At 36.1% G+C, this 108,272-nt stretch overlaps 15 protein-coding genes, 3 non-coding genes and 4 pseudogenes across 29 annotated transcripts; 7 read left to right on the top strand and 15 right to left on the bottom strand.

Annotated features, from left to right (window-relative positions):
- Nucleotides 1-2,258: 2,258 nt before the first annotated feature.
- On the bottom strand, nucleotides 2,259-4,344 carry LOC116135947 (annotated as a pseudogene).
- Nucleotides 4,345-10,342: 5,998 nt separating this feature from the next.
- Nucleotides 10,343-12,837, bottom strand: LOC116135946 (annotated as a pseudogene).
- Nucleotides 12,838-14,669: 1,832 nt separating this feature from the next.
- On the bottom strand, nucleotides 14,670-16,817 carry LOC116135969 (annotated as a pseudogene).
- A 721-nt stretch (nucleotides 16,818-17,538) lies between these two features.
- LOC116135967 (dol-P-Man:Man(7)GlcNAc(2)-PP-Dol alpha-1,6-mannosyltransferase-like) lies at nucleotides 17,539-26,127 on the bottom strand. 2 transcript variants are annotated; one of them, XM_031421680.1, is made up of 21 exons: nucleotides 26,044-26,127; nucleotides 25,871-25,956; nucleotides 25,516-25,557; nucleotides 25,351-25,396; nucleotides 23,969-24,055; nucleotides 23,432-23,487; nucleotides 22,808-22,925; nucleotides 22,059-22,117; nucleotides 21,902-21,973; nucleotides 21,296-21,359; nucleotides 21,113-21,216; nucleotides 20,595-20,666; nucleotides 20,416-20,502; nucleotides 20,240-20,331; nucleotides 19,766-19,834; nucleotides 19,607-19,689; nucleotides 19,233-19,332; nucleotides 18,342-18,407; nucleotides 18,041-18,134; nucleotides 17,857-17,958; nucleotides 17,539-17,776 (listed from the first exon to the last, which is right to left on the bottom strand). In XM_031421680.1, exons 1-20 carry the CDS (start codon nucleotides 26,078-26,080, stop codon nucleotides 17,878-17,880), a joined length of 1,515 nt encoding a protein of 504 aa, XP_031277540.1. In that variant the 5' UTR covers nucleotides 26,081-26,127; the 3' UTR covers nucleotides 17,539-17,776; nucleotides 17,857-17,877. The 2 variants fall into 2 exon arrangements, with proteins under 2 accessions (XP_031277540.1, XP_031277541.1); XM_031421681.1 differs by having other exon boundaries at nucleotides 20,264-20,331.
- Nucleotides 26,128-29,682: 3,555 nt separating this feature from the next.
- TRNAN-GUU lies at nucleotides 29,683-29,756 on the top strand. The gene has a single exon. It is a non-coding gene; the product is annotated as a tRNA-Asn (tRNA).
- A 1,317-nt stretch (nucleotides 29,757-31,073) lies between these two features.
- On the bottom strand, nucleotides 31,074-31,147 carry TRNAN-GUU. Its single transcript has one exon. It is a non-coding gene; the product is annotated as a tRNA-Asn (tRNA).
- A 2,677-nt stretch (nucleotides 31,148-33,824) lies between these two features.
- On the top strand, nucleotides 33,825-33,898 carry TRNAN-GUU. The gene has a single exon. It is a non-coding gene; the product is annotated as a tRNA-Asn (tRNA).
- A 3,216-nt stretch (nucleotides 33,899-37,114) lies between these two features.
- LOC116136014 (trihelix transcription factor ASIL2) lies at nucleotides 37,115-38,765 on the top strand. Its single transcript, XM_031421733.1, has one exon. It carries the CDS (start codon nucleotides 37,459-37,461, stop codon nucleotides 38,506-38,508), a length of 1,050 nt encoding a protein of 349 aa, XP_031277593.1. The 5' UTR covers nucleotides 37,115-37,458; the 3' UTR covers nucleotides 38,509-38,765.
- A 1,744-nt stretch (nucleotides 38,766-40,509) lies between these two features.
- LOC116136022 lies at nucleotides 40,510-43,349 on the bottom strand. The gene is made up of 5 exons (XM_031421749.1): nucleotides 42,932-43,349; nucleotides 42,604-42,702; nucleotides 42,362-42,406; nucleotides 41,707-41,844; nucleotides 40,510-41,189 (listed from the first exon to the last, which is right to left on the bottom strand). The coding sequence occupies exons 1-5, from the start codon at nucleotides 43,280-43,282 to the stop codon at nucleotides 40,809-40,811; spliced, it is 1,014 nt and encodes a 337-aa protein (XP_031277609.1). The 5' UTR covers nucleotides 43,283-43,349; the 3' UTR covers nucleotides 40,510-40,808.
- On the bottom strand, nucleotides 43,102-51,098 carry LOC116136018 (heterogeneous nuclear ribonucleoprotein Q). Of its 7 annotated transcripts, XM_031421742.1 has the most exons (13): nucleotides 50,696-51,098; nucleotides 49,560-50,134; nucleotides 49,381-49,470; nucleotides 49,028-49,267; nucleotides 48,346-48,567; nucleotides 47,944-48,238; nucleotides 47,550-47,863; nucleotides 47,332-47,441; nucleotides 47,138-47,241; nucleotides 46,911-46,987; nucleotides 46,728-46,824; nucleotides 44,005-44,032; nucleotides 43,102-43,157 (listed from the first exon to the last, which is right to left on the bottom strand). In XM_031421742.1, the coding sequence occupies exons 1-11, from the start codon at nucleotides 50,919-50,921 to the stop codon at nucleotides 46,729-46,731; spliced, it is 2,349 nt and encodes a 782-aa protein (XP_031277602.1). In that variant the 5' UTR covers nucleotides 50,922-51,098; the 3' UTR covers nucleotides 43,102-43,157; nucleotides 44,005-44,032; nucleotide 46,728. The 7 variants fall into 7 exon arrangements, with proteins under 7 accessions (XP_031277602.1, XP_031277599.1, XP_031277601.1 ...); XM_031421739.1 differs by lacking the exons at nucleotides 43,102-43,157; nucleotides 44,005-44,032 and adding an exon at nucleotides 46,230-46,657; XM_031421741.1 differs by lacking the exons at nucleotides 43,102-43,157; nucleotides 44,005-44,032 and adding an exon at nucleotides 46,230-46,596.
- Nucleotides 51,099-54,981: 3,883 nt separating this feature from the next.
- Nucleotides 54,982-57,213, bottom strand: LOC116136021 (uncharacterized protein At1g28695-like). Its single transcript, XM_031421748.1, has 3 exons — nucleotides 56,891-57,213; nucleotides 56,409-56,801; nucleotides 54,982-55,703 (listed from the first exon to the last, which is right to left on the bottom strand). Exons 1-3 carry the CDS (start codon nucleotides 57,026-57,028, stop codon nucleotides 55,161-55,163), a joined length of 1,074 nt encoding a protein of 357 aa, XP_031277608.1. The 5' UTR covers nucleotides 57,029-57,213; the 3' UTR covers nucleotides 54,982-55,160.
- Nucleotides 57,214-58,054: 841 nt separating this feature from the next.
- On the bottom strand, nucleotides 58,055-61,756 carry LOC116136023 (rac-like GTP-binding protein RAC2). 2 transcript variants are annotated; one of them, XM_031421750.1, is made up of 7 exons: nucleotides 61,401-61,756; nucleotides 61,206-61,293; nucleotides 60,389-60,498; nucleotides 60,165-60,231; nucleotides 59,807-59,871; nucleotides 58,713-58,778; nucleotides 58,055-58,488 (listed from the first exon to the last, which is right to left on the bottom strand). In XM_031421750.1, exons 1-7 carry the CDS (start codon nucleotides 61,542-61,544, stop codon nucleotides 58,390-58,392), a joined length of 639 nt encoding a protein of 212 aa, XP_031277610.1. In that variant the 5' UTR covers nucleotides 61,545-61,756; the 3' UTR covers nucleotides 58,055-58,389. The 2 variants fall into 2 exon arrangements, with proteins under 2 accessions (XP_031277610.1, XP_031277611.1); XM_031421751.1 differs by having other exon boundaries at nucleotides 60,165-60,228; nucleotides 61,401-61,752.
- Nucleotides 61,757-66,819: 5,063 nt separating this feature from the next.
- On the bottom strand, nucleotides 66,820-68,921 carry LOC116136020 (uncharacterized protein At1g28695-like). The gene is made up of 3 exons (XM_031421747.1): nucleotides 68,642-68,921; nucleotides 68,169-68,561; nucleotides 66,820-67,469 (listed from the first exon to the last, which is right to left on the bottom strand). Exons 1-3 carry the CDS (start codon nucleotides 68,786-68,788, stop codon nucleotides 66,927-66,929), a joined length of 1,083 nt encoding a protein of 360 aa, XP_031277607.1. The 5' UTR covers nucleotides 68,789-68,921; the 3' UTR covers nucleotides 66,820-66,926.
- Nucleotides 68,922-69,013: 92 nt separating this feature from the next.
- LOC116136024 (cytochrome c oxidase-assembly factor COX23, mitochondrial-like) lies at nucleotides 69,014-70,846 on the top strand. The gene is made up of 3 exons (XM_031421752.1): nucleotides 69,014-69,265; nucleotides 69,975-70,051; nucleotides 70,249-70,846. Exons 1-3 carry the CDS (start codon nucleotides 69,163-69,165, stop codon nucleotides 70,294-70,296), a joined length of 228 nt encoding a protein of 75 aa, XP_031277612.1. The 5' UTR covers nucleotides 69,014-69,162; the 3' UTR covers nucleotides 70,297-70,846.
- Nucleotides 70,847-70,848: 2 nt separating this feature from the next.
- Nucleotides 70,849-73,064, bottom strand: LOC116136019 (annotated as a pseudogene).
- A 941-nt stretch (nucleotides 73,065-74,005) lies between these two features.
- Nucleotides 74,006-76,320, bottom strand: LOC116136006 (cytochrome P450 714C2-like). The gene is made up of 5 exons (XM_031421715.1): nucleotides 75,884-76,320; nucleotides 75,565-75,791; nucleotides 75,241-75,482; nucleotides 74,766-75,135; nucleotides 74,006-74,510 (listed from the first exon to the last, which is right to left on the bottom strand). The coding sequence occupies exons 1-5, from the start codon at nucleotides 76,182-76,184 to the stop codon at nucleotides 74,085-74,087; spliced, it is 1,566 nt and encodes a 521-aa protein (XP_031277575.1). The 5' UTR covers nucleotides 76,185-76,320; the 3' UTR covers nucleotides 74,006-74,084.
- Nucleotides 76,321-83,325: 7,005 nt separating this feature from the next.
- Nucleotides 83,326-86,079, bottom strand: LOC116135972 (cytochrome P450 714C2-like). The gene is made up of 5 exons (XM_031421683.1): nucleotides 85,747-86,079; nucleotides 84,761-84,987; nucleotides 84,424-84,665; nucleotides 83,942-84,311; nucleotides 83,326-83,848 (listed from the first exon to the last, which is right to left on the bottom strand). Exons 1-5 carry the CDS (start codon nucleotides 86,030-86,032, stop codon nucleotides 83,423-83,425), a joined length of 1,551 nt encoding a protein of 516 aa, XP_031277543.1. The 5' UTR covers nucleotides 86,033-86,079; the 3' UTR covers nucleotides 83,326-83,422.
- Nucleotides 86,080-86,400: 321 nt separating this feature from the next.
- Nucleotides 86,401-92,820, top strand: LOC116135926 (putative casein kinase II subunit beta-4). Of its 2 annotated transcripts, XR_004128961.1 has the most exons (6): nucleotides 86,401-86,969; nucleotides 87,893-88,111; nucleotides 88,673-88,782; nucleotides 88,872-89,037; nucleotides 89,423-89,663; nucleotides 92,690-92,820. XR_004128961.1 is itself a non-coding variant. In XM_031421636.1 (5 exons), the coding sequence occupies exons 1-5, from the start codon at nucleotides 86,732-86,734 to the stop codon at nucleotides 89,551-89,553; spliced, it is 864 nt and encodes a 287-aa protein (XP_031277496.1). In that variant the 5' UTR covers nucleotides 86,401-86,731; the 3' UTR covers nucleotides 89,554-89,806. The 2 variants fall into 2 exon arrangements, 1 of the variants encoding a protein (XP_031277496.1); XM_031421636.1 differs by lacking the exon at nucleotides 92,690-92,820 and having other exon boundaries at nucleotides 89,423-89,806.
- On the top strand, nucleotides 91,031-93,867 carry LOC116135945 (alsin homolog). The gene is made up of 3 exons (XM_031421655.1): nucleotides 91,031-92,052; nucleotides 92,690-92,951; nucleotides 93,301-93,867. The coding sequence occupies exons 1-3, from the start codon at nucleotides 91,031-91,033 to the stop codon at nucleotides 93,487-93,489; spliced, it is 1,473 nt and encodes a 490-aa protein (XP_031277515.1). The 3' UTR covers nucleotides 93,490-93,867.
- Nucleotides 93,868-94,489: 622 nt separating this feature from the next.
- LOC116136009 (60S ribosomal protein L37a) lies at nucleotides 94,490-96,013 on the bottom strand. Its single transcript, XM_031421724.1, has 5 exons — nucleotides 95,860-96,013; nucleotides 95,322-95,361; nucleotides 94,992-95,080; nucleotides 94,795-94,877; nucleotides 94,490-94,708 (listed from the first exon to the last, which is right to left on the bottom strand). The coding sequence occupies exons 1-5, from the start codon at nucleotides 95,860-95,862 to the stop codon at nucleotides 94,645-94,647; spliced, it is 279 nt and encodes a 92-aa protein (XP_031277584.1). The 5' UTR covers nucleotides 95,863-96,013; the 3' UTR covers nucleotides 94,490-94,644.
- A 280-nt stretch (nucleotides 96,014-96,293) lies between these two features.
- Nucleotides 96,294-98,440, top strand: LOC116136003 (metacaspase-1-like). 2 transcript variants are annotated; one of them, XM_031421711.1, is made up of 5 exons: nucleotides 96,294-96,721; nucleotides 96,853-97,183; nucleotides 97,275-97,392; nucleotides 97,477-97,689; nucleotides 98,236-98,440. In XM_031421711.1, the coding sequence occupies exons 1-5, from the start codon at nucleotides 96,382-96,384 to the stop codon at nucleotides 98,293-98,295; spliced, it is 1,062 nt and encodes a 353-aa protein (XP_031277571.1). In that variant the 5' UTR covers nucleotides 96,294-96,381; the 3' UTR covers nucleotides 98,296-98,440. The 2 variants fall into 2 exon arrangements, with proteins under 2 accessions (XP_031277571.1, XP_031277570.1); XM_031421710.1 differs by having other exon boundaries at nucleotides 97,272-97,392.
- Nucleotides 98,441-99,489: 1,049 nt separating this feature from the next.
- LOC116136000 (eukaryotic translation initiation factor 4G) lies at nucleotides 99,490-107,084 on the bottom strand. Of its 2 annotated transcripts, none has more exons than XM_031421706.1 (10): nucleotides 106,978-107,084; nucleotides 106,618-106,837; nucleotides 106,377-106,513; nucleotides 106,095-106,244; nucleotides 105,896-105,951; nucleotides 105,747-105,803; nucleotides 104,185-105,537; nucleotides 100,973-104,085; nucleotides 100,004-100,198; nucleotides 99,490-99,922 (listed from the first exon to the last, which is right to left on the bottom strand). In XM_031421706.1, exons 2-10 carry the CDS (start codon nucleotides 106,791-106,793, stop codon nucleotides 99,592-99,594), a joined length of 5,568 nt encoding a protein of 1,855 aa, XP_031277566.1. In that variant the 5' UTR covers nucleotides 106,794-106,837; nucleotides 106,978-107,084; the 3' UTR covers nucleotides 99,490-99,591. The 2 variants fall into 2 exon arrangements, with proteins under 2 accessions (XP_031277566.1, XP_031277567.1); XM_031421707.1 differs by having other exon boundaries at nucleotides 106,122-106,244.
- Between the last annotated feature and the right edge of the window lie 1,188 nt (nucleotides 107,085-108,272).

Here is a 108,272-nt window from a genome sequence, read left to right as displayed (position 1 = left end):
TCAAGTAGATTATAGAACAAAGAGAAGAGAAGAGAAGACGTGACTTTACAGCAAGATGTGAATTTATTTGGAAGCCCTTTTAACTTGCAATTATAACATGCTGCTGCCAGTGCAACCAAAATACAGTTATCCTTTCAGCTTTGTCTTTAATTTGTGTAATTAACACTAACAGTGGCCAAGCTGAAGCATGTTGAGTTATTCTTGGAGTGAAACAGGAGCAAAGCATGTCTTGTTTATAAGAGTAAAATGTGTAAAACTCAAAACAAAAGACAAAGCGTATCTATTGCTTTGCCCTTTGCATGTAACGTATCTGTATCCCAAACCATGTGCTATCCCACGTGATTGTCTCCCCTACTAATGCGAAATACACCTCCCACTTGCTCTTCAAGTGGGTCCTTCTCCTTCAATCATCCTCAAGACTGCCATCCTTTTACAGAAAATGATAATCTCTTAATCCATGGTTTTATTAAGCCCAAAATTTTGGACATCACGTTAAGGACATGCCACTTCACTATTAAAAATTCAAATGTATCTTAGCACGTGTAGCACATGTGATTTGGACATTTGGGGTTATCTTTTTTTTTTAAATGGCTTTATCCACCGACGGCTTACTTTGTCGTGTATAGCTTATTAAAGATTGCTACATGTTTCTGTAATTAATAAGGTATTAAGATAAGGAGAGGGGAAATATGGAGTTTAAGTGCATCAAATCAATCACTGTAAGTAAAGAAAGCCTAATAGCAGAAGGTTAAATTTGATGAGAGAGCAAGTTGGCAAAGGGTAACACTGACAAATTGGAAGCTAAGCGATCAAACACACTGTAGTTGTGAGTTGTCTTCCTTTTCAATTTCAGTTGCACAATTATTTATTACTCTATGAGTAATACTACACTCATAAACACTTTCCACTAACTTTCTCTCACAAATACCATATATCAGCTCACATTCGTCAATCCTGTCTAATAATAAGTCCCTTCTCATTAACTTTCTTTCATAAATATCACGTGTCAACTCATAATTCGTCAGTTCATAATTCATTAGTTCCATAGATTATGTTGTCTATAATAAGTTCCGTCTAACAAACTAATTAAAACTCTCACGTGAGGTTAGTGAGAGAGGTTTGTTAGGTTAGTTATGTTTATGCCCAACTTGTATCACATGTAAATCTCCTACAAGAAAGGCCCTGTTTTACGAGAAACAGGTACGAGAGTCCATTTAATTAGTCCAAGATTTTCCTCAGACGTTACAGACCCAATTACAGCCAAAGCTCCCACAATCCGTGGGCGAGCTACACAATTACCCCTCTCTTCCGCAAGAACAATGAACAACCCATAAAATTCTGTCTCTCGAGAGTCAATTCAAATATTCAACATTTCATTGTTTCTCTGAGGATCACTTGGTTTTCAAACTATGGACTTCGATTCGTTCTCAGAGGGTCTTGAAGAAGGTGATGAATTGGATTGTACTGGAATCTGGACGGGCGGGAAGTTTTCTCATGATGAGTATAGTTTTTTATATCGTCTCTTTTATTTCTTTAATATCGTCTCTCGCACAGTAACAGTCCTAATTTTCTTTCGGTTACGCTTAACAACGTTAAAACTCGGGCAACTTCATGAATAAAATGCGTGCAAAGCTTGTCCACAGTCACTAACCATCAGAAACTATTTCAGCCAAGGCAAGCAATGTCAATGTCAACTCTGCAACAAGAGGTCCTACAAAATGCCTCAAGGACTCGATCTGAAACCAAGTAGTCCTATAAAATGTCCTGAAGGGGACTTAATCTCTAATGTTTTCATCTTATGCCTAAACATAAATCAATTGAAATCACATAAAGAAAACGTTACAGATGAAAATGCGGTAAACATTAATAATACTCAACAAAACTGAACCAACTGTAAGGCTAAGGCGCAATTTCTACTAGCCAAATGCTACACAAGAAGAATACAGTAAATATTAAAACAAAATTTAAACAGGTGAAAGCAGATGACTGGAACCCTCTATTGAAGCAAAGCTTACTCCTAGTTGCTGTGAGTAAACTCGTATCCAACTGTGGAAAGAATCTCCTTAAAGCAAAGTTATTAAAGGTTCAAAACTATTTCGTGATATTTAAAATAAAAGGAGAAAGCAGACAAATCACGGGCTACTCTGCAGTTGGCTGAGGAGTGTTTGATCCTCATCTTCACCACTGTCATTGTTATAGTCAGTGCTATCCTTCTTCCGATAAAACATTGGTATTAACAGTTTCATCAGTTAAGCCAATCATTGAAATATAGCTTTGTCTTTACGATACCCAGATTGCCTTAATAATCCCACCAAAACCTCTTTACTTGCGCGTGTGATTCTTCATCACAGAGTTTAAAAAGGCAAGCACATTAAGGTTTTGGCCTCCAATTCTTTACTCCCTCTGCAGCAAAAGCTTCCTTGAAGCAAGACAAAGCCTCCATAATTTCTTTCCTCCAATTGTCCTTCAGCAAGAATCTCCCATGTAGTTGAATTTGGCTTTCCTCCCACTTCAACAATGTGATTGAAGAAAGTCTCAGCTTTATCAAAATTTCCTTCTTTAACATAACATCCCAGGAGAAGATTTGCTATTCTAGGGTCATAAGATGACTAACTGACAGCCATTCCTCATATACATTCTCTATACCTTCAATATCACCAATCCTAACCAAAGATGAGATCATAGCATGGTACCCAAATTTGGAATACTAGGAAAAATCGATTTGTAGCTTCCACACCCGATTACCTCCTCTTTATTACCAACACCCACCGTACAGCTTAAGAGATAATGATAAGGTATCCTATCCCGACCAGTTATTCTACTCTCCAACCCTCCTTAAGCACTCTTCAGCCTTTTCAAACTGTCCCATCTTAATATACATTGTAGCCATGTGTGAATGTAGTCCAGTTCGGATTAATGGCTCTATCCATTTTCATCTGTCATATACTTGCCACTTTTCTCCAGATCCTGGGATCCACAAGATGATAGCCAAATGTTGTACGAATATACATCTAGTCGAACGCCTTTCTCCATCATTTCTGAAACCACTAAGTCATTTTATCGTATCCTTGAGGTCATATAAAGAGTCATCATCACATGAACGGAAGAGAGTGCGTAGCATAACCCTTGTCTCTCATTTTGTCAAATAATAATTCAGCATCTCCTCTCATTCTAGCCCGAACATAGGCATTCAGAAGAGCCCCAATATCTCCTGTCCTTTAAAGTATGAGGAGCTGTAGGAAAAAATCTTCAGCACTAGATATTCCATTGGCTTTGGCATTAGGTCTAACTGAATCGCAGCATCACTAGCAGATAATCTGAACTCTCTCCTCTATTGTTCATCCATCATACACCTGCAGAAAATAAAGTCAGTTTAGCAACTCAAATCTCTGATACAAAATGCCTACTGACCCCTAGCCAAGGAACACCAAAGGACAAATTTTGATCAAAACAACCCTATAAAGAAGCTCTCAGTATCCTATTGAGAGTCAGACAATATTTTCTCTTCTCTTTCCTCAAAATCAAGCGACATTACCTGACTACCCGCTTCAGTCTATTTACATTGAAATTTGAACTTCACTAGTTCTACTAATTCCATCCCTAAATTTCTCAGGGGCCAAATAGCTCACAAAATTGCGGCAGAATTGATTCTTTCCTCCTGCACTAGCTGCCTTTCAAACAGGAAGAACTTAAACTAGGCTTTCCAATGAGACAGTTTAAACTTCATATGTATAAAAAGCCCCATACCAGTTAAGATTCATTATGAACTTGAAGAGAGGTTAGGGATTGCAACTTTAACCGAAAAACAAATGCCCATAAACAAGACGCACCAAAAACACTGAACAAAGACCCAAAAAAGCTTCGATTGTCTCAAATCTTGCTTGCAGCATCAATTCCACTAAAACCAATCCATTCATCTGAAAATAACAAATAAATGCTAAACAAAGCACCAAAATAATTACTTTTAATTGGTTTATACCTCCAGAGCTTGCTTGTAGCGCCTGTACTTCCTCAACTCCTTAATAACTCTAGAGCTCCCATTTTGTAACCTTCCTGCCACCATTCTCCCACTGATTCAACACAGAAGCACAGCCCATTTCAGGATTCTCCATAAGAGATATTTTCTTGTAAATAGCATTCCATTTGATCATGGGTCTTCGCTCAAAGTCCACCGTTCCATAGTTGTGAATTTGAGATATAGAGCATCTTATGATGGGGAGTTTCTGGTGCGTTACAGTTTGGTGAAGGGCAAAAGTAGGAAGTTTACATGGAAGAAGTTGGAATAAGAGAGGGTTGAAGAGAGAGAAATGTTGTGGTGATTATGAGAGAAGGTTGAAGAAACATGTTTCTGAGATGCGAGTCTTTGCAGATTGTAGTTTGTTTAAAGTGTATATACTGCGAAACGAAGGTTTTTTCCTCGATTGAACAGATTGATCTTACTTCAAGATAAGTAGTAAAATTACCTTTAACTACCTAATTTATTGGTTTGTTTTTGGGAGGAATTACATAAACCCCAGTAGTTAGAGAAACTACAATGAACCCCTCCTCTTATTTACCGCCTGAATTGTTTGTGTCATTACCAAAAGAATTATTGGAAGAGACAAAACGATATTTCAATAAAATTGTTGACCCATAAAAACTAAAGAAGCAGCTGAGTGTCGTTTGCCCTCAGTGTTCACACTGTTACGTTAAAATCTCAAAGTGCAATTCATATATAATTCGTCCATTAAGTTTTTTATTTTCTTTGCTGGTCAAAATTCTTATTGCCACTGCCACATTTGTTGTGAACAAGAGCAAGACGGTGGAAGTCTGCCGAGATCCGGTCGGCAGGTTTAGCATAAGTAATAGCTCCTTGCTGGTTCAAATAGTCGGAGCCAATACCAGGAATCTGAAAAAAGTAACAAAGAAAAAAGGAGCAGAAGTGCAGAAAATCCATCTTATGCAAACTGTAGCACACACGTGGTGTATTTTGTTTGAAATCAAACTAATTCAAGGATGTCAGCCAAAAATAATTTTTTTTTCCATAAAAAATCATAGGTTTGAGTTCATTGTGTTAATGGATACCAAAACAGTCCATGACAAAAGAGCAAGAATATACAACAAAGTCTCGCCCCATACAAACATATAAGCAAGGAAAGAAAGGGCGAAACTCGAGGAAGAACAAACCTCAACAATAATTTTGGTTTTGCTTCCAATATGATATCAAAGGAACTTTCTATCCTCTATATCAAACACACAAGTGATTATCATCAATACAAAATGAGATGCCCTGATGGCCTTCACATGGCAGGTAAGCAACTGGTTCGGTATCAGGAACTTGAACTTACAGGTTGTCATGCTCATTACCTGCATTAAAACCATATTGAAGTTGAGAGGATGCAGAAAGAAAGACTATACCTAATTCACAAATAATTAAGACTGAAATTTGATTTGCAACTTGTAATGAAGAACTTGACTCTTTAAGGCTAGACTATGTCCACATAGACCCTGTCGCCCTAAATAACTTGGAAAAATCCAAATCCTAATTAAAATATAATTCTAATTCTAATAAAGCAATGAAAATTAAATATCCTAATAAAAATAATAATTCTTATTCTAATAAAACATGGGACTATTATTGAGTGGTGAAGTTTTATTTCAGTACACAATTTTCAACTCGAAATTCTGAATCAGCTTCAAGTCCCATGAGGAGTGAAGACTTAGACTTATTGTTTGATGAAACTCTATATTAAATAATAATTTAAATGCAGACTTATTTAAGTTAATGGTTCGCAGAGTGTAGGTACAAACAAACCAATTCCTAGTTTGATACCTTTATTTACGCAAGTAACGCAACCACCACGCAGTAATGTCACTGTCACCAATAATAGCCAGTCGACTGCTAAAATCTCCGGTTCCAAGTTGTACGATTAAAATAGTAAACTTAATTTTATAGTTGATCCGACAGAATTCAAAGTCTCAATTTCAACTATAACCGTTAGTATATTTTAAATATGGTACGATACATATTAATTTTATGATACGATACATATCATAGAATATATTTTAAATATTTTGATACATTAATATGTATTCTATGATATAATATGTAGTTGTTTATATCTTTAAAAAAATCAATATAAATTAATACAATTTTATTAATTTGATTCAAAGGTCCAAAAAAATTTCTAGATCAAATCTGAGTCACCCAACCTGATTAACTAAAATCAGCCCAAATTTACTCATTTTGTATAGAGAAAGTGAAAAGGAAGATGTGTTGCATATTTTGTATAATAATAATAACACAAATGGGATTATAGATATTGACATTGATCTTGAAAATGATATGAATGGTTGAGAGAAAATAATATAAATTCTTAATTTTATGATTAATTTTGATTATATAATACCATAATTTAAAGTCAATAATACCACAAAATTTGTTAATTAATTATGCGATGATATTAATTTTTAGAAAAATTTATTATTTTATTAATTTTTCTGAAAAATATTTATCTTATGATACGATACGATATATGATATATGATTCGAAAAATTAGGTTTTTGATACACTATACGATATGTGATTTGATAACAACAACTTCTGGGGCAATTAAGTTTTGGCGTCTTTTATTTAACTTTCATTGCTCAAGAAACTGTATATTAATGGAGTAATACTACACTTACAAAGAAATTTTATAAAAATCTTCATATAAAATGATGTGATAAAAAATGAATGGAATAGTAAATTTAATAAGTTTGACTTTTTGTTTCACTTTTCCATTCATTTTTTGCCACCTCACTTTGTATAAAAATTTTTGTAAGATTTATTTGTAAGTATAGTATTATTGATATTAATGCCATATGTGTATCTACCAATTCAACAATCGTCAACGGCTCAAACCTCTAAGGCTCTAACTCCCAGTTCTACCACTGACAATAAACAATATTAACTTGTTCATTATTATAATTAATGACATTAACTTGAAGCTGGAGGTTTACATTTACAAACCTGTGTTTGGGGAAAGATAGAATTACACGGTTTTATAATATTGTATTACCTAGTTTATACTTTAAAACACTATATAAATAAGTTTATGTATAATCATACAAACACAATGAAATACATACGGATTACAATTGTAATTCCTCTCCTCTTCTTCGCGGCATTCTCTTGGCAAATCAATTGCTGCTCTGTCCTCTTCTTCTCGGCATTCTCTTCGCAAATTAACTGTTGCTCTTGCCTCTCTCTGATTAGCTTTTGACAACGACCCAATTCAATTCAAGTTTTGATTCTTTACAACTCAAAGCTCTACAAGTCCCAAGAGTATATGTGAGGAGTGAAGACATAGACTTATTGTATGATGAAATCAGAATTTCATTTAAATTAGTGTTTATATTCAATACTAATTTAAAACCAGACTTATTTACGGATATTAATTGACTTTTTACATATAAAAATAGATAAATATTACGTTAAGAAATATTGAACATCTTGGGAGGCAGTTAAGTTTTGGCATCTTTACTTTAACTTTCATTGGATAATGATGAAATCGATGTCATGTTGATATTAATATGGGATTAATAAAGATGAATTAATCAAAACATATATATAAATTTAAGTAAAAAGTTTAAATTATAATATATATATTAATATTTTATTTGGAAGGATGCATATGTCCATTAATGATATGGACATGAATGAGACATACTAACTCAAACCTTAAGTTAGTCCTCCTTTACTATGTATCTTTACACTTACGTATTGACTACTCAAATATGTTAAACGGCTTAAACCTCTAATTCCAAATTCTACCATTAACAACACTTAAATACTTATTTTACAGTCGGATATATCAGCATATATATGATGTTAATATTCTCAAATTCAATAATTTAAAAGCATCTTGTTCCTTCGTGGTTGCTCGCTCCTAACACAGCCAAAGGGACTCGCCGGACTTGGTCAACACGCACCAAACTTCTTATATAACAAGGACATATCACTTTTCTTTTCCTTCTCAAACATATGTGTATATAACAACTGACTCAATTAATAATTATTACGTTAAAAAAATGTAAGATAGTGGACTCAGTCAGAATTAAGTTCTATTTGAACATCTTGGAAGGCAATATCCTTAAACTTTCATTGCTCAGAAATTGTATACCAATGGTCTACCCCTTCTTTGAGTACTGGAAGGAGCGGTTTAAATATTTCCGGTGAAGAAGGCAGGGACTCGCAAGTGATGCCCGGAATGTGATCCTGATCGTTGTCACTCTAATGCTGCAGTGACTTTTCAAGCAGGAGTCAACCCTCCTGGTGGTGTTGGCAAGATGATAATAATGGACATGTTGCCGGCAGGGCTATTTATGCTGCTCAAAATGAAGCCTACTAGTTTTCTGATTTCTAACACCGTGGCTCTTTCTACACCATACTTGTTATGTTTCGCTCACATATAGGTTTCCTTTTCATTTCGAGATATGGGTTGCCACTGGTGCAATGATAGTAACTTATGGATCTGTCTTTTTGCTGGTACGCCTAATGAATCTGTCAGATTTCGATACATCTTGCTTGCGGCTGCTGTGCCTTTCGTAGTTCGGTGTTTGATCCAGATGTATAACAAGTATACAAGTAACAAGACATCCAATGGTATTCAGGATGAGCTTCAATGTCCTTAGCCAATTATGTTTATATTTCAGGATGAAAATCAATATCCTGAGCCAATTTGTTTATGTAATCTGACATGAAGTCTGTGTATCAGATAATTAAAGTATTATATGTAGTGAGCTGAATTAAGTGTTCCTTCTAATTGTTGAGAACATTTAACATTAGTCCAATTTTGAATACAGAAGATTTCTTTGTCCAGATATGAAGAGGGGTTATTGATTAGGTATAAACGTTTGGCACAAAGAATCCTAATACGCAATGTACCTGTAATCAACTATTTAACAGTCAAACAAAAGAAAGTCCGACACGGTTAGGAAGGCAGCTCGAACTAAGGGGATAAACGGAACCCTTAGCCCAGACTAAACTGGGGTCATATGACCCAAATGAATTGGGCTTTCTAGATTGGAGAGGAACCCTTGTGCCCAAAACGCAAAAGGAGGTTCATCCTCGGCCTAAATTTGAGGTTCTACTGTCATGCTCCAACATATATTGTTGTGCAACTGTACAGCACTTAAATACTTGATATACAGCAGTTAAATAAGACTTGAAACGGCAGATGGTGGGTTGTATAGCATCAAAAATCGAAATGTTTGACAGAATACTATTTAGGCAGCAACAGAACTTTCAACTTATGAGCTCTTCCCTCACCAAAAATTGAGCATTCCAACAATCGGAAATTCTTTTAGTAGTTACCTCAATTTTACAATTATTCTGACTGTAACTGTGACTTTCTGCCTCCTACTTGCTTGCAGCTGCCGACTGTTACTGCGTAATAACATCAATAATGTCTAACCCTTTTTCATTGTTAGATTGTCGGTTACATTTACAGATAGCACATTCATTTCTCAAGTAACCTGCTCGGATATCCGTAGTTGTCGTTCGGCGCCGCTCAGATGTTAAAATTTTTTTGACCCGTGACACTAACCCAGTTTATGTCGACCAGTTGCAGCTGCCTAAGTTAAGCACATTAACTTTTGGTATTCTGACAAAAGAGGAGAAATTTTGTTTGTTTTATTCTCAATTGGTATATATGAATATGGTCATACTAGTGACTTCATAAAAATAAAACTTTAAATAAAAGCCAACCAAAAATAAATAAAATGGCATAACCAGAAGTGTTTGTGTGTTCTAAATGCTGCAAGTGCCTGGATGATAGGATTAAATGGTCAATAGGCAATTATAAGACTGTTGGAACTGGAACTCGTAGCTTTTTTTTCCATATCACAAGTTGGGGTAAGTGGTAGCATGCCATCTTTCCCTTTCTGTCTTTCGAAGTCTAAACTTCCTATCTGTATGCACATGTTCCAGTCCCCTTTTGAAGAATCTGTAACTGTCAAAAGGAACAAATTATTAAATATTCACAACAAATACTAATCCCTGTACATTGTTCTTTTGTCACCACTCATTTCCTTCCCTATTTGCACCTCTGATTTCTCAAACTTTTAGTGGCTCTTCAAAAAGTTCAGAGAATCCTAACATGGATAAGAACAAGTATCACTTAAGGCCAGAAAAAAAAGAGTATCAAGCAATAAAATTAAGGGACTAATTACATAATAGACTTCGATTGCCAGACTGTAAAGAAGATCTTCCATCTGTACATACCAAATCATTTGAAATCCAAAACCCAGAAAAAGTAAACAAATACAAGACATAGAGACAAGTTTATAAATGAGGAGAGTAAACAGAGTCTTATATCTCTACATGCATCTAACTACAATTTTAACAGTTTACAATAAAGCTTAAACAGCTAGTTGCTGCTGTTGGTGTGAGGTTTCATCTTCATTGAAACACAAGTGGACTTTTAGAAATCTTCCATGTTTAAAGATGATTCTGCAATATTTGAGATGGTTGAGGTTGTGTAGCATCATCTCTCTCTGAAGATATGAACAGTAAGGTGAAAAGTGTTGGGTGTCACATTTAAGCGGAAGCCCAATCCAAGAGAAAAATCTACTTCAAGAAAGTCATCTTGTTGTGCTGATTCCTCCAACTTTGCATGTAAGCATTGTTGTAATACGAAAGTTATTAAACAAAATTTTAAAAAGAGAATCAATCTTTTTAAGTATAATGTAAGGGTCAAGAGTGCTAAATTACTGTAGTATATTCTCCATAACCTAAATGACTAAAAGACCCCCTGACAAGAACCTGAATTTAATAGTTTGTTAAAACTACATGTAGTGACAAAGGGAGTTATTGATTTAAACTATTAACAAATTGGCCCAAAATCCTTCTTCATCATCTGCATTTTAGCTTGTTTTTGGAAGACAACGTGGGTTTCACATGACTAGAATTATCTGGATTTAACAGTAGATCGTTTTCTAGGAAAATCAGTGATTTTACACCAGAGGATCTGGAGTTTTCTCTTTAGAGAAAATCCCAGAAAAGAATTCGAGAATCCAAAATTTGCATCTTAAAGTAATCTACCAAGTCAAAACAATTTAAAAGAAACTTCAATGTTCATGCGCCACCCAATCTTTAAAGCTAAACCAAGTACATAATTTCAAGAAAACCAAGAACCCAGAAATCAAATCTAAAGATTTAAATTGACACCGCCTGCCAAAGTGAGTAACTTGAAAAACTTACATATCATCCATGAACTTTGCGGCAACCATGACACTTGTGATAAGCAAACGATGAACGTTGAAAGAATTGATAGGCAACGAGGGTTGCCTTTGGGCGAACCGATCAAGATAAACATAAGCAACAATGAAGCAAGACGGGCTACAATTCGCGTACTTGAAAAATCTCTCTAAGTAGTTTTGAATTGAGATAGAAGGGCGAGCTAAGCCATGAAAAACAGAAATTTTCTGGGGCTGAAGTCGACAGTTAATATCATTGGATTCAGCCACCTCTTGAAGCAGAGAAGAGAGAAAAGTGATAAGATTTGTCATCACATTCGGGTCTCTAACTCTGCCATTGATGACCAATAACTTTTTTAGCTTAAATGCCTCCGTTGAGATACATAAGGTTTATGTTCTTATATAAAAAAAAAAATCCAACAGGTAAGGTGGTCGTCATGGGTGGGACTGATTACATAAATTTAAAAAAATAACCTCAAAAATTTGAATTATGACTTGGATGTCCCCAGTTGGTGGGGTTTGAGTTGGGTTATGATTATTAATTTCAAAGTTAAACCTGTGAAGAGGGAACAAAAGGTGGGGCTTATGGTGGATTAACGTGTGTCCTTTCTTGTAAAGAAAAAGAGATACAAGAAAATAAAATGAGTAGAGTAAATTGAATTGGAATTAAACTTGTTAATTAAGAAAAATATCTCAGGATTTGCGTGATTAATGTGACAATGGTGATGGTATGCCATATTCATCATGTGATTACATGTGGGAAATTTTAGATTTTAATTAGTGGGTTCCACCTTTTTAAGATCTTGCATGTGTTGCGATCATATACAAATTGGTGACATAAAATGGATTTGTAAGGTCGGTCCATAGCACAAAGTATATGCTGCTTTTTGTCCAAAAATATGCAAAATTTTAGATTTGCGGTTGGGGCTTGGGGTCGGGTTTAATATAATATACGAAGCCGAAGCCGAAGCCGAAACCGACTAGATTTACATATCTGTCTGCAAATCCTAAAACAGACCCTAATCCAATATTAAGGGGGGATTAAAAGACTTGTTAAAACTCATCATTTCAGTTCTATAAAGATATAAAATGGTCAATATTCCAGCTCAAGTCGTGAAGGTTGAACTTAAAACCAACTCATTGAGGGATATATATAGCTGTGGTGAGCATTATTGATGACATTTTTAGAGAAACTCAAGTAGATTATAGAACAAAAGAGAAGAGAAGAGAAGACGTGACTTTACAGCAAGATGTGAATTATTTGGAAGCCCTTTTAACTTGCAATATAACATGCTGCTGCCAGTGCCAACCACAAATACAGTTATCCTTTCAGCTTTGTCTTTAATTTGTAATTAACACTAACAGTGGCCAAGCTGGAAGCATGTTGAGTTATTCTTGGAGTGAAACAGGAGCAAAGCATGTCTTGTATAAGAGTAAAATGTGTAAACTCAAAACAAAAGACAAAGCGTATCTATTGCTTGCCCTTTGCATGTAAAGTATCTGTATCCCAAAACTAGTGCTATCCCACGTGATTGTCTCCCCTACTAATTGCGGAAATACACCTCCCACTTGCTCTTCAAGTGGGTCCTTCTCCTTCATCATCCTCAAGACTGCCATCCTTTTACAGAAAATGATAATCTCTTAATCCATGGTTTTATTAAGCCCAAAATTTGGACATCTACGTTAAGGACATGCCACTTCACTATTAAAAATTCAAAATGTATTCTTAGCACGTGTAGCACAGTGATTTGGACATTGGGTTACTTTTTTTTTTAAATGGCTTTATCACCGACGGCTTACTTTGCGTGTATAGCTTATTAAAGATTGTACATTGTTTCTGTAATTAATAAGGTTATTAAGATAAGGAGAGGGGAAATATGGAGTTTAATGTGCATCAAATCAATCACTGTTAAAAAGAAAGCCTAATACAGAAGGTTAAATTTGATGAGATGAGCAAAGTTGGCAAAGGGTAACACTGACAAATTCGGAAGCTAAGCGATCAAACACACTGTAGGTGTGAGTGTCTATCCTTTTCAATTTCAGTTGCACAAATTTATTATCTCTATGAGTAATACTACATCATAAACACTTTCCACTAATTTCTCTCAAATACCATATATCAGCTCACAATTCGTCAACCTGTCTAAAATAAGTCCCTTCTCATTAACTTCTTTCATAAATATCACGTTCAACTCATAATTCGTCAGTTCATAATTCATTAGTTCACATAGATTATGCTTGTCTAATAATAAGTTCCGTCTAACAAACTAATTACAAACTCTCACGTGAGGTTAGTGAGAGAGGTTTGTTAGGTTGATATGTTTATGCCCAACTTGTATACACTGTAAATCTCCTACAAGAAAGGCCTGTTTTACGAGAAACAGGTACGAAGTCCATTTAATTAGTCCAAGATTTTCCTCAGCGTTACAGACCCAATACAGCCCAAAGCTCCCACAATCCGCTGGGCGAGCTACACAATTACACCCCTCCTTTCCGCAAGAACAACTGAACAACCCATAAAATTCTGTCTCTCGAGTCAATTCAAATATTCAACATTTCATTGTTTCTCTGAGGATCACTTGGTTTTCAAACTATGGACTTCGATTCCGTTCTCAGAAGGGTCTTGAAAGAAGGTGATGAAATTGGATTGTACTGGAATCTGGACGGGCGGAAGTTTTCTCATGATTGAGTATAGTTTTTTATATCGTCTCTGTATATTTCTTAATATCGTTCTCGCACAGTAACAGTCCTTAATTTTCTTTCTGGTTACGCTTACAACGTTAAAACTCGGGCAACTTCATGAATAAAATGCGTGCAAAGCTTGTCCACAGTCCACTAACCATCAGAAACTATTTCGCCAAGGCAAAGCATGTCAATGTCTAACTCAACTGCAACCAAGAGGTCCTACAAAATGCCCTCAAGGACTCGATCTGAAACCAAGTAGTCCTAAAAATGTCCTGAAGGGGGGACTTTAATCTCTAATGTTTTCATCTTATGCCTAAACTAAATCAATTGAAATCAACATAAAGAAAACGTTACAGATGAAATGCGGTAAACATTTAATAATACTCAACAAAACTGAACCAACTGTAAAGGCTAAGGCGCAATTTCTACTAGCCAAATGCTACACAGAAAGAATACAGTAAATTTAAAAAAAATTTAAACAGGTGAAAGGCAGATGACTGGAACCTCTATGAAGCAAAGCTTACTCCTAGTTGCTGTGAGTAGAACTCGTATCCAACTGTGGAAAGAATCTCCTTAAAGCAAAGTTATTAAAGGTTCAAAACTATTTGTGATATTTAAAATAAAAGGAGAAAGCAGACAAATCACGGGCTACTCTGCAGTTGGCTGAGGAGTGTTTGATCCTCATCTTACCACTGTCATTGTTATAGTCAGTGTATCCTTCTCCGATCCGATAAAACATGGTATTACAGTTCACAGTTAAGCAATCATGAAATATAAGCTTTGTCTTTACGATACCCAGATTGCCTAATAATCCACCCAAAACCTCTTACTTGCCGTGTCGGATTCTTCATCACAGAGTTAAAAAAGGCAAGCACATTTACAGGTTTTGGCCTCCAATTCTTTACTCCCTCTGCAGCAAAGCTTCCTTGAAGCAAGACAAAGCTCCATAATTCTCTTCTCTCCAATATGTCCTTCAGCAAGAATCTCCCATGTAGTTGAATGGCTTTCCTCCCACTTCAACAAGTGATTGAAAAAGTCTCAGCTTTATCAAAATTCCTTCTTTAACATAACATCCAGGAGAAGATTGCTATTCTAGGGTCATAAGATGACTTAACTGACAGCCATTCCTCATATACATTTCTATACCTTCATATCACAATCCTAACCAAAGATGAGATCATAGATGGTATCCCAAATTTGGAATACTAGGAAAAATCGATTTGTAAGCTTCCACACCCTATACCTCCTCTTTATTACCAACACCACCGTACAGACTTAAGAGATAATGATAAGGTATCCTATCCCGACCAGTTATTCTACTCTCAACCCTCCTTAAGCACTCTTCAGCCTTTTCAAACTGTCCATCTTAATATACATTGTAGCCATTGTGCTGAATGTAGTCAGTTCGGATTAATGGCTCTATCCTTTTCATCTGTCATATACTGTTCCATCTTTTCTCCAGATCCTTGGGATCCACAAGATGATAGCCAAATGTTGTACGAATATACATCTAGTCGAACGCCTTTCATCATTTCTGAAACCACTAAGTCAATTTATCGTACTCTTGAGGTTCATATAAAGAGTCATCATCCCATTGAACGGAAGAGAGTGCGTAGCATAACCCTGTCTCTATTTTGTCAAATAATAATTCAGATCTCCTCTCATTCTAGCCCGAACATAGGCATTCAGAAGAGCCCATATACTCTCCTGTCCTTTAAAGTATGAGGAAGCTGTAGGAAAAAATCTTCAGCACTAGATATCCATTGGCTTTGGCAATTAGGTCTAACTGAATGCAGCATCACTAGCAGATAATCTGAACCTCTCTCCTCTATTGTTCATCCACTCATACACCGCAGAAAATAAAGTCAGTTTAGCAACTCAAATCTCTGAACAAAAATGCCTACGACCCCTAGCCAAGGAAACACCAAAGGACAAATTTTGATCAAAACAACCCTATTAAAGAAGCTCTCAGTATCCTATTGAGATCAGACAAATATTTTCTTTCTCTTTCCTCAAAATCAAGCGACATTACCTGACTACCCGCCAGTCTATTTACATTGAAATTTGAACTTCACTAGTTCTACTAATTCCATCCCTAAATTTCTCAGGGGCCAAATAGCTCACACAAAATTGCGGCAGAATTGATTCTTTCCTCCTGCACTAGCTGCCTTTCAAACAGGAAGAACTTAAACTAGGCTTTCCAATGAGACAGTTTAAACTTCATATGTATAAAAAGCCCCATACCAGTTAAGATTCATTATGAACTTGAAGAGAGGTTAGGGATTGCAACTTTAACCGAAATAACAAATGCCCATAAAACAAGACGCACAAAAACACTGACAAAGACCCCAAAAAAGCTTCGATTGTCTCAAAATCTTGCTTGCAGCATCATTCCACTAAAAACAATCCAATTCATCTGAAAATAACAAATAAATGCTAAACAAAGCACCAAAAAAATTACTTTTAATTGGTTTATACCTCCAGAGTTGCTTGTAGCGCCTGTACTTCCTCAACTCCTTAATAACTCTAGATAGCTCCCATTTTGTAACCTTCTGCCACCATTCTCCCACTGTTCAACACAGAAGCAGACACAGCCATTTCAGGATTCTCCATAAGAGATATTTTCTTGTAAATGAATTCCATTTGATCATGGGTCTTCGCTCAAAGTCCACCGTTCCATAGTTGTGAATTTGAGATATAGAGCATCTTATGATGGGGAGTTTCTGGTGCGTTACAGTTTGGTTAAGGGCAAAAGTAGGAAGTTTACATGGAAGAAGTTGAGAATAAGAGAGGGTTGAAGAGAGAGAAATGTTGTGGTGATTATGAAGAGAAGGTTGAAGAAACATGTTTCTGAGATGCGAGTCTTTGCAGATTGTAGTTTGTTTAAAGTGTATATACTGCGAAACGAAGGTTTTTTTCTCGATTGAACAGATTGATCTTCCTTCAAGATAAGTAGTAAAATTACCTTTAACTACCTGAATTTATTTGGTTTGTTTGCGAGGATAATTACATATACCCCCAGTAGTTAGCAGAAACTACAATGAACCCCTCCTCTTATTTACCGCCTGAATTGTGTAGTATTTTTTGTCATTACCAAAAGAATTATTGGAACTTGGAAGAGGCAAAACGATATTTGAATAAAATTGTTGACCCATAAAAACTCAAGAAGCAGCTGAGTGTCGTTTACCCTTGTGTTCACACTGTCACGTTAAAATCTCAAAGTGCAATTAATATTATATTCCTCAATTAAGTTTTTTTATTTTCTTCGCTGGTCAAATTCTTATTGCCACTGCCGCATTTGTTGTGAACAAGAGCAAGAACGGTGGAAGTCTGCCGAGATCCGGTCGGCAGGTTTAGTAAAAGTAATAGCTCCTTGCTGGTTCAAATAGTCGGAGCCAATACCAGGAATCTGAAAAAAGTAACAAAGAAAAAGGGAGCAGAAGTGCAGAAAATCCATCTTATGCAAACTGTAGCACACACGATGGTGCATATTTTGTTTGAAATCAAACTAATTCAAGGATGTCAGCCAAAAATAATTTTTTCTTTTCCATAAAAAATCATAGGTTTGAGTTCATTGTGTTAATGGATACCAAAACAGTTCCATGACAAAAGAGCAAGAATATAACAACAAAGTTCTCATATTAAGCAAGGAAAGAAAGGGCGAAACTCGAGGAAGAACAAAACCTCAACAATAATTTTGGTTTTGCTTCCAATATGATATCAAAGGCAACTTTCTATCCTCTATATCAAACCACAAGTGATTATCAATCACATACAAAATGAGATGCCATCTGATGGCCTTCACATGGCAGGTAAGCAACTGGTTCAAGGTATCAGGAAACTTGAACTTACAGGTTGTCATGCTCATTACCTGCATTAAAACCATATTGAAGTTGAGAGATGCAGCTATAATCCATATTTGACACAATGATTTTGGCAAGATCAACTCACAGATATGGAATTGATAAAAAATCAAGAGCATCCTGGCCACTTTTTACGCATGACATCGTTGTTTTCCATGTTTCCATGGACATATACTTTGGGCTCTTTAATCTGCAGATATTAATCGCAAAGAGAATTTTCAGATCTGATAATCTTAGGCCACTGCCTGTGTGAGACACTGTCCTTTACCTACCAGTAACAAGGGTGGAAAACTCATTTGGGGACGAACCCTTGAGAAACCATCCACAGTAAATAAACACTTGTATCCATCGACAGAAGAATGCTCACTGTTACATAGATAAGAAAGATAAATTACACGTGCATTAGCAAAAAGTACTAAATCTTTTATGTAATCCAGTGCGCATGCACGTCATTGGCTATTTTATAGATATTGCAAGATAGGGGCAAAAAATGCAAAATCCCAACCTCACTTCATGACATATTTGACCCAAGGACACGTTACAAAGATAGCATAAAGACAATGGAATACTCACTTCAATAGATAGGTGAAATTTCTCTTATGAAATTCTTCCAAAGGGATGCCTTCTTCTTTGGAATATCTGGCATTATAAGACATAGTTATGAACTGATAGATAAACCTTGGAAACAGCAGACATGATTACTGTGCACAACATGAAAGAACAATGCTTCATCGGAGTTATGCAAAAAAAAAAAAAAAAAAATTAATTACTGAAAGTGCGATGTCAAGCCCATTTCAACAAAACAAATCTGAGCATACTGTACAGGACCACTTTGTCAGTCATTATTGACCAAAACAAAAAGGAGGGACAAAAAAACAAAGATATTCTCAATTTTTTCCTGGTTCAATAAACTTGGTCAGTAACAATCTTGTTACAGCACAACTCATTCTAAGTTTCCATGCCCTTGTGTTGTACTAACAATCTTGTTAGAGCACAGCTCACTTTAAATTATCTATATTCCCAACATTTCAGGCAAGTGATGCCACGATTGTTATAATGTCCAAGCAATTAAAATAACCATGTAATAAATTCTCACCGAACTGGGGAACTCATTCTAAGTACCATGCCCTTGTGTTGGTACTAACATTCTTGTTGCAGCACAGCTTACTTTAAATTATCTGTGTTCCCAATATTTCAGGCAAGTGGCATCACAACTGTTATAATGTCTAAGCATTTAAAAAAACCATGTGGTGAAAATTCTCACTGAACTGGGGAAACATTCCCGTACTTGGATAGTATGAACCATGGAAGCAGTTTAAGCAAAGACTGTGGACCCCACATGAAATGTCGCAAACTATTCACAGATTTTTTATCATTTACGTTTACACACTATGGAGTGAAAATGTTGTAAAGCCAGTTGTAAAGTTAACATTGTTTACATACATAAGCAATAACCGAGCGTACCTCCATGAGACATCATTTTCACAAAAGCGGGATATTCCATTCATGGCTGAGTAAGTATCAATGTGAACCCAATGTTCTTCAGAACTGTCAGCAAGATGACCTACCAAAAAGATCAATGCCCAATATTTGCCACAATAACAGATTTTAGGTCAGAAGAAACATTATATGAAATACCAAATTCAAAGAGAGGGAAAAAATATATATATATAATTGACTGTGATTTCAAAAATAAGGTAGCTACAGTTTTTTAGTATCGCTGAAGACATTTCTGTCTAAAACAATTTTTAGCAAGAAACACCATTGTTGAAAACATCCCTCGACATTTCTTCTGCTCGTTTACAGTTAAGAGAGATAGAGAGAGAGAGAGAACTCACCAATCTGATGCAAATACTTTAAAGAATAGCCACTGGGATAATTCTCATAGGATGCCATGAAAAATATGACAGTGCACCCTAGACTACAGAACATAAAGATAATTACCTAAAAGGAAGTAACTCATTATCCACCATAAAGTAAATGACTAGTCATCAAACCTGATTATAAGAAGTCCTAGCAAAATGATACTGAGCACTTTCCAGAAGGATTTCTTCCTATTGATGTAGCTGTAACAATGTAACAAGCAGTGCAACAAATATGAATCCTATTAGCAATTGGGAAGCATTAAAAAAGTTTCAAAAATTAAACAGCAACCAAACCGTTTATTACTAAACTAAAGAAAAATTACTGTTTACAAGTACAACCAAACAGCGTCAAATTCATACATCCCCACGTAGAAGTCCAACAATGTGCAACATACACAAAGAATGTAAGTGTCTCATGAATGAGATGACTTGCAATTGAGAAAAAACATGACAGCCAATGATGTGATTAAGGACATCTCTAAAAACAGAGCACAGCAAAAAAGGCATTGTGCAGTTTCTTCCAAAAGGTGAATGAGATGACTTGCAGTTGAGGCATGTCCCAGTAAGACTGAACATAAATAATCTGAGCAAATTAGTGCAGCTTACAACAAACTACAAACAAGAACATACATCCTGTTAGCTGCAACTGCTGCTGATAAGTTGAAAACTGGTAGTGAACTAATAATAAATCGAAGCTCCTGCATTAATTTTAAAAAAATATTATTATAACCTGTTCTCTGATAATGTAAAAATAAAGTGAGCCACCAGAGTTTTCCAAATACCTTGTGAGGAAGCTTAGAGTAAAGTAGTACAAAAGAGAAAACAGGGAAAATAAAGGGTAGAACTCTCCTGTCAAGTAAGAACCCAAGCTGAAAAGGAAACATTCTAAGTTAGGAACCGTTATGATTTATGAAGGAAAAAAAAACAAGATGCCAAAAAATTTATAGGTTTGAATACTCACTATACAAAGAGGATATGCAACAAGCAAAGAGCGTGGAAGGGCTGAAGTGAAGTACCAGTGAAATGAATGTGTCTAATGAAACACAGTGAAGGAAGAGCAGATAAAATTTGCCTAATTATTACCTAAACATGAAACAGCAAGGCTAATCAAGAACCTAACAAAGGCAAGCTCTACAAGATGTTTGTCGACCCTTACCATCACAAATGAAACCTACAAAATGAAGATGACAGCTGATTACCCAAATCTGTGGTGAATGCCTATGTAGAGGCTCCTTAAATGCAGTCACCACATTTAGTATGAAATCTGACAGTACCCACAACAAATTTATGGAGGCAACAACAAATTTTAATAGATATATTACTCATCAACCATATTGTAAATGTAGATTTACAAATGAGGTGAATTGATAAAGACGAAAGAGAAACCTTTGAGGAAAACCAAGAATATCACTGAAATGCTTTTTTCAAATTCCACAGCAAAGTAAAATGTGCTATGAAAAAGTCATTCAACAAGGATACACCCCACTCAGAACTCCGATTTAAAACAGAATTGAACCACAAAACTTCAAACTCAGGCCACACTAACTTCTTCCACATAATCGAATCAACCAATATGGTGAGGCCTGCGCAAGAAAAAATCATTCATAATTCTATCACAGAACAATTCTGATGAACAATATTACATAAGAACAATTTACAAACCTATGGACAATAGAGCAGTTCCGATACAGCATTTTAGTGCTTTCCACAATGAAATTGATTTGGTCTGTCATTTACAAAACGAGATTCTTATAACAAGGACCAAATGTTAATCAGACTTTTAGCATTAGAATACTGAGATACAGTAGCAAACGCATAATAGGAGGGGAGAATGTAGGAAAACATATACTTACTCATAAAGAATAGTACTACAAAAAAATTACTCAAGTTAAGAATATAAAAAGAAAAGAACATTAACTTATGTGTCACGCAGTGGTTCTTTAAGAATATAAAAACAATATATATACATGGAGTTTGAAGGAGTCTAACATTATATAAGTTGCATCCTAACGTAGAAGTGTTCAAGGCTTATAACTTTCCCATATTGTCACTTTATGGTTCTAGGCATCATGGTTTTAAAATTAAAATAGGAGTTCTCTATATCTAGTCAGCACATAGATATATTACTGTAGTATGTTAATTCTTTACAATGTTCTTCCAAACATTAATTTGTACAGATTGCAGACAGCCTTGTACTCTCTTTCAATATGCAACATTATAATGAGAAAATATCAATAAGCATATTCCAGAAAAAGAACAGCAACTTACCAACAAAAGCTCTATGCCAAGAGGACCAAGAAGTAACACCATATCACATCTAAAGACAATTGTGGTGAAAATCTGATCAGAAAACAAAACAAAGGAAAATCAAAATAATCAAAAATCATGAATATTCTGATACTTAAAGCAAAATAAACAGACATACCAGACAATTTAATGCCGCATAAAAATGCCCTTTGAGCCAAAGCCCATATGCCAGATTGACTACACAAAATTAAGAAAAATAATTAGCAGCAGCAGTTATAGTAACATATTTTAGTCAATCTTTTTTAATGACTAAAAATCCTTTGTCCTTCACTTGCATGTGCACCAGACAAAGTTGGACACTACTACATGACCCTACAACATTTAGCGGTCAAGAAACCAGTGAAAAAAGGTCCAAGGTAGGGGGAACAAGAACCTCATTGACAAGAATGAAAGGAAATAAGCAATCAATAGTACAACCACAATGACATCTACTTCTTATCTAATATTATAAATAATCAATTGCTCAGCCTCACAGAGCTAGAGAGATGAACCAGACATTGAACAAGTCAATTAATATGCATTAGTCCTCTAAGCAATAAAGAACAACCTTAGAGCTAACCATGTAAGCAAAAAGGAAGTATCAAACCATGAACCAGACACAGAAGTTTTACTAGAACTGAGATCTCACATCAAGTTATAATCTCTAACTACCAGAAAACGAAAAGCACTTCCATCATCTTCAAGTGAAAATGCACTCCATCACAAATTTGACTATGACAGTATGTGATGTGCATTAAAAAGGGAGAAACCCAATTATGCTAAACGATAGAAAATTTCATGTAATTGTTTTGAGGGAACAAACTTGTTTGTGAATAAAATAGATAAATAGAGAAAACAAAAGACGGTTAAATAAAAAACAGTAATCACCTACACCAAGAGCTAGTACATTTGGAAGAGGACGTGTGCAATAAAACAGGAAGTGAAACTGAAGCGCAGTTAGTATGACAAAGAAAGCTTCTACTTGCTGTCCAAACTTTTTTCCAACCTGCTTAAACATCAACACATTAAAAGTTCAAAACCCTTGCAAAGAATGCCATAGCTATCCAGCAATATAGTCGATTTTACCATTTTTATTCTATACATTCACTAGAGTTTTTATTTGAAGAAGAAACAATCATTTAAAAGGCATATCATCATTCTCCATGCAGCCACAAGATTTGAGAAGACATGAAAAGGCATACCCTAAGAAGGATCTACTGCAACACATGAACACCAACAAAAATTCCAAGTTTATCTAACCCTGGAAGTTCTTGGATCTCTGAGTTTGGATGGTTAAGATGACCTAGGCTACTAGCTCAAATCAGATTGAAGCCATCTTTTGCACAGCTAAAAGTGCATCAGCTTCCTGGATTTTTATTAAATTAACTTCTAGTCAAGACAATGCGAAAATTCTAGCCATGCAATGCAAAACGATGATTTATTACCTCTTGAAAAGATCGTAGATGAATATGAACACGGTTCAGAGACAAAAAAAAAAAAAAAAGCACGTACCTGAATACGGAAAAACCGCAGTGTAGATAGTAGGATGCAACCCAATGCCAAACGTACTACAAAATAACAATTATAATAGGTCAGTCAATTTTCAGAAAGGGATTCCCCAGTAATTTACAAGAGCTTAAACGGATGTTCCACGATTTACCAATCATACTGATATTAAAAACAACACTTCTACACAATACCATAAACACAAAATAACAAGAAAAATGGTTGCAAAACATTTTGTTTGATTTACTTTTTCCAGTAACTGCAAATTATTATAAAAATGCAGAAGCGCTTTATCACCACAATAATCATATTAGCATCAACAGGCTCAAAACTGAAGTGAACAGTGTGCATCTTAGTCTTTTCTAGTTCAAGCCAAAAAGGTACTAACACGAACATTAACTATCTCAAAAAGAAAAAAGAAAAGCAGTTCTTATTGCAATTCTAAGTTCATGTTTAAGAAGGCACATGGTGCAACACCCCAACAGAATTCATTTCAATGAAACCTAAATGAACCGATGGGTCCCCATATATAGAAGGGCTCACCTGCAACCAGACCATAAATCTTTGGCAAGTGCAGCAAGCTCATAACTAATATAATTGGAGATGCTAAAATAGATACAAGTATAGCACCTACAAGAAAAAAAAAATGTTAGAGATTAATGATTCTCAACTGATTCANGTAGTGATTGCTGAATTAAGTTGTTCCTTCTAATTGTTGATGAACATTTAACATTAGTCCAATTTTGAATACAGAAGATTTCTTTTGTCCAGATATGAAGAGGGGTTATTGATTAGGTATACACGTTTTGGCACAAAGAATTTCCTAATACGCAATGTACCTGTAATCAACTTATTTAACAGTCAAACAAAAGAAAGTCCGACACGGGTTAGGAAGGCAGCTCGAACTAAGGGGATAAACGGAACCCTTAGCCCAGACTAAACTGGGGTCATATTGACCCAAATGAATTCGGGCTTTCTAGATTGGAGAGTAACCCTTGTGCCCAAACAGCAAAAGGAGGTTCATCCTCGGCCTAAATTTGAGGTTCCTTACTGTCATGCTCCAACATATTATTGTTGTGCAACTGTACAGCACTTAAATACTTGATATACAGCAGTTAAATAAGACTTGAAACGGCAGAATGTGTGTGTGTATAGCCATCAAAAATCGAAATGTTTGACAGAATACTATTTAGGCAGCAACAGAACTTTCAACTTATGAGCTCTTCCCTCACCAAAAATTGAGCATTCCAACAATCGGAAATTCTTTTAGTAGTTACCTCAATTTTACAATTATTCTGACTGTAACTGTGACTTTCTGCCTCCTCATCTTGCTTGCAGCTGCCGACTGTTACTGCGTAATAACATCAATAATGTCTAACCCTTTTTCATTGTTAGATTGTCGGTTACATTTACAGATAGCACATTCATTTCTCAAGTAACCTGCTCGGATATCAGTAGTTGTCGTTCGGCGCCGCTAGATGTTAAAATTTTTTTGACCCGTGACACTAACCCAGTTTATGTCGACCAGTTGCAGCTGCCTAAGTTAAGCACATTAACTTTTGGTATTCTGACAAAAGAGGAGAAATTTTGTTTGTTTTTATTCTCAATTTGGTATATATGAATATGGTCATACTAGTGACTTCATAAAAATAAAACTTTAAATAAAAGCAAAACCAAAATTAAATAAAATGGCATAACCAGAAGTGTTTTGTGTGTTCTAAATGCTGCAAGTGCCTGGATGATAGGATTAAATGGTCAATATGGCAATTATAAGACTGTTGGAACTGGAACTCGTAGCCTTTTTTTTCCATATCACAAGTTGGGGTAAGTGGTAGCATGCCATCTTTCCCTTTCTGTCTTTCGAAAGTCTAAACTNATAACAGACAAACACAAACTTATTCAGCTTTAGAGGATATGAAGCTTACCAATAAAAGTGCGAGGAACAACTCCAGGGAACTCCAAATGATCATACTGACACGAGAAGTAAATATTTTGAAATCCAATCCAGGCCCAAATTGCAATAAAATTACAACCCACCACAACTAACAATAATTTAAATTAAAAAGTTTAAAACAAACAAGTGAACTTACATTATCTAAGCGATGCCTATGATAAAGAATATCGTGCATTGCCTTCACAAGACAGGAAGAATCGTGTTAAATTCGAACTTAAATCACTTTGTATAATCAAAGACCGCAATATTCAAAACTCAAGTTTTTTTTAATCAATTTCAGAATTCATATTATCAAAAACCCAAATCTTGAATTTTCAATTCAAGATTTGGGCTTTTGATAATAAAAATCTTAAAGTCAAAACGTTAGGGTTTTTTTTATAAAGAAAACTAGGAATTTAAATATTTAAGTAATTCTTACCCCAAATTTTCTTGGCAATCAGAATTTAAAACTCTCTTAGTTCAAGTAGAAGCGTAGTAATTTACTTTAGTACCTGAACGTTAAAGCTTTCCTCAACCTTAGTGTAGGGCACCATTAACACGTAAAAAGCAGCGACTGAACCCAAAAGCAAGTCATAACCTGTACAATTTATCTACAAACTATGAGACATAATTGAAAATTATTCACCTTAAAGGATAAAGTGATTGAAAAATGGACTATAATGACCATAAAGCTTGAAAAAATGAGAAGATTTCGACGCCATTGCGAGTTCTTCGTGCTCGCTGGAAGAGAGTCCGCTTCTGTTGAAAGTTAAAATAATGGCACTTTCTTCATTATTAACAGCTATTTATAGATATACAATAACGGTTTATGAATATTACACTGTAGTCCTCATAACAGTTACTTTGACTTTAACGATGGAAATGATTTTTTGTCTTTTCTAAGTTTTTTTAAACAATAATACTGTTACTATATACAAAGTAAGGTAAAAAAATAAACAAAATAGTAAAATAAAAAGTTAAACTCATTAAATTTATTATTCTATTCATTTTTTGTCACATCATAAAAATCTTTATAAAATTTCTTTATAAGTATAGTATTATTCTTTTTTAAAATAGTGTAAAAACAACAATAAATGCAAAACTTTAACAGTTAGCAACCAGACCAGCCATTTACAGTCATATTTTAAATGCAAAAGGAAAACTTATATATATATAAAATATATATATATATATATACGTTTTTTATTTAATTTTGAATATTGAACCTCCTTTTAGTGCATGACAAATTATGTATTAAATATTTTGTCAATATTAAAAATTAAATCAAAATATATATATGATTAAGTGATTGAAAAATGAACTATAATCACCATAAAGCTTAAAAAATTGAGAAGATTTCAACGCTATTGCGAGTTCTTCATGCTCGCATGGAAGAGAGTCTGCTTTGATGAAAGTAAAAGAACAGTATTTTCTTTATTACTAAGAGCTATTTATAGATATGAATATTACAGTTTGATCCTTATGACGGTTACTTTGACTTCAATGGTGGAAAATATGCTTTTGTCTTTCCCAAGAAGTTTTTTTAAATGATATAAAGATTGCAATAAATGCAAAACTTTAATGGTTAGTTAAAGCCTACAGCCCATCAATTATCTTATTACAGATTTATAGTCAGATTTTAAACGTAAAAGTAAAAGTTATATATATATATATATATATATATATATAACGTTTCTAATTTAATTTTGAATATTGATAAAATATCTAATACATACATAACAATAGAATTGTAGTGCGCTAGAAGGAGGACTTGAACCTCCAACCTTCCTTTTAGTTAACAGCCAAACGCTCTAACCAACTGAGTTATTCTAGTAGCATGTTTTAAAATACTAATACATATTTATAGGAAAATTTTATGAAGAGTGAACATACCTGCCAAAGGTTTGGTGAATCTCCAAGTTCTTATCTATGGTTTCATAAATTTGAGAGTTTTACCTTTAAATTAATACCATTACTGATGATTGGGTTATAACACAGTATATAGATTACTATTACCAAACTACCCTTAAACCTTTTACTTTTGATTCAAAATAACCTTCCACATCTCAAATTTCTCTCCATCGCCTCTCCACCTCCACCTTTACCACCATTGGCCAAGAAATCCCGACCAAGCCAAAAATCCAACCAAATTCCGACACTGTTGAACCTCCCCAACACCACCATCAACATCCCCTTATCCTCCTCACCAAAACCCCTAACTTTTCCACCCGAGTGCACCTGCTAATCGCCAGCCGCTGCTCCTTGTTGGTCCACACAACTTTTCAGTTTTCAGATCGGATTTTGGTCACTTTCAGCACTGAAAATCACCCCTAGCACCACCATCAACCTCCTCATCTCCTCCTCATCAAAACTCTACCTTCATCAATTGTCCCCGCTCGTTGTTTGTTGTCTATCACCTGCAACTGTTTTCACATGACTATCGCATTTTTGCGACTTTGCTCCATCGCACGACGTTGATTTTATGCACTCTATTGCTTGCTATTGTGTTTGTTTGTTTGTGAATTGTTGTTGTGTTATTGTTTTTTGGTCACAATGGGCGTCCCCCTTGCATCCACAACCCCTTAGTCACTCTTCACTCAACCAACCACCATACTTTCACCCCAAACCTTGGAGATTTTTAACTAACTATTTGATGATTATAAAACTACGGTTGGCAACTTAGAGATTCATCAAACCTTGGGTGGGTAAATGTCGTTTTCTCTCTTATAAATTTGGGCTTTTTATCAAGGTCTTCCTAGCGTTTACTGTGGACCAGAGAATTTTAACAGACTAATTTATTATTACTCTTATGCACTAATTACGTTTCAATGATTCAACAATTTTTTTTTTTTTTAATATCTTTATAGCTTCATCTTATGCACATAACAATTAGGTCTACAAATATTTCTATTCCATCTTAATTAATATCTTATAATTTTAATTCATTGAAAATTTAATATAGTACAATTTCCGCTAGCATTGCTCAAGTCAACATTATAAATCCAATCATGTATTATACATTACAAATCCGGTCTTGTATTATTTTCAGTGCAAAGGTTGAGTAATAGAGTTCTAACTCTGTTTGTATATAAGGAACGGAAAGCACACTTATTTATGCACAGGTTTTATAAATTTTGGATGGTTAAAATTAAATTAAAAATATAAAATGCATTCAATCTTAGTTTAGTTTTTTAAATTACATTGGAACGAAAATTCTATTCTAAATGGGAATTTGAGTTGGTTCTATTCTAAATGGGAATTTGAGTTGGTGAGATTTATGTTTATAAATTACAGCATCCCACTGTCATTATCATCTACTTAAATTTTGACCGTACGCCTTAACCACACATCCCAACGCTCATCTTACCACTTGAGCTATCTAAGGGTGGGTTGTTTTTTAATTAGATCATCTTCAAATGCTTAGTTCTGTAAACATTTTTTAGTATGGATTTCTAAGTTAATTGATATGTTTAATCTTTCTTTCCTTTCTATTGTATCATGATTAATAAGATTGCTATTTCAATCTGGTATAGATTTTTTCCTCCGCAATTTATAACTTTGGTTTGTGAAAGAGCTTCCTGATTTAATTCTGCAATTTAATAGTCATGATTTCATTTTTTGACTTTAAAAACATGGGCAAGTTGTAGAAAATTTTCAATGTATTGACCCGATACATCTTTTTAGATGTGTTTGTTTTATTATTTTGAATAGTATTTTTAAAAAAGTTGAGTTTGGTTATTATCATGAGAATAAGATTTGAATTTAAAAATGTGTTTGGTAAAATTATATTTTAATTTCTTCTATTTGTTAATTTAGTTAAAAACCCATTACAATAAAAGTTTTAAAATTAACAAAAACACCTCTATCCATCCATTAAATGCTAACAATCGGCCACTGCCTGTCGAAAATATGTGAGTGGGTGGGGGTGTTTTTGTTAATTATAAACTTTTATTATTGGGGATATTTAATTAAATTAACAAATATAAGAAGTTAAAAAAATCTAAATATTTTGAATTGAATAAAATAGGATTAGATTTTGAGAATAGTAAAACAAACATGTAAGATTAGAATATGAATAATAAAAGAAACACACCCATTGGTTTACATAAATTTTGCTTTACTTTTTATCTTTACAATGTTCCATATTAGAATTGGTAAGTCGTAGTCTTATTATTATTACTCGCTAGGGGTATATAATATTATCAAAAATTGTGAGTGTGTTTTATATTTCATTATCTTTAATGGGTTGAATAATAATGAGTTTGCGTATTGATCACTATTAAGAGATATCTATAAATCAAATCTGTAAAGATTGCATTCAACAGCTGGAATAGCTCAGTTGGTTAGAGCGTGTGGCTGTTAACCACAAGGTCGGAGGTTCAAACCCTCCTTCTAGCGTCCTATATGTTTTTGTCCTTTTGATTTATTTATATCATACGGAGAAAGATGAAAAAAAACCCTTCTTGTCATAAAAACAAATATTAAATAGATGAATCAATTAGTATTCAGAGGTTCTCGTGTTATCTTGATGACTATACATTTAATTCATGGATTAACCTTTTAGTACTGTGAAATGTCTTCTTACCTGGATGGAAGAGGAAGACATTAAGAATTGCAGGATGATTGGGCGAGAGATAAAGAAACTTCCAAGATCATCTTCAACTGTTGCTTGGATATTCTTCAAGTCTTAAGTCAGCAGAAGATTCAGTAGATGAATTTTATGTGGCATATGAGTAATATACAGTTGATTAAAAACATGAAATATATTTTTGAGTTGTTTCATAAATTACATTATATACATAGTATAATTATTATTCTTGGACATCCAACTAATAATAGTACACTTATTGAACAAGTGGATGCTACTATCAAAAGAATGGATGTAGAAAGAGCTAGGGAGTTGGATGTTTTAGATGCAAAAATTGTCCTGCTTGGAACAGCTCCACCATCATCATCTTGCCAAACACAACCAGGAGGATTCACTCCAGCTTGAAAAGTCATTGTTACAATGAGAGTAACCACCACCAAGATCACATTTCGGGCATCGGTCGGCGAGTCCCTGCCTTCTTCGTACTGGAAATGCTTGAACCAGCTCTTCCCANTATATATGTGTGTGTGATTGAAAAATGAACTATAATCACGATAAAGCTTGAAAAATTGAGAAGAGTTTGACACCATTGCGAGTTCTTCGTGCTCGCATGGAAGAGAGTCTGATTTTGATGAAAGTTAAAATAACGGTATTTTCTTGATTACTAAGGGCTATTTATAGATATGAATATTACAATTTGATCCTTATGACGGTTACTTTGATTTCAATGATGGAAAATATGTTTTTATCTTTTCCAATAAGTTTTTTTTAAATGATATAAGGATTGCAATAAATGCAAAACTGTAATTGTTAGTTAGCGCCCACGGCCCATCTATTATCTCATTACAGATTTACAGCCTGATTTTAAATGTAAAAGCAAAACTTATATATATATATATATATATATAACATTTCTGATTTAATTTTGAATGTTGACAAAAGAGAAGTGCTAGTCTTACAAAGACAAATACAAAGGGGACATACAAAGACAATTGCTACCCTTGATCTTCATGATTTCTCTCTCTCTCTTTCTCTTTTTCCGTTTTTTCTTCCCTTTATAGCCTTTTTTGTAAGGATAGCATTTTTCTTGACAAAATATCTAATACATAAATAATAGAATTGTAATGCACTAGAAGGAGGGCTTGAACCTCCAACTTTTTGGTTAACAACCAAACGCTCTAACCAACTAAGTTATTCTAGTAGCATGTTTTTAAATACTAATACATATTTATAGGAAAATTTTATGAAGAGTAAACATACCCGCCACAGGTTTGGTGAATCTCCAAGTTCTTATCTTTGATTTCATAAATTCGAGATTTTCACCTTTAAATTAATACCATTAGTGATAATTGGGTTCTAACACAGTATTGAGAGTGCTATTACTAAACTACCCTTAAACCTTTTACTTTTGATTCAAAATAACCTCCACATCTCAAATTTCTCTCCATCGCCTCTCCACCTCCACCTTTACCACCATTGGCCAGGAAATCCCGACCAAGCCAAAAATCCAACCAGATTCTGACACTGTTGAACCTCCCCAACACCACCATCAACATCCCTTTATCCTCCTCACCAAAACCCCTAACTTTTCCACCCGAGTACACCCGTTAATTGCCAGTCGCTGCTCCTTGTTGGTCCGCACAACTTTTCAATTTTCAGATCGGATTCTGGTCACTTCCAACACCACCATCAACCTCCTCTATCTCCTCCTCATCAAAACTCTACCTTCATCAATTGTCCCCGCTCGTTGTTTGTTGTCTATCACCTGCAACTGTTTTCACAAGACTATCGCATTTTTGCGACTTTGCTCCATCGCATGACGTCGATTTTATGCACTCTATTGCCTGCTATTGTGTTTGTTTGTTTGTGAATTGTTGTTGTTTTTTTGTCACAATGGGCGTCCCCCTTGCATCCACAACCCCAGGGGCGAATCCAGCCCACTTTGGCCCACCCTTAATTTTTTTTTTTAAATACTAATATATATAATTTTTGGATTTCGGCTCACCCTAACAAAAATATTAATATGTAATTAGTTTTTATTTTGGCCCACCTTAAAAAAAACTTCTTGATCCACTACTGCACAACCCCTCAATCACTCTTCACTCAACCAACCACCATACTTTCACCCCAAACCTTGGAGAATTTTAACTGACTATTTGATGATTATAAAACTACGGCTGGAAACTCGGAGATTCGTCAAACCTTGGGTGGGTAAATGTCGTTTTCTCTCTTATAAATTTGGGTTTTTTATCAAGGTCTTCCTAGCGTTTACTTTGGACCAGAGAATTTTAACAAAATAATTTATGATTACTCTTATGCACTAATTACGTTTCAATGATTCAACAATATTTTTTTTTTTTAAATATCTGTACAGCTTCATCTTATGCACATAACAATTAGGTATAGAAATATTTCTATTCCATCTTAATTATTATCTTATAATTTTAATTCATTGAAAATTTAATATAGTACAATTTCCGCTAGCATTGCTTAAGTCAACATTATAAATCCAGTCATGTATTATACATTATAAATCCAGTCTTGTATTATTTTCAGTGCAAAGGTTGAGTAATAGAGTTCTAACTCTGTTTGTATATAAGGAAAGGAAAGCGCACTTATTTATGCACAAGTTTGATAAATTTTGGATGGTTAAAATTAAATTAAAAATATTAATTATATAAAATGCATTCAATCTTAGTTTAGTTTTTTAAATTACATTGGCACGAAAATTCTATTCTAAATGGGAATTTGAGTTGGTTCTATTCTAAATGGGAATTTGAGTTGGTGAGATTTATGTTTTATAAATGGACATGTATTGGTAATGAAGTTTCTAAGATGTAAGTGACTAGTACAACATCCCACCATCATTATTATTTACTTAAATTTTGACCTTACGTCTTAACCACATATCCCAACTCTCGTTCTACCACTTGAGCTATCTAAGGGTGGGTTGTTTCTTAATTAGATCATCTTCAAATGCTTAGTTCTGTAAACATTTTTTAGTATGGATTTCTAAGTTAATTGATATGTTTAATCTTTCTTTCCTTTCTATTATATCATGATTAATAAGATTGCTATTTTAATCTGGTATACATTTTTTCCTCCGTAATTTATAACTTTTGTTTGTGAAAGAGCTTCGTGATTTAATTCTGCAATTTAATATTCATGATTTCATTGTTTGACTTTAAAAACATGGGCAAGTTGTAGAAAAATTTTCAATGTATTGACCTGATGCATCCTTTTAGATGTGTTTGTTTTATTATTTTAAATAGTATTTTTGAAAAAGTTGAGTTGGGTTATTATTATGAGGATAGAATTTGAATTTGAAAATGTGTTTGGTAAGATTATATTTTAATTTCCTATATTTGTTAATTTAGTTAAAATCCCCCTACAATAAAAGTTTTAAAATTAACAAAAACACTTCTATTCACCCATTAACTGCTGGCAATCGGCCACTGTCTACCGAGAATATATCGGTAAGTGAGGGTGTTTTTGTCAATTATAAATTTTTATTATTGGAGGTATTTAGTTAAATTAACAAATCTAGGAGGTTAAAAAAAATCTAAATATTTTGAATTGAATAAAATAAGATTAGATTTTGAAAATAGTAAAACAAACATGTATTTTGAATAGATTAGGATATAAATAATAAAACAAACACACCCTTTGGTTAACATAAATTTTGCTCTACTTTGTATCTTTACAATGTTCCATATTAGAATTGGCAAGTCATAGTCTTATTATTATTACTCGCTAGGGGTATATAATATTATCAAAAATTGTGAGTGTGTTTTATATTTCATTATCTTTAATGGGTTGAATATTGATCACTATTAGGAGATAGGTATAAATAAAATCTTCGCAGATTGCGTTCAACAGCTGGAATAGCTCAGTTGGTTAGAGCGTGTGGCTGTTAACCACAAGGTCGGAGGTTCAAGCCCTCCTTCTAGCGTCTTATATATTTTTGTCCATTTGATCTATTTATATCATATGGAGAAAGATGAAAAAAAAGAAAACCCATCTTGTCATAAAAACAAATATTAAATAGATGAATCAATTAGTATTCAGAGGTTCTCGTGTTATGGTTGTAGTCTTGATGACTATACATTTAATTCATGGATTAACCTTTTAGTACTGCGAAATGTGCAAGAGCCTGATCTGAAAATACATTTGCAAGCACCAAAGGAGTATCCAGATTTTCTTATAAATATTGAATCATTGGTGAACCTAAAGTTGCAAGTAGAGCTCCATCACGTTTTACATATGCTGAATATTCAATATTCAATACGACAAACTATGTACTAAATGTTTTGTCAAACAATTTCTTCTTGTGTCTCTGGTTACTTTTCATGCCTCAAGGTGGTTTAGTTAGTTGAGTTTGAAGGTAATGAAAATGAAGTTGAATGGTGAGATTTTTGTTGAAGAATGGACATGTATTGCAAAAGATGATTATTACCTGGATGGAAGAGGAAGACATTAAGAATTGCAGGATGATTGGGCGAGAGATAAAGAAACTTCCAAGATCATCTTCAAATGTTGCTTTGATATTCTTCAAGTCTTAAGTCAGCAGAAGATTCAGTAGATGAATACAGTTGAAAAATTGTCCTGCTTGGAACACCTCCACCATCATCATCTTGCCAAACACCACCAGGAGGATTCACTCCAGCTTGAAAAGTCATTGTTGCAATGAGAGTAACCACCACCAAGATCACATTTCGGTCATCGGTCGGCGAGTCCCTGCCTTCTTCGTACTGGAAATGCTTGAACCAGCTCTTCCCAATGCTTAAAGTAGGGCCTTTAGGCATTTTCTTGATCCGCACTATAGAAAATGATGCAAAAAACTTGCCTTTTGAGTATGTTTATAAAGAAACTAAAATGGGGAGACTGAGATTACATCGTATGGATTGGCCGGCCTCAATTTTATTACTGAAAAACGAATAGGGAGAACAAATTAAGAGGATGTCGACACAGACATACAGGATAAGTACATATTTGATGCTGTGTTTCAAAAACAAGGATTTAAAAAAAAAAAATATATATATATATATATAGGAAAACTTTTAAATCTTTGATAAATTGCGTGCCTTTGGTTGTTCTGAGATAACTTAGACTATTATTATCAATCAAAATATTCGATAGAAGCTTCCTATATAGGTCGTGTCAAGTTTCCCACGACTAATACATTGTATAATCTAAATAATTGAGGAGATCCCCGGGAAAAAGCAATGGAGGCACTAGAACTTTGGTGAAAGAAAAAAGCCAATAACCAGTTATTCAGTCTAATTAATTAGCATGAAGAAAGATTGTACAAGCTTTTTATTAATGACAAATTGAAAGGAAAATTAAGCAGAAGAATACACAGAGACAGGTTCTAATTCTAGTATAAGAAATTTCACATGTCTTCAATTGCATATGCTCTTCTGTTCCTGACATGCTTTGATCAATGCAATTGGCAAAGTGTGGAAAACTATAACTATGAGAATTCCAAGTCCTGCCACACACCGCCAGGAGGGTATAGCCATTAGAACAAATATCAAAACATTACGCAGAAAACTAACTGAATCTCTGTTTCTCTTGAACTTGAAGCAGAGGCGGAAGCAAAAGGGTGGTGGTGGCACACCTAGCAGCTGCAGGTAGGGCGATTTTGAGGGAAAACAATTATATTGAAATGTTTCAAAATTTATGATTATGACATATAGTCATTTTTAATTAATTTCAGAAACTATCTTACTGAAATTTCTTATTAAATTGTTAAAATGTAAAATATGTGGGGGTGAGAGGAGGAATAAGGTGAGGCATATAAGGTTTTGAGAGAGGTGGAGAGGTTTGAGTCTTTTCAAAGGCAATGGTTAGGTTAACTACTCTACTGGTGATAAGTTTAAGTGGAGCCTTGAGAAAACAACAAAACCACCCATAAATACCCTATGAATTATGACGAAATTAGCCAGTTCAATAGATATAGAATAGCCATCATATGTTACGTTATCATTTATTGCTGCACCCCTGGCCATGGGTTTTATATACGGATAACACTATTTATACAAACTCTTATACAAAGAGAGTTTATACAAACTTATATGACATATCACAAAGCATACTATATGACATAAAGACCCACATAACTTAATATCATATTAATGTTACGTAGACTCTTATGTCACGTAATATATGAACTTTCATATCACATGACACTTATATGATGTGCGACGTTATTTTATATAAACTTTTTTTTGTATATAGGACATGTCATATGAAGCTTCCTTGGTTCATACTAATTGATGAGATCACATTCATGGCTAAGGCTACACACATCTTTGTATAAATTGATCTTCCTACCCTTCTTTAGATCAGATTTTCTTAACTAAATATAACATGGGTGGATAAGCGTCATTTTGAAACTTCACGAGTGAGAAGGTGCCGTTTCACCAAATCTTGGGTGGGAACATGTCGTTCTCCCTTATGTATAGGGCATGTCATGTCAAGCTTCCCAAGTTCATATTAATTGATAAGATCACATTCACGGCTAAGGCTACACACGTCCTTGTAACAGGTAGCCATTAAAACAGCTAACACCGACGCTGCCTTTAAAAAATATTTCCTTACTCTTCTATATAATCTCTATTTTACCTTCATATCTCTCAATAGAAAATGCTTTGGTTTATGAATGCAACTGATACCCAATTGAAATGGTGTTACGTATTTCACAGGAATATTCCTAAAATCAAGAATAGTGTTTGAGTTAGTGGGCCTGCACAAACAAACAATGAAGGGTATGGATATTTCCAAAAGCTAATTTGTGTGTTGAATCTAATGAAGGATCATATAAATAAGAAAGATTGTTATCTGGTTAGGCTCCTCCGAAAGTAATGGCGGACCACAACAAAATTGTGACTCCACGTGACCAATCAAATGTGTAATGCCAATTTGGGGTTTTTGACACAAGTAATCGAAATTCTAAATAGCATTCTCTAGATGTCTTTAATGAAAATAAAATAAAATAAGGATGTCCGCAGTCAAACACAGCACCACCCAAAAAAATAGAAATGACAACCCAATCACCACCTAAACAAAACCCACCCACCCACCCTGTGCGGTGGGTTTTGCTTAATCACATTTCTCACCATCATTCTAATTTACTAACTCTTTTTTTTTTTTTTCTGTTTTTTTCAAAAATAAGAAAAAATTTGTGGTAATGGCCAACAAAGTCAGAAAGTGGACCTGGCTGGCTGTGGGTGGGCAACCCATCACCCACGGCGCACATTAGTTTCCAACCCCCCTCACACCTAAGCGGTGGTATCATCGATCCTAGTAGATCTCAAAATCAGCCGCACACCCCTCCCCACCCTCCCCCCAATCAATATGCCACCAAACCCCACTTTCACCACCACCACCCGCACCCACTCTCCCATCCTCAACTATCTTTCTTTTTTTTCTCTACGTTTTTTTCTCTCAATTTCCCCCTTCTTAACCTACGCCCTCCTCCTCCCTTAACCTACACCCTCCCCCACCATCATGTCCTCCTCTCCTCCACCCCCAGATCCAATTTCCCAAGACCCACCTACTCTCGCTTTACCAGCGCCGCCGATACAACCACCGTCTGTCAACCCCCGCCGCCTCCCTCCGCCTTGTTGGTCACACGATGAAACCGTCGCTTTGATCGACGCTTACCGTGAGAAATGGTACGCCCTCCGACGTGGTAACCTCAAGGCCACCCACTGGCAAGAGGTCGCCGACGCTGTCGGTGGACGATGCCCCGCTGCCTCCCCACCGAAGACGGCCGTCCAGTGCCGTCACAAGATGGAGAAGCTACGGAAACGTTATCGTACTGAGATCCAGCGTGCAAGATCCATGCCTCTCTCTCGATTCTCATCTTCTTGGGTCCACTTCAAGAGAATGGACTCCATGGAGAAAGGTCCATCGACGAAACCGGCTTATAATTCAGACAGCGCAGATGAGGACGAAAACGATGACGAAGATGACGATGATATTAATCAAGATTTGTATCAAGAACGGCCTAATTTTAAGAATGGTGTAGCTAACACGAGGAGTGTTCATAATTTGTATCGTAATGGAATTAGTACGGGACCTAGTAGTGGTGGTGGGAGTAGTAGTGGGTTTAGAATCAGAATCCCCACCGGAGTTAGTATAGCCCAACCTGGGCCTAAGATTTATGCAAAGATCGGAAACCCTAACCCTAATGCTAACCATACTCCTAATTTTAACCCTAAACCAAATTTTGGGAGTCCAGGGTCAGGTTCGGGGTCAGGGGTGAATTATGGGACAAGGGTTTTGAGAGGATGTGAAGAAACGCCAATTGCGAAGAGAGAAAGGGAACCAATGGCGGAGATGGTGGCGGCTATAAAGATGTTGGGAGATGGTTTTGTGAGAACGGAACAGATGAAGATGGAACTGGCAAGAGAGCTTGAAGCTATGCGTATGGATATGGAAATGAAGCGTACGCAGATGATTTTGGAGTCTCAACAGCGGATTGTGGAGGCTTTTGCTAAGGCTGTTTCAGAAAAGAATAAGAAGCCCAAAAGAATGCCCACCCCTGAGTCTTAGAAGATGATCCCTGTAACGGCTTTTGTTTATTTCTAATGTAAGATTGCTAGTTTTTTATTTTTATTTTTTAAGTTAGATTAAGAAGGTATATTATTGTAGTTGTGTTTTCAAGGTTTTATTCTTTCTTAGGACGAATCTGCAACTTCATTAGCTCTTGTTTTTTTATTTTTATAAATGTGGTTTCGTATTGTGACTCGAGGCATAGAACTGAGTTTTTTTTTTTTTTGTTAATATTTTGCTCTGTTCTAATTCCTAAATGGTAAGATCGATGGTTATGCATTCTGAATATGGAGTGGATTTGACTTACTGTATGTAGTCAATATTCATTTGCTTTTGAAATTGTCAACACAGAACTTGGGATAGATANAGTCGTAGGCTTTCTCATGGCATTGTAAAGTTGACATCAACACCAGTAAGAACAGGATTGGATTCTGCGACCTGGCTCCAAACTGTGATTTCTCCACTTCCCGCAAAGCCATCACCAGAATTGGAGAAATTTCTTCAATTGGGTAATGGCAAATTGGCAATATAGTTAATCAGGTAATAAGTCGAGCAAACATAATACTAGAGGCCTTGTTTCCAAGCAGACAAAAGCTGGTCAATTGGAGCCTATTTAATGTTAATTTAAGGATAATTTGTGGACGGGACAAGAAAGTAATGAAGCTTTGAAATTGTACTATAAGGTTTTGGAATCCATCTGTACATCAGATGCTCAAAAATTGAGTGAAGGAGGAGATTTGAGTGGTTTGCTAACTAATGAAAAGTTCCATAGATCCATGCTAGCTTGTGCAGCTGAACTAATATCCGCAGCGCATTTTAAATATAGTGTAGTGTTAACAGTGGTGATGCAGAGAACTTGAATTACAGCATTTGATATGAGTAAAGTGACAAAGAGAGTTTCATCAAACATGAAGATTCACTCCCCAGAGAATTGAAGCGACACTTGAATTCCTTGGAGGAGAAGTTGTTAGAAAGCATGGTGTGGGAAAAGGGTTCCTCCTTGTACAATCCTTTGATTGTTGCAAAACCATCTCTTTCTGATGAAATAAAGCGACTTAATCTGCTAGCTGACCCTATGCCATCACTGGATGAAATTGCCATGAGTAATCACGTTGCTTCAGGAGGCTTGCTTCATCAACAGTTCTTGAAGTTGTCAGCCGGTGATTACTCATGTTTGATCTGCTTCATGTATTGTTTCGCCGCATCAAACTTAAACCTTAATTAACTTGATTCTGTCAATTTCATGAGCAAAGAGAATGTGTGATGAGTATGGTAACAGGCTGGTAAAACATATTTCTTCTGCATCAGCAACCCCACCATCTTTGCAAACAGCATTTNCTCCATCGGCATATTCAGTAGATAGATTCTTGAGTGACTGTAAAGGGTAGTGTTGCTTTCTACTTGAAACTGCTATCAAAATTCCTTGCATGGAATGTTAAATCTCATGAATCTACCTTGTCATGTTTGAAAATTGTTGTGCAGCAATATGAAACTACATGTCCCTTGTACTTTCAGACTAAACTGCTCAACGTCATCTGAAACAATCAAAATACTTGAGAGCTTTTCAAATTCTGTTATGAGGATATACCTCATTTAACCATTTCAATTATTGTGTTTTGTTGGGGGAGATTTCTTCCGTATGGTTTTGTGCTGAATCAGAGAGGGGACTATCAGAAAGCCAGTAATGGCAGCCTCCTATTTATCCCTGTATTTATGTTTGGACTCGTTTTTGGTAGTCTTGCTGATAACCAGACCTTGCAGAAGAAAGTTGATAGAAATTAGAAAATGATGGAGAGAGAGCAGAATCTTTGGAACCTTTTCCTGTTTTTCTCAATTTTGTTCACGGTGGTTGATAATCCGCTGTGGCTGGATAGTTTATATACAAGATGGGAGTAGAAAATGCTTGTAATCTTTAACCGCAAGGATGATCGTATAATATGGGTCCTCTTCAACGAGTTTCATTTGTTTTATAATGGTTTCATGACTAAAAACTATAATTTGGACAGCTCTAAACACTTGAAAAGTCGAATAAACATTTATCAACTTCGGCTTACAACATGTGGCTTTTTTCTTCACCATATCGTGGATGAGAAACAACCACATGTGCCTTATTAAGCCGGAGAAAATTCATTATAGTAAAACATATAGATAGTAAGATACATAGACCTTCAAGCTTTTAGCGTTCTTAAAATTACAACTCATAATATTATTATCCTATTTACAGTGTAATTATGGTATCAAGTACGGAAAGAGAAACCAAAATTCAAGTACTGGAAGAGCATGGTGGAAAGCACCTTTTACTAAGACAGCTTTGCATCTGTGTCCATGTTGGTATTGAGCTTGAGATTTCCATGACTTGTCTTTACTCTTTGAAACCGTATTGGAATTGTTTTTTGCAAGATAGCCACTTTAACATTGCTCCAAAACTCTGGTTTAGTTGGAAGGTATGCGATTTTCTCCGCAATTTCCATATCTTCTGGGAGAACAGAACCAAATACGGTGTAGGATTTTTTCCACTCATGATGATTGGCCAGGCTGATAAAGAAATCTGGGCCAGAACCAACCCATGCCACTGATCCTCTTGTTATAGAACGGCAGAACTCTGCTGGAATTTCCTTAAATATGGTTCCTTCAGCTTCAAGTGTTCCTTGAATTAGAGCATATGGCGGGCCAAATGGAGCCTATAATGCTCATGTAGAAATCTCAAATTTAGAGATCACAGTAAAGATATTATTTTCACAATGATATGGCAGAATAATTTATTGTGCACATACTTTTATACCAAATCAGAACTACCTCAACCTACTGTTAATCTCAGCCAGCAGAATAAAGCATGAGTTCACTGCTAAAGTTACAGTTAGGTGGTCCACATCTTGATAGTGGTAACCAAAAACAGAACTGTTATAATTGTATTTAGATGATATTATCCAGGACTCGTTTTGCATCGTCTCTAGGAAAATTTTTACTGTTTCCACAAATTAATTGGATCATAACTCATTTTCACTGGAAAAAGAGTGTAAAAACTTATATAATTGCACTCAGGTCAGGTGGGATAAATCTTTCTTTATTTCCAGACTGTTCACTACCCTTCCAATTTACAGAGACTGGTGCTTCTGTCACAAGAGGATAACTATGAAGACAAAAGTAACAACTCAATAGAAGCAACAGAACCTAGTGCAAGTGAAAAAGATGACTTACATATGCAATGTGATTTCCTTTTGAATCCCAACTGGCTCCTCGGCTTTCAGCCCGATAAAATTGGCAACCTGGACATTGTCGTAATGCCAATAGCTCCAGGATATAAGCAACAGAAATTGGGGCAGATTCAGGTAGAAGCTGCAGATGTCAAATATCACAAACTGGGAAGTTAAGAGGTAATACTTCATTCATTTATCCTAGTAAAATAAAATGTACAGCCAAATGAAAATTGAAGTAGTTTCAATTCAATGTAAAAGAAAATTGCATCATAGGTTATGTATCACACCAAACATTAAACTATACTTACGGCATGCTGTTGGCTTGTTTGGAACAAATAAATGCAAAAACAAGCACATATCCTCAAACAATAAAGATTGACTCACAATCCAATTTTACAAACTTTCTATCACAATCCCAACATGACAACTCGCAATTGGTCAATTCGCAATTGGACAGACGAGACCCATTGTTAAGCAGACGGGACTTATTGTTTATTGCGAGCTAATTGATTGCGAACTGTCACGTCGGAGTTGTAAGAGAATTTTTAAGATTGGATTGTAAGTGTAACGTTATCTGACTATAGAATAAAAGCACCCTAACTACAGAATACTTTATGACAAAATATTAGCATATAAGCCTGCGAAAGAGCACTCACTTTCACACGAAGAATCCCATACTCCGTTTTCAGTCCAACAATACCCTGTAAGGAAAAGCGAAAACCAGATTATGATTAAAAAATTAGAAAAGTGAATTAAAATTAATGTTTAACTGTCTTCAATCCACATGTTCATACCAATTCAAGTTTTTTTCAAAGGCATGAAAACTAACAAAAAAAACATACACGTGTAGTGAGTGAGATAACAGTCACATGATGCCGAGTATCAGTAGATATCGTACCTCTCCCTGACCAAAGACTAGTCCAGAAGTCCACATAACTGCATCGCCTGCGTCCCGCCGGTCAGGCTCTAACAAGTCATTCTGCTTCTTCAGCCAACACTAAAAACAAGGAGGAAAACAAAAATCTAAGAAGCATGAATTATTTGTTTCTCATACACCACTACCAAAATTCCGATTTCCAGATATCAAATTGAGTTAGATTAATCACACACATAACCCAGAAAACTTTCGGATTATGATCAGAGATGATGAATAAGAAACAAAAATTCAAAATAATAATAATAATTTAAAAAAAAAAAAAAAAAAAACAAAACAAAATGAGTCACACCTCACCGAATCTGGAGCCACAGACTTGTTTATCTCCACAGAAGACCCAAGAATTACAGGGACAATGCCCATCAACGCCCCGACACATGTCCTTACAAGCCATGCAACAGTCCTCTGAGGAATTCACCTTGAATTGAGAACCCCATTTCACGGCATCACCCCACAGCTCCAATTGCTGAATTCCTCTACAACACCTGATTTCTTTGTCTCCTTCACCCCTACTTTCACTGAAAGATGAATTATAAGTAGCAAAAAAACAGAGATAGACCATGAAACATGAGAGACCGCCCAAGAAGAAGAGGATCAAAGGAGCAAAGCGGCTGAGTTCTGAACCGGTTTGCCTACGAGCCATTTGAATTAACCAACCCAAAAATCGTTTGGTAGTTTTTTAAAATGATTTATTATTTTTTTTTTTTCTGTTTGTAGTTGCATGGACTTCGCAGACCTGTCAAATTTACCAGAGTTGGGCAAGTGTATAGTGTAATGATTTAACATATAAGAGACGTTCGACTTTTATGGTTTTAGCACTTTCAATGAACATTAAAGTTTAAACGTGAAAATTCTGCTCTCATAGCCATAGTCCATATGCTTAGAGCTCTTTGTGCTTTTTTTTTTCTTTTTTGCTTTTGCTTTATCCTTAATATTGGCTGTTAATAAATGTTAAAAATTCACTTTCATGGTCGTTAATAAATGTTAAAAATTCACTTTCATTTATTTATTATTATTATTTTTTTTTTGGATAACCAAGGTGTTACAAACCAATTTAACACCCGGAAAAACTTTCTAAGAGAATCAAACTTACATCTTTTAAAATAGTAGACTCAAAAATCTCTATCACACCACCCACCACCCAACGGTATATTTAATTTTGGATTAACTTTTCCGATCCAAAGTAATATAATTCAGGTTATATCCTTTTGACCACATTCAAATCAATACACTTTCTTCCTTTTCAAATTCAGCCAATAAGCTATGCTTTCCAATTTTAATTTATTGAAGTTAAACCAGCTTTATGTGTCTTTGAATCTTTAGCCATTAATTCAGTTACTTTTTGTGGAGTTAAGGATATAATACCTGTGAAAACAATTTCTTCAACTTTTGTCTGAAGCACACAAGAAAGAAATCGACATTACAAACATATTTAAAATAGTTTGCCTTCAGCAAAACGAAAAATTAGAAATCAAATTACTGGCTTCTCAAAATCTGTTTACATAGCCAAATTACATTGTAGAGTTGAACATTAAGATCTAAGGACTACTTTAAATAAATAAAAAACACAAAAACTTAAAAGATAGAAAAGCACCAAAGCAAGTAGATGTGCTGCTGAACAAATACACCCTGTGAGGTACAGACAACATTTACATTATATGAAATAGCTTACTGACAGTAGCAAAAACAACAAGCTGTTAACTCTACCCCAAATAATTAGTATAGCTAGTTATACCACAGGAAGCTTTAGTATCTAAGACATGGCCAAATCTTCAACAATCCGTCTTAAAAGAATTGCTGAACAGTTATCATGGAAACCCAGGACAAACGAAATCCACTACAAAACGGGCAAGAATGAAAAAGATGCAGAGAACAGACACCACGCAGTAGATCTTTGGAACCTAATGCAAGATATGATAAGCTCATGTGAAGAAAAGTGCTTAGACATTCTGGCACACAACAATACAACCACCACCATCCAAGAAACATGTTCATACGCGTAAAAAATCATAGACATGGATTTCTTTTAATTTACCGTGCATTAATCATACCATATCTAGGTTTATATAAAACAACACAAGAGATCATACAGCCCATTTTAAAAAACCATCCTATCCGCAAGATTATAGCCAAACTTTTAAAACAATAAAATAGCATCCAATTCAATGTTTATGAACTTCTAAACCAGCCAAAAACATCTAACTCAAAATTCTAACACCTTGTCCCCTTACTCAGTGAAGCAAGATATGATAAGCACACAACAATACAACAACCACCATCCAAGAACAATGTTCATACACTAAAAAAAATCCTAGATGACAAGACAACGTGGATAAGTAAGAAATCAAAGACATGGATTAATTAACCGTGCATTCATCATACCATATCTAGGTCATATAAAACAACACGAGATCATATAGCCCATTTTAAACAACCATCCTATTTCCCAAGATTATAGCCAAACTTGTAAAACAATAAAATAGCATCCGATTCAATGTTTATGAACTTCGAAACCACAAAAACATCTACCTCAGTGAAGTAAGATCTTCGAATTAAAATAGGTTAAGCAGCAAATCAAAAAATATTGCTGATACCAGTATCTAGTAAAAAGGAGAGTCTGCTTTGAATCATCCAGCCTGCACCCACCCCACATCTAAATAGCAAATTAAATTCCATCACAACCACCCTCTAAAAACCAAGCACCTGATAAGGAAAACCAAGCACCTGAGAAGGTTTTTTTTTTTTTTTTTTTAATGGTAAGACAGATAGCATTACGAAACACAGCAGCCCCCTAAGGAACGAATAACTTAAATGAGCCAACGGAGAAGAAGAGATTGCTTAGAATGTAGAATGAATTAGCAAGGTTAGATTATATGACAACAGTCCTTTAGCCGAACAAGGGACTTGAGTTTACTCTTAGGGGCAAAAACATTGCAGTTTCAATCTTTCACCAGATATAATCCACAAGGCCTACTTGAAATGAACAAAATGCAAACTTAACGTATTCCTTAATAAAGATATCAACTCAGGACTCTGAAAACACAACAAACACTGGGTAAGAAAATGGCCAGGGGTTAAAAATTTTCATGTATTCTTCTCCTTATGTTCAATTTTTCCTATTGGATCTTAGATTGAAATTCCATAAGAAAAGCACACCAATACCAAGGTGCAAGCAGTTGTCTATATGCTTCACAAACCATCATGATCTGTAGGCAATGCATGCGCAACATTTTTCTATGGGCTTCCATATGTGGTTCCATGCACCATAGGTTTTAGATTAGGGAAACTTGTTATGGCTATGCAAATGTGTGCTTCTTGATTTCTTCTAACAGCCATGAATTAGTTGCTTGTTAAATCACTGTAATATTTTCTTTCAGAGTTGCAGCACTGAAAGCAGTATGTGGTCCAACATAACAAAATGCCTTATAATTCTTAGTCAAAACTTATCCAATGAATTCAGCAGAGCAAAATATCCAAAAAGTCTTACCACATACAGAAACCCCTCAATCTCTCATCAAATACTGTCCATTAAATTGGTGATGCAGACACCTCCACATTGTCCATCAAGTGGAGTTCTTATATAGAGAAAATAAAAGAAGCAACATACATATCACATACTAAGCACTTCTTGTTTTCATCTCTAAATGAGTGAAGTTTCCTTACAGCATAAACTTAAACACTTGACAAAGTAACCAGTCTGTAGAACCACGAATGGCTTAAACCAGTGCAACCCTTCTCTACTTACAGAACATTTAAGTTAGGTAACTTCTTCCAATAAAATATATAGAGGCTACTATGCTCAGCAACATGCTCCTCTCCAAAACGGTAGGCATCATAATGCAAAGCTTCATATAGTCCACATCCTAGAGCAGCCCCTCTTTGTCATGTCAAATCTGTTCCATAGAAAATTCACTTGTAACCATATGGCTCCTTTTATTTTCCTCTTGCATCATACCTCTTAGGCAAATAGAGAGATGCCAAAGTCTTCAGTAACCATTTTCTCTCCGGAAAGAGATAACTAAGGAGCAAAAGATTAATGTACTTGAACACAAATAAGAACCCACTCTAAAATAGAGATTTAGACTTACATCAATAATATGATCCAGAACCACTGCTACCCATGTAACTGCTGCCACCCACACCGCGATTAGGATATAGTGATGAGTAAGAGCTGCCACCAACCTGCTATGTGAAACAAAAATAAAAATGCATAACATAGGAAACATTGATTGACAGAATTGTCACATATATAAAGAAGGCCAAAAGCATACATCAGATCCACGAGACATATAATCACCACCATAGCTTGATGAGTACATTCCACCGACATCACTGCTACTAAAAGAACCTGAAAACCATGCAGCATTGAAGTACAGTTTATTAGCCAGGAATTGTTGATATTCAATGGAAACCGTGCTGTCTGGATGACCAATAACAGTAAAATATAATTCACGGCCAACATGTGTCCCACATCAAGATCAGCAGCAGAAAAACATACCTCCTCCATAGCCCATTCCCTGACGACTACTATATAGTCCATGTGAATCCTGATTGGAGATAGAGCTTCTACTGCTGCCATATCCTAAATTAGATCTCCCAATTCTGACAACAATTATAGAAAATAATGAGATACTGATCCAACATCTCACCCTAAAGGATTCAAAAGTAACAAGCTTTGACAGGATAACAAACCTATCACCATATGCATCCCCGTATTGAGAAGAACCTCCACCTATGTCATAGTCCAAACGAGCCCTCGAATGGCGGACACCAGCATCAGCATAACGTGGAGGAACATCATCCTAAAAATAATATTGTACAAATATATACCATTAACATTTAAAGAGTACAATAAAATCTAGATGAAATTATTAAAAGCAATGCAAGATTTAAGTGCTAGTGAAACTAACAATTGAAGAATATGGACGTTTTGACCCAGAAACAGAATCATAATCACGAGCACGCCCTTCACGGTAACTTGGAGGAGGCCTTTCAAACCTTTGACCATAGCCATCATCCACATAAGGTCTCCTAGTGGCAGTACGAGATGTACTTCTAGGCATGTCAGAATAGCCAGAGCCACGAGATGGATAGTCGTCTCTATAAGATTGTCGCCTGTCTGCAACGACCCTGGAACCATAATCTACTGGAGCTCTGCTCCTTGGAGGAACCTCATCTCGCTGACTATACTCTCTCTTAAAGCTACTCTTTGGGTATGAAGGAACTGAAACAATATGATCACATCATAAATATAATTTTTCACGGGCTTGTCAATTAGAGCACCAAAAAGGGAATAATGCATACCAGGGGCTCTTCTATCATAGGACCTTGGGGGAGGTGGTGGCATGGGCCTTGGTCTTGTTGGCATGGACATAATAGGACGCCTATCCCTTAGTCCAACAGGTCTCTTCATACTGGGTGGTGGGAGACGACTTCCAATTCCTCTTACACTCCGTCCAGGTAAGCTACGTGGAGTCGGACGGCCCCAAGATCCCCTTGTAACCCTTCCCATCCCCCGTCCAGTCCGGAAATCACCACGACTAGCATGTTTGCCTTTACCTCTCTGAAGAGGCCGTGATAACCTGGCCCTAACTTTGGCCTAATTAAGAAAATAAGAAAGATAACACAAACAATGAGCGACTGACACAAATAAGTTAAAGCCATTACAAGATAAGCAGCACAAGCCATTAAGAACAAAGATAAAACCTTGTTGTCTCCTTCACCCAATTCAGCATTGTTAATGCTTTTTGCACATGTGACTGCAGCATCGTGACTGTCAAATGTAACAAAACCAAAATCCTTCCTCTTAGCAGATGGCATGTTTCGGGCAAGCTCAACCTTGTCAATCTCCCCATATTTCTTTAGGAGCTCTCGAACACGGTCTTCATCCCATGATGCAGGCAGACCATCAACAAACACAGTCTTAACCTGAAATTTTAAAATGATATCATAGGAAATTTTTCGCGAAAATTATAAAGACCAGGTTGAGAAGCATAAGTGAACTACATGAGAGCAATGCACAAAAAACCAAACTCAAATCATCTACATATAAATATGCTGGATTCGCGCACAAAAAGAAACCAATAGGCTATAATCACAAAATATAGCCACATTAAATTACCAAATAAAGCCAGAGAGCACATATCCTGACAACTCCATCCACTTTCTTTCAACTACTTCAGGAAAGTAACAGTAATATTAATAGTTTGGTTAGCACTACAGATTATTGGATGCATAAAAGAACCAACTCTCATATAATTTATTAGTATCCATGCTTCAGACCAACTGAATTCCTACAACTCCTTACATGCCAAATGGTAAGCAAAATAGGCTAAACCAGCCAAAATCAAAACTATCCAAGCAATGCAAGAGTTACCCAAAAGATTACCTGTGCCATTATTTCGTCGCCTGGGTCAATGAAGGAATCAGCAAAAGAAACCTTTGCAGGTCTATCAACACCAAATAAAACATCTCTCTTTTGAAGGCGCTTAAAGGCATCCATGGCATCAGAACGAGATGAAAATTCTAGAAAGGCAAAACCCCGATTCATTCCCTCATTGTTACTATCATCTACCAAAGTCAAATCTTCAACATTCTCAACTCCATAATGTTTCAGCTTCTCTTTCAACTGAAAGAGCAGTTAAAGTCCAAACAGTGAGGATACAAAATCTTCTGATAACCAGTTACATAAGAAAGATAAACTTGAAGACTGATTGTTACACTAAGAAACAAAATACTTACTGCTTCTTTTGTCCATGTCTTACAAATATTACCCAGAAAGAGAGTGTCGCTATCTTGACTGGGAGTAACACCACACTGTTTCCCATTTATCTGGAATTGTAGTAATCAGAATAATATAATTTATTAGATGTGATGACAGTACTGTCTCCCCTTGAGAAAATGACATGATTGAAAATTACCGTGGGGTTTTTTAAAACTGTAACAGCTCGTTTTGCTTGTTCCACGGTTGCAAAACGCAAGAATGCAAAACCCTTGTTCTTCTTTGTTTGCGGGTTCATCATCAGCCTCACCTCAGTGACCTCACCAACCTGACTAAACACTTTCTTTAGATCATCCTCAATGACATCCTTGTCTAAACCACCAACAAATACTTCAAACTCTTTACGTTTGCGCCTCTCCTTAAATAATTCGTGATGCTCCTCTTCCTCTGCATCAACCATCTCTGGGTGATGTGGCTCCTTGCCAGCATGTTCATCATCTTCTTCACCCTCATCATGTTCTTCAGGAACATCTTCCATTTCCCCCTCTGCCATATCACCCTCTTCCTCTTCACCAACATTCTCCTCATCCAGTTCTTCCTCTTCTTCTTCTTCTTCTTCTTCTTCCACCTCCTGAACATCCTCTTGTTCTATTTCCTTGTCATCATAATCTACCCCACCATACTCTTCAGGTTCATACTCAGCTTCGTTATCATCCAACTCTAGACGCTCATCCTTTTCATACTCATCTACAGACTCCTTCACCTCATCCTCTTCTGCCATTAGAAACAGAAGTAGACCAACCAGGCCAGTCAAGAACAACTCAAATTCCTGATTATCCTTTAGAAAACTCATAATAAAAATTAAATCTAAGCAGTAACAATGCTACTCTAGATGAATTATTACCAAGCAAAATATTTCCATCCTTTATTCTTACTAAGAAAAAAAAAAAATTCCTTCAAGCGCTTCACTTACACCAATAGCGCATATAAGAAATTTAAAGCTGATAAACTCAAAAACCAAAACCAAAACAAGATCATTCAATTACAAACAAAGAAAAACACAGTTTTAGGATAATCGGAGACCACCCCGCAAGCGAAACACTGATAAAAAATTAATTAGAAAACCCCACCAAATAGAAAAAACTAAACATTAAAGATTCAAAAATTTCCAAAATTTATCAACTAACTAAGACAAGGAGGCCAAAATAAGATTATTTGGCCATGCACTATTTTGATTTATCTCGCCACGCCCTAACAGAAACCCTAATCAATCCATTAGATCTGAACTAAATTTAAAAAATTTAAATAAAAAGGGGGTAAAACAAGAGAACTTACTTTGCGCAGCAGGAGCCAAAACGTTGACGTTGGATTTTGATTCAGGCTCTAGAGGAATCGGCTTATTATCAAACTCAACGACCGGCTTTTCCTCTTCCCTGATCGGCACCTCTTTCACCGTCTCTTCCACGACTTCCGGCTGTTGCTTAGCCGACCCTCTCGTCGTTCTGGCCGACCTCTTCGACCCAGACGGCCCTCCTCCTCTCTTGACCGTTCTTGGTGGCATTCTTTCCTTCAACGGGGAAGAAATAAAACCCTAATTTATCCAAAATTATCAGAAACCCTAGAATATGATTCTAATTCAAAGGTTTGTACTTACGAGGTTAGAGACGAAAAACCCCCAAATTTAATAAAGGTGGATAATGTGTCTCTCTGGGAGAGCAGTTGGGATTGGTTATTATGTTTCCATAGGAAGGAGAGCGCAGATATAAGTGTGTTTCCTGACGCTCGATTGAGTTAATGTCGGTAGATAGATGAATTACAGGATTTCAAATGAAAGGCGTAATGGACACGTGGTGTGATTGGAAAGTTTGAGAGACTAGTGCGTGAAACATAGGATTGATTCTCGACAACTAATGACTTGTGAGTTGCTAACAAAAATTAAAGTTTGAGGTTTTTTTTATTCCTATTGCCTCCTAGATGTCCGTCCATGCAATTACACGTGTTGGCTGAAAAAATAGCATAAATTTATCAGATATTTATTTCTAGAAAATAAACATGCAAAACAGTAATGAACATAAGAGCATTCTCGTATTATTCCCTTATAAGGCATCAACGAATGAAATAAAAATTTCTCTTTCTTTTTATGTCTCTCTCTAACTAAAATACTTTCTTTGCATTAGTTCTTTTAAGTAATATGCACTAGTCGGACACTCATCCTTTTGTCACAGAAGTTTCTTCTCTCAATAAGCTCTCAGTTCGGCTCTGCCGTGATTGTTTATTAAGTTTAAAACATTTTTATAATTCTGGATGTGACGATTTCCGACAAACAAGATTGATACACAACAGCTTTTGTTGATAGGGTGATAATGGAGTAATCAACCCCCCTTAAGATTATAGAGGCCCCAACTCACTAGCCCTACGGCCCTACCACAGCGGCTACTATAGCAATACTGTTCACTTTCGTCTTATATGCCATATAGTATACCACATACGATGACACATCTTTTAGAAATTTATATGTCAATGTCATATATGAAATACTTCATTTAGGACATTCACATGTCAATACCACTCATGAGACACATATATGAAATTTGAAATATATTTTAAGAAGAATATGTTTCGTTTGGTTTATTATTCTGATGTTTTTTTAAATAGTATTTTAAAAAAAGTAAATTTGAAAGGGTGCGTTTTTTTTTTTTTATATATAATATTTTTGAAAAAGTGAGTTTGGCGGTTATTATGAAAATTAATAAAAACACTCCCTTAGGTTTGTTAATTTACTAAACACTCCTGTAATAAAATATTAAAAATTAATAAAAACACCCCCACCCACCCATTAAATACCGGCAGCCAACCACCACTGCCGGAGGGTGGCCGGAGTCCCCGTATCGGCGCAAGACCATCTGGATATGGCCGGTCGTACGCCGATATGACATTTTCCAGCTAAATCCACTGTAGATTTGACCAGAAAAGGCCAAATCTACGACTAGATCTGGCCATTGACGACCAGATCTAATCGCATTGACAACCAAAGATATAGTCCTCGTTGATGGTCAACGATGACCGTATCTTTGGCCGTCGTTGACGACTAGCTACAGCCAAAGATTTGGCCGTCAACGATCAGATCTTTGGTCGTAGAGCTAGCATTTTCCTGCCAGATCCATGGTGGATCTTGCTAGAAAAGGCTAGATCAGAGCACTACCGGCTAGATCCAGCCGGTAGTGCGCCATTATACCAGATTCTAGCCACCTTCCGGTAGTGGTGGCCGGAATCTGGCAAATGTGGGTGGGTGGATAGGGGTGTTTTTTGTTAATTTCTAAATTTTTTTGGAAGTGTTTAGTTAAATTAACAAACTTATGGGGTTTAAAATAATTGAATAAAATATAATAGTACTTTTAGAATAGGGAAATAAATGTGTATTTTAGAAATGATAGGAATAAGATAGGACAAAAATAGGGAAACAAACTCACCCAAAATTGAGTTAAGTTGGGTTATCTTTACAAGAAAGGTAATTATTAATATGTTGAGAGTTGAATAAAGTATAATTGATTTTAAGAATATTGAAATAAATGTATTTTTTTGTTTTTAGGATAAAATAAGGTAATAATAGTGAACCTAAGGGGCCCATATTTATTTATTTATTTATTTATTTTTGGGTGGATGGGGTGAGAGAGGGAGACAACAAGATTTTAGTCATCTGAATAGGTTAGTCAGAAGTCTTGCTTTAGAATTTCACAAAGTGATCGCCTACCACATTTTTTACTTATGTAACCCATTAGGTTTTTTAAGTATTCAATAAATCTTGGAAATTAATTAGGATACACACAATGACTTAGACAACCTGATTATATAAGGAAAAGTAGTATATATATGACGAATCAATAAAACTTTTGGGTTTGTTGAAGTAACTGATTACCAAATTGAGTATACATAAATAACCTCACTCTTGTAGCTATCTCTACATTTAAAATTTGTAATTCACAATGTTATAGTCAATCAAGAATTATAAATAATTACTCATAACTCACAAAATAAACATTACAGTAATAAATCCTGCGTAAGCAGTAAAAAATATAATTAATTACGCAAAGTATTGTTTGGTGGTTTCCATGAATTGAAACACGCTGTGTGTTCTGACCACTGAGTCACCATGGTTCGGTTAGGAGCCATTCTTGGGTTCTTAACTTTGGCCTCCTTGAATCGCTTCCAATCTCGAAGAACAGCCTTCAAATCTTGCACTTTTGCATNCATTCACATGTCAATACCACTCATGAGACACATATATGAAATTTGAAATATATTTTAAGAAAAATAGGTTTCGTTTGGTTTATTATTCTGATGTTTTTAAAAATAGTATTTAAAGAAAGTAAATTTGAAAGGGTGCGTTTGTTTTTTTTATTTTATATAATATTTTTGAAAAAGTGAGTTTGGCGGTTATTACGAAAATTAATAAAAACACTCCCTTAGGTTTGTTAATTCACTAAACACTCATGTAATAAAACATTAAAAATTAATAAAAACACCCCCACCAACCCATTAAATACCGGCAGCCAGCCACCACCGCCGGAGGGTGGTTGGAGTCGCCGTATCGGCGCAAGACCAACTGGATCTGGTCGGTCGTACGCCGATATGACATTTTCCAGCCAAATTCATTGTGGATCTGATTAGAAAAGACCAAATCTATGACTAGATCTGGTCATTGACGACCAGATCTAGTCGCGTTGATAGCCAAAGATATGGTTGTCGTTGATGGTCAACGATAACCATAGCTTTGGCCGTCGTTGACGACTAGCTACAACCAAAGATTTGGCCGTCAACGACCAGATCTTTGGTTGTAGAGCTGGTCTTTTCTGGCCAGATCCGTGGTAGATCTTGCTAGAAAAAGCTAGATCAAAGCACTACCGGCCAGATCCAACCTGTAGTGCGCCATTATACAAGATTCTAGCTACCTTCCGACAGTGGTGGCCGGAATCTGGCAAATGTGGGTAGGTGGGTGGGTAGGGGTGTTTTTGTTAATTTTTAAATTTTTTGGGGGGTGTTTAGTTAAATTAACAAACTTATGGGGTTTAAAAATAATTAAATATAATATAATAGTATTTTCAGAATAGGAAACAAATGTATATTTTAGAAATGATTGGAATAAGATAGGGCAAAAATAGGGAAACAAACTCATCTAAAATTGAGTTAAATTGGGTTATCTTTACCAGAAAGGTAATTATTAATGTTTTGAGAGTTGAATAAAGTATAATTGATTTTAAGAATATTGAAATAAATGCATTTTTTTGTTTTTACTTTTTAGGATAAAATAGTGGAATAAAATAAGGTAATAATAGTGAACCTAAGGGGCCCATATTTATTTATTTATTTATTTATTTTTGGGTGGATGGGGTGAGAGAGGGAGACAACAAGATTTTAGTCATCTGAATAGGTTAGTCAGAAGTCTTGCTTTAGAATTTCACAAAGTGATCGCCTACCACATTTTTTACTTATGTAACCCATTAGGTTTTTTAAGTATTCAATAAATCTTGGAAATTAATTAGGATACACACAATGACTTAGACAACCTGATTATATAAGGAAAAGTAGTATATATATGACGAATCAATAAAACTTTTGGGTTTGTTTAAGTAACTTATTAACAAATTGAGTATACATAAATAACCTCACTCTTGTAGCTATCTCTACATTTAAAATTTGTAATTCACAATGTTATGGTCAATCAAGAGTTATAAATAATTACTCATAACTCACAAAATAAACATTACAGTAATAAATCCTGCGTAAGCAGTAAAAAATATAATTAATTACGCAAAGTATTGTTTTGTGGTTTCCATGAATTGGAACACGCTGTGTGTTCTGACCACTGAGTCACCATGGTTCGGTTAGGAGCCATTCTTGGGTTCTTAACTTTGGCCTCCTTGAATCGCTTCCAATCTCGAAGAACAGCCTTCAAATCTTGCACTTTTGCATGCACATGACGGCAACAATTAGAATGAACTGTTGTGACTGACCAAATATCTTTGCTATTTTCACAAAACCCACTGAAATAAAGTGTAGGTAAAAACCTAACTCTGAGCCTCAATTTCTTAAACAAACCCTGTGACATTAGCTCCAATAACACATCCTGCTCTTTCTTTCCTGTTGAATTGTCTTTCATACCATACCATGTGGTAAATAAAGAGATTGTCTTATTATTGGATCTGACAAAGTAGAAGCCTGTATTAATCAAATTGTCCTGTGATCGTGGGTCGCCATTGTAAATATCAACACTCATTTGCAGGTCTTCCGTTTCCTTTTTGCTTAGTTGCGTAAAAGGGTTTCTCAGCCACATTACATCAGTATCCTACACTCATCAAATAAAGAAGGAAAAAAAAAAAAAGTGTTGGTATTCCAGTGAAAATGAGAGGACACTGCTGCAATTAGAAAAAGTAAAAATCTGCGGCTCTTAATATGCAAAACAATGGGATTGAAAAATTTCAATAACGGACCAATCAACAATGGTGACGGCTTGAATTGGGTAAAAATAAAATAACAAGAAAAAACTCTCAAACCCGAAAACATAAGATAATCAAACGAGTGATGGAAAAGTGTCGGCAACAACATATGGTATCAAGATCTCTGTGTTATCCTACAATCACATAAGATAATCAAACTATAAAAGCTGCTATGGTATTGGTTTTTCATGTGACTGCGGTGTCATTCAATGGCATATATATATGGCACTTCCTGAACTTCGGGGAAACTCAAAACTCAGTAACATTAGCCATTAACCTTTACCTACGTGTCCCCAAAGCACCGTAGTGACATTAAATTATACAACACCGGCGGTCACACTTTGATGTTGCCTTGGCAGTTTATAAAAGTATATTTAAAGAGATTTCATTCATCTTAAATTTGCCATATCTGGAGTGATTCAGTTACCTACATAAAGTCAAACTAATTATACACCTAATGCTAACCTACTTATCGCCTTCATCATATTAAAATACTACCCTCTTCCTAACCCTATGATTTTAACTTCAACAAATCATCATAAACCAACACGTACCGTGAAGATGAAGTTGTAACCACGTTTAAGAACATCAGATAGAAACTTAGTTCTTCTCCACATCATCTTGATAAAATCTCGTGACATGTACACCTTCTCTCCCGCAAAATCTACGCCGTCTGTTACCAATCTGTGGCAGTGTAATCGTTTAAACATGCACCGATCATACGCCGTCTGATCTACTGCCACTATAAGAAGATGATCAAGTAATTGTCTGGTGCCTTCCCCTAACCAGAAACTTTCCAAGAATATATCAAGCATAGTGGTATCAGCTTCCACGGTTTGTTCAACATACGCTTTATTCACGACGGCGATAATCACTGTTTTGTTGGGCATTGAAGCTTTCTGTAGAGCCGCTTCAAGATCATCTATAACGAGATCTGTTGTATTAGTCTGTGAAAAAAAGAGAGAAGGAGAATTAGATTCATATTTGAAAACAGGGATAGTTAAACAAGATTAGTGTAGAGACTAGAGACACTTACAAAGCTTGATGAGCGCAAACAGGCCGAGGGTAACAAAGGATCAGTATTTGGAGGAGACAAAATACAAATATAAAGGACGCCTGCACAGAGAAGAGATACAATGCCAACTTTATAGAGAGAATTCCTTGAGGTATCCATATGTGGGTTTTTGATGAAAAAGGTCAAAAGGTTTTATATAAATATGGATGTTGAAATGGTTATAGATTGGTGAGTAGAATGGTCACGTAATGAAGGTGAATATCATACGTCCGCCATTGAATTAATTGAGTGTTCTGATAGTCCAAAATTGGAAGAGTCAGAATATACCTTTTCTTCGCTGCACGATATATAGAGCTTCACCTACCAGTACACATTAATAATATATATGGTTAATAATCTCACAGTTGCATACAAATCCAATGATTCAATAAGGTTTTCATTTTGCCGGGACGTTTCAAATTATGCCACGTACGTAAACTTTGATCAATTGTAAAAGTAATTTACAAGTTTCAAGGTCATACCGTAGATTAATAGGATCAACATTGAAAGTTTTTTTACATCGTAGATTAATTGAAATTATGAACGTGTAGTTAATTTCAGAAGCAATTTCCTCGAACGTCACGGATAGGACTCGAAGGTAGAACCGTTGAACTGCTTACTTAATACGTTCATGCATTCAATTAGTTTCCGTCAGTTGCACGAAATCATTAATATTATTCTTATATTGAGAGATACGTAAGACTAAATCTAAACTTACTAGAAGGTAATAAAAAATCAAGTTTCGGTAAGAAATTAATAAATAGAAGATCAAGTTTATACAACGTATGAAAATGTATATCCAATTGTGTATATACGAAAAATAAGGTAATAATGATCAAGAAGTTGGATAACAGCATAATTATGGATTGAAATTGATGTTGTTGTAGATAAAAATTGGTGGGCAAAATGAATAAATGGATTGTTTCAATTAAAATAGGAAAAGTTTAAAGAGTCCCACTGTGGTGTGGCCATTGGCATTAGGCAAGTGGGTATGGATATGGGCATATAAGAAAATTGCTTCTCCAGCATTGTATGTCGACAAACAAGGGTGAAAGGAAGGACAAAAGCAAAAATAGATTGCAGGTAAAAAGTGTTTTAAAATTTCAAATCATGCTTGATTATGCAGTTGAGTGGATTAAAATGAGCTAACAAGAAGACCTCAAGTTTATGTTATTCTTCCACCAAAGCCAAAGCTAAATGGTGAAAACCAATTTTATTCACATTCAACCCACTGCGATTGATCAGCCTAATTTTAGTATCATACACATCCCAATTCATAACACCATGAAACAGCCTCTTGACAAGGGCATTTTCTTCATATTTTACTACACATCTTATAAGAAAAATCAGCACAGAAACTATAAAGGACACCCAAAAGAAAATAAAAAATTTATTTGAAAATAAAGAATAAGATTAGACAAATGAGGAAAGGAGAATCATCATCAACAGCCTCACATTAGCAGCAACCTAAGGGGAATTGATTAAAGAACATAGCAGTGTCTCAGTTTTCTTTTTGGCTTCTTAGCCTTTGGAGGCTGGAGAACCACCTTGATTGCAGTATCAAATACGGCCTTTACATTCTGCATTTCAACAGAATATATATTTAATATACCCATCAGTGATTAGGAACATCTTAGCAGAAAAACTGATTCTTTATGCCTAACAATTGCAAATCGTGTGCACTATCAATTGATTTGGAACTGTTTCAGTGATCTTCCACAATAATAAAACTTGGAAGCCAGATTGGCTTGTGTACACAGAGCCCTACTTTTATAACCTACACATATAAGAATGAGAGATAAACCTGCTGTGTCTTTGAGCTGCATTCAACATATGCCAAAGCTCCTATCTGCTTCTTTAATTCTTGACCCTGGTAAATCAAAATGTATAAAATATTAGGAATGTGGAAAAGGAAACCTCAGATAAGCTGCCCTATGAAAGTATGTAGTTAAAATGTTTTTGAAAAAGTTTCTATTAGGATCCCACATTGAGAGGGGAAAGGGATGGGTACTTGGTTTATAAGGGCTTGGGCATTATCCATTAACAAGTCGGTTTTTCAAAGAGAGTTTTACTCAAGCCTGCAAAAGGATTACTGCCCAGCCTAATTAGTATCAAAAGGCCTATCATCCAGCCCAATTCCTATTAATTTGAGAATGGGTTCTTATCAAATGATATCAGAGCAAGCCTCACCTTCAAAGCCCACGCAGTAGGGCCTAGTGGGCCCTCTGAGGGGTCAAGAAGGAGAGTTGTTGACAAGGCCCAGTGCCCAGTCCAATTCCTATCAATTTAGGAGTGGGTTTCTATCGAACGTTCTCTGGAAAGAAGACCAATGAGGGTGTTGGGTCTCGAAGCGTGAGGGAATGTAAGGATCCTACATTGAGAGGGAAAATAGTAGGCATATGGTTTATAAAGGGTTAGGCACCCTCTCTTACTAAGCTGGTTTTCTAAGGAGAGTTATACTCAAGCCCACAAAAGGACTATTACCCAACCCAATGCCTATCAAAGGCCCACTGCCCAACCCAATTCTTATCAATTTGGGAGTGGGTTTCTATCAATTTCCATAGCCTCAAGAAAGGTGAACATAATTATCAGGTAAAACAACTTCTAAATAGGCTAACTTTGCCATAACATGTAACATAAGAGGAAACAGAGGAGCACAATGATCAACAATTGAACAGAAAATCATGTCAAGAATAGGTTGATGTGCATTTCAAGCTTAATTAGTTGTTTGTTAACATGTAAATCAATAGGACAGAATGTAATGTCAAGCAATTGCCCAGGGCAAAGCAAAGTATAATAAAGAATACACCAATCATAAAGTTTTCAAGTGCCACAAAGTAAACAACAGTAATAATAAAATGTATACTAGTCAAAAACACATTAATAGTGGATGCCTACCTGTTCTGTAGAAATAGTACATGCTCCAGGATAATCCAACTGGAACTGTCTGTCTTCTCTCAAATCTGCTATCCCATAAAACGCTATTTAGAAAAAGAATTTGCATGCATTCACACACAAACACTCACAGGTATAAATTGAATCATAAATACGTGCAATATCAATTAAACCCTTACAAAACCTTGAAAAGGAAAAGAAAAGAGAGGAAACAACTTTATCATGTTTGGCTTTAATTTTTTTTTAATATGAAGCACACTCAATTATTATGAGCATTGAGAAAACTTTATTGATAAGCAATGACATGGTTTTGGAAATACCCATTCCAAAGCAATGAATCAATAGAGGAAAGAATAATCACCTAGTTTTGTCCCCACAAGAACAATGGGCACTGATGGAGCATAATGTCTTAGCTCCGGGACCCACTTCTCCAACATAACAGGGGTCACAAAGAAAAAAAAAGGGCATAGAGAAGAATCAGTGAAATATATAAATATGAAAATATGATTGAACTATTCAAAATTGAAAGTTAACCTTTAAGATGATTTAACTTTGAAATTAAAAAAGAAGAGAAAAGAACCTTACTTTCTTTGCAATGTTCTCATAGCTAGGCCTACTTATTAGGGAGAAAGCAAGAAGGAAAACATCAGCTCCTCTATAACTTAAAGGCCTTAGCCTATTATAGTCTTCCTGGCCTGCATAAATATTATATATAATCTTTCAACTTTATAAATCACTTTCCAATATCATACAATTAGCTGGACATTAACTTGAAAGTTACTATGTGTTCCATGATCTACATTTGCTTTTCGAAAATAGATTAAAATCTTGAATAGTGTGCTTGGATTCCAAATGAGAACAAATTAATTCTGGTGTCATTGATTCTATATCAGAGCAAATGGAATTTGAAGTTAAACATTATTGTAAATAGTGGACTTCAAAACCTTAGGAATGCAATATCTCTACTTATGTAATTAAAAGAAGAAAAAGATAAAAAGAAGTGTGGTTAAAGGTGTCAAACTGGCATTATTGTAATATCTCTGGATTTTCCCATTTGATAGTCATCTAAACTCTCTTTTATCTTCAGCTGCTATGCCATAGTTAACTTTCAAAAACTTTTATGTCATTCTACGGCAGGCACTGAAATGAAATATTAATATTCTTAAGAATTTGGGTTGCAAGATTTCCTATTTGACATTCATCTCCTCTATGTATATAACCGAACGATTCATAGAAGCACAACAATAAAAAAAACCAAATCTTTCACAAAGTGACAAAGAATTCATAAGTTGCAGCAAATCCCATTTGAAAACATGAAAAGAACATAGGGACTAAATAATCAGATCGTTGTGATCAATTAAAGTTATTAGAATTATGAAAGCAGAATTAGAAAAGAGAGTACCAGCAGTATCCCAGAGACCCAGATTCACAGTCTGGCCATCAACTAAGACATTAGCACTGAAGTTATCAAAAACAGTGGGGACATAATCCTGTGAAAGAATCCAGAAAGCAAGAGTCATTAGAAACCAAAATTTAAGGAATAGAGAGTAAGCATTGAAAGCAAGAGACAGAGTGAAGAAGAAGAAGAAGTTAATACAGTTGGGAAAGTGTTGCTAGTGTAAGAAATAAGCAGACATGTCTTTCCAACAGCTCCATCCCCAACCGTAACACATTTGATGAACTTTGATGCAGCTGATGCTGTTGTTGTAGATGATGATGACGACGCTGTTGTACTATTCATTGAAACAAATAAAAAAGAAAAATCCCTCTTTCTGGAAACAAAAGAGACGGTGGACAAGTTAAGTTATACCGAGAGAAACAGACAGAAGGCAAAAATTGTCTACCTAGGTAAGGCAGCTGCTTTCTGAGAGAACAAATATATTGACATGGGGATAACTTCACTTTATTTTGAGCTGTCAGAAAGCCAAATTAAAGGCAAGAGTGGGCATTGCCAGACCCCATTCCCACTATATTTCTTACACCATTTATTTCAATCTTCTCAATACCAAATTCAGCAGTGAAAAAACATAAAAAACAAAATTTCTTTACGCGCTTAGACAAGCATGTGAATACGTCCTTGCCATTACAGTAATTTCTCATTTGTAGTTGTACTTCTTTGTAGACCTTGCGCTTGCAGGGTTTAAACAAGGAATAAGGTAGCGCGTGAGTCCAGCGAAGCTAAGCCCCCCGCCCAGCGCCGAATGATTGATGGTGTCCCCAGTAGGTCTCTTTTTAATTTCCTTACTAGAAGAAATTAAATCACACTCAAAAGTCATCAGATTCAATGAGCTGATTCGTATGAAGATGTTTTAATTTCTAATGAGAATTTTAATGGGCCAATGGGTTGGTTCATCTGGACCTATCTTTGTTGATGTTTGATGTACACTACACATTAATGGCTAACTTCAATTTTAAGATAGTTCATAATAATGGAACAACTTTAATTTAATCCCTTTGAATCATATGATTCAAATAAAATTATTTTATTATATAATAGCATATATATGTCAATTACTAAAACAATTTTATGAGATTAAAATAGAATGGCGTATGATTTAATCTTAATTTTAATGGGCAAATTTTTTGGTCTGGTTGGTGGTCACATACATAATTTTTAAGAATATGCTTATATATTATATGGATACAACTCACGTAAACATGAGTAGTTTTGATATAATATACTGATATAATATTTTAGAATAAAGGGAAATAACACACTAGCATTGCATGAAGCAGTGGCGGACCCAAGATTTTTGGTCAAGGGAGGCCTCCGTGGCTCCGTCATTGTTTGTCAAATAACTAGTGAAAACTTAAAAAAAATCACTAAACCTTAAACAAAGAAAATAATATAATATCAATAATCTGAGAGAAAAGAATGCAATAATACAATACTTTACCACTTGAATAAATCTATGAGAAGCAAAACCTTGAGCAAATAATGTTAAAAATAAAATCAAATTCACGAGAAAACACAAGAAAATTTTTATATGGAAAAACCTCTTCAATTAAAGAGAGTAAAAGATTACAGGAATCTAACGATTCACTTAAATCCAATATAATTAAAAGAATTTATAACAATCACAATCCATAAAAAATGTTCTACACAAATTTCTTATTTCTCCATTTTTGTTTTTAAAAATTTTTGGCTTTCAAAGATTATAATATAAATTTTCATAACTTTGATTAGGCCTAGCCTAAAGTAAAGTCAACCAAAACTTAAATTAAATCAACGTTGCCTTGATTTTTAATATAAATTAATAAAAAAAAAAATTCTTAGTATAAACATAGATAATAACTCAAACTTCTTTAATAATTTTGAACAATTAAACGGTGACGTTTTAAACGTAGAAAAGTGGTGGGTAAAGAGTGAATAATAACTTTCAGTCAAATATAGTTAAGGTTTAATTTGGAAAAATAGAAACATTCTTAAACACAAAACACAAAACAAACTCACAAGATCCATGTATTTTTCCATCAACTTATAATAAAAAACCTCTAAAAAATAAGCATGATTTAACCTTAAAATAAACTCAAATGAAATGAGCAATACACGTACTTAAAACTGATAAAACAAAAAATGAATCTAATTATAGCACCTTGATTAGTGAAAGCTTCAATAATTTCAGTCTTCAAAAGTTTCAAGAACGAATAATATAGAGAAAGTGAAAGAGAGAATAAGAGAGTAGAGAATTTTAAAGATAAAATCATAAAAAACAAGTGGACGTAGAAAAAAGTAGAGAGAGTTTTAAACTTTTAATATAATGTAGACGTAGAATATATATATTAATAGTAAGTTTTTTATGAGTCTGGATATATGTATAATATTTCTCACTTTTTTTAAAATTTGAAGGTAGGCTTGGATATATATATTAATAAAAAAAAAATTTATGGGGCCTATATAAACAATTTTTTTTTTTTAAATACTGGGACCGCCCCTGGCATGAAGTATATAGTATAATGTCATTATAACAGTAAGATATAAACATTCATGCTTAAACCCGGATCCAGGTTCCGATCCATTATAAGCGAAATGTATATTATAATGTCATTATAGCGGTAAGATGTATGTTAATAATCACCATTGAGTGACCTGATGGTAAAAGAGCAAAGGATGATTTAACATGGTCTTTTAAGTTCGAATCCTCTTGTAAGTAAGAAAAAGATTTAACATAGTATCCTGAGTTCAAATCCTTACGGCCCCTAATAGTGGTGGTCATTAGAGCTCTAACTTGACTGGTAGTTTTAGGTCTCGAAGAATTAGTTGAAATACGTATAAACTGACTCAGACACCTCGACAATATAAATAAATAAATAAAAAAAAAAGACTACGTTGGATTTTAATTTGGTTTCTAAGCAGCAAGGTTTCAATCAACTGGTGTTGCCGATGCAATTCATAGTGTTTGAAAAAACCATGTGATAAAAATGGTTTGTGTTATGTCATTCACCCGTCAACAAGTTGAGTTTCATTTGATCAATTATCGCCTCCGACTACCAAAAATGTACTCCAATTCTTTTTCAGATTTGAAACATACACTGTTACCAAGTTGGTCAAGTGACAAGAGGCGAGACCACACCTTCCAAGTTAGGGAGACCCTTTTTGTGTTCAATTCTCGCATTAGTTTTCCTTTTTGATAGTCACCTAAACCCTGTTATCTTCAGCTATTATGCCATAGCTACGTCAGGGACTGAAATGAAAACATTAATCTTCTTAAGAATTTGGGTTGCAGGATTTCCTATTTAATATTCATCTCCTTTACGTATATAACCGAACGATTCATAGAAGCACAACAATTAAAAAAAACCAAATCTTTCACAAAGTGACGAAGAATTCATAAGTTGCAGCAAATCCCATTTGAAAACATGAAAAGAACATAGGGACTAAATAATCAGATCGTTGTGATCAATTAAAGTTATTAGAATTATGAAAGCAGAAGAAGAAAAGAGAGTACCAGCAGTATCCCAGAGACCCAGATTCAGAGTCTGGCCATCAACTAAGACATTAGCACTGAAGTTATCAAAAACAGTGGGGACATAATCCTGTGAAAGAATCCACAAAGCAAGTCATTAGAAACCAAAAATTAAGGGACAGAGAGTAAGCATTGAAAGCAAGAGACAGAGTGAAGAAGAAGAGGTTAATACATTAGCTCCTTGCCACTTGCCAGACTGCCAGTATGTTCATCACCTTCTTCACCCTCATCATGTTCTTTAGGAAAAGCTTCCATATTTCCCACTTCCTCTTCACCGACATCCTCCTCATCGGGTTCTTCCTCTTCTTCTCCCACCTCCTGAACATCCTCTTGTTCTATTTCCTTGTCATCATAATCTACCCACCATACTCATCAGGTTCATACTCAGCTTCGTTATCATCCAACTCTAAACACTCATCCTTTTCATACTCATCTACATACTCCTTCACCTCATCCTCTTCTGCCATTAAAAACAGAAGTAGACCAACCAGGCCAGTCAAGAACAACTCAAATTCCTCGTTATCCTTTAGAAAACTCATAACAATATAAATAAACTAAGCAGTAGCAATGCTACTCTAGATGAATTATTACCAAGCAAAATATTTCCATCCTTTTTTCTTACTAGGAAAACAAAATTCCTTCAAGCGCTTCACTTGCACAAATAGCGCATATAAGAAATTCAAAGCTGATAAACTCAACAAGAAAACCAAAACCAAAACAAAATAACTATCTTTGGTGGCCAAACGAATTGATAACGACTTTTGGGTTATTATTTAAAAGATTTTGAATTCAAATTTTTTTTAAGTGTTAATAAGGATGGCTACTAGAGCTTTTATCTAGTAAACAAAATCCGCAAATTCATAATTCAATAAAACTTTTGGGTTTTAAATTTTATTTATCAGTCCATGAAATGATTGTGTCGAAATGATAAGAAATAAAATTTGAGTGGTTTGTTTACTTGAAAAATAACCCAATTGAGTACAAATAAATAACCTCTCTCTTATAGTTAAAGGTGGGCATTTGGGACTGGGCCTTTCCAAAACTTGGTCCTAGGAGGCCTAGTCCTAAAACGGGACTAGGCCTAAGGAGGAGGGCCCGAGCCCTCCACTGGGCCTTTCTCCAAGGCCCGGGCCTAGGATCGGTCCCAAGCCTGGGCCTAAATTTTTTAAACATTTTCATTTTAGTCTCTTATATAATTGCATAAAACCCCTATAAATTTTAAAATAATATAAATTATAGAGGTTAAAAGAAAATTTTACAAAATTTATTAAAGAAAAAATCTTCCAGGCCTAAAAAATTTATAAATTTTAACCCTAAAAAAATACTAAAAAACCCTATAAAATTTTGTTTCGCCCCCAAAATATTCAAAAAATCAAGGGGGGAAAATAATCTTTCCAGGCCCATAGGACCGGTCCTAAGACTAGTCCTGGACCCATAGGACCAGTCCTATGAATTGGTCTGAGTCTTAGAGTTTCTCATGAGCCTGGGATCAGTCCCAGGCCCAAGCCTAGGCCTGCTTGGGACCAATCCCACGAGGACCAGTCCCAAACAGGCCCAGGCTTGGGCCTGTTTGGGACTAGTCCTTGGCCTGCTTGGGACCAGTCCTTGCCCAGCTTTACTTATAGCTAGCTCTGCATATGCAATTTATAATTCACAATGCTATAGTAAAGGGGTGTTTGTTTAGCTTATGAAAATTAGTTTATAAGCAACAAGTACTGATAAGCTAATTTTAGCTTATAAGCATTTGAAATTTTAAGCAATTACATGTTTGATTAAAGTACTTATAAGTGACTGATAAGTAGTTGACGTATTTGGTAAAATGTGGCCTATAAGTACATTTTATTATAAATTGACTAAAAAGGATACTACATAAACAAGGGTATACTATAGAATTTTAAAATTAAATAAGGATAATTTGATAATATACTTGATCAAACTAGCTTATAAACAGAGTGCTTATAAGCCAAAAAAAAAAAAAAAATACATCTTCCCAACTTATTTTTATTTTTTTTGTTTATAAGCTCAACTTATAAACTCAAAAAAATTATAAACAAACATGTCAGTTTAATTTTAGAGTTTATAAGCTAGTTTGATCAGTAATATAAACAAATATAATCAGTAATAACGCAATCCTGGGTATGCACTAAACAATCTAATTAATTACGCAAATTATTGTTTGGTGGTTTCCATGAATTGAAACACGCTATGTGTTCTGACCACCGAGTCACCATGGTTCGATTAGGAGCCATTCTTGGGTTCTTAACTTTGGCCTCCTTGAATCGTTTCCAATCTCGAAGAACAGCCTTCAAATCTTGCACTTTTGCATCCACATGGCGGCAACAATTAGAATGAATTGTTGTGACTAACCAAATATCTTTGCTATTTTCACAAAACCCACTGAAATAAAGTGTAGGTAAAAACCTAACTCTCAGCCTCAATTTCTTAAACAAACCCTGTGTCATTAGCTCCAATAACACATCCTGATCTTTCTTCCCTGTTGAATTGTCTTTCATACCATACCATGTGGTAAATAAAGAGATTGTTTTGTTATTGGATCTGACAAAGTAGAAGCCTGTATTAATCAAATTGTCCTGTGATCGTGGGTCACCATTGTAAGTATCAACACTCATTTGCAGGTCTACGGTTTCCTTTTTGCTTAGTCGTGTAAAAGGGTTTCTGAGCCAGATTACATCAGTATCCTACAGTCATAAAATAAAGAACAAAACAGAAGTGTCAATATTCCAGTGAAAATGAAAAGTCATATTGTGAAAAACCAACACCAGCGCCTCTTAATATGCAAAACATGGGATTGAAAAATTCACTAATGGAGGAATCAACAAGAGTGACGGTTTGAATCGGGTAAAATAACAACAAAAAATTCTCAAACCCGAAAACATAAGATAATCAAACGAGTAGTGCAGAAGTGTCGGCAACAACATATGGTATCAAGATCTCTGTGTTATCCTACAACCACACATAAAATTTAATGTATATGATTCACAAAAAATGAATATCAAAATGTCAATATCTTCTCCTACAGTGTACACTATTGATTATCACGTAACTATATGAAGATAATGACGATATTATGCTAAAAATATAAATACAATAACCCAGGCTCCTCTTATTAATTCCAAGATGGCAAGATGAGAAGAAAGCTTGAATGGTATTGGTTTTTCATGTGCTGCGGTGTCATTGAATCGCCTATATGGCACTTTCCGAACTTCGGGAGAACTGAAAACTTAGTAACATTAGCCATTAACCCTTACCCACGTGGCAATTAAATTCTCTAAGCACTCTGGAGTGATTAAGTTCCTGACACAAAGTCAAAGTAATTATATTTAACACCTAAATGCAAACCTAACCCCATCAACAAATCATCAAAAACCAACACATACCGTGAAGATGAAGTTGTAACCACGTTTAAGAACATCCAATAGAAACTGAGTTCTTCTCCACATCATCTTGATAAAATCTCTTGACATGTACACTTTTTCACTGGCAAAATCTACGCCGTCCGTTACCAATCTGTAGCAGTGCAATCGTTTAAACATGCACCGATCATACGCCGTCTGATCTACTGCCACTATAAGAAGATGATCAAGTAGTTGTCTGGTGCCCTCCCCTAACCAGAAACTTTCCAAGAATATATCAAGCATAGTGGTATCAGCTTCCACGGTTTGTTCAACATATGCTTTATTCACGACGGCGATAATCACTGTTTTGTTGGGCATTGAAGCTTTCTGTAGAACTGCTTCAAGATCATCTATAACGAGATCTGTTGTATGAGTCTGTGACAAAAGAGAGAAAGAGAGTTAGATTCGTATTTGAAATAGGAATCGTTAAACAAGATTAGTGTAGAGACACTTACAAAGCTTGTTGAGCGCAAACAGGCGGACTCTTGAAAAAGTAACAATGGATTAGTATTTGGAGGGGACCAAATACAAATATAAAGGACGCCTGAAAAGAGAAGAGATACAATACCAAAATGATAGAGAGAATTCTTTGAGATATCCATGTGTGGGTTATTGATAAGTTTTTATTGGAATTTGGAAATGGTCAAAAAGGTTTTTAATGATTGATGGTGTCCCCAGTAGGTCTCTTCTTACATGAGTTAAGGTAAGATGCTGGAACAGTTGATCCGTATGAGAGACTTGTTCTATGGAAAATTTTAATGGGCCAATGGGTTGGTTCCAGAACACTACACATTAATGGAATATACAGTAATATCTTTCCTATTATATTCTAACTTACAAAACTTTAATTTAATAAAATCCCCACTTAAATTAAGAGGCAAAACCCGGATCCAGGTTCCGGCCCGTTACAAGCGAAACGTACATACAATCGGATTCAAAACCTAACAATCGGTAGGAACAGAATCAAGGAACGAGCATGTCGTCAAGAGCAGCAACTCCAACCACTACACCGCCTTACCCAAGTGCCGCAAGAATCTCAGATTCTCAATGCTATCCTCAATACACCGCCTCTCTCAAATGTAAGCTTCAATTGATCAAATTGTCCCTTTTTGTGCATTTTTCTTTATCATTATAGAATGTATGTGAGTCAACTTTAATTGGGAATATTAGAAATATCAAAGGGGAGAAAATTAGGGCTTGAATTTGTCGAAGGTGTAGCGTTTCTGACAGACAAATGAACTTTCCGTATGTTCAAGCGTTGCTCTGAGTAAATTAAAATTTCGGTGTTCCTTTGGATCTGGTTCAGTGTTTTATGGTCTTCAATCCTGGTGTATCAGTGACTTTATGTTGGATTTTAATCTTGTTTTTAAGCAGCAAGATTTCAATCAACTGGTTTTGCCAATGCAATCCATTGTGTTTCAAAAAAATATGATAATAGTGGTTTCTGTCATGTCATTCACTCATCACCAAGCTGAGTTCCATTTGATCAATTATCGTCTCCCACTACCAAAAATGTTATTCTTTTTCGCATTTGAAACATACACTGTTACCAAGTTGCTTAAGTGACAAGAGGCAAGATCATTCCTTCAAGTTAGGGAGACCCTTTTTTTGTGTTCAGTATTCGCATTAGTTTTCCTTTTTATGTTCACTGATAAGTTCTATGATTACTAGGGCTTTGCTTTTTGATTTTAAGTTGTCCTAATAAAAAGTTGTGTTTGGATCAAATTTTCTTTTACAACTTGACAAATTAAATATGGCAGAGCTCTAATCCTAAGATAAGCTTTTCAGGTCTGGAAGAATTTAGTTCGGACAAGAGCAAATGTCAAGAACATTTCGATGTTTACAAGGAATGCAAGAAAAAGGAGGTATTGCATTGCATTACTTCTCAAATTCTCTGTGTTTCCTCTTTATGTTGTTTTTTTGTACATATTTTTCCAATCAAGGAGCTTTACTTGCAAAATTTGAGCGAATAGTTTCTTCCTGCTTGCACTTTACTTCATTGATACCTGCTTAAAATTCTACAATCTTAAGATTAATTCTCTCTCCTGTGTGTGGGTGCCAGAGGGAGGCTCGGTTGGAACGCAACAGGAACCGGTCCTTCTTCTCGTGAAATCCTTCATGGAGTTCTTATTTCAACATGCCCAGAACAATAACAATATATATTTGAACTCATAGGAAGTTCTGATCCCTTTCAAGTAAGCATTATATATGTAGAATTCCGTTCTGTTAAGGCCAATTTGTAGAGCTTAACTCACTATTACGAATTTGGGAGAAGTTTCATAGCCCTCTTTTGTACTACCACAATATGAGAAAAATCAATCCTTTCCAACGAGTTAATAATATATTTTTCCAAATAATTGTATCAAACTGACAAATAAGTTATCCTTCTGTTGTTGCTTGTAAAGTCCATGTAGTGTGTCTTGTTTTTTCTTTTCATGGTGTTTGACTGAACTTGTATTATTGATTTTTATTTTTTCTTGAAGAATTTGTTATATGCAGCCGGTGAGAGAAATTTGAAACTGCGTTGCCGTAAATGACAGGATAATTAACTAGTGAATAATTATTTAGACCTCAGAAATGATTGTATTGTATAGAATTTGTTATAGAAGGTTTAACGTATAAATGTTGCAACGTGACAGCCCTCTCATAAAATCGTATCTGTATTTAGGAAGAGAAATTTCTGACTGGCAAATGTTGTAGTTTCACTTCTTGTGTAAAGATGATTAAGTTGCTATTCAAGAATCACACACATTCTATAACATCCGTTCGATCATTATTCAAACTAATAGTCACAAACATCAACATCGTCACACCCTCTTTATATGGAGAGTAATTCCATTTTCAGGCACTATATTGACCCTGATCGTGGGGGAGTGGTGGTAATTTGGGGAGAGTGCAAAGCTGAACTTTGATAGAACAAGAGATATTATCACTTTCAGTTCTGTCATGGCAAAGTGTTGGCCAGCACATGCCCGAGGTCCTGCACCAAATGGCATATAAGCCTGTGGTATCTTGCAAGCACCACTTATTCCTTTGGCGAATCTTTCTGGGTTAAACTCGTGAGCATCAGGTCCCCAAAGATCTGGGTTTTGTTGTAACAGTGGAATTGGTACCTGGATGCCCATGCCTTTTGGAATCACAATGTTTTTGAACTTGATATCATCTAATGCTTCTCTAAATACAAAACCTGCTGGAGGGTATAAGCGCAATGTCTCCTGGATTACCATTGTTAGCTGCCAAAAAATTATGACATTAGATTGAATGACCATCATTTTAGATAATATTTGCAAAGGAACTGCAATTTTTTTTTTTTTTTTTTTTTTGGATTTATACGTACGGATTTCATGCTTCGGAGCATATCAGTATCTGGATTGCCATCTTTACAAACTCTGACCACCTCAGCACGGACACGATCCTGCCATTCCGGATGTAGAGCTAATAACAAGAAACTCCATGATGCTGTGAGGCAGAGGTCTCATGTCCAGCAAAGTATATGTTCTTGCAGTTGTCCACAATGAACTTGTCATAAGAAATATTCAAGGGGACGCCGTTGTGGTCATCACAACTTTTAGCTCCCTCAATTATCATTTGTAAAAGATCCTTCTCATGGGAAGAACACTCAATTCGATCTTTGACTACTTGTAGTATCATTGTTGCAATCTCTTTCTCTAATTTCCATATCTTTCTGTTGTTTTTGGTGGGTAAGTACCTTTTAAAAGGGTAAAAAGTTCGTTACTCGTACATAAAATCAACCATTATGGTATAACATTATCACAATAATCTTTAAATGACGTGATTGTTTGTACCTCAATCCAGGAACTCCAACAGTTCTCTTGGACATTACTTCCAAGAGAGATTCGAACTTGTTGAATATTAGTTGGCCTTTGCTGTAACTGCTACCAAAACAAGCTCTTGAAATTACATCTGCAGCCAAGTTATGCATATCCTTATCCACTCTAATTTCTGCAATTCCACCTTCGCTTGGAATTCTACCCTCCCAAGATTTTACCAACGACAAGGTAGAGTCCACCATGAGCTTCGCCATGCCCTTAGAAAACAGTTTAACTTGATTAAAGAGATTAAACATGCTTTTACAACAATAACTATAGTAGGGAAATTACCTTAACCCTGTCAAGGTATAATTCAGGAGCAATGACCTTCCTTTGATGGGACCAAAGTTGGCCATTTGATGTTAAAATGCCCTGGCCGAGCAAAGGCCCCCGATCTTTAGACAGATAAGCAGGCTTTCCTAAGCTCAAAGATGTGCACTGGTTTATTTCCTTCACCAAATCCATGTCCGTTATGCATATTATCTGAATAATTCCAACCGTATACATGTATATTGGTCCTGCCACCAACACAAAAACTAGTGAGGAAGCAACATCTCTATGTATATATTTAGAGTAGAAAATATATAAATAATTTGGATGAAAGTCATACCATATTGGTTTCTATACGTTTCAAGATATGCAAAAGCTGTTGAAGGCCAATTATGCAAAATACCAACATTTTGTTGGCATTTTGCAGTTGCAGCTTCTTGTTGGATCTGCTTTATTTGAGTGATGTTTCCCAACAGAAATGAAGGAGAAGGTCCTTTAATCCCTTGCTTTTGGAGCCTTGATCTTAACCTCATTGGTTTCAAGAGCAAAACATTGTACAGGTGTAGAAACAATAACCCTATCCCTCCCAACAAAATTGCTGATAAAATTATCTTCCAATCCCTCAGACTTAACATATCTTTTACCTGCTCAATTGCCCCTCTCTCTTTATAATTCTAAAGTATACACCATAAAGTTTAATTTGCATATTTCTAAAGACTCGCATGTGGCCATTTATAAAGTAATTGGGACTTGGGCAATCTGTCAAAGAAGGGTTTGAAACATTTACCCCTGACCTTCTAGAACTTTGTTTCTGTAAAATGCACCGGTGTTCACAAGATGTATGTATATATATTTATTTTCATAATATGAGTCCTTTGTATTATAAAAAAATCACTAAAACATTGATTATTCTAATGCACTAACATTATCAAAATTAAAAGAGATAACTTGGTGAGCCATTGTCATGTTGACACTCCGAAAGCGCAGTCTTTGGTCTCATCACTCATGACATTTGCATCAGAAACTTACATAATATATTTTTCAGTGATAATCAAAAGTGGTTTGACTCCATCTCTAAAGCAAACACTTAGTGGTTAAGTGGGAAGAATAACCGGGTATTAAAATATTCTCTAGTGCTATCAGAAGTTGATTTCCAGTTCTCAGTGGAAACTTCACTGTTTATCAATAATCTAATTGATTCGTTCAGTCTACGAATATCTTGCCTTTGAATATGTTCTCCAAGTTCAACGATCAAAACCTCTTCTACTGAATCAAATAATACCGAGTCTTAAGTTTTCAGTACATTGGTAATCACTAATTTCAGCAAATGCTTTGAGGGCCGCGTTTCGTTTTCTTTATATATCATTTCTTCAAGTATGGTAATGAACAGACCCTTTGAAACCCACATCTGAGATCAAAAACAGGTTCTCTGTTACTATTCATTTTCTAATATGGAAGATTATTTTTATAATCTGCAATCCTACAAGTGTTTGTTTTTTATCTTTTCTATGCGAAGCCTTTCATTCAAATCATATAATAAATGCAAGAAGTTACCATTTTCGCTGGATTGAAGGCGTGATTTGGTTGAGTTGTATGCCAGATTAACAATGTGTCAAAGATTGGTAGATTTAAACCAAAGTCTTCAAGAGACAATTGTGTGCCAATTGCCAAAACACAAATGACCATATATAATATTTATATTAAAAAGACAGACAGGGTCATTTTAACAACTAAATGCCTGCCATGGCGACAAACTTAGAGACTCCTATTTATTATTCACCTCCGAAATTCAAAGGGTTCATACTTTCCTTACATATAGACTTACACCGTATTTAGGTTCCACAACCAAATTATAAACAGGGGAGTGAGAGTATTTTGGAGATAGTGAGAAACAAAATTTTGATAAAATGAGAGATAGTATCACCCTCAGTTCAGCAATGGCAAAGTGTTGGCCTGCACAGATTCGAGGCCCCATTCCAAAGGGTAGATAGGCTTGTGGAGTTTTGCAAGCAGCAGAAATTCCATTGGCAAATCTTTCTGGTTTAAACTGATGTGCATCTGGCCCCCATAAATCTGGATTCTGTTGTAACATGGCAACTGGTATATGGATGGCCATACCTCTGGGAATTACAATGTCTTTGAACTTGATATCTTGCAAGGCTTCTCTTGGGATAAATCCCACTGGTGGGTATAGCCGCAATGTCTCTTGAATCACCATTGTCAACTGCCACCAAATATAAATATTAATTTTAATTTACTCACTTTGAATCCAAAGAAAAAGTTTATATTGAAAAAATCACCATTTGAGTGACTTTAACTTTTATATTGAAAAAATCACCATTTGAGTGACTTTAACTAACTCCTTTGATTTTGGAAAACTATAATAAAAAAATACTGATAGTAAATCCTTTTCAGACCACCTAGTTCTTGCCTAACCAGAAAACACAAATTAAAGCATAGATTTAGAAAAGTAACTTACAACTTTCAAGCTTGGAAGCATATCAGCATCCGGAAGGCCATTTCTACAAATTTTGAGCAGCTCAGAGCGAGCACGATCTTGCCATTCAGGATGTGCACCCAATAAAAGCAATACCCATGATGCTGTAATTGCACTAGTTTCATGGCCAGCAAAGTATATACTCTTGCAATTATCCACTATGAATTTGTCTTGTGAGATTTGAGATGTTAATCCACTCTCATCATTATTACTTTTGGCGACTTGTAGTATCATTTGTAAAAGATCCTTTTCACTGGAAGCCTCAAGTCTTTGTTTCACCACTCTGAGTATCATTGAGTTGATCTCTTTCTCTAATTTCCATATCTCTCTATTGCTTTTGGTGGGTAAATATCTTTTAACAGTTTGAGACAACAATTTGGGACATGTAAATAAGCCATTGGTCAAATCATAAATGAATAACCGAAGAATAGTAATTACTACTTGTATGCAAATTTACCTTAAGCCAGGAACACCAACCATTCCCTTAGACATGATTTTCTGTAAGGATCTGAGCCCAGAGAATATTTCTTGACCTTCAGAGTAATTGCTTCCAAAACAAGCTCTTGAAATTATATCTGCCGCTAAACTTCTCATATCCATATCAACTCTAATTTCTGCAGTTCCACCCTCACTTTCAATTATTCTTTCCCAAAGTCCTATCAATGACGTTGTAGAGTCCACCATCAGGTTCACCATACCCTTTCAAAACAATTGATTGCATCGTGATTATCAGCTCTGTAAAATACTTAAAACAAAAATTCATATAACTTAAGAGAATTACCTTGACTTTATCAAGGTAGAATTCAGGAGCAATAATCTTCCTTTGATGAGCCCAGAGAAGGCCACTTGAGGAAATAAGTCCATGACCTAGAATTGGCCCACGTTCTTTGGTTAGATAAGAAGGCTTTCCTAAGCTCAAAGATGTGCACAAGCTCAATTCCTTCACCATCTCGACATCTGCTACATATATCATCTGCATATTCCCAGTTGAATACAAAAACATTGGCCCTGCCACCAACAAAATAATATTAATAATTGTCTAATCTATTATACTAGAATATAAAAAGAGGAAAATAATGATATGAAAGGCCTATGCATACCATATTCATTAGTCCACTTCTCAAAAAATGGGAAGACGGTTGAAGGCCAATTATGAGCAAGTGAAAGAGCAGCTTTATTTTGTTGTTCAGAAATAACTTGGAGTTGGATCTTCTTCATTTCAGGAATATTTCCCAAGAGAAAAGAAGGTGAAGGTCCTCTAATCCCTTGCTTTGTAAGTTTAGACCGCAAAATCTTTGGTTTCAACAACATCACATTGTACAGATAGAGAAACAACCCAACAAGCCCACCCACCACTACTGACAAAATCATCTTGCCCATTAAACTTAACTCTACTCCCATTTGCTTCTGCTCCTCCTCCTCCTCCTCCTCTTTCTCTATGTACTCTTCCTCACTTGTATTGAATTTGATTAAAATTTGTCTATATTGGTGTAGTAATGAAGATTCTGAATGATGAGCTGGAGTTATGGATGGACCACGGGAGAGCTTAACCTGAAGTAGTATATTATTCTATTGTTATGCACTGTCACTGACAAATACATAAGATGATTTGATGTAATTTCCCTTTAGAAAGTCAACTTCAACTTTAACACATGCATTTATTTACTTTTTTACTTGATACAATATTTAAATTTTCATGCTCATATCTTAACTCACAACGCGGCAAGCCTAAGACCCGACCCCCCTTCTGCTCTGCATACTCATCATTCATCATCACAATTGGACTGATCACGTTGATCCTGGTGCCTGATTAGACATTTTCGCTCCAAATTAATTGATTTTCTATTATTTATGGCTGTTTATGAGAACACATCGATTTCGCTCCTTCGTCCTCTTCATTATGTGTGTCCTTGTATTTCCACATACTTTCTTTGGTCATATCGTAATCATCAACTTTCTGAATTTGATATCAAAAATAAAATTGTTTTAATTTCAATAATTGAAGGAAATAGTCATTTGGTTGATGAAGAATAGTATTAATACTTCCACAATCTTTATCACCGAGGTAAAGTAAAAGAAATCAACCATAGTAAATGAAAGAAAGATAATAGTTTTTAAAGTGATTCGAATGCAAATCGTAATTGTATTTCTGACAAAAGATATTTCCTATAGAGAGAGATAATTGTTCGGTTGCTATTGAAAAGATAAAATGATAAGATTTTGGAATGCTCCTTTTGTGGGTGGTGGGAACCCCTATTTATAGTTTCGCATAAATAGTCTTGTTTAGAAAGTAACGCCTAATGAACCTTCCTGATTAGAAACTTAATAGTATTGTAACTCTTTCATAAGATGCCACGAAGACTTATACGATGCTTCATCCATTAGTCTTATGATGGAAGTAAGTTCTGGTAGTCGTATGGAGGAAGCCAATGTAATTCTTACAATTGAAGTAGCCCATGACAAACTTACGATGAAATTCATCCTATCTTGACATAACACATGGCCCAATCATCGACATAGTCATGAAACCTATGTCGATATCTCAAGTTTATTATTTTTACGGTTTTACCATATAATATAACATGCCTTATGCAAATTCGAGGCATATTCCTAGAAGATTGAAACATGAGATTTATCAATAAATAAAAAATTCTGGAATATGAATCTGATACGACCCTTACAACTCAGATTTATAAACAGATTTACAAAAAGAATCTTAAGGGCAATTAGCGAGTGTGCAAGTGGGAGTTAGTTATCCACGTGGCAGGAACAATGCAATTGGCATGACATTACGAGTATATATTTAGGGATTCATATTGTAAAGGGGAGAATATTTTCAAATAGGGATTTGGGAGGAACTAGCCCCTCAAAGAGCTAGCTTATCTTTACGTTTCAGTCTGGAATCTTAATTGATATTTACAGTATTGTTTCCATTTCATTTTCAATCAATACAGAGGAATATTCTTAGTAGTGCTTTATACATCATCTCTGATTTGTGTTGGAATATTGTCTTGTTTGGGTGAAATTACAATCTGTTTGGGTTATTTTGAGCATTGAGAATCCAGGTTCCCATCAAATTGGTATCAGCGCTTGGTGTGGGTAATGGTGAATAGGAGAATGGAGGTAAGAATTGAAGGGATCGAGAGGGAGGTGGGAAGTGTTAAGGAAGACGTTAACAGTGTTAAGGAAGATGTCGGCAACATCAAGGAATATCTACTGGAGTTAAGGGAATGGATTAAATTGAAGGATGAGAAGGACGGAAGTGTGAATCAAGGAAAAGAGAAGGGTGAATCGTCGGAGATTCATGCAAGTCACGACGATCGAAGCCCAAAACCATCAAAATCCAACGAGAGTGGTGGTGGAGATGATTGGAGAGTGAGGAAATTGGAGCTACCAGTGTTTAACGGTGAGGATCCTCATGGTTGGATCTTCAGAGCCGACTGATATTTCCAGGTCAACAAGTTTGATGAAGGGGAAAAGCTAGAGACCGCGGCGGTGTGCATGGGGCACGCACTGAACTTGTTCCAATGGGTAGACTCTCGGGTTCCGTTTACAGACTGGCGTACATTCAAGAAGGCGGTGATCGAGCGATTTAGGCCGTTGTACAAGGGCTCAGCATTTGAATCATTGGTGACACTGAAACAGACCACCACCGTGACTGACTACCGTGAGCAGTTTGAACTGCTGGCTGCACCTATGCAAGAGGTTGAAGAAGAGTTGCTAATTGGGACTTTTACAAGTGGGCTGAAGGAAGAAATAAGGGCTGAATTAAGGTTAGTCAGCCCCAACAACTTATTTGAGCTTATGGACCAAGCCCATAGAATTGAAGAAAGGAATTGGGTTTTAGACATAAACAAATAGAAAGCGGGCCGAGCCCAATGGACCAATAAAGGGGAAGTTTACAATAGACTCACACCCGGCCCAGAACCATTTATAATTGGGTGGGTACCCAATTCACTTAAACCTCCAGATCGCATCTTACCTTTTCAAATGAGAAATGTAAAAGAAGAGAGGGTGCATGAGTTAACGCCGAAGATCTCTCGAGACAACCACTTCCGACAACTCACCGATGTAGAGTTGCAGTACAAGAGGGAGAGAGGGCTTTGTTACAAGTGTGATGAGAAGTTTGGTCGAGCTCATAGATGCAAAAATCGCACCCTACAGATCTTGTTAGTCACAGATGAAGAGGAAGACTTGGGGGAACTTGAAACAATAGTGAAAACCGAGGAAGAAGGCAACGCAGAAGGGGATCTTGTGGCTTTATCCATGAACTCCATAGTGGGCTTGACGTCACCCACTACTCTGAAGCTTCTGGGTGAGTTAAAAGGGGCTGAAGTCATCATGATGGTTGACAGTGGAGCATCCTACAATTTTATCTCTTAAGACTTAGTTCAAAAGCTGGGATCAAAAGTGCAGGAAACAAAAGCTTTTGTTGTAATGGTATGAAATGGGTTTACAGTACGGAGTACAGGGGTATGTAAAGGGTTGGAGTTGGTCATGCTAGGACTCACAGTGATGTAGGATTTTTTTCCTTTTGACTTAGAAGGGGCTGATGTTGTTTTTGGTATCACTTGGTTAAGTACGTTAGAAGATTTATGTGCTAATTGGAAGTGTCTTACCATGAAGTTTGAGGTGGATGGGAAACAGGTGATACTCAAGGGAGATCCTTCTTTAGTGAAAACAATTATCTCATTGAAGGCAATGCTGAAATCCTTACACCAAGAGGACCACGGGTTTATGGTGGAATTCTGCTCCATTGTTCAACAGGAGCACGAGGAGGTAATTCCGGTTGACCCAAGGGTAGAGGCTCTCTTAACTGAATTTGCTCCCATCTTTGATCAACCTGAGGGCTTTCCTCCTCTTCGTCGACAGGACCACCCAATTACCTTGAAAGACAAAGCCCACTCCCCAAACATCAGACCTTACCGCTATTCTTACACTCAGAAAAATAAAATTGAGCGGTTGGTTGGAGAGATGTTGGTAGCAGGCATTATTTAGCCTAGTATCAACCCATTCTCCAGTCATGTGTTGTTAGTTCGAAAGAAAGACGGCAGTTGGCATTTTTGTGTGGATTACAGGGCCTTGAACGACATCACTATACCCGATAAGTTTCCAATCCCAGCCACTGACGAGTTGCTTGATGGATTGGGCAACGCCGTCATTTTTTCTAAACTGGACCTCAAATCCGGGTATCCCCAGATTCGGGTTCGCGAGGAAGATGTCCCTAAAACAGCTTTCCAGACGCACAAAGGGCATTACGAATTCTTAGTGATGCCCTTTGGGTTGACGAATGTTCCATCAACCTTTCAAGCCTTAATGAATGAGATTTTCAGGCCATATCTCTGCAAGTTTGTACTGATATTTTTTGATGATATATTAATTTACAGTCCTAACTTCTCTGTTCATCTAATGCATTTACGCCAGGTCCTCGAATTACTCCAACATCACAATTTAGTGGTTAATAAGAAGAAATGCCAATTTGCTCAAGCTAAACTGGAATATTTGGGACACATCATATCCGGCAAAAGGGTTGAGGCTGACCCTGCTAAGATTGATTGCATGTTGTCTTGGCCTATTCCAACTACAGTGAAGAGTCTACGGGGATTCCTAGGTCTTACAGGGTACAACCGGAAATTCGTTAAGAATTATGGCCAGATTGCCCAACTATTAACTCAATTATTGAAGAAAGACTCCTTCAAGTGGAACCCCGAAACACAACGGGCTTTCGAATGTTTACAGCACGCTATGGTTTCGGTACCGATCTTGGCAACTCCCAACTTTAACGAATCCTTTGAAATACAAACTGATGCTTCAGGCCTCGGCATAGGGGCTATTTTGGTACAACAAGGACGCCCTATTACATTCCTCAGTAAAGCTTTCTCTCCTTCTTCCAAACAGAAATCGGTTTATGAGAGGGAGCTCATGGCTATCGTATTTGTTGTGCATAAATGGAGCCATTACTTGATTGGCAGGAAATTTCTCATTAAGACTGATCAACGAAGTTTGCAGTTCTTGATGTGCAGAGACCGATCACTCCGGAACAACATAAATGGATTTCTAAATTGTTGGGGTACAAGTTTGAGATTCAGTACAACCCGGGAAGCTCTAACAAAGTAACGGATGCTTTTTCTAGACGTGAACCTGGTCCTGAACTTCATGCTCTTTCTACAGTCATATTTCCAGGGTATGAAGACTTGGTAACCGAAGCTTTCCAGGATGACAAACTCAAGTTGATTATCCAAGATCTTCTTATACAACCAACTTCAAGAGTTCACTATACCATATACCGTGGCTGCCTCTTGTACAAAGGCTGACTTGTCCTTCCAAAAACTTCCAAGTTTATTCCACAAATATTAGAAGAATTCCATAGTACTCCAAGTGGCGGCCATTCAGGTTTCTTCCGTACATATAAAAGGATTACTGGTGTCATTTTTTGGGAAGACATCAAGCAAGATATCAAAAACTTTGTCAATGACTGTGGGGTTTGCCAACAAAACAAACATTTATCCTTGAAGCCTGCTGGATTGTTACATCCCTTGCCAATTCCAGATTTGGCTTTCGACGACCTCTCCATCGATTTCATTGGTGGCCTCCCTAAGAGTTTTGGGTTCGACACCATCTTTGTGGTAGTGGATCGTTTGACAAAGTATAGCTATTTTATGTTGTTGTGCCACCCTTATACTGCAATTGAAGTAGCGGCGCTTTTTGTGAAAGAAGTGGTCCGATTACATGGATTTCCAAAGTCCATTGTTTCTGACCGTGATCGCATTTTTTTGAGTAAATTTTGGATTGAACTATTTTGCTTGGCAGGTACTACTCTCAAGTTCAGTTCCGCATACCATCCCCAAACTAATGGACAAGCGGGGGTGGTTAATCGTTGCATCAAGACCCACCTTCGATGCTTTACAAGTAACAAACCGAAGCAATGGCCTAAGTGAATTCACTGGGCAGAATTCTGGTTTAACACCTCCTACCACAGCTCTACCAAAATGTCCCCCTTCCAACCCCTTTATGGTCGCCCTCCCCCCACACTCTTGAAGTTTACAGAGGTCCATTATGCGGTAGAAGCAGTTAATCAGCAAATGATTGATCGCAATGCCTTGTTGGAAGAATTGAAATCCAATCTCACTGTCGCACAAGACCGCATGCGCACCCACGCCAATTCTCATCGTTGAGATGTGTCCTTCGAACTAGGTGACTTTGTTTACTTAAAACTTCAACCCTATAAATTCCAGTCCTTGGCTCTCAAGCTCAATGAAAAACTCAGCCCTCGATTTTATGGCCCCTTTCAAGTTCTGGCCAAAATCGGTGAGGTTGCCTATTGCTTAGCCTTGCCTGACACTTCCCGGATTCACCTAGTTTTTCACGTTTCTCAGTTAAAAAAGAGCCTTCATAATTCTGTCCTAGTTCAGCCTCTTCCGATGTGCCTCACTGAAGATTTAGAGTTGATGGTCCAGCCTGCCTCCACGCAATCTGTCCGCACCTTGTTGGATGGCTCTAGAGAGGTATTGATACGACCCCTACCACTCAGATTTACAAAAGGAATCTTAAGGGCAATTAGCAGGTGTACAAGTGAGAGTTAGTTATCCACGTGGCAGGAACAATGCAATTGGCGTGACATTATGAGTATATATATCAGGGATTCAAATTGTAAAGGGGATAATATTTTCAAATAGGGATTTGGGAGGAACTAGCCCCTCGAAGAGCTAGCTTATCTTTACGTTTCAATCTGCATTCTTAATTGATATTTACAGTATTGTTTCTATTTCATTTTCAATCAATACAGAGGAATATTCTTAGTAGTGCTTTATACATTATCTCTGATTTGTGTTGGAATATTGTCTTATTTGGGTTATTTTGAGCATTGAGAATCCAGGTTCCCATCAGAATCACATATATTCAGTAAACCAGCAAATATTTGAATCAATTCCACGCCACATTTCATTTAACCAATCAGGGAAAGTTCCAGTTTATTTATCTGATAAAGACGAAACTAAATAGTTAAATACTGTTCAAAGTGGCGTGACTATAAGACTATCTCATTTCCTGGTTCTAAAACCAACTTGGAAGTGCAACAAAAACACTTACCATAAAAGAATCGTGAATTAATCATCAAAACCACTAAGGCCCCAACTGATACATATATATATATATATATAGCTAGCCCCCAGCAGCTATAAAAACCTTGACATGTTTTCCACAATCCACATGTAAACTTCTATTTTTCCACATATTTTCTTGGGTCATATCGTAATCATCATCTTTCAGAATTTGATACTTGATACGAGGTGGCTGGTCATTTCAATTTCTCTTTTCTTCCTTTTGGGATTTAAAAATGGGGTTAAAATTGTTTTAATTCATCAATAATTGAAGAAAATAGTCATTTGGTTTATGAAGAACAATATTGATCCTTCCACAAGTATAAGAAATTTTTCTATAACCAAATGTAATTAATTGGATACGCAATCCAGAAACTGCCTTATGCAATATGAAATTTATCAATAAATAAAAAATTCTCACATATATTGAGTACACCAGCAAATATTTGAATCATTTCCACACCACATTTCATTTAACCAATCAAGGAAAGTTGCAATTTATTTATCTGATAAAGACGAAACTAAATAGTTAAGTACTGTTCACAGGGGTGTGACGATAAGACGAACTCCATTTCCTGGTTCTAGAACCAACCTAAGGGCAGGTGAGTGATGGTATGCTGGAGAGAGCGAAAAGCAGAACTTTGATAGAATGAGAGACAGAATAACCTTGAGTTCTATCATTGCAAAGTTTTGGCCTACGCAGGTGCGAGACCCCGCTCCAAAAGGAATGTAAGCTTGTGGAAATTTGCAAGCCCCAAGAATTCCTTTGCCAAATCTTTCGGGATTGAACTCGTGCGCATCAGGCCCCCACAGTTCAGTGTTCTGTTGCAACATTGGGATGGGAATTTGAATGTTCATTCCTTTTGGTATCACAATTTCTTTGAATTTTATATCCTCCAAGGCCTCTCTTACCACAAACACTGCAGGTGGGTATAATCGTAATGTTTCTTGAATAACCATGGTAAGCTGCAAATATATATAAATACAAACACTTCAACTATTTGGCGGCAGCTTGATTATTTTAAAGGAGATTCTAAATTGATATATAAGAGAACATACAGTTTTCATATTTCGAAGCATATCAGCATCTGGAAGGGCGCCATCTTTACAAATTTGAAGCACCTCAGCGCGAACACGAGCTTGCCAATCCGGATTTGCAGCTAACAACATCAAGCTCCAAGAAGCTGTGATGGCAGTGGTTTCATGGCCAGCAAAGTAAATATTCTTACAATTATCCACTATAAACTTGTCTTGAGAAACCATGTTTAATTTGCTGTCATCAACGTAATTTTGAGCACCCTCAAGTATCATTTGTAAAAGATCCTTCTCATATGGACCCTTAACACGTTCACTTACCACCTCTAATATCATGGAGTGGATCTCTTTCTCTAGTTTCCATATCTCTCTGTTGATTTTGATGGGCAAATACCTTTGATATATATATATATATATATATCATTAACCATGATATGAATGAGTTACAGGAACATATATAATTCTAGACAAGAGAGTAATTTTTTAGGTATTTGGAAAGTACTTACCTTAAGCCAGGAATTCCAATGCCGACCTTGGACATTGTTTTTTGGAGAGTTCTAAGCTTTGAGAAGATGTCTTCCCCTTTGGAGTAACTACTTCCAAAACAAGCTCTGGAAATTATATCAGCAGACAAGCTTCTCATGTCATCATCGACTTTTATATCTGCACTGCCTCCACCATTCTCGATTTTATTCTCCCACGATTTCAATGTCAAAACTGTAGCATAGACCATCAGTTTCACCATGCCCTTGGAAACAGAAATGGAATTTAATTTAAAATAACAATTAGTAAATTTCATTTACAACGGCAGGTAGTGGGAATAAATTAGAAAGTAAAATTTACCTTAACTTTATCAAGGTATAATTCTGGAGCAATAATCTTTCGTTGGTGAGCCCAGATTGGGCCGGATGAGGATAGAATACCTTGGCCCATCAAAGGCCCAAGATCTTTGGATAGATACGAGGGCTTCCCTAAGCTTAAAGAAGTAGAAAAGCTTATCTCCTTGGCCATCTCTGTATCTGCTACGCATATTAGCTGTATGCTTCCAGTCGAATACACAAACACTGGGCCTGTCGGTCACCATACCAAAACCAATACATAAATAAAACTATTATTGTTTTATTGCACATTATAAACATAAAATCATTCATGTAAAACATTACATATATAGCCTCGAAAATGGAGTGAGTATTGAGTAATCTAAATCTAAAGGAGGCAACCACTGGTGCGTTATTGTTTGTTTGTTTCAGGGGAAGAACATATTATAAATATAGAATAGGGGTATGACAAAATCTTTCTTTCTTTACCAATCCTGGAGGGGAAATTTAATTAAAATATTATTTTAAGTTTGAAACGAATAAAAAAATCATGAAGTTTGAAACTATTTATTAAATGATCATTTTTTAAGTTATCTAAGCTTTTCGCTTAAACAAAATAGATTTATCTATAAACTTATCTCTTAAATAATATTACATTAGAAACTTCATGACTGTTTAAATAGCCATTCCAAATTTAAAGTAATGTTTTAATAGTCAATTAAAATACCATTTCAAATTTAGAATAAGTTAAGAAACATAATAAAAGATAAATTCTAAATAATCAGCCAACTATTGGTAACCAAATAGAGAGGTAACTTCTAAATTATCAGCCCACTATTGGTAACCAAACAGAGAGGTATAATCAGGTACTTCGGAGGTTAGAGATGATGACTGAGACAAAACCCACAAAAGGAGGCTCAATTATTGCAATTATAGTTGATAACTAAATATGATCATTGAAGTTGAAGAAGTAGAAAGATTGAGGGAAACTTAAAGATGAAAAGTGAGTACCATATTCATTTCTCCACTTCTGAAGATATGGGAAGACGGTGGAAGGGCAGTCATGGGAAATAGCAGGTTGAGTTGATTGAGTTTGAGCTTGATCTTGATCTTGAACCATTCTTCTCATTTCAGAGATATTCCCTAAAAGAACAGAAGGAGATGGGCCTCTGATCCCTTGGTTTTGAAGCTTTGATCTTAGCCTCTGTGGCTTCACAACCAAAACACGGTAGACATGGAACGCAAAAGCTACAAACCCACTCAATATAATTGACAAAATCATCTTCAATATCCCCATTTTCTCTGTTTACCTTCTTCTTCCCTCAACTCCACCATATATAATTTTCTTAAGTTATCAAGTTAATAAATAAGATTCCTGAAATTAATTAATAACAGAGAAGGCAATGCGAAAATTTTATTATTATTTTTTTTCTTAAATTATCAAGTTAATAAATAAGATTCTTCAATTTATTAATGAAAAAAATTATGAAGCTGTATTCATAGCCATGGGTTACGGTAACCATGGTGGGCTGTGGGCCGTAAGCTGTGAGCCGTGATCCATAGGCTGCCATGATGGCAAACTAAGTTTTGGGCCCCTTGTAACCAAGAAGGAACAAAAAAGTTAAATAAGAATATCAGAAATTAAAATATCAGGAGGAAAAAAAAAGACAAAAACAGGAAGTAGAACAAAACAAGAGAGACAGAGAGACCTAAGAGGAGCTCGTGTATGTTTTCTCCCTATCTCTCTTACACACCTTAGTATTATCCGTCTCCCTCCCTCTCTGCTTCTTCTCTGTTTCAAATCTACCATTTCTTCTTCATCTTCATCTTATATACGTCATCGTTTCTTCTGTTAAATAATTGTTAAAGAAGAAAACCCTGTTGTCGGTTTACGAATCTAGGGTTTATTATTATGTTCTGTATCGAAGATTGAGTCTTTGATATTAACACGTTTAGTTAGGGTTTTCAAAATTAAAGCAAAAGAATTGGGGGAGTTATGTATAGAGATCGAGGAGGTGGGGCGAAATCGGAGATAGTAGGTGGATCTTTGGATCGAAAGCGTATTAATGATGCGCTGGATAAGCACCTAGAGAAGTCTTCCCCTTCTACTTCCAGGGCCTTGAGTTCTAAGGATAAGGACAGATTGTCCGTACCCTCTACTTCCACCGGTAAATCGCAGCTCGATCATCGCGATTCTCGCTCTGCTTCGATTGCCAAGAACAAGTGCTCAGATGGTTAGTTTAGTTGTACTCACTCCTTAACTTTTCTTTTCTTGATTTCTTTTTAGCGGTTCCTTTTTAAAGGGTGATTGGTTACTTGAATATTGTGTTTGGCGTCCGCTAATTGTCTGCTTAAGTGTTTTGTTTTATGAGGTTTATTTTTACATGGGATCTGGGATTATGGACTATCTCACTGGTTTTGTTTTAGAGGAGAAAATGGCTATCTTAGATTGATTGAGGTCCCGAGACACGGTTTTATGAGGTTTATTTAGCTTTTTGAAATTTTAAAGAGTACAACTGGCATATCTTTCTAGACCCTTCAAATAGAGCATTTTGACTTGTAGTACTTGGATAAATGGCCGATAGAATAATCTGACATTTATGGGAAACATGGTTAGATTGAAAGGAAAATGTACTGAAATCCCATTAATTACTGTGATATCCGTTACAGCTAATTAGAAGATATAAATAGGTGAGATGGTGATTCAGTACTGACTCACCTCTTAAGACTACTTTGGCATTTAGTGACAGCCATCTTAACGGGCTATCATTCTTATATCTGGAAGTTTTTATCATCTATATCTTTGGTTTATTCAGGTATTAGATTAATTGTTCAACTGTGATAATTTAGATGCTGTACGTCAAACAGTTCCATGCAAGTCTGCTAAAGAAGAAAACATTTACATTTCCCAGGGTTACCATGTTGGATGCTTGTCATATCTGACAATTCTCTGCCTTTGACATGCTCTACTTAGTTGCAGCTTGTATTATCATTGATAATAATAAGATTTTAGCCTGTTGTTGCTAATCTGGTCAGCATATTATGATGTATTCTTATCATATAGTCCCCAAGCTATGTGATAGTTTTTTCACCTACACTTTTGGAAGTCTTTGTCTGACTTTTCTGCTGATCATGTGCTTCTTTGCATTGACTGCAGAGGAATCTGAAACAGACAGTGAAGAGTCAGATGTTAGTGGTTCAGATGGAGATGACACATCTTGGATCACATGGTTTTGTAATTTGAGAGGAAATGAATTTTTCTGTGAAGTCGATGATGAATACATCCAAGATGATTTTAATCTCTGTGGACTGAGCAGCCAAGTTCCATACTATGATTATGCTCTTGATCTAATATTGGATGTTGAATCTTCTCATGGTGAGCATTTTCCTTGAGTGCCCTTGATGCTGTATCAAAATATTGTTCAATTTTTTAAGTCGGATTCCTTATCTAGTGTTTTCTTAATTTCCACATAATATTGTACTTCTGTGTTTGAGAATCATGTGTTAAAGAGGAAAATAATGCTGGAGAGTTGTTTTGAAATCGATCAATGTCAGACATTTCTCCTCATCAGTGCTCTTGATGTCAAGCTTTTTTTTCTTGGGCTGTTGCAGCCATTTATGACCTCTGCTAAAGTTTCATTTGGTACCTTTGACACCAGAAATTGCTAGAATATTGTATAAGTAGACCTAGTTTATTGTGCATGGTTATGTTCAACGTGAATATTGTGATAATTAGTGTGAAATGGCATTAGATGACTTGACGTAGTTCATGATCCATACATAGGGTATGAAAGGTGTTAATTTATAATCTCTTTTGTGTCTATGCTATCATTGTTATCTCTCTTTCTTCTCCCTTCCACCGTACTTTTACCCTTTCACTGATCTGATATTTGCTAAAACCCTTACTTTCTGTTTTTCGTGTGGTGGACCTTTTCAGGTGATATGTTCACAGAAGAACAGAATGAATTGGTGGAATCAGCTGCAGAGATGCTGTATGGTCTCATTCATGTCCGATATGTTCTGACCAGCAAGGGAATGTCTGCAATGGTAAAATTCTGAGTTAGATTGGTTTTATTGTTGCTTTTTTTCTTAAATCATATTTTCCTTTTTTGGTTAAAATGTTGTTTCGCTTGCAGTTAGAGAAGTACAAAAACTATGATTTTGGGAGATGCCCTAGAGTTTACTGCTGTGGACAACCGTGCCTTCCTGTTGGTCAATCAGACATTCCTCGGTCCAGTACTGTTAAAATATACTGTCCAAAATGTGAAGATATATACTATCCTCGATCAAAGTACCAAGGCAGTATCCTTAAACTGTTTCGATTGCTTTTACCTTACAGGTTAAATTACATTTATCTTGCATCTGGTTACTTTGAATTCTCTTACTATGAATCTTTCTTCTTACTAATGAGTTTTTTTCAAATTGAAGTTTGGCAGAGTTACTGTAATTCTTATGATTAAGGGTTCTGTTCTCTGTTGACATTATTAGTTTAGTAGTAGCCACTAGACCTGGTTTGCTGGTGCCATTTTTAAAATTCCTATTCCTCTTAGTTTTGAGTGGTTTGCGCAATGATTACTATTGCAACTTTCTGTTTTAAGTCATATTACTTTGCACAGCACGTGCTTACGTGCTTTTGTTAATATTTCTGTGTTTTGTTTGCATGATGGAATTTCCTTGACATACTAAGATATTGATGGTGCATATTTTGGAACTACGTTTCCTCACCTATTTCTGATGACATATGGACACTTAAAGCCACAAAAGGCAACGCAGAGTTATGTCCCAAGAGTTTTTGGCTTCAAGCTCCACAAGCCCTGACACAGGAGTTGCTAGGTGCAATTGCGTTGAGATGTCCTCTTGTCCATCTGTTGTGGTATTCGCAGTGATCACATGCTTCTGTTGAAGTATGAAAGGCCCTATCAAGTGAGGTAAAGCAGGGTAGTTCCAAAAGTAGTACAATTGATTTGAAAGTGAAAATGTTTAAAATGCTAGATGGCCCATAAGTACAGTAAACCCATCTTTAAATTTTATTCCTGAATTTAACAGAGCGTTTGTAAGCTTATTTCCTTTACTGCTGTGAAGACTGTTTGAAGTGCTTTACATTGTAGTTCTTGTTTTTCCTTTTAAAAAAAAAAAAAAAGAAAAAAAAAAAAAAAAAAAAAGAAAGAAAGAAAGATTTGAGTATGCATTTATACCACGGCCTTGACAGTAGCTCATTAATATATTGGGTGTTGAATCTCTCTGCCTGCAGCATCCTTGTATGAATGTAATTTGTTAAAGCAATGTGCAGGCACAGTGGGTAAAGTCCAAGAAGGGAAAAAAAATTAGGAATTTTTCCAGATTATAATTCTTTTTGACGCTGTTGTACCAGTGAAGCTGTAACTTAAGAATTTGTGGAGGGTTGATAATAAATTCTGATTTCATTGTTTGAGAAACTATGTGTTGTTTGTGCGAAGCAGTGATAAAGTGTGTGTTGAAATATATGATTAAAGATAAGATATTTGATTGTTGTGAATAGAAGATGAGAGTCATAATCAAAAGGAATTAAAATAATTGAATTCCATCAATCAGCATGTCCATATTGACGGCAGGTGTTAAAGTGATCAAATAAATTATCCAAAACATATTTGTTATAATTATTGACATTGGAAATTATATGATATAAAATCATAATTTATTTATAGGATATGGAAATGGCGTGTTTGGTTGTCTTGGGTGCGAACTGCGGCTTTTGAAGAAGTCTTTTGTCTTTCTTCCTACATTCAAGAATCGATATATTCAATGATCTTATTTTATATTAATATTATATTTTTAATTATCATTCACGCGTATTCGTAACTTCGTATTATACCTATTGTTTGGATATTTAACATTTGACTCCTTTGTTTTAGTCAATGCCAGATCAAAGTGATTAACGGGTTAAAATTACAATTAATCAACTAAATCTAGAATATGTTGCATTAATAATTTATGATTGATAGAAAGAGTCATATGATGGTGATGGCGGTTAGAAAAAAAATGAAAATGGCATGAAAAGTAAATAAAAAATATAAAAAAGGGTAGATTAGGAAGGAAATCCCTAGTTTAGAGTTAAGAAGAGTTACCTCTGTGGTTTGAAATTAGTGAATTGTTGATTACCATAAACTCGCGCAGAGACCGCTCTATAGTCTAAAGCCCATCTATTTATATACAAAAATTTAGATTTATCTTTCTTCACAACACACAAAGGATTGATTGATTGATTGATTGATCGATCGAAAGCCAAAGTTTGTATTGGGTTTGGTTTGGTTATGTAATGCATCAGAAGAAATCAGAAGTACAGATCGGAAAAGAAAGCACTGGCGTCTCTTCCGATTTCAACCCTACTCCACCGCTATTTGTTTTCCCTTCAAATATTCATCAAAAACATCAACCTTCATCTGAAACCACCACTGCTATTCAAGGAATTCCTCAAATTTTGATTCAAAATGATCCTATTACCCCTTCTCCTTCTCCTTACAAACGTCCTCAACATTCTTCCTCTCTTTCTAAATCCCCAACTTTGTATCAATTGAATCCTCCATTCAATTCTCACCAACAAAACCAAACTTTTATTTCCTTTCCAATTGCTGCTAAATCCGCTGCTTTTCGTTTCCTTCGCCGTTTTAAACACCTTCGTCGTCTTAGAGTTCATCTTCGTTTAATCCTTTTATTATCTCTTCCATTTTTTTATTTCTTGGTTTCTAATCCTAGTCATTCCTTTTTTCTGGATTTTCTATCGGCTTTCGCCTTCTCAGCAGCTTTATTATTCTCTTTAAACCTTGCACTCCCTCGATTACCTTCAATTCGCTTGTTCTTAGCCCGTTCTTTCCCTATAAAGCTCGCCACATCTCCTACAATAACTAAACCCCCTTTACCTGTGTTTTGGTCTATTGGGTCGCGCCCCAAATTGGACAAAAGGGTAAATTCTGGGTGCTGGGTGCAGGTTTATAGGAACGGGGACGTATATGAAGGTGAATATCACAAGGGGAAATGTTCAGGGAGTGGAGTGTATTATTATTACATGAGTGGGAGATATGAAGGGGACTGGGTTGATGGAAAATACGATGGGTATGGAGTTGAGACTTGGGCGAGAGGAAGCCGTTATAGAGGGCAATATAGGCAGGGCCTTAGGCACGGGTTTGGTGTGTACAGGTTTTATACTGGAGATGTTTATGGAGGAGAGTGGTCTAATGGCCAGAGTCATGGTTGTGGAGTTCATACTTGTGAGGATGGAAGTCGTTATGTTGGGGAATTCAAGTGGGGTGTCAAGCACGGCCTTGGCCATTACCATTTCAGGTTAAACTCTGTTTTGTTTATTACAATTTTTTAAATTGCTGTAATTTTTTTAACTTTGGATTTGATTGTGGTATATCGTGTTAAACTTTGGTGTTAGATTTGTTGGTCTTTGAATGTGAATTGGTTTGCCATGGTTAGTAATTTGCAGTGGTGGCTACTTTGCACTAAGATTTGGGGTCTCTTTTAATTCGAAATGCATAGTTGATGGCCCTACACGGTGGTATACAGTAATTGGATTTCTGATGTTTGAGCTAACTAGTATCATTTGAAATAGTTATATTATTGCTAACAAATCTAGCCCTTCCTAAATTCTTTTGGATTTGGCTGCATAAATCATGCTGTCATTATATTTCCTGGAGTTGTAAGTAATTATCACTTTGCATTTACATTTTCCATGTTATGAACCTAATAGACAAATATTTGTCCACATGGCCAAAGTTATTAGGAATAATACCATTCTCTCTCCTATATTACATTGGAGGCTTATTTTTAGATGCAGCTATGGATGGTTAATTGTTGTATATTAATACATATTGTTATGTGCAGCTATGGATGGTTTTTGAGTATATTAACACATAAGATTATTTGATTCGTTTTATCACTTATTGGGTTCCGACGATCTAATTTTCATTTTCAGAAATGGGGACACATATGCTGGAGAATATTTTGCAGACAAGATGCATGGTTTTGGTGTCTATCGTTTTGCCAACGGGCATCGGTATGAAGGAGCATGGCATGAGGGTAGAAGGCAAGGGCTTGGAATGTACACATTTAGAAATGGGGAAACCCAATCCGGTCACTGGCAAAATGGAATTCTGGATGTTCCAAGTACACAGAACACCACTTATCCTGTATGTCCTGTGGCTGTCTATCACTCCAAAGTACTCAATGCAGTTCAGGTATTTAACTCTTATAGCTTAAATTTTATTTAATACTTCTGCTAGTGTTAGGGCATACATTGTTAGCTACAATTGTACCTCATAAATTTCTAAGAGTGTTACTGTCATTGCACTGAATATCCCCCGTAGTAGAACATAATGTGATTGGAATATCTTTAGTTTTGCATTTATAGCAATTTAGTGTGGTAGAAGGTAGTTATTCTTGATTTTTGTTAGAATTTTTTTTTTTTCGAAAATACTTTGGCTGGGTAGAAGAAAATTGCAGGAGTTAACATTACTGGTTTGTACTGGAATACCTTCCCATATGTAGTTGTACAGCTTTTTCTAATAGATTTTGTTATACAATCAGGAAGCACGACGAGCAGCAGAAAGAGCTTATGATGTGGCCAAGGTTGATGAGAGGGTAAATAGGGCAGTAGCAGCTGCTAACAGGGCAGCAAATGCAGCTAGAGTTGCAGCGGTTAAGGCTGTCCAGAAACAAATGCATCAGAATAATAACAATGACAACATTCCCATTCCAGTTGATAGACTCTCATGAACGGCTTCATTTTAAATAGAATTAGGTAAGGTGTCAGTAATTGGACAGTGACTGACCCATCTTCTTCTAAGTGGCTGTAAATGCGAGATTCTTCCTTAACTGTTGCTTGTTAAGGAGGGAGACAGTCCGAGAGGATCATATTTTAGTCAGTCCTTTTAAAATGTCTTGTATACACGAGTGATTCCCTCCAAAAATAGAGAGTGGAGAGAGAGAGAGAGAGAGAGCAGAAGTAATCGTTACTATGGTTAGTTTATATTTGCTTTTGTATCTTTGTTACATTTTTGTAAAGTTAGATGTAATGTAAATGCTGGAGCCCTGGTAAAAGAACCTCGACCCAGCTTTTGTTGTATGTGAACTATTGGGTCTGGTTCTGGTTCTGGTTCTCACAATGAAATATAGTCATGTTCATATAAGATGTTTTGGATTTCTCTCGGGAAGTTTCCCTAGCCAATATGGAGATACCAACCAGAGGCAGAACTTTGTGCCACAAGGAGAAACGCGTATTTTATGTATTTATTAAGGGTATGTTAGAATCACTGAAGCATGTTAAACAATTGTCGAATGTCGCCTATAACAACTTTTATTGATCAATAAGAGGGTTATTACTCGATGCGAACTTGATTTATATCTAGTCAAACCAGAAACATTTTCCCACTATTTATACCTTTCAAAAAGATTCCAATCTAATTTACACATATGTACCAATCGCCAAAACCTCATATGAACGCGATTGAACATGTCCTCCGATACAATTTAAACAGGCTACAGATAAGTTCAAAATTTCTTACGAAAAAGGAGAGGCTTCAGATTAACACATTGATACACCTTCATTATTGATGCTGTGAATAATCTATTCCTATAACATTGCCATTAATATCCTACACGAGTTAAACTACTGTTATATAGTTTCAATAAAAGATAAAATTAATATAACAAATAAACATTTTGTACGCATTACCACACCAGAAAAATACACATAGGCCATAGCCAGCAGTGAAAATAGCAACAAACTCAAACATCACCAAAATTTGATTAACTAGATTCAAATGAAAAATCTCTAAAACAAATATCCATGCATAAGAATTCTATTCAAGAACATCATGCACCATAAATTACAGTCCAATGACATATCTTAAGCAAAACATTCATTTAAAATTAACTCTCAGTCTGCTCCCTCAGCCTGCGGATGGTGCTCCTGACAGTCACGGCACTTGCAGTACTGGCCAAAGATAAAAGGAACAACTATTAGAACTATTGCACCTGAAACTATAAGTACATGAGTAGCAATATAGGTGGAAATCTTACTTTAAAGTGTAAGCACCTCCAGCCTTAACCTTGCCGCAGTCTTTGCAACCCCAGATTCCAACAGCCTTCCTTTTCACAGCATACTGCAACATATAAGAGTTCATCAGATCAAACACATCCAAGTACGAAGGAGAGCAAAAGGATCATGAACTTGATTTGAGATGAGAAATTAGGCAAAATGGACTGATAAGTATTACCTTCCCGCAGAACTCGCAAAAGTACTTGCTGTGTTGACTGACCTCCATCTTTTTAATCTGCTTGCGCAAACTAGCACCATATCGTGTACCTGAAATGAGAACATGTTAAAAAAATGCCTTATTTCCCAAAGTTACACATGCAAAAGGACAATGTTCTTAACAAAATCAACACCGAATTTACTTTACCAAATTTCTTTAAATAATATCATTTTCGTAATAGAAGGGCAAATATCCAAAGTAAATTTTATGTACCACTGTGATATCTTTCTTATATCACTAACTCAACATTCCAAACATAAAAGAGGAACATAAACTAGGTTCAACACTTACCATACTTCCCGACAATTCCAGCCTTCTTGGTTCTCTTGGTCTGTATAAGATACACAATTAAGTATATGATTAGCAAAATTTACTAATAGAGTAAACAAAAACTCCGGCTATTAGAAAGAAACAGAAGTAAAAAAGGCTATCAATCAAAAATCAAAGCGACCATTTGTGAGGTTTTCCAATAATATACATGAACCATCACAGTACAAATACTTGCCAAAAACAAACTACCAGCTCTGAGTATCAATAGCACTTGAATTCCTATACCTTAGTTTCTTTCTTTTTTTAATTAAATATCACAGTTGAATCTAATAGTATTATTAAGCTTAATCTTCATAGAGATGTGAGATGTCATAACTCTTTCCACCGCAGTAATGAATTATTGATCTCATTAATTTTATGCAATTAAAAACAAAACCCGAAATACTTCATAAGTTCAACAACATAAATGGATAAACTAAATAGCATCAAAAGTTTGGAGAAAAATAACAGTCTATTTCAACTAACACAGAGAGAGAGAGAGAGAGAGAGAGAGGTTTACCATTTTCGATGGGTTTGGAGAAGCAGACCAGAAACCCTAGAAATCTGACTTAGCTGAACAAAGCGGCCAACCCAAAAGATCTACCTCGTTACTGCGCTATATATATTGACAAACGTTCGACCTTCCCTAGATTTTGCCTTTTGCCCTAATACCCGACTAGCTTGTTGTAAATTCTATTGACCCGCAGCACACTGGGCCTTTAGGAGCCTGCCTGACCCAATTGTTTCAAAGCTTAAATTATTAAGTGAAATATGAGAAAAAAAAAAAATTATAAATCATTTTTTAATTATTATTTAAGAGGATATTATTTTAGAAAAAATAATAATAATAATAATATACTTTTGTAAATTTAGATGGATATTAATATAGTAAATGGTTAAATTAAAATAATTTAGAATTATCTGAATAATATATTTTGAAAAACTCAAATTTGGAGAACGAACAGCACGCGAGCTCTCTGGTATTAATTTGGTTGAGAATTTTGTCTGGTTCTCTGCTTTTTACGTGGATTGGCGTTGAACTATGAATAATTTCATGCTTGTTAACTGTAGCAACTGCCATACACTGTTGCAACTCCCTCCCGGCGCCGAATCTCTATGCTGCGCTATTTGCTCAGCCGTCACTCAGGTCACCAATCATCGCGCTGCACCTACTCCTCCGCCTTCTTTACATACCCACCCGCCACCGCCACCATCTCTTTCTTATCCACAGGCTCCTGGGAGAAAGAGAGCCCTTATCATCGGTATATCTTACAAGCACTCCAAACATGAGCTTAAAGGTTGCATCAATGACGCCAAGTGCATGCGTTATCTTCTCATTAACAAGTTTCACTTTCCACAAGAATCCATTCTCCTGCTTACAGGTATTCTCTATTATTCATTTTCATTATATACATGTAAACCTAAAATGCAGATCAAACATTTTGATTGGTCTTAGATCAAAATTTTAGTTATAGGTTGATTTATTGTAATTAATTTGGAAAATTAATTGCAGAAGAAGAAAGCGATCCTTATAGAATTCCAACTAGACACAACATAAGGATGGCGATTTATTGGCTTGTGCAAGGTTGTCAACCTGGAGACTCCCTATTGTTTCACTATTCTGGTCATGGTTCACAGCAATTGAATCACGGAGGAGATGAAGCAGATGGATATGATGAAACTTTATGTCCCGTTGACTTTGAAACTCATGGTATGATTGTTGATAATGAGATCAATGCTACCCTTGTTAAACCTCTTCCTTATGGTGTTAAGCTCCATTCTATTATTGATGCTTGCCACAGTGGCACTGCTCTCGATTTACCCTTCCTTTGCAGAATGAACAGGTTGATTTGATTTAATTTTCTTATTTGTTCACAACTTAATTGTTTCTGTTTTACCCTTGCATTCATTTTTTACCCTTGTTTCAAACAGTAGTGGACAATATGTATGGGAGGATCATCGTCCACGTTCAGGAGTGTGGAAAGGAACAAGTGGTGGAGAAGTAGTCTCCTTCAGTGGTTGTGATGATCATCAAACCTCTGTGGATACCTCTGTCAGTCTATCATAATCTTTAACTTTTTATACACCTTCAATTGTATATAACCAATTAACACAAACTATTTCTACATTTCAACAGGCTCTGTCAAAGATCACCTCTACTGGTGCCATGACTTTCTGCTTCATCCAAGCTATTGAACGTGGGGATGCGGCTACATATGGAACCATCCTTAATTCAATGCGCCATGCCATTCGAACTGTAGGTACTAAAACTAACAATACTTATGGTGACCCTTCAACTCTCATGAACATGCTAGTGGCAGGAGGCAGCGTCAATGGTGGGCTCACACAGGTACCACCTCCTCCAAACTGTTGATGTGGTCATCATGCTTATGCTTGACTTGTCTTAGTAACCCCAAACTGTTGGCCATGCTCATTGCACCTTAGGAAATTATGTGTTTTTAAACTAAATTGTCTTGTAATTCACATAAAAAATTCATCCCCCTTATCAATTAAAACTGCAAAATGTTTCTAACTGAAGAGATTTACCTTTGTACAAGTGTTGTAAATGGCGGTGGGTATGATTGACTTGATAATAACTGGTATAGTTGATTGTGGGGTAGGTTTTGATGGTAGTGAAGAGCTTAATAATTAATAATGTAATTAGTAACTCTATCAAGGGGAGAGAGTTTTGAAGAACGGGGGAAAGACTTTAGAGATTTATTCCAGTCATTCCATTCTTTATATCCTTTTACTTCTTTCAATACCAGTGTAGTATGCGGTGATGGACAGGAGATATAATAGAACATTTGGAAAACGACAGTCATGCACATTTTAATTAATTTTATTGAAGCTGAAAGCTTCTGAATTTTCCCTCTGTGTTTCTTTTTTTTTACAGGAACCACAGTTAACTGCCTGTGAGCCATTTGATGTGTATACAAAACCTTTTTCCCTTTGATTTTGATTTATATTCGAATTTTGTCGGCACAACATTGATTGTGTTGGTGGGATCCCCATATGTTATGCTTTTGCTTTGTCTCGCCATGTATACAACACTATCTTCATTTTTGTACAGTACATGTTTCTCACGCTATCAGTCATGATAATAAATAAAAAATCAATATATACAAATTTCATATTTGTAGTTTTTTGTGTTTTGTTTACCGTTTTAGGAAATTTTGTTGAAAACCGAAACAGGGTCTAAACGAAATTTCGAAATTTTAGATATTCTGATTGAACAGAAACTAGAAATGCAAGTTTTCGTTTGAAAATGTCAGGAATTGTTGCTGTTGTTAAAGCTTCAGATGTACCTATATTGAGTGGGTTGTATGAAACACCAACTCTGTAATCTGCAGAAGAATAGAGAATGAAAGTCGATGAAAAATATGAACTTGTCTAATTGTTACAGCACAGGAAGTCGTGAAGCTGAGGCAGTTGGATTATATTTATGGTACTAACATGATATCAACCAACCATACCTGTTAATGCTAGCGGATATAATCGGGTCTTCTTTTATAATATTAAGCTAGTGTGTAGACCAGAGCTTGAAACCTGCTATGTACTGGTCGTCAATATACTAAGGGCAGGTATCCTGGGCACCGAATATTAACGAGAGGGAGTATTACATGTTGGTCCCCCAAGGTCCCGTTTCCTGTCTACTACTTTAACCAACATTAAATGGTCAATAGCCATATCAAAATTACGCCAATCTCTTACCTTTTCTTAAGTCGTAACTAGAAGATCATTCTTTGACTTGAGAGTTAATTGATTGAAACTTGAACGCAAAGGAAAACACAACAAAGAAACATCAGTACTCTTAGGTCAAAATTCATGCAAGTCTCCAATCCATACGGCTTTACAATATATTTGAAAAGTAATAATAAGAAATGTCCATATAACTTTAGAATTGTAGCATCGTCCATTGCTTGTTAAGAAAGAAAGGTAACCAAAATGGCACTAAGTATCAAAACTATCCGATATTCGATCATCATCACACAAGGCAGATAATGAGATTCGATCACACAAGAAATTAGACAGCAACTTTCTACCAACAAGAACATATGATTTTGATGCTGGATTGAACCCTTTTCATAATTGCAGTGAATACTTTGAAGAAATAATATTAAGGCGTGGAGAACATATCCTACCCACCCCACCCCATCCACCAAGAAAAATATTTTCGAAAATTAACAAGTACCCTAGAAGCATTGGGGATGAATTTCTTCTAACAAGATACAATCAGCATCACTATCCTCTAAATAAATTTTTCTAATATCCTTGATCTGTAAGGATCTGGAGGCCGGAAATCCTCCAATCGCAAATTGGAGCTCATTCGAATCTCATTTAACACAATTTCTCCTTTATCTGATTTAATAATCTCTAATATGCTACCAAGAACATCACCAGCAAGCCCAATTTGAAGAAGACGTCCTCGCTCCTCTCCTCCTTCATACAACAACCGCCCTATGTCTCTCAAGGGTATCACATTCTCAACAATGACTTTCCCAAAAATACGGCCAAGAAATTCAGCTGCTTTTGGGGCATCATTTACTGCATCCTCCAAAGTACTCAGAACAGATTCAAACCTGCCCAATGGGAATAAGAGATTAATTATATTATCGCAATAGAAAAATTTGTATGAATGCCTAACGCTAAATCTTTCCTACCCTTTCACGAGCTGAACTGGACTTAACATGCTGTCCCGAGATTTTGCAAGATTAACAAGAAGCTTAGCCAAAAGATCCCTTTCCATGTCCTTCCTCTCAAAAGAGTCTGTAACCCAGAGAGAGACCATTGAAGGATGGAAGCTTGGGGAATTCAAATCCTTAATGCACAAAGCAACTTCTTTCTCATCCCTGGCACTGAAAAAATTAAGGAAAAAAGCAACTGTGAACAGATTTTTCAGATTTGTCCCAAGTCAATTCTAAAAAAATAAAAACTTCATTTGCCAGCAAAGGAAACTAGAAAAGCAGAAACTGAACTTTAAACACGATTTCATGACAACCAGTAATTTTACACAGCTGAACAAGCAGTCCACTAAAGGAAAAGTACGAGAAAACAAACAAAAGAACCATACATAGTGTATACAAAATAGCCCAAAAATGCAAATCATCAAAAAAGACCAGAACGCCAGCCAAAAGCTCCCAATGATCAAAACAAAACATGGTCAGAACACCCTTCCAATTCAACTGGATGAAAAAGAAAGAAAATCTTGAAATTCTTGTCACTGACGCACCCTAGGGAACCATTCTAGATGCAGAACAAACCATCTAGCCTCGCTGGCAATATGTGCTCTAAATTCAGGCCATAACATTCTATATCTTTTTTTTTCCTTTTTCGGTTCATTCATAGATAAATTAAGACAAATGCCTATACAGCAAGATTAGCATGCATATGTAAAAAACATAAGAAAATAATAATTGGATCATTTTACACTAAATCAGAAGCCATGAAACATTATTGTCAAACCTCCTATTGAAACCATATGCCCATTGAGCTTTAGATCCTATGAAAGAAATCAAGTACTACTTATATATATATACACACATAACATTCAATATGAACTTAATGCTCATACAAGGTTCAGTCAACTGGTAAATAGATAGGCAAGCATCATATGGATATTGACGTGATACCTGTAAAATTCTTTAATTGCTGCCACGGACATATCTCGCAGGCGTTCTTCTGGATACACCTTCTCAGATGGAACATTTTGAGTGGAAGCTTGTCCCTGGCCTCGCGTGGGTGGTGAAGTTGCAAGAGGCCTGTCAAAACTTCGATCTGGGGTCCTTGTATCCCGACTAGCATAATTCATGTTACGCTCTTGAGCACTCATTTGATCAAAAGTGGTTGGGCCTGCAAATCTATCTGGAAGATATCTTGGCATTAGATCCTCTCTAGAACCATAAGCAGTTCGCTCTGATAAAGAACTGAAACCATTCAAACCAGTTGTCATTCTTCTAGCTTCACCAACACTTGAAGAAATATCAGGTATTGGAGTGCTTGACATTGCCGGTGGACCTCTAATAGACATTCCTCTGGCAAGACCACCTTGGGGCCCCAAAGTAATTGAATCATCACCTATAGGTCTTTGAGGCAAAGGAACTGACACAGGCCTAGCCTCATAAGATTGTCTATCATCCATCCGTACATCCTGAACAGCATAACCACGACTTTGAGAGGGCAATCCACGAAAACTACCCATCTGAGAAGTTGGGGGAGATAACATATCTGATCTAGGACCAAAATCCATAGGTGCCCTTCTTGACGAAGAATTCATGCTGGAACCTCTGGTCAGCCTACTAGTTTGAGCCTGCCGTTCTTGAGCAGCATCTCTGTGCACTTCCTCAATCTTTTTTGGCCCTTCAACCTTCCTCCTCTGCTGCCACTTATTATTCCTCAACTCAATTGCATCCTTCAACATAAACCTAACTCTAGAAGATAACTTCATATTGTTTGACAGCTTCGCCATCCTCTCAAAATATGCTTCCATATACTCTTTGGCTTTGGGATGGTCTATCATCTCTCCTATTGTGCTCATCAATTTACACAAAGCTTCAACATCTTCCTCATCAGGACTCTCATACTGACCCAGCAACTTCTGAATACATTCATGCATTATTCTCTCAGTCAACATTTTCTTCTTGTACAACTCACCAATCAGTCTAATGTTACCAAGCATCCGCCTTCGTGCCTTAATTCTCTTTTCTTCTCTTTCCTCATCAGACTGCTTAACCTCACCTTCTTTGTCAGCTTTGTTAGCTTCTTCTTGCTCTCTCTCCCCTCTCTCAAATTCCTCTTGGCATTTGTTCAATAGCAATCTCTTAAAAGTAATCTTTTCATTGTTTTCACTGAAATCAGGCAACTCCCCAGCAAGATAATAGCAGAAGTTAGCATACATCTCACAGAATGTAGGCTCCATTAAAGCTTTATCAAAAATTTGAGAGATGACACCAGTGAGCGTGACAGCATTGTCAATATTTACTGCTTTTACTTGCTCAAAAAGTTTCTCAAAGTTCTGAGGTGTTAGCTTGTTCAGAATAGCTTTCAACTGCCGCTGTTTGGCTTCTTCCTCATCTGTCACTTTACGCACTTCATACTTCTTCTCTGCTCTGTGCATGATCTGTAATGGAGTTGGAGAAGGAATTAAACCCTTCTGCTGTAAATTTGTAGCACGTTGCCACCTGTCAGCATCAGGACTATTTCTTTGCATCCCACCCTGAGGACCCATGGATTGCATAGGCCCGGATAAGATCCCTCCAACATACGGCACAGGCATCTGGGCGCGTGGATTCCTTAGAACACCATAGTTGACTCCTTGGCCAGGTCGAAATCCTGCATTACCATAACCAACATCCAGACGCATATCCCTCCCCAAACTTGGACCAGGTAATCTACCCCACCTGTCATCATCAACCACAACGCTACCACGACGATCCAGCCTTGGTCCCCCAGTCTGCCTGTCCATTATTCTTCCAGGACTAGGGTATGAATCACGACCAACAAGATGAGATGCACTGATATTAGAAACCATCAAGGCCTCTGCAATATCAGATGCAATCTCAAAGCCCTCTGGAAGATCAGTACATTGCTCAGAAAATATCATGAGGAAATCTCTGGAGTACTTCTTTCCTAGGTTCTCATCTCCATTGTCCTCATTTTGCACCAATGATCTTGAAGACTGTTCCCCAAAACCTGAAGGTTCTAATTTAGGTGTGGAGATGTCAGCAGCATCTTCCCAATCATCAGGCTCCATTTTACTCTGCACAATTTTCTCACTTTCTACAGCATCAACAGGTGACTGATTTAAATTAACAATAGTAGATGAGTTGTCCGTGGATTCTGAAGGCATGACAACCTCTTTCTTCTCTTCTGGAGCCATATAAGCCATGTACAGATTAGGAGGCCCGGCAGCATCTGCTTTCTGAAAAATTTCTTTCTTCTTCTTCTTCTTCGCCCCAGAAGTAGAGCTTTTTGACCTAGTTAATTCTGGTACAGGCTTATCTTTGGAACCAGCTGCAACCCCCATGTTCTCAAGACCTTCCCCTTCAATTTTCATAATTTCTTCTGGAGTTTCTGGGGTCGTAGTGTGAACAGAGTTCTGATCTATCGCACTACTTCTGCTTGACGAGGCATCCACAGTTGAGGTCTTATTAGCATGCAAACTTTCAACATCTGTTGAGCCTATGGCTCCAGAGGTAGACGTGTTTTCAGATACCCTGCCAGTGCCAGCTTCTGTACAATAACTTGCAGGTTCATCCAACTTTCCCTCACTAGTTCCAACAGTTGAAACCTCATTCCTGATAGCTGCTGTCTTCAACACAGATTCCTGTTGAGTTTGGCCATCAAGTTCAGCAGATTTTGAAGTAAGTGGTTCAGAAGAAATATCAAGGCTATTACTATCATCTTGCTTGGACCTTTCTGGAAATGTCTCTTCCACCTGTTCTTCTGTTATCAAGGATTCCCGTGGAGAAGGTTCAACAAGCTTCGTATTAGCACTTTGAACAGCATCCATGGAATTATCGCTGTTCGCAGCACCAGAAATTTCAGCCTTTGACTCAGGAGCAGAAGTCGAACCATCAATGGTTGACACCAATTCTCTGGTTACTTCTGACAAACCTTCACTAGTTACTGTTGTAATAGGATTTGTTTTCGCTTCTACAGAATCAGAAACTTCACCGCTGGAAGATACACCAGGTTCTGAAGCCCGCAAAGCCACGCTTGATGTCGAAGTGGATACTCCACCAACCTGCACAGGAAAATTTAAATCCACGGAACAATGTACCATGCAAGGTTATTATAGAAACTATAATTGAAAAGAGTAGTAATTGCAATAAAACAGCATTACCTGCTGCAGTTGGATCTGTCCTTTTTTGGCTGGTTTCTTTTGATGATCCTTGATAGAGTTTGACCTACTCAAGCTTTCCTTTCTTCTGCCGTCCAAATTGGTAGCAACTGGTGCAGGCTCATCAGATAGAGCAGTCGAACCAGTGTACACAAAATTAGTTGTCAGGTTCTCAGTAGAGATAGCAGCAGAAACTGCTGAAGACTGTTTAGTAGCTGCTGGCAATGACTTAGAGACAGATGATTCACTACCTTCCCCAGATGGCCTTGAAGGTTTTGACAAACCAACCTTTCCAACAGCAGGAGAGATATCCGAAAGAGAAGAGTCTGCAACCTTTTCTCCAACAGATACTGTGGCTGGTTTAACTGTCACCTGTACAGTTCCTGAAGGAGCAGAAGAAATTATGTTATTCACATCACGAGAATGATCCAAGTTTGGTGGCTCCACAACAGCAGGCATTGCAGTCCCAGTTTTACTAACTGGCAAGGAGCCAATGGTTGTTGGATTTATGAATGATACATTAGCTGGAGCCTGGCCAACAGTATAGTTATATCTTGGTGCCTGAGAATTGGGAGTTATCTGGCTACTTGTTAGTGGCAGAGAACCTGGAGTTGGAAAATACATGGAACTGGGATTGTAGGAATTGGGAAAATAATTGATCTGATGAGCAGGTGAAAATGATTGAATTGGCTGGGATTGAGGAACGTTGTTGTGGGACCTAGGGACTGAAACCCCACCATCCGTATGAGTGTCTGTTCGTTCATTAAGTTTGACCTCCTTATGTGTATCCGGATGCGTAATCTTCACCATGGTCTTACGAGGACCAGCAAATTTTCCTCCCTGCTGTTGAGGGTACTGTGGTGTAATGCCAATTCCCATATTGCCTAGCTGGGGGGGACCCATCTGGGCTGTGAAATTTAGGCCCTGTCCCTGATGCATGATTCCCTGCGGCTGCATTGGATGCGGTTGGAGACCTGTAACAAACATATGCTGCTGCACTTGGGGAGCATTTCCCATGGGTAATGCAATGGGGAGTGGCACTTGAAGTGAGGTGCCAGGTACATTCTGCGACTGCGTCTGTGGGTTATGCCCACCAAACTGCAAAGATACCTGTTGCTGATGAAATGGCATTTGCATAGAAGCCATTGACATAGGAATAACAGAAGGCTTCTGTGTTTGATTTGAAGTAGGAGCATGCGAGATTTGCACTTCCTTTTTGGTTTTTGTCATTTGATGAACATCCCCAGTACTAAATTGATCAGTAGTACTAGTATCCTTCCTCGGCAACTGCTGCTTAGGGACTGATGGTGTTGGCAAATTTGGCATTGGCACTGACCTGTAACTATCATGGCGTGCCTGCAAATCATATGTCACAATCAGCTTCATGATTTGATCATCTAAAACAAGAAGTCCAATAAACTATAACTATCTGAGCATTAATGTCAAGATATATTTGTAGGTAAAATCCCGTCCAAAAACAAAAATTAAAAATAGATAAAGGTCAAATCTATGATCTATATCATGAAAATAACAGAACGAGCCCTTGAGAAAGAAAATGAACGCACCTGATCACGTTTCTGCTCATCCAAATTTGGGGGAGCTGAACTAGTTCGAGGTGGAATCTAAAAATAATATATTTCTATTAAATATAACAATCGTTTGACCCTATTAAGTTTTTTGCTTTACATAAGGTGTAAAAGTAATATAAAATTACCTGCATCCCAATCGAGCCAAATTGAAAATGGAATTCCTTGGATGCATCTCCTTGAGCTAAGTCACAAGGTGAAAAAGTAAGCATACAGTCAGTCACGTCAATGGAGTCACACATCATACAAAGTTGCAATATATAGCAGCATATACTTGAAGCAACCAGCATACAAGCACACAGGTGAAAAAATAAAATAAAAGGATACCCTTTGATTGATTCGCAGGCCCAATACCGTCAGCATTCACGGAGGCAGGTTGAGAAGTTGGAGCCTTCGGAACAGCTCGGGTGCCTCTCTGAGTGGTGGACGATTCAACTTGCTTGGCAGCACCGCTACCAACCGGTGCATCAGATACTCCTATGACAAATATAGATTTAGAAATCCTGGTATGATTTTCACATCTAGATCTCTTTTCCATAATCAAAAAGACAGATTTCGTGATGTGAGAGATAAGCAAAATAGGTATTTTTTTTTTAATGGGAATCATACCATGTAACTGAGGCTGTAAATGTGAACCGTTCTGTACATTACGCGATGCAGAAGCATTACTACTAGAATCCGAAGAATGGACAGCGGGCACGTTTACCCTAGATTGACCTCCTTGTGCATTGTGAGACTTTTTAAAACTATTATCAACAACCCAATAAAAAATCAAACCCTAATTTGATAATCGAGTGATGGAAACCCTAAAATTGGAGAATGAAAATCGAGATTAAAAAAAAACATGTACCTGCGATTGGAGGAAACAGAAGGAGAGGAGGAAATAGACGGTGAAGGGGCGGGCCCACCGCCAGCGCCCTTACCGTAAGAGCCTGAGGAGGTCCGCTGCTGATTAGAGCCGGCGGATCGTCCTGATTTTCGATACTGTGTCTCGCTTCTATCGGACCTTGATTGATGGAAGGACATAAATTCCTACCGTCAAATAATTCCTTGAATAGTTTTGCTTTTCTCTGCAACCAAACAAACAAAATAGATCCACACATAAAAAACACAGATTTTTAAGATGATAATAGTATAAATAGTAATATATATGTATGTAACGAAGAGTAGGGTTTGATTGTGAAAAAGTTAAGAGTGCGTAGAGCGAGACCTGTGAGAGTGAACAGTGAAAAGCGATAAAATTAGGGTTTTAATGGGTGGAGATGACGGTACTCGGATACAGAGAGAAGGGGGGAGGGGGGGAGAGAGAGAGAGAGAGAGAGAGAGAGAGAGAAAGAGAAGAGAAGATGAAAAATTAAAAAAGAAAAAAATATTATATATTTAAGAGAGAGAGAAGGGTAAATAATTTAACAAACTGACCAGGAAGGTGGTCAAAAGATAGGTTTTTTAGGAGACCTCTTCGCTTTCTTCCTTTTACTTTTTTCACTTATCTCTATCTCTCTTATCACTTTTACCGTCTTGCCCACCTCTCCTCGCACACTTACTAAGCTTTTTTTTTTTTTTTAACTTGTAACTGCATCACGCGCCGTCGCAACGACATGCCTTAGATAGTTGGGCCGGGCTGGACTGGGCTGGGCTGGGCTGGGCTAGTTTGGTTGGTGGTAAGTGAAAAGTGAATTTTTTAGAAAAAGGTTGCTTTGTAGAAAGGAAAGAGGTTTTGTTTGTGTGGTTAGAAATATAAAGGCAAGCTTCCATTTAGAATCTTCCAATAACAAGAAAACCCATTGCATTAAGTAATTCTTGATACTTTTGTTGTGTGCATATATCAAGTTATAGAATAAATGAAAGTGGCATATCAAAAGTCAATTCATTAAATCTTTATACAATGTTTTTGCAACTCAATAAAAACACATCTTATTGAAATGTTTTTAATTATAATGAAGGCAATGTATTTTAATAAATGTTTGGTTTCATTTTGAAAATTAAAATCAAATTAATCACCATAATTGTAGAACAATCATATATTATTAGAAAGTAATGATCTGTACTTGTTATTTAAAAGTGGGCCGGATCGGGCTTCCTTAGCGAGGCCTGTAATGTTGTTTCGTTTTGGAGCGTGGCGGCTTCCTTTTGAGTAGACTCACATCAGTACATCCCCTAACTTGATAAAGACTTGTACCGACAGAAAGCCTTTTACAAGAAGTTATAAAATTCTAATTGAAAAATGGATGTCATTTATAAATTAAATCATAGATTAGTACGTATATATACATATATAAATATTTATTTTATGCGTAAAATATACATATAAAGGCCCAAACTTAATCCATATGGTTAATGGATGCATGTTTTATGGGCCCAAGCTCATTCTTTTATTTTATTTTATATTAATATAGCACAAGAAACATGTATTTATCGAGTAAGTTCATGAATCATTATTAAGTGTATTATCATTTTTAAAAGGAAAATTGAAATAAAAGACCTAGGCAAAACAAGATGTTGTTT

The sequence above is a fragment of the Pistacia vera genome, unplaced genomic scaffold (genome assembly GCF_008641045.1).
Source record: "Pistacia vera cultivar Batoury unplaced genomic scaffold, PisVer_v2 Contig306, whole genome shotgun sequence".
Taxonomy (NCBI): Eukaryota; Viridiplantae; Streptophyta; class Magnoliopsida; order Sapindales; family Anacardiaceae; genus Pistacia; species Pistacia vera.
Note: the sequence above shows the minus strand (reverse complement) of the source record. Positions and strands in the feature narration are given on the sequence as shown.

Bases quoted from the DNA above. Each gene is read 5' to 3' on its own strand.
- LOC116135967 (XM_031421680.1), bottom strand. From the start codon at position 26,080: ATGGCGTCGAAATCTTCTCATTTTTTCAAGCTTTATG. The intron at 24,056-25,350 runs GTAAGCTTCATA...TTTTTCTTGTAG, and splicing joins TGTTCCTCGCACTTTTATTG to GTGCTATACTTGTATCTATT. The intron at 21,217-21,295 runs GTTTGTAAATTG...TTTCTTGCGCAG, and splicing joins AACTGCTCTATTGTCCATAG to GCCTCACCATATTGGTTGAT.
- LOC116136014 (XM_031421733.1), top strand. From the start codon at position 37,459: ATGTCCTCCTCTCCTCCACCCCCAGATCCAATTTCCCAAGACCCACCT.
- LOC116136022 (XM_031421749.1), bottom strand. From the start codon at position 43,282: ATGGCTCGTAGGCAAACCGGTTCAGAACTCAGCCGCTTTGCTCCTTTG. The intron at 42,703-42,931 runs GTGTGACTCATT...CCTTGTTTTTAG, and splicing joins GTGGCTCCAGATTCGGTGAG to TGTTGGCTGAAGAAGCAGAA. The intron at 41,190-41,706 runs GTAAGTCATCTT...TGAGCATTATAG, and splicing joins AAGGAAATCACATTGCATAT to GCTCCATTTGGCCCGCCATA.
- LOC116136018 (XM_031421742.1), bottom strand. From the start codon at position 50,921: ATGCCACCAAGAACGGTCAAGAGAGGAGGAGGGCCGTCTGGGTCGAAG. The intron at 49,471-49,559 runs GTAATTTTCAAT...CTACAATTCCAG, and splicing joins CAGTTTTAAAAAACCCCACG to ATAAATGGGAAACAGTGTGG. The intron at 47,242-47,331 runs GTTTGTTATCCT...AATTGTTGTCAG, and splicing joins GGGGATGCATATGGTGATAG to AATTGGGAGATCTAATTTAG.
- LOC116136021 (XM_031421748.1), bottom strand. From the start codon at position 57,028: ATGGATACCTCAAGGAATTCTCTCTATAAAGTTGGCATTGTATCTCTT. The intron at 56,802-56,890 runs GTAAGTGTCTCT...TTTTTTTCACAG, and splicing joins GTTTGCGCTCATCAAGCTTT to ACTAATACAACAGATCTCGT. The intron at 55,704-56,408 runs GTACGTGTTGGT...TGATGAGTGTAG, and splicing joins GTTACAACTTCATCTTCACG to GATACTGATGTAATGTGGCT.
- LOC116136023 (XM_031421750.1), bottom strand. From the start codon at position 61,544: ATGAATAGTACAACAGCGTCGTCATCATCATCTACAACAACAGCATCA. The intron at 59,872-60,164 runs GTGATTATTCTT...ATGGGATAGCAG, and splicing joins TCTTGTGGGGACAAAACTAG to ATTTGAGAGAAGACAGACAG. The intron at 58,779-59,806 runs GTAGGCATCCAC...TTGATTTACCAG, and splicing joins GTACTATTTCTACAGAACAG to GGTCAAGAATTAAAGAAGCA.
- LOC116136020 (XM_031421747.1), bottom strand. From the start codon at position 68,788: ATGGATATCTCAAAGAATTCTCTCTATCATTTTGGTATTGTATCTCTT. The intron at 68,562-68,641 runs GTAAGTGTCTCT...CTTTTGTCACAG, and splicing joins GTTTGCGCTCAACAAGCTTT to ACTCATACAACAGATCTCGT. The intron at 67,470-68,168 runs GTATGTGTTGGT...TTATGACTGTAG, and splicing joins GTTACAACTTCATCTTCACG to GATACTGATGTAATCTGGCT.
- LOC116136024 (XM_031421752.1), top strand. From the start codon at position 69,163: ATGTCGTCAAGAGCAGCAACTCCAACCACTACACCGCCTTACCCAAGT. The intron at 69,266-69,974 runs GTAAGCTTCAAT...TAAGCTTTTCAG, and splicing joins ATACACCGCCTCTCTCAAAT to GTCTGGAAGAATTTAGTTCG. The intron at 70,052-70,248 runs GTATTGCATTGC...TGTGGGTGCCAG, and splicing joins AGGAATGCAAGAAAAAGGAG to AGGGAGGCTCGGTTGGAACG.
- LOC116136006 (XM_031421715.1), bottom strand. From the start codon at position 76,184: ATGGGAGTAGAGTTAAGTTTAATGGGCAAGATGATTTTGTCAGTAGTG. The intron at 75,792-75,883 runs GTATGCATAGGC...TGTTGGTGGCAG, and splicing joins GAAGTGGACTAATGAATATG to GGCCAATGTTTTTGTATTCA. The intron at 75,136-75,240 runs GTAAATTTGCAT...AACTGTTAAAAG, and splicing joins GTTGGTGTTCCTGGCTTAAG to ATATTTACCCACCAAAAGCA.
- LOC116135972 (XM_031421683.1), bottom strand. From the start codon at position 86,032: ATGGGGATATTGAAGATGATTTTGTCAATTATATTGAGTGGGTTTGTA. The intron at 84,988-85,746 runs GTACTCACTTTT...GGTGACCGACAG, and splicing joins GAAGTGGAGAAATGAATATG to GCCCAGTGTTTGTGTATTCG. The intron at 84,666-84,760 runs GTAAATTTTACT...TCTGTTTCCAAG, and splicing joins TATACCTTGATAAAGTTAAG to GGCATGGTGAAACTGATGGT.
- LOC116135926 (XM_031421636.1), top strand. From the start codon at position 86,732: ATGTATAGAGATCGAGGAGGTGGGGCGAAATCGGAGATAGTAGGTGGA. The intron at 88,112-88,672 runs GTGAGCATTTTC...GGACCTTTTCAG, and splicing joins GGATGTTGAATCTTCTCATG to GTGATATGTTCACAGAAGAA. The intron at 88,783-88,871 runs GTAAAATTCTGA...TTTCGCTTGCAG, and splicing joins GCAAGGGAATGTCTGCAATG to TTAGAGAAGTACAAAAACTA.
- LOC116135945 (XM_031421655.1), top strand. From the start codon at position 91,031: ATGCATCAGAAGAAATCAGAAGTACAGATCGGAAAAGAAAGCACTGGC. The intron at 92,053-92,689 runs GTTAAACTCTGT...TTTCATTTTCAG, and splicing joins CTTGGCCATTACCATTTCAG to AAATGGGGACACATATGCTG. The intron at 92,952-93,300 runs GTATTTAACTCT...TTATACAATCAG, and splicing joins AAGTACTCAATGCAGTTCAG to GAAGCACGACGAGCAGCAGA.
- LOC116136009 (XM_031421724.1), bottom strand. The intron at 95,081-95,321 runs GTAAGTGTTGAA...TTCTCATTTCAG, and splicing joins TGGAATTGTCGGGAAGTATG to GTACACGATATGGTGCTAGT. The intron at 94,878-94,991 runs GTAATACTTATC...TATATGTTGCAG, and splicing joins TTTGCGAGTTCTGCGGGAAG to TATGCTGTGAAAAGGAAGGC.
- LOC116136003 (XM_031421710.1), top strand. From the start codon at position 96,382: ATGAATAATTTCATGCTTGTTAACTGTAGCAACTGCCATACACTGTTG. The intron at 96,722-96,852 runs GTATTCTCTATT...AATTAATTGCAG, and splicing joins ATCCATTCTCCTGCTTACAG to AAGAAGAAAGCGATCCTTAT. The intron at 97,393-97,476 runs GTCAGTCTATCA...ACATTTCAACAG, and splicing joins AAACCTCTGTGGATACCTCT to GCTCTGTCAAAGATCACCTC.
- LOC116136000 (XM_031421706.1), bottom strand. From the start codon at position 106,793: ATGTCCTTCCATCAATCAAGGTCCGATAGAAGCGAGACACAGTATCGA. The intron at 105,538-105,746 runs GTGCGTTCATTT...TATGATTTGCAG, and splicing joins ATGAGCAGAAACGTGATCAG to GCACGCCATGATAGTTACAG. The intron at 99,923-100,003 runs GTAGGAAAGATT...CCCATTGGGCAG, and splicing joins CCAGTTCAGCTCGTGAAAGG to GTTTGAATCTGTTCTGAGTA.